Source organism: Oncorhynchus masou, chromosome 24, assembly GCF_036934945.1.
Source record: "Oncorhynchus masou masou isolate Uvic2021 chromosome 24, UVic_Omas_1.1, whole genome shotgun sequence".
Lineage (NCBI taxonomy): Eukaryota > Metazoa > Chordata > Actinopteri > Salmoniformes > Salmonidae > Oncorhynchus > Oncorhynchus masou.
This window is the reverse complement of record NC_088235.1, coordinates 83,444,921-83,589,099: the sequence shown is the minus strand read 5'-3', so window position 1 is coordinate 83,589,099 and position 144,179 is coordinate 83,444,921. Positions and strand designations below refer to the sequence as shown.

The 144,179-nt window shown below is 42.5% G+C and overlaps 4 protein-coding genes across 14 annotated transcripts in view; all 4 read right to left on the bottom strand.

Moving 5' to 3' along the window:
• The window catches only part of LOC135512859 (nuclear factor 1 C-type-like), a 122,062-nt gene extending 84,138 nt beyond the window's left edge, over window positions 1-37,924 (bottom strand). For 6 of the 7 annotated variants that reach the window (XM_064935313.1, XM_064935315.1, XM_064935317.1 and 3 more), the window contains exons 1-2: window positions 35,601-36,064; window positions 3,882-4,413 (exon numbers count right to left, since the gene is read on the bottom strand). In XM_064935313.1, coding sequence (XP_064791385.1) covers window positions 3,882-4,413; window positions 35,601-35,630 — 562 coding nt within the window. In that variant the 5' untranslated portion in view covers window positions 35,631-36,064. Of the gene's footprint in view, window positions 1-3,881; window positions 4,414-35,600; window positions 36,065-37,837 lie in introns of those variants that run through there. The other variant, XM_064935316.1, reaches the window with a different exon arrangement.
• A 29,621-nt stretch (window positions 37,925-67,545) lies between these two features.
• LOC135512856 (major facilitator superfamily domain-containing protein 12-like) lies at window positions 67,546-74,791 on the bottom strand. Its single transcript, XM_064935308.1, has 10 exons — window positions 74,086-74,791; window positions 72,074-72,284; window positions 71,729-71,861; window positions 70,118-70,321; window positions 69,933-70,025; window positions 69,713-69,805; window positions 69,432-69,602; window positions 69,231-69,325; window positions 68,979-69,109; window positions 67,546-68,279 (listed from the first exon to the last, which is right to left on the bottom strand). Exons 1-10 carry the CDS (start codon window positions 74,363-74,365, stop codon window positions 68,233-68,235), a joined length of 1,458 nt encoding a protein of 485 aa, XP_064791380.1. The 5' UTR covers window positions 74,366-74,791; the 3' UTR covers window positions 67,546-68,232.
• A 2,061-nt stretch (window positions 74,792-76,852) lies between these two features.
• On the bottom strand, window positions 76,853-119,325 carry LOC135512855 (casein kinase I). Of its 5 annotated transcripts, none has more exons than XM_064935301.1 (12): window positions 119,204-119,325; window positions 115,871-116,648; window positions 88,805-88,874; window positions 83,290-83,438; window positions 82,866-83,100; window positions 82,507-82,592; window positions 80,582-80,666; window positions 80,323-80,471; window positions 79,981-80,061; window positions 78,890-78,989; window positions 78,090-78,204; window positions 76,853-77,844 (listed from the first exon to the last, which is right to left on the bottom strand). In XM_064935301.1, the coding sequence occupies exons 2-12, from the start codon at window positions 116,096-116,098 to the stop codon at window positions 77,790-77,792; spliced, it is 1,353 nt and encodes a 450-aa protein (XP_064791373.1). In that variant the 5' UTR covers window positions 116,099-116,648; window positions 119,204-119,325; the 3' UTR covers window positions 76,853-77,789. The 5 variants fall into 5 exon arrangements, with proteins under 5 accessions (XP_064791373.1, XP_064791375.1, XP_064791374.1 ...); XM_064935303.1 differs by having other exon boundaries at window positions 80,323-80,468; XM_064935302.1 differs by lacking the exon at window positions 119,204-119,325 and adding an exon at window positions 119,015-119,187.
• Window positions 119,326-120,091: 766 nt separating this feature from the next.
• Window positions 120,092-123,824, bottom strand: LOC135511730 (diencephalon/mesencephalon homeobox protein 1-like). The gene is made up of 4 exons (XM_064933204.1): window positions 123,661-123,824; window positions 123,104-123,276; window positions 122,699-122,874; window positions 120,092-121,161 (listed from the first exon to the last, which is right to left on the bottom strand). Exons 2-4 carry the CDS (start codon window positions 123,267-123,269, stop codon window positions 120,703-120,705), a joined length of 801 nt encoding a protein of 266 aa, XP_064789276.1. The 5' UTR covers window positions 123,270-123,276; window positions 123,661-123,824; the 3' UTR covers window positions 120,092-120,702.
• Window positions 123,825-144,179: the final 20,355 nt, after the last annotated feature.

The window sequence follows — 144,179 nt, the reverse complement described above, 5'->3', positions numbered from 1 at the left end:
GTGAAAGCCATGATCCCTTATTGATGCCACTTGTTAAATCCACTTTAATCTGTGTAGATGAAGCGGAGGAGACAGGTTCAAGAAAGATTTTTAAACATTGAGACATGTATTGTGTGCTCTGGTCAGAGAGTGAATGGGCAAGATTGAAGTGCCTTTGAACGGGGTATGGTAGTAGGTGCCAGGTGCATTGATTTGTGTTAAGAACTGCAACGCTGCCAGGTTTTTCACGCTCAACAGTTTCCCGTGTCTATCAATAATGGTTCACCACCCAAAGGACATCTAGCCAACTTGACACAACTGTGGGAAGCATTGGTGTCAACATGGGCCAGTATCCCTGAGGAATGCTTTCGACATCTTGTAGAGTCCATGCACCGATGAATTGAGGCTGTTCTAAGGGCAAGGGGGGGGGGGGGTGCAACTCGATATTATATGCTGACTAGATGGGGGGCACACTCATCTCTCACATGTTGATTTTGTCCATCCACACCAGACAAGATCAGGACACGCAGGTGGAAATATCAAGGCGAACTCTGAACCAACTATATTCATTTGGGGACAGTTTGAAACACATGAAACATTCATGAACATTTAGCTAGCTAGTTGCTGCTAGCTAATTTGTCCTGGGATATAAACATTGAATTGTTATTTTACCTGAAATGCACAAGGACCTTTTTTTCTGGATCTTTGTAGAATTTTTACCCATTTTGACTCTACTCCAACAATTCATCCACAGAAAAAAAGGGGAAACCTCATTAGTTTTTAGTAATCTCTCCTCCTTCAGTCTTCTTCTTCTGTGGACTTTATATAGCGGTTGGCAACCAACTTTGACTGGAGTGTGGACCTCAGTTCATCTTTCAATCACCCATGTGGGTATATGCTCCTAAAAACCAATGAGGAGATGGGACTTGCAGCGCATCAAGAGTCAAAAATAGAACCTGGTTCTATTTTAGTGCCTGGCTACACAGACACTCGTTGACGCGCAGAAGCAGCTTAGATAAATTATTGAATAACAAGAATGTGTACATTTATTTTGCAATGCTCACGCACACAACGCAGGCGGTGTGGTCAGCGTTTTAGGAAGGTGTTCTTGATGTTTTAGTGTATGGTCATGACTAGAGGTCGACCGATTATGATTTTTCAACGCTGATACCATTTATTGGAGGACCGAAAAAGGCGATACCGATTAATCGGCCGATTTAAAAAAATAAAAATATTTGTAATAATGACAATTACAATACTGAATGAACACTTATTTTAACTTAATATAATACATCAATAAAATCAATTTAGCCTCAAGTAAATAATGAAACATGTTCAATTTGGTTTAAAAAATGCAAAAACAAAGTGTTGGAGAAGAAAGTGAAAGTGCAATATGTGCTTTTTAAGAAAGCTAACGTTTCAGTTCCTTGCTCAGAACATGAGAACATATGAAAGCTGGTAGTTCCTTTTAACATGAGTCTTCAATATTCCCAGGTAAGAAGTTTTAGTTTGTAGTTATTATAGGAATTATTGGACTATTTCCTTCTATACCATTTGTATTTCATTAACCTTTGACTATTGGATGTTCTTATAGGCACTTTAGTATTGCCAGTGTAACAGTATAGCTTCCGTCCCTCTCCTCGCTCCTCCCTGGGCTCGAACCAGCAACACAACGACAACAGCCACCATCGAAGCAGCGTTACCCATGCAGAGCAAGGGGAACAACTACTAGAAGGCTCAGAGCGAGTGACGTTTGAAACGCTATTAGCGCGCGTTAAATAGCTAGCGTTAAATAGCTATTGAAAATAAGAATGTGTTCTTAACTGTCTTGCCTAGTTAAATAAAGGTATAAATATAAAAATAAAATAAAAATCGGCGCCCAAAAATACCGATTTCCAATTGTTATGAAAACTTGAAATCGGCCCTAATTAATCGGCCATTCCGATTAATCGGTCGACCTCTAGTCATGACCATCGGGCCGCGGCTGAATCTAGTTGATGATCCCTGCTGTAGAAATAAGTAAGAAATGGGACTTCTATAGCCAAATATCTTATTCATCAATTTTTATTTATTTTAATGACCTGGTATGATGGTACAGTACATTGATCAGTCAACCTTTAAAGTAACTGTCCAGTGTTTCCAGATTTATATGAAATATATTACAATATGAGTGAAATAGATTTCCTTCCAAATTTCTTTTATTATGTATGTTAAAAATAAGCTGTGTTGGAATGGTGTAGCCGTACGGCAACAACAGAATGGTGTGGGTGTATACTGGTCATTAAACATATTCATGTGAGTAGACTGCATGGCCAGCTCATTCTCCTCAGGAAGGTGACATCATCCTCTATGAGGAAATAGCAAGCATTTGTTAAACGGTCTGTTTGAGATACAAGTGGGGGGTTTTTCTTCAATTTATGCTTTGGCCACAAATATGAGTATAGGATGAGTCAACAACATTATTTAGGTATGAGTTAACAGAATATTATCTGGACAGTTACTTTAAAACTGCAACATTTTCTCTCAGCCTCATGGCAAAATGTGTAGAATAGCATTATAAAACTGGAAATTGTTCTCTGTGCCCCATGGCAAAATGTGTTGAAATGCAGGAAGTTAGCGGTTTTCACATAATTTTTCAAGAAAAGTATTAAAAGTAGTGTCAAACTGTGCAGAATTGCAGGAAATGCATTTGAAATATATACACCACAATTTTGGCCATGCCACATACACACATATATACGCACACATCACCCCCTCACACACGCTCTCCATCATCCTGACACACACACACACACACACACACACACACACACACACACAAGACCCTGTCTGTCTGGTAGGGTCAACTCACACACAGAGGGGTTGAGGACGTCATCTGCAGTGCTGATTCCCAGCGTTCAGTATTTAAAACAGCAAAACCATTATTTTAACTGCATACGGACGCCAAATTGTTCCCATAATATTTTAAAGCTGTTTTCATTGTAACAGAGGCTTATAGTCGCAGATTATTCCGTTTTTATGATCATTTTATTTGATGACAGGCTGTGCTCCTCCCTGCCACTAAAGACGCCTAATAGAACAGCCTATTCGCACACAGGCCCATTGTGTGTGTATCCTAATGGTTGTGGGTTATGTGTGGTGGCCTGGCAGGCTGATCGGGACCCACAGCAGGGACCAGGGAAGAGCTGCCCCATCAGAGGATGAGCCAAGTAGCAGTGGCTATGCAGAGTGGTCCTGGCTGATGTCTGCTGGCACCAGCCCTGAGAGACAGCCCGCCTGCCTGTGCATCAGCTGGCGCCCAGCTTTCCCTGCTAACTACCAGGCTACACCCTTTTTTATTCAACACTGTAAATTTTAACACTTCTCTGAGGCTGGTGTTCGAAACCCATGCTCATTTAAAATTATTTACACTGTCAGGACTTTTTCTCTCTCTCTCTCTCTCTCTCTCTCTCTCTCTCTCTCTCTCTCTCGGTAATGGTCAGTCTCTCTCCTTCAAAATAAACCAACTTCTACAGCACAGAGCTGTGACAGAGTAGAACAGATGTTTAAAAGGTCCCAGAGCACGGTGCTAGGTGTGCTGCTGCAGGATGTGTGCGTTTACAACACCACCCCTGGACATGGCTGAACATCCACTAAGTCTTCACTATGACACAGTATCTACGTAGACTTCCTCCTACAGCACTGACATGTCACTGAGGCTTAAGGATACTTCCTACCTATAGTCTGTTCCTAGTAAAACACATAGGCGTCATAATTCGAATCATTATTTGCCGTGACTGTACGGGGAGGAAATATATATTCTAAATGGTCAACAGTTGACTGACTTCTGATAAAGACTATAAAGAGGGAGAATGCGTGTGTGTGTGTGTGTGTGTGTGTGTTTGTGAGTGCAGTGCACGTACCTCTCTCCTGTACGAAATAGGCCAGGTAGAGGTCCAGCTCCTTGACCGAGACGCTGATGTGGTGTGGCTGGACACAGAGGATGGGGTTGTTGCATGGCCCAGCCTTGACCAGGCGCTCTCCGTCCGTGCTCTCCAGCGGGATGCCCTTGAACAGGATGACCATGACCAGGTCCAGCCTCCACACCTTGTCGGCCTGACGCAGGCAGTCGATCCTCCTCATCTTGCCCTTCTGGTCAGGGTTAGAGAGGACGCAGCAGGGGGTCTTCTTCCCTGTGATAGACAGAACAAAGTCCTCGCGGCACTCGGGCCGGATGTCCTTGCGGAGTTTGGCCAGCAGCCGCGACGCCCACTTCTGCTTGACCTCGGGCTTCTCTCCCAACAGCTCGTCCTTCACTGCACGCTCTTCCTCCTTGGTCATCCTCTTCTCGTGCTTCTTGAAGTACTTGCGTTTGCGCGCCTGCAGGTTGAACCAGGTGTAGGCAAAGGCACGCACATGAGGCAGTAGGGCCTCGATGAACGGATGAAACTCATCCTGGAGAAAGAGACAAGGGAAGAAGGGGTCAGTACTACAGTACCAGAAAAGACCATGCTGTATGAACCCTAACCGTTAACAGCATCTATAGTATGGGTGTATGGAACAAATGATGTAAATAAAATAACAAGTTTAACCATAGTTGTTCTTTGTCTCCATGTTCAGTAAAACACCACCAGCAACAGTAATCATTTATTCAATTACGCTTGTTTATTGTTTTCCTTCTTTGTGGTCCGATTTTCAACATCCAAAATATACATCTGCGTGCCTTTGGGGCACATCACAAGCCAGTTGCTTTGCTGTTTAGAACACAACCGTTCAGCAAGGTCCTCTTGGTATCTCTAATTACTTCCATATTTCCACAGAGCAAAAAGCCCATATACACCAGCCTGCCCACACCTAGTAATTCCAGGGTTTTTCTTTATTTTGACTATTCTACATTGTAGAATAATAGTGAAGACATCAAAACTATTAACTAACACATATGGAATCATGAATTAACCAAAAAAAAAGTTTTAAACAAATCAAAATCTCTTTAAGATTTTAGATTCTTCAAAGTAGATCAGTCAATCCGGGAAAATTTCAAGAACTTTGAACGTTTCTTCAAGTGCAGTCGCATAAACCATCAAGCGCAATGATGAAGCTGGCTCTTATGAGGACCACCACAGGAAAGGAAGACCCAGAGTTACCTCTGCTGCAGAGGATAAGTTCATTAGAGTTACCAGCCTCAAAAATTGCAGCCCAAATAAACGCTTCACAGAGTTCAAGTAACAGACACATCTCAACATCAACTGTACAGAGTTGAAATTATAAATATATTTTTATTTGTTTAACACTTTTTTGGTTACTACATGATTCCATGTTATAGCATAGTTGTGACGTCTTCACTACTATTCTACAATGTAGGAAATAGTCAAAATAAAGAAAAAACCTGGAATGAGTAAGTGTGTAAACTTTTGACTGGTACTGTTTAATATGCATATATGTAGTAAATATAGGCACGGTGCCTGCGTGTATGTGTTTGTACTTATGCAGGTTGAGCCAAACAATGTATTTGTTTGTGAGCACATAGTTGTTTGTGAGCACATAATAGGCTATAAATGCATGCATATGTATGTGTTTGTACCCGCACATGGAGGCCAATGACTTTTGAGTGACTGCGTGCAAAGAGACCATCCATCCAAATATAATCAAATGAAACTTGCACATATAAGCAGAGTTAAAGATGTATTGCGAGCATAGTGTTCAAATTGGTACAAGCCATTTGCCCTGCTGCCCTTATGGCTTAGTATGTTTGTCCTTGTGTCTAAGAGATTTAACCCTTTGTGGAATACAAATGTCACAATATCAACTATCCAGTGATCATCATCTCTTTCATAAAACTGTACAATTCAAAATAGAACATTCTAGAATCTCTTTCCTCAAAGGGTTAATATGTTGATTAATGGAGTCTCTACGGGCTGCTTGGAGTCCACACACAGGAGGTTGGAGCAGTGTGTGAAGGTGCTTCAGAGAGCCAATACAGGCCCTAGAAGCCAGCCCAGGGAGTGTAATTGGACATGACTGTGGCACTCTGCAGATCTCATGCAATAAACAGTCTGCAGTACTGCTCTCAGCAGCACAACATTTTAAATGCTTCCAGCTGTCTCAACCATGGCTGCCTGCTCCAAGCAGACGACATCGGGTTCAGATAAATCTTTACAAAACCCATCCCTCCCACACTGATGTTTCATTTCATCTGGGATGGCCAGTGTATTCTTTCCTTTGTTCTTGAAAAGCAACACTGCTGTTTTTATGAAATACAATATGCATCATGTATGATAAGGTTTCTGTATGATAAGGTTTCTGTATGATAAGGTTTCTGTATGATAAGGTTTATGCTTTTTTATTTTTTTATTTATTACTTTAATCGCAATAAAACATCTGTGGTGAAATCCCTTCATTCAAGGTTTATTCAGTCTGGCTTCATTGTATTCCGATTCGGGACAGTTGTAAAAACCAGCAGTGACTCCACCGAGAAGAGGAAGCCAGACTTATACCTTCTATTCTAAACAGTAACAGCAGGGCAAATTGTGTTTTCATGTCCGCTTATGTCAACTTTATATCTGAACAGGGTTCAAAGAAAACAGTCAGCTGTAATTCCGGGGTTCAGAGTCCCTTGTCTTGGCTTGTTGAATGCACAGCACCCATACACACATCTACAATCAGGGGCGGAAGAGGGATCATGGAGAAGTGATAGAGTTATGGTGTAAACGTTCCAAAGCTAACAAAGAGAAACTCTCCTGATAGAAACCAGAGGCCTGGAAACAAGACAGACAATCTGATGAGGGCTTTATGATTTTCCAAAATGAGAAGGCAATTCAACACTGCCACGGGTACAACAATCTCTCAGTACATCTATATAACATCGACATAACGTTTGGGTTTTGAACTGAACATTTAAAGTAGAGCTGCATCTCTCCTGTCAAAATGAAGAGAAGTTAGCTTCCATTTCAGGCATTCAATAAATCATGTGTTTTAGCCAAATGATAACACCACAAAACGGTTACGGGGGTAAGCCTGAAGATATTGTAATAGTTGGAGGCCGAGGCCAAATCCATTTTCAATGTGTGCTATACTTCTCAACTGGGGGGTTATTTAACAGTCTGGCCCAGCCATACAAGACTCGTAACCATGGATGTTCCCCTCCCTGGCCCATGTAGAGTTGCTCTCATTAAACACATTGAGCTGGAATCTCCACCAACCACTCCTGGGGTAAAAGTAAACACTAATTAGGATTTCACGGCGGTTAGTTCATATTTTTGAAATATTTCCATGTTGTTTAGAGTGAACTCCAAACATGTTAACTGGAGTTCAAGGGGTGCATTTCTGATCTTTAGGGTAGCTCGCTCTTTTCCACTTATCCCTGCCTCCAATTTCATGATGTTCTTATGTTTTCTTCGCTCTTTCCATCCACATACCCCCTAGCTAGCCTCCATCTGTGCAAACCAGACTTTTACAGGCCCCTAATGGTAGTCTCTAGCCACACAAACCTGTCCCTCTTTCACCTGTGCTCCAGCGTCTCTTCAGCCCAATCCCACCCCAATACACAGGTGAATAGAGGTCTGAGACCAAACAGACCCCTTCATTTAAATGTACCCATTAACCTAGCTGCAAAACAAGTGCTGCCTTATGGCGTGTTTACTACAGTAACACGGGGATGAAAAAGCTGCGGAGAGGGAAGGAGTTGAGAAGCAGGCCCTCGCTCTCCTCTTGCCTTTCCATATTAGGCCTGGACCTGCTCCAATGGAATGTTCTGCTTTTCCTACAATCAAAATCAAAGGGTTGCCTCGACTTCAGATCTGTTTACACTCTGACGATGAGAATGTTATTGATAAACAGAAGTGATGAATGAGTTCCCTATTGCAAACAGACGGCAGATCTTTGATCAGAGCCTGGGTCTGATGGCAGCTCAGCGCAGAAGCCTGCTGTGAGATCCGCTCTGTGCACCTATAGCTCAGTCCGGCCACTCAATGGTATCCCTTACAAAAATAAACACTTGGTTTTTGGACACGTGTGATCAAATCACTTCCGAAAAATTCCACGTGAATGTCTATTTATTTTATGTCTATTATATTTTTTTTTACAATGTCTATTATATCTTTTTTTGAATGTCTATTATATATATATATTATCCCCCCCAAGAACCAGACATAAGGTTTTCAGACATGTGAAGTTTCACTTTTCACATGGCATTTATTTTTCCCATGTTTATTTTTTACCACTTCCAGCTACATCTGGTCTCCCATCCAGGAACAGACCAGGACCAACCCTGCTTAGTTTCATAGGCAAGCCAGCAGTGGGATGCAGGGTGGTACGTCGCTGGAATGAACCTGACAAAACTTGCAACTGCAAAAAAAGGCATCCAAAACAAAGGCCAGTGTAACATAATATTTATTTCACTGAAAACAATTTTTGGGCATCCATTTACAATTAATTTCTTCTCTCATTTTGAAACGATTTCCCTGTAATATTTAGTTTTTCAATCAATACTTTTGGGTTTATGTTTTGCTTTCAATACCATTATTTTTGTTTGCAATAATGAGAATTTTGTTCTCGACTTCTGAAGTTTGCTTGATATTAATGGCGCAAAAGTAACTCACTCACTAGAGGATCGCACCATATTATAACACTATTACTCTTTTAAAAGGTGTTTAAAGGGGCAATCCTTGATTAAAACATCAACAAAGTGACCTCCCCGCCACAGTTTCAGTAAAAAGCTGAGGGATGGGGCTTGAGAAATGCAACCACAAAAAAACATTAAAATGATGCCAGCACTCAACCACTATCAAATCCATAGACTATGCTAAGGATGCAAGGACTGACTAACCACAATATCAAAATTATAGTTTTAACCATGTTTTTAGGATATACAGTTGTTGTTTACGCTTTGTTTACAAACATTGGAGAAAACAAGCTAATACTTGGAGTTATGATGGGGTACGACAATTCAACCTGGTTTCAGAGAATTTCGTATTATTCTGTATGAATGAATTACACTTTATTTTTGTGTCAAATCGCCAGTTGGCAACCCATCCCTTATGCGATTAATTGACACACCAACAAATATTACAATAATTAACTGTGATAATGAATTGATCATTCTTCTTCCGGTGTTCTTTGCAGTTCGCATTGCATAAAGAGTGAAACATTATTTGATCAAAATAATGTATTCTGAAATTATTCAGACCCTTTGACTTTTTCCACATTTTGTTACGTTACAGCCTTCTTCTAAAATTGATTAAAGCGTTTCATCCCCATCGTCAATCTATACACAATACATTGTAATGACAAAGCAAAAACTGATTTTTTGAAATGTTTGCAAATGTACATAACAAATGAAAATATCACATTCACATAAGTATTCAGACCCTTTACTCAGAACATTGTTGAAATAGCTTTGGCAGTGATTACAGCCTCGAGTCTTCTTGGATATGATGCTACAAGCTTGGCATAACTTTATTTGGGGAGTTTCACCCATTCTTCTCTGCAGATCCTCTCAAGCTCTGTCAGGTTGGATTGGGAGAGTCGCTGCACAGCTATTTTCAGGTCTCTACAGAGATGTTAGATCGGGTTCAAATCCAGACTCTGGTTGTGCCACTCAAGGACATTCAGAGACATGTCCCGAAGCCACTCCTGCATTGTCTTGGCTGTGTGCTTAGGGTCATTGTCCTGTTGGAAGGTGAACCTTCACCCCAGTCTGAGCTCCTGAGTGCTCTGGAGCAGGTTTTCATCAAGGATCTCTCTGTACTTTGCTCTATTTATATTTGCCTCAATCCTGACTAGTCTCCCAGTCCCTGCCGCTGAAAAACATCCCCACAGCATGGTGCTTCCACCACCATGCTTTACCGTAGGGACGCTGCCAGGTTTCCTCAAGACATGACACTTGGCACTCAGGCCAAAGAGTACAATCTTGGTTTCGTCTGACCAGAGAATCTTGTGTCTCATGGTCTACACCCTACACCCAAACAAGGACACTGCGTTCATCCACCTCTGGCCTGCTCGCCTCCCTACCACTGAGGAAGTACAGTTCCCGCTCAGCCCAGTCAAAACTGTTCGCTGCTCTGGCCCCCCAATGGTGGAACAAACTCCCTCACGACGCCAGGACAGCGGAGTCAATCACCACCTTCCGGAGACACCTGAAACCCCACCTCTTTAAGGAATACCTAGGATAGGATAAAGTAATCCTTCTCACCCCCCCCCCTTAAATGATTTAGATGCACTATTGTAAAGTGGCTGTTCCACTGGATGTCATAAGGTGAATTCACCAATTTGTAAGTCGCTCTGGATAAGAGCGTCTGCCAAGTGACTTAAATGTAATGTAAATGTCTGGGAGTTCTTTAGGTGCTTTTTGGCAAACTCCAAGCGGCCTGTCATGTGACTTTTACTGAGGAGTGGCATCTGTCTGGCCACTACCATAAAGGCCTGATTGTTGGAGTGTTGCAGAGATGGCTGTCCTTCTGTAAGGTTCTACCACCTCCATAGAAGAACGCTGGAGCTCTGTCAGAGTGACCATCGGGTCCTTGGTCACCCGATTGCTCAGTTTGGCCAGGCGGCCAGCTCTCCAAACTTCTTCCATTTAAGAATGATGGAGGCCACTGTGTTCTTGGGGACCTTCAATGCTGCAGAAATGTTTTGGTACCCTTCCCTTGATCTGTGTCTCGACACAATCCTGTCTCGGCGCTCTACGGACAATTCGATCAAACTTATGCCTTGGTTCTTGCTCTCACATGCACTGTCAACTGTGGGACCTTATATAGACAGGTGTGTGCCTTTCCAAATCATGTCCAATCAATTGAATTTACAGGTGGACTCCAATCAAGTTGTAGAAACATCTCAAGGATGATCAATGGAAACAGGATGCACCAGAGCTCAATTTCGAGTCTCATGGCAAAGGGTCTGAATACTTACAGTTGAGGTCGGAAGTTTAAATACACCTTAGCCAAATACATTTAAACTCAGTTTTTCACAATTCCTGACATTTAATCCAAGTAAAATTTCACTGGCAGTTAGGAACACCACTTTATTTTAAGAATGTGAAATGTCAGAATAATAGCAGAGAGAATTATTTATTTCAGCTTGTATTTCTTTCATCACATTCCCAGTGGGTCAGAGGTTTACATACACTCAATTAGTATTTGGTAGCATTGCCTTTAAATTGTTTAACTTGGGTCAAATGTTTCGGGTAGCCTTCCACAAGCTTCCCACATTAAGTTGGGTGAATTTCAGCCCATTCCTCCTGACAGACCTGGTGTAACTGAGTCAGGTTTGTAGGTCTTTTCTATAGGATTGAGGTCAGGGCTTTGTGATGGCCACTCCAATACCTTGACTTTGTGGTCCTTAAGCCATTTTGCCACAACTTTGGAAGTATGTTTGGGGTCATTGTCCATTTGGAAGATCCATTTGGGACCAAGCTTTAACTTCCTGACTAATGTCTAGAGATGTTGCTTCAATATATCTACATAATTTTCCTTCCTCATGATGCCATGTATTTTGTGAAGTGCACCAGTCCCTCCTGCAGCAAAGCACCCCCACAACATGATGCTGCCACCCCCGTGCTTCACGGTTGGGATGGTGCAAGGCATATATTCAGCCTAGGTATAATTTACATGACATTATTAGTGAGTCTTATGGTTGTGGAAGGCCTATATTCTGCACAGGTTTAATTACACAAGCTCTGAATTCATTATATTATTGCTGACTGTTTTAAATCTAGTGTATTTGACCTTTAATTGTACAATGTTTATTTAGAGAAAACATTATTTTTTTTAAATCAAGATATACATTGTGAATCGGCCATAAGTTAGAAAAAATTGAGACATGGGTTTTATGTCATATTTTTTTAAAGGGATATACTGGTGGCTACTGGAGTCAGAGTGGCCAGAAATAACTTTAGTCCCTGCACACAGAGAGGAAAGACATGGCCTTAACAGCTGTATTTATGCAGTAATTGAATAATTTTGTTGCAGAGCCCAGGGAGATGTGCTTTTATTCCTGCTCGTTGCTCGGATACCATTCTTTATTTTGTCTTAAACAGAAAATGTTATTTATTTATTTCTTATTTTATTTGCCATTTATCTTTTTTTCAAGGAGAGAGGAATTGGGAGGGGTTTGGGGGTTGGTCTTTCTAGCGGATGAGAGAATGATGGAGTTGTGGTCAGATGCACGTGCCCCGACCCAAGCATACACAGAGAGGAGAAAAAGTGTTCTTACAGTTAATGAAATACATCTAAGCGGTGGAACTTCCAAATGACTTCTACAGAATCTATCAACTTTGCCATCAGGAAGGTTGGTAATAGCCTTATTCTATTTTGCATTGTGAATATTGTAGGTACGGTATTATGACATCAACTTAAACTGAAGAGATTTTTTCTCTTTATCCAGGCAAGTGCGGTGGAGAAGTTATTAAGCTCTGAATTTATGCGTTTCTAAGCTTTCATGACAATAATCCCTCCCTCCCCACACCATCCTGAACTGTATCTGTACCAATCACCAGAGCCTCTGGATTAAAATTGAACAAAATCTCTCTCCTTCCCTCTCTCTGCCCATCCCTCTCCTTCCCTCTCTCTGCCCATCCCTCTCCTTCCCTCTCTCTGCCCATCCCTGCCCTTCCCTCTCTCTGCCCATCCCTCTCCTTCCCTCTCTCTGCCCATCCCTGCCCTTCCCTCTCTCTGCCCATCCCTGCCCTTCCCTCTCTCTGCCCATCCCTGCCCTTCCCTCTCTCTGCCCATCCCTCTCCTTCCCTCTCTCTGCCCATCCCTCTCCTTCCCTCTCTCTGCCCTTCCCTCTCTCTGCCCATCCCTCTCCTTCCCTCTCTCTGCCCATCCCTGCCCTTCCCTCTCTCTGCCCATCCCTCTCCTTCCCTCTCTCTGCCCATCCCTCTCTCTGCCCATCCCTGCCCTTCCCTCTCTCTGCCCATCCCTGCCCTTCCCTCTCTCTGCCCATCCCTCTCCTTCCCTCTCTCTGCCCATCCCTGCCCTTCCCTCTCTCTGCCCATCCCTGCCCTTCCCTCTCTCTGCCCATCCCTCTCCTTCCCTCTCTCTGCCCATCCCTCTCCTTCCCTCTCTCTGCCCATCCCTCCCCTTTTCTCTCTCTCATTTCAATGTGAATGGTAGTAGAATACTAAAACAGCTGATTGCCAACAATCTGAAAAATGCTCTCTGCTAGTACCAAAAAGGCCTTCCAACCACACTTCCGGCCAACTCCACCTACAAAGAGCAAAGAGGCACAATACTGCAGAGAAGGGAACCAGATTTAGAAAGAAAGCGACGAGGGTGTGACTGGCTAGACACTGACCATTCATGAAAGTGTCTGCAATGTCTGTCTCCTCCAGACCATAAATTCAATTTCACTACTTTCAGAGGCATTCCTTATTATGATGTTAAACGATATCGTTCCCCTCAAGAACAAACCAACAATAATAACCCCAAGAGTGCACCACTCTCACACTTCTCTATTACAGGAATGTGCCTGTGTGATTCTGAATGTCAATAACGGTTGGCTCCATTACTGACTAATAACAGAGCTAGTTAGGGAAAGTGTGTTGGCGTGTTTCCAGCAGGGTCTTGGAAGGCAGGGCTGTGCATGTTAAGTGGGTCAAAGGGGATATGTAGTTGACTTCCAGCAGTGAGTCATCCTGCCTCGTCGCTGCACAATTGCTGAGTCAGCCCTCAGCCAAGCACAATGACAATAGTGAGGCGGGGGGACACTCAAACAAAGGCAGCAAGCTACAGAGGGAAGACTCACTGCAATATTTAGGTTAGCTCCTTGTGCCGGCTCTGTCGATCTCCCTCGTGGAGGCTTCAACTTTGTGAGGGTCTGACAACTATGGAGGTGCTACGTCAACTGAAAGGAAACCCCCTGACCTTTGAAATGACGATTTAACAAACTGTGTTTTGTGATGTGTCGGTACGAGTTTCGCCACATTCACATCTTAACACGACACAGTTCAATACTGGGAAAAACCCATCTGCAATTTCCTCTTCAAAGTTGTTTATTAGTGTTGATGAACAGATCACCCAACAGTTAATGTCCATTCTCTCCTACAGGGGATTGATACAAAGGGCCATTGTCCATGGCACTTCGTCTTCTTAGAAAAGACTGAGGTCTGAAGCTGAATGAGAAAACCGGCCTTATGTCACAGATAACGGAGCCACAGGGGGCATCTGTGTGCCTTCAACACATCCCAAGGGAGCCCCTAACGTGGGAAAAGAGACTGCAAGTAATGTCTCTGTGTATATAGGATGGTTGAACATGTGGGAGTCTGGCTCTCTCGGCTTGGCAAAGGACTGTTCAGTAACAGACATCCTGGGAGAGTAACTGATAATGTCGTCTTGCCTCAACATCAAAGAAAGTCCTTTCAATGTTAAAAAAGCATCATTTAGGAGCGTGGGAGTGATGGGGGGTAGGTTTTCTAATTGCAAGAAATAACAAGATTCCTGAACCGTTCAAGAAATCACAGCAACAGGAAAAGGAGGACCGAGCACGCCCCCATTCTCATCGACGGGGCTGTAGTGGTGCAGGTTGAGAGCTTCAAGTTCTTTGGTGTCCACATCACTAACAAACTATCATGGTCCAAATACACCAAGACAGACAGGAAGAGGGCACAACAAAGCCTATTCCCCCTCAGGAGACTGAAAAGATCCTTAAAAAGTTCTACAGCTGCACCGTCGAGAGCATCCTTACTGGTTGCATCACTGCCTGGTACGGCAACCGCTCAACCTCCGACCGCAAGGTGCTACAGAGGTTAGTGCGTACGGCCCAGTACATCACTGGGGCCAAGCTTCCTGCCATCCAGGACCTTTTTACCAGGCAGTGTCAGAGGAAGGCCCTAAAAATGGTCAAAGACTCCAGCCACCCTAGTCACAGACTGTTCTCTTTGCTACCGCACGGTAAGCGGTTCTTGAGCGTCAAGTCTAGGTCCAAAAGACTTCTTAACAGCTTCTACCCCCAAGCCATAATACTCCTGAACAGCTAATCTAAAGGCTACCCAAACTAGAGGTTGACCGATTAATCGGCATGGCCGATTAATTAGGGACGATTTCAAGTTTTCATAACAATCGGTAATCAGCATTTTTGGACGCCGATTACATTGCTCTCCACGAGGAGACTGCGTGGCAGAGTGACCACCTGTTACACGAGTGCATTAATGAGCCAAGGTAAGTTGCTAGCTAGCATTAAACTTATCTTATAAAAAACAATCAATCTTAACATAATCACTAGTTAACTACACATGGTTGATGATATTACTAGTTTAACTAGCTTGTCCTGCATTGCAAATAATCAATGCGGTGCCTGTTAATTTATCATCGAATTACAAACTACTTTGCCAAACGGGTGATGATTTAACAAGCACATTCGTGTAAAAAAGCGCTGTCGTTGCACCAATGTACCTAACCATAAACATCAATGCCTTTCTTAAATTCAATACACAAGTATATTTTTTAAAACCTGCATATTTAGTTAAAATAAATGTATGTTAGCAGGCAATATTAACTAGGGAAATATGTGTCACTTCTCAAGCATTCTGTCAAGTCAAGGTATATGCAGCAGTTTGGGCCGCCTGGCTCATTGCGAACTGTGTGAAGACCATTTCTTCCTAACAAAGACCATAATTAATTTGCCAGAATTTGACATAATTATGACACAACATTGAAGGTTGTACAATGTAACAGCAATATTTAGACTTATGGATGCCACCCGTTCGATAAAATACGGAACGGTTCCGTATTTCACTGAAAGAATAAGCGTTTTGTTTTCGAAATGATAGTTTCCGGATTTAACCATAGATAAGTTTCAGATCCATTGATGACTGGAGCAACCCATGTCATGACGAAAGATTCAAAAAGAACAAATCTAGATTCATAATGACACAGTTTAAAGCGACGATACAGACATATCTCTCCTCCTCCGTCAGTGCCAGAATGATGAACTCAGGCTGCAAATACTCAGCCGATTCAAGGTGAAACCCCTGATAAGCTTACTTTCCTGTAAATGCAATATGACATGTTTTTTCAGTCCGTGTCTCACTTCAAAGAACTTGCTCATACTGAGAAAGAGAGAGAGGTGAGCAGGGTAGGAATTCCCTGGTTTGCACCCATGCTGACAGACTGACTGAAGACGGAAAGTTCTGCGAGCAGGTTGAGGCGCCGACACTGCAGTCTTCAGCTGAGACCACCACCACGGTTAAGTTGTTAGGCCGCCAGCGTGGGAACAAGACAAATGCTTCAGCCTGACATTGAAACTGACAACTCTGCCAGCCCGGTTCTGATCGCAGGTGTGCTAGTGGGGCTCTTTGAAACAAAGACAGGCAGTCATACATTAGCTACATTGATTGGTGCAGCATAACAGAAAATGACACAGGGGAGTCACGTCTCAAAATCAATAGTGTTTCAACACGTTCTGCTTTCCCTCTCCCCAGCTCTCTCTTTCTCCCTCTCACTCTCTCTCTCCCAGCTCCCTCTCTCTCTTTCCCAGCTCCCTCTCTCTCTTTCCTAGCTCCCTCTCTCTCTTTCCCAGCTCCCTCTCTCTCTCTCTCTCCAGTTCTCTCCCTCTCTCCCAGCGATCTCTCTCCCAGCACTCCCTCTCTCTTTCCCAGCTCTCCCTCTCTCTTTCCCAGCTCCCTCTCTCCCTTTCCCAGCTCCCTCTCTCCCTTTCCCAGCTCCCTCTCTCCCTTTCCCAGCTCCCTCTCTCTCTCTTTCCCAGCTCCCTCTCTCTTTCCCAGCTCTCCCTCTCTCTCTTTCCTAGCTCCCTCTCTCCCTTTCCCAGCTCCCCCTCTCTCTTTCCCAGCTCCCTCTCTCTCTTTCCCAGCTCCCTCTCTCCCTTTCCCAGCTCCCTCTCTCTTTCCCAGCTCTCCCTCTCTCTCTTTCCCAGCTCTCCCTCTCTCTCTTTCCCAGCTCTCCCTCTCTCTTTCCCAGCTCTCCCTCTCTCTTTCCCAGCTCTCCCTCTCTCTTTCCCAGCTCTCTCTCTTTCCCAGCTCTCCCTCTCTCTTTCCCAGCTCTCCCTCTCTCTTTCCCAGCTCCCTCTCTCCCTTTCCCAGCTCCCTCTCTCCCTTTCCCAGCTCCCTCTCTCTCTTTCCCAGCTCCCTCTTTCTCTTTCCCAGCTCTCCCTCTCTCTCTTTCCTAGCTCCCTCTCTCCCTTTCCCAGCTCCCCCTCTCTCTTTCCCAGCTCCCTCTCTCTCTTTCCCAGCTCTCCCTCACTCCCTTTCCCAGCTCCCTCTCTCCCTTTCCCAGCTCCCTCTCTCTCTTTCCCAGCTCTCCCTCTCTCTCTTTCCCAGCTCTCCCTCTCTCTTTCCCAGCTCTCCCTCTCTCTTTCCCAGCTCCCTCTCTCTCTTTCCCAGCTCTCCCTCTCTCTCTTTCCCAGCTCTCCCTCTCTCTTTCCCAGCTCCCTCTCTCCCTTTCCCAGCTCCCTCTCTCTCTTTCCCAGCTCCCTCTTTCTCTTTCCCAGCTCCCCCCCTCTCTTTCCCAGCTCCCTCTCTCTCTTTCCCAGCTCTCCCTCTCTCCCTTTCCCAGCTCCCTCTCTCCCTTTCCCAGCTCCCTCTCTCTCTTTCCCAGCTCTCCCTCTCTCTCTATCCCAGCTCTCCCTCTCTCTCTTTCCCAGCTCTCCCTCTCTCTTTCCCAGCTCTCCCTCTCTCTTTCCCAGCTCTCCCTCTCTCTCTTTCCCAGCTCTCCCTCTCTCTCTTTCCCAGCTCCCTCTCTCTTTCCCAGCTCTCCCTCTCTCTTTCCCAGCTCTCCCTCTCTCTCTTTCCCAGCTCTCCCTCTCTCCCTTTCCCAGCTCCCTCTCTCCCTTTCCCAGCTCCCCCCTCTCTTTCCCAGCTCCCTCTCTCTCTTTCCCAGCTCTCCCTCTCTCCCTTTCCCAGCTCCCTCTCTCTCTTTCCCAGCTCCCTCTCTCTCTTTCCCAGCTCTCCCTCTCTCTCTTTCCCAGCTCTCTCTCTCTCTTTCCCAGCTCCCTCTCTCTCTTTCCTAGCTCCCTCTCTCTCTTTCCCAGCTCCCTCTCTCTCTCTCCAGTTCTCTCCCTCTCTCCCAGTGATCTCTCTCCCAGCACTCCCTCTCTCTTTCCCAGCTCTCCCTCTCTCTTTCCCAGCTCCCTCTCTCCCTTTCCCAGCTCCCTCTCTCTCTTTCCCAGCTCTCACTCTCTCTCTTTCCTAGCTCCCTCTCTCCCTTTCCCAGCTCCCCCTCTCTCTTTCCCAGCTCCCTCTCTCTCTTTCCCAGCTCTCTCTCTCTCCCTTTCCCAGCTCCCTCTCTCCCTTTCCCAGCTCCCTCTCTCTCTTTCCCAGCTCTCCCTCTCTCTCTTTCCCAGCTCTCCCTCTCTCTTTCCCAGCTCTCCCTCTCTCTTTCCCAGCTCCCTCTCTCTTTCCCAGCTCTCCCTCTCTCTTTCCCAGCTCTCCCTCTCCCTTTCCCAGCTCTCCCTCTCTCTTTCCCAGCTCTCCCTCTCCCTTTCCCAGCTCTCCCTCTCTCTTTCCCAGCTCCCTCTCTCTTTCCCAGCTCTCCCTCTCTCTTTCCCAGCTCCCTCTCTCTTTCCCAGCTCCCTCTCTCTCTTTCCCAGCTCCTTCTCTCCCTTTCACAGCTCTCCCTCTCCCTCTCCCTCTTTCCCGGCTCCCTCTCAGCTCTCTGTCTCTCTCTCTCAGCTCTCTGTCTCTCTCTCAGCTCTGTCTCTCTTTCAGCTCTCTGTCTCTCTCTCAGCTCTCTCTCAGCTCTCTGTCTCTCTCTCAGCTCTCTGTCTCTCTCTCAGCTCTCTGTCTGTCTATCAGCTCTCTCTCAGCTCTCTCTCTCTCTAGCTGACAGATGGTGTGTTTATCATGGTTCGTTGTCTAGGCTACAGAGTAGACTACATATACTACAAACTATGACTACAAAGACAATATATGATCAATGATCCATTTGTTGTTCATTAAATTGGATCATAGATTAATGATTTTGTGTTGCCACATGGCTCAGAACAGCATGATTGGTCAGGTGTCCTCAGTCATGCATTACTGAATCTCACAGCAGAGCAAAAAAGTTTGAGCTCTGACCTTGTTAAGCACAAAACAATGGGCCTTCGATTTATAGGATCAAAATGCCCAAGCCCCCTTGACCTTGAGAATATGTGCGTTCTCATAGACTCCCATAGCCACCTATTGACTCTACAGTCCCAGGCCTGAGAGACCCTGACCTCCACACTAAGCTCTGCTTCAGCCCCAACTCAATGGCCAGGTCAGACAGGGCATGACCTCAGGACTAAAACGATTTGAGGCCATGCACACTGACATTGAGAGAGCATGAATGTTTGTGTAGTGTGTGTGTGTGTGTGTGTGTGTGTGTGTGTGTGTGTGTGTGTGTGTGTGTGTGTGTGTGTGTGTGTGTGTGTGTGTGCATGTGTGCTAAGGTGTGGAGAATCAGTGCAGGTGGTCAGTCCAGTTCAAGTGTTCAGCAGTCTGGTGGCTTGTAAATAGAAACTGCCTCTGAGCCAGTTGGTATCAGACCTCATCCATGGGTCTTTGATGATGCTGCGGGTCTTCCTCAGGCTGTTTCAAATAGATGCCCCGGATGTGTGGGGACACAGTCCAAGTGATGTATTGGGCCATCTTCACCACCCGCTGGAGGGCCTTGCGGTCGTGGCCCCATTCCCGCACCAGGTCAGGATGCTTTTGATGGTGCAGCAGTAGTATTTGGAGAGGACCGGGATGGCTTTGTTTTGCTGACGTAGAGGATGATGCCACCAAAAGAGTCGCACGACATCCATCGAAACTCGCATCGGACTAACCAACCGGTTACTGGGATCAAATGCACCCTAAAGGACCCATTGAGCGGCTTGAGTCACAGATGCTGTTTTTCACTCAGTAAGCAATGAGTAATAATATAAAACCATATGCATGACATCATGACAGAACTTTCTAGTGTTGCTGTTGGATCATTTCCATTCATAGTTCCAGTTTGTTATAGTTGGACACATATAAAATTGGTTTTATTGGCACTTGATTCAGATGTTATCCTGGTCTTTCCCTTGCAGTGGATATCAGAAACCACATACCCAATGAACCTTACAGACACACAAAAAAGGCCTAGCTAAAAAAAACCATTGTAATCGACTTCGTATAACAGCCGGTGGCAAGACTGAAAATGCCAATGCAACGGCCCATCGATAACTATCAGAGGGGGCCCATGTAGAGCAGACACTGTGACTGCAGGCAAGCGGACACGTCACGCCTCCACACGTGAACATGACAGCAGCAGCCCCATTAGCTCCAGTGACCCAGAGATAGGGTTGATAGGGTTCTTCAACACATACTGTACTCACACAGACACATGTACAGTGTGCTCAGGAAAAACACACCTTTAGATACAATATATACAAAAAAGTATGTGGACACCTCTTCAAATTAATGGATATGTCTATTTCAGACACACCCGTTACTGACAGGTGTATAAAATCGACATGCAATCTCCGTAGACAAACATTGGCAGTAGAATGGCCTTACTGAAGAGCTCAGTGACTTTCAACGTGGCACCGTCATAGGATGCCATCTTTCCAACAAGTCATCTTTGCTCTGCTAGAGCTGCCTCAGTCAAATGTAAGTGCTGTTATTGTGAAATGGAAACCTCTAGGGGCAACAAAGGCTCAGCCGCTGAAGTTGTAGGCCACACAAGCTCACAGAACGGGACCTCCGAGTGCTGAAGTGCGTAGCGTGTAAAAATGGTCTGTCCTCGTTTGCAAAACTCACAGAGTTCCAAACTGACTCTGGAAGCAACGTCAGCACAATAACTGTGTGTTGGGGAGCTTCATGAACTGGGTTTCCATGGCCGAACAGCCACACACAAGCCTAAGATCACCATGCACAATGCCAAGCGTCGGCTGGAGTTGTGTAAAGCTCACCTCCATTGGGCTCTGGAGCAGTAGAAACACGTTTCCTGGAGTGATAATTCACGCTTCACCATCTGGCTGTCCAAAGGACAAATCTGGGTTTGGCGGATACCAGAAGAACGCTACCTGCCCCAATGCATAGTGCCAACTGTATAGTTTGGTGGAGGATGGCTCGGTCTAGGCCCCTTAGTTCCAGTGAAGGGAAATCTTAACCCTACAGCATACAATGAGATTCTAGACAATTCTGTGCTTCCAACTTTGTGGCAACAGTTTGGGGAAGGCCCTTTCCGGTTTCAGCATGACAATACCCCCGTGCACAAAGCGAGGCCCATACAGAAATGGTTTGTCAAGATCGGTGTGGAAGAACTTGACTGTTCTGCACAGAGCCCTGACCTCAATCCTATCAAACAGCTTTGGGATGAATTGGAACACAGACTGCGAGCCAGGCCTAATCGCCCAACATCAGTGCCTGACCTCACTAATGCTCTTGTGGCTGAATGGAAGCAATTCCCCACAGCAATGTTCCAACATCTAGTGGAAAGCCTTCCCAGAAGAGTGGAGGCTTTTATAGCAGCAAAGGGGGGACCAACTCCATATTGATGTCCATGATATTGGAGCGAGATGTTCGACAAGCAGTTGTCCACATTTGGTCATGTAGTGTAGCCTAGTGTAAAAACTGCTTGTTTTACTTCATTTGAAAACTCTATCTCATCTGGTATCTTCAGAATACTATTCTTATTAGCTAGAGTTTTTAGTTAAGCACAGACTACTGGTGTGACCTGTTGTAGTAGCAATATGGCTTATAGTTGTCAATCATGTTGATAGCATGGCTCTGGTAAGCAACAGCGAGATCATTTGACTATCATCTCATTCTAATCTCATCCCAATACAATAATTTATCTGTTATTTTACCAGGTAAATTGACTGAGAACACATTCTCATTTGCAGCAACAACCTGGGGAATAGTTACAGGGGAGAGGAGGGGGATGAATGAGCCAATTTTAAGCTGGGGATTATTAGGTGACCGTGATGGTTTGAGGGTCAGATTGGGAATTTAGCCAGGACACCGGGGTTAACACCACTACTCTTACGATAAGTGCCATGGGATCTTTAATGACCTCAGGGAGTCAGGACACCCGTTTAACGTCCCATCCGAAAGACGGCACCCTACACAGGGCAGTGTCCCCAATCACTGCCCTGGGGCATTGGGATATTATTTTAGACCAGAGGAAAGAATGCCTCCTACTGGCCCTCCAACACCACTTCCAGCAGCATTTGGTCTCCCATCCAGGAACTGACCAGGACCAACCCTGCTTAGCTTCAGAAGCAAGCCAGCAGTGGTATGCAGGGTGGTATGCTGCTGGCATACATAAAAAGGACAGTCTCTGAAACCTATTTCCATTCCAGCTGTTTCTACATTACAATAGTCTTTACTTAAGTGGAGACAGATTACAAAATGTTTTCATGGAATTCTGACGTCCTTTTGAAAACTGCCCCATTTCAAAGCATGTCTGCCTTTGTGAGAGAGAAACAATGCCATTTTGTAAACTAGACAATTCCTTTTTAGGCTACACTCACAGTCTGAGTCATCATGTTAAGGTTTTTACATGTGAAGGTGCACCATGTACACAATCATTAAGTCATTGTACAGTGAAAGTACCGTATGCACTAGACAGAACACAGGCCCCCTTGACTTCATGCAAATACAACGGAACATGACTATACATACTAACATATTGATGTCCCAATTACGGTACACTGTGCATGAAAAGTAGAACATGGAGTCTTGGAGAGGCATCTGCAAAATGGCATAAAGCGCACCACAGGGAACCCTGTGATAAACTACTCATAGCTGGATTAATAATGGATGTTTATAACGCTGCTAAACACAACAAAACTATTTGGGAAAGCAGACAACAGCTATTTAAAACCCGCCTGTGTAATGAGTGTGCCAATGCAGGCTCAGACAACACTAAGTCCAAAACGGTCCTCCTCCCAGCTTGACGGAGAATAACCCACACAAGACAGGGAAATAAACTGACTGTGGTGAAGGGCAGACCACAGACGCACAGGTGACAGGGCTTCCTGTTTCTACAGAACATGTTCATTTATTGTAGTGTCATAACGAAATCATATTTGATACAATGTAAGGTGATTTATGATTAGAATGAAGGGGGGAAAGGGCCCGAGGCTGATTATGCCTGAGGAGCTAGGGGGTTTCAGTAGCCTCCCTGGCCTGCGGTTGACTGGTCCGTGGACAGGGGTCCCCGTCTCCTCTCCACCCCTGTCCTCTCCACTGCTTTAATCACACTAATTGAATTTGGGCTCTACTGTGACAGCACAGTTCTAATCCTGGAGAATCCAGGGAAAAATAACTAGGTCTTCCTTCTCTCTCTATGTCTTTTTCGCCACTCCTCTATGTCAGGGGAACCGCAGATCCGAGAGAGAGCGAGAGACCCGAATCAAATTAAATCTACTTTCAAATGGGATGAATAATTGATCAGTCAAAAAGAGGAGGCTATGGAGCCTTTCAATAATTTAAAAAGTCAGAAGTGAATTTCAAGACTGGCTGACACTTATCCATCCCAGTCTGAAGCGTTCTTCATCAAGATGGGTTAAGTCATATGCTTTTTAAAAGCAACTGGGAGAGTTTTATTGAAGCTTTAACAAAAATGAGTTGCTGTCAAGAGAATGTCGTTCTCTTCCATGTGTGCTTGCAACACTTGCGGCCTCTGCGCTGTCAATCTGGTTGAGGGGCAGGTATAAGGTGTTTAACATTTGCGTCATTTAGCAGACGCTCTTACCCAGAGCAACTTGCAGCAGTGGCTTCATACATGTACATACTTTTTTTCATACTGGTCCCCAATGGGAATCACACCCACAACCATGGCATCGCAAGCGCCATGCTCTACCAACTGAGCCACATGGGACACATACGAACATATTTTACTCTACTAGCATCTCTAATGAGAAAAATGTCATGAACGGATAAGTTGTTTGGTGCCAGAAGCACAACCGTTCACAAAATGTTTAGCCTCTTTAAAAGTATGTCTGTAGTAACTCTGTTAAGGTGCTGTAATATTCAGTAAACATATGAGAACTTGCATACAAAGATTGATGTCTTGAACAACCAGTTAGATTTCCTATGATCATAAATACAGTTGTCCTAAGTTGCCCTGACCTCTTTTACCCTCTTAACAGCCAGGATGTTGTGGCCAAAAGCCTCAAGGCATTACATAAATAGAGGGAAATAGAGAATTACAATAGTATTACTGTGCTTTTCTAGTTGATTAAAGCACATAAAAGCAGTGGTTTAAAGTACTTAAGTAAAAATAGTTTAAGTACTACTTATGTTGTTTTTGGGGTATCTGTACATTACTTTACTATTTTCCCTGACATCCAAAAGTACTCGTTACATTTTGAATGTTTAACAGGACAGGAAAATGATCCAATTCACACACTTATCAAGAGAACACCCCTGGTCATCCCTACTGCCTCTGATCTGGCAGACTCACTAAACACGAATGCCTCTTTTGTAAATTATGTCTGAGTGTTGGATGGTGCCCCTGGCTATTCTTGAAAAACAAATGTAATGGTGCCATCTGGTTTGCTTAATATAAGGAATGTTAAATGATTTATACTTTTACTTTTGATACCTAAGTATATTTTAGCAATTACATTTACTTTTGATACCTAAGTATATTTAAAACCAAATACTTTTAGATTTTTACTCAAGTAGTATTTGACTGGGTGACTTTCACTGAAGTCATTTTCTATTAACGGATCTTTACTTTTACTCAACTATGACAATTGGGTACTTTTTCCACCACTGCATCAAAGTACGTTGTTGTTTTCCATACTGGTCATTGAATGATTCAAATAGAGAAATGCTGGAGGCTTATGTGGCTGATTAAAAGAAACAACAATTTGTGTCTATTCATAGAAATTGATTGAATAGATAAACATGGTTCTATATCTCAGAGGGCACAACAGAAGGATCAGCTTAAAAACAAAATATAATTAGGACCAGCTTGGCAATGGATAAATGTCTGTTGACTTTCCGCAAAATGTTTCCCAGATTAAACTAACTCTGACCCAAATTGGAAGAGCTTTACGTCTGCCGCGCCATTCTAGGTAAAATAACTGAGTGACCTGATCATGACGGGCCAACAGCAATCCCCTATCTCTGTCTCTCCATCTCCATCTCAGTCTATCTCTCTCTGTGTCTCTCCCTCTGTGGCTGGGTGATTTCTCAAGCAGCAGTAAATCCTGACAGTGATGTCCCCAGCGCCTCTCTCCCTAACAGTTACATTCAATTACATAACATACTAGCGGGCTAATCTCCCTAATCCCTGTCGTGCCACAACAGGGCACCGCTCTGAGCCTTGAACAAAGCCTGTTCTTTAAGCTCCCTTCCTCCTCCATAAGTGTTTTGAGGAAGAAAACCCTGCCCTGAGAGTTGTGCTGGAGCCATCAGGCCTTGTGCTGCCACTCAGTGAGATGTGGGCTGACTGCTCTTTGAAGATCAACCCACTGAGCCTCACTGTGGCTGAATCCCACTCTGGTAATGAGGTTTGCTTTTATTGAGTCTTCAATTGACCTGCTTGTTCCCTAGTCTCAAGTATCATTTTGTAACTGGAATCTCCCAGTGATATTGAAGCAGCGTGGTCGGGGGGGTGGGGGGTGGAGCATCCTTTCAGTAACACATGTTCAGAATCACCATTTCATAATATGCTAACTTTAAATATGACTGGAAAAAAATGCACACCATTTCTCTGAGGAAGTGAGGAAGCTAAATGCTTTGTTTCAATATTTTCCCACTGAAATGTTAAATATGTATTCTATTTCCTGTAGACTGAGTGTTCTCAGAACAGCTCAAATGAAACCGTTTACTGTACTTCACCATCGGTTCATTGATGTCATAACATTCAACCTTTACTTAACCAGGTTACAGTATTGAGAACGTATTGTTTTTTCCATACGTGTTCCATTAGACAGCCTCCTCTACAGCTTCCAACAACCTTGACAATGTTTATCAATAAACATCACACCGCCTCAGAGTGCAGTTATGTGGCAACCATCAGGGCTGAAGGAAAAGGAAATTCTCCTGTGCCATATTGCCTGTTGAGATAAGACTGGGTGAGAGCGATATTCCTGTCCTACGTCTGCAGCCGAACGGTGCTGGAGTCATATTAGGTCACAGCAGAATGGCCAAACGTTGACGTGTCCTCATGGTTCCCAGCTCGTTGCCAAGCCTCCTAATTCACAGGGAGCCCTGTCTGGGCTTGTGACACACACACCTCTGAAGGTGGCCTGCAGTCTTTCTGCTTCTCTCTCCCTCTCTCTCCTTCTTTAGGGCTCAATACAATCGGTTTTATTTTTTCCCCAAAAATTTCCCCCCCCCCCCTGTTTTTTGGCGGGGATTCCTCTCTCAAAATCACACGTTTTGAATAAAAAGACAACAACATTGTGTGTTCTAAGTCCACAACAATCCTTAAACCACATCAGGAGACCACTATTGAGGTCTGTGAAAAATCTAAGACATTTGTGTCATTGGATCATACCCTATAATTCAGTGCGTACCAGAAGACAGTTAACATTATTAGCATGATTGCTAACGGCTACACAAAGTGGTAGACAAACATGCACACACAGACAGAAGCATTCCCACACTGCCGCTGTAGAAAGCTGAAGGAAAATAAGAATCACTGATGATTTTTGTTCATCTCTTATGATAATCTGTTGCAAATTACTGAATTAATACAAACCTAATTGGTTCAATACATTTTTTAATATTTTTTGAACTCCGTTTTAAAGTCTGTATTCCCGTGATTCCGTCCACGTTCTCCGCATCGCGGATTTTATCGGGCCCTCTCCCTCGAATGTCATTTCTGACAACTCTTAAGCCCGTCGATATATGTTGCACAGTGTGATAGCGCCGGGAAGACGAGGAATACACTCACAGTGTCATCTAAAGTGAAGAGAAAAGAGAGTGAACAGGATGCTCTTAAACCCTTTCAATAAAGAGACCCAGCATGAATAGATGCACTGTGCTCTGTCCTCAGTTGTTCTACTCTGCTCTGCTTGGTGGGAGAGCGGTTGTAAGTGAAAGGTTCATGCAAAAAAAATGAAGTCCACAATAAAAGAGGGAGAACACAAAACTTGCTGAACATGGTTTATCCCCCAGCAGCTTTGCAATAGAGATCCATTCAGGCACAGGGTAAAGCCCCCAATCATATCCCAACCTCTTGCCAGCCAAGGCCCAAGCACTGTCCTCACAGGTATCCTAGGTCACCGCCCTTGAGAGTACACCCCCCACCCACCCTCCTGTTCCCCCCACTATTAGCATGGCACACCGGATGAAAGGGTGAACTTATTTCCCACACAAAGAAATCCCTCTACAGGGGGACAATGACAAACATGACTGTGTTGTAGATTGCCTCATTAGGTCAACAGTCATGGAAACGTTGACATGCACTTAAAAAATATCCTTTCATCAAAAATTCTGATCATCACCACCATCATCAGATCTTCTGAAACATCAATATCATACAATTCCCTCAAGAATTCACTTTGGTTTGCCCTAATTTTGGAGAGGAGCTTCCTAAATGAATTCAACGCATGTCTGGGACCAGTGCCGTGTGGCGTATGTGAGCCAAGGAGTGTTGAGTTCCAGCAGCCCGGCAGCAGCCAGCTAGCAGGAGTCCCACGGGACTGTCTCTATCTCCGTACTTCCTGCAAATCTCTACACTGAGCAGCCTCTGCTTTGACGGTGATATATGATGTGCCTAAATACTCGCACATTGTCTGCATTCACTGCCACAGTGAAGTTATTGCTGCAGAATAGGTCTTTGTGAGTTATTCTTTTTCTTATGCAATTAAGTCAACCCTGTGTGACTAGGAAACCCTGTTTTGACTGAGTGAAACTAAAACATGGGAGTAAAACCAACCACAGGCACGGAGCAGTTTCTAAGCATTTCAGGTTCCTGCTAAACCAAATAATTTAACAGAAGGGATCTGTCATTGCTTTCTAAATTCCACCGTTATGTCAAAGTAACAATGAACAATGCGTGTGGTTTCGAACCTGCGGAACAGTGTCAGTTTCCTTCACGGTAAATGTTTTATGCTTCTGATTCTGCTAAAGAAACAAGAATTATTTTAGTTCTGGTTATTACAGGCCGCCTATTAAGCAGTGTGAAACTGTACCTCGGTGCACTGGGCTCCAACTCTTCCCCCTACTGTAATGAAAGCACAAATGACCTGCAACGAGGATGGAATATCAGAACTGGGCATCTCAATAGAGGGCAGGATAGTTCCTTGTCACTTGTCCAACAGGAACATAATAGACACAAGAGAGCCTGCTGCAGAGGGCACCACCATACAGTACAACACACATCCCACCAGTACTGTACTGTAGGTCTGCTGGTGGACTGGGAGAAACCCACAGAGCCCACTGGGCTCCTGCTGTGTCCATGACCTGGATGAGATGACATGATGGGCTATGGATCAGGCTTGAAGAGAGGCTGTTCTACTGTCTGCATTAGTCAGTCAGGAATAGAGCTGAACCCAGCTAGGAGAGACAGAGGGACAAAGAACAAGCCTGTTTTCCACTGTGACAAGCATCACTAGTGTTTCAATTGAGTATGTTCTTAGAGACATGCATTTTGAAATATGCCAATAAACTGTGTTGCATTAATTAAAGCTTAATTTGAGGTGGTAATATAGTAGCCGTATGAATATTAAGGATATAAACAAAGAGGTGGACAAGTCACATGCAGCTGTCTCACACTGAGCCAAAATATTTTGAATTTCAGCTCCAGGAGGGAAAAAAACTCAAGCCATACAAAATATGCATGATTGCCCTCCTGAGAGCACCTGCAGCAGAGCAGTGAGCAGTGCGAATGTTTGCTCTCCCTCAGCGGCAGTTGTGCATGAATGGGTCCCAATCACAGAACACAGCATTATCTCCTCGCTTACCGTTCCTCTCTACAGCCTTAAACAACAGAACCATCTCAACACACTGCTACATGTATGCCGTTCTTTTATAGTACAGTACACAGGAGAAGTGGTGTTAAAGTGGTCATGATCGCCCTGCCACCCCGCACCAGTACCTCTGCCATACACACACACACACACACACACACACACACACACACACACACACACACACACACAATTATCAAAGGCAAACAGAGCCAAGATCCTGAATGCCCTTTCTATCCCTATGTGTTGAGCCTTCAAAATAAGAACTTGTAATGTGCCAGAGTATTCCTGAGAAACAATTCATATCACTGTCGGATCAATATACACTATGTGGCATACAGCCTCACACAAAGACAACCTGAAGCTATGATGAGATGAGCAAAATCCTTCAGAAAATATTTCCCATTTTACGAGCTCTATGGTACATTTAAGGATAAAGTTTGGTGGACGTTAGAAAGCGTAATTGAGTGGTTAAAAATCAGGAATTCAGTCAGGTGCATAAAAAGCCTACATAACAAGGCAACATAACAGGGCAACATAACAAGGCTACATTGGCACCAGCAGCGGACCAAGGTTAGATTCACAGATATTTTAAATAAACCCAGTGCTGTGCCACGGCAGCAGTATATTTTTGATATCCCTCCAGTTGGACCATTTCAAAAAGCGTCTCCAGCAGCACTCTGTGTTGCCAAGAACAGAGGTTCATCTCACATCGACCTAATACGGAGCCTCAAACCCCGTAACTCTGAAACAAACTGCCTGCCTTCACAAGCTTTCATCCACTTCCAAAACAAATACACAGACAGTAAACACAGTAAAGACCATGTGCCTCCATTTCCAGAGCTTTGCCCATGTGGGAACACGATAATAGATATTATATATCTTTCAGACAAATACAAACAAATACAAACAACTGAATACGAATAGGGAACACAGAGCTGTGAGCTTAAGTATAGCCTATTTGTTTGTGTTTGTAATTCCTTCTATCTAATAGCACTTCAGAGACTAGATGTAGTTGTTCTAACTGAATCCCGTAGGCCAGGTCTGGGCCAGGGGTTTTGCAGGCCAAGGCATCCACTATAAGCATCATTCCACAAGAGAGACATTGCCAACCTGGCTAAACTGTCACAGAGCGCGAGCAACACCCTGGTCTGGCCAATGTAACAAGTGAAAAGCCCAGAAAGCTTCCTCAGTTTCTAATCTCCCCTGGCTGCCGGTGAGAGGAGGTTGCATATTCAGATGGAATTTAAACAAGGCATCATACTGTAAATATTAAAAGATGTTTCTCACCATGCTCCCTGCCGAGGAACCTGGGTGTGATATGAAATGCAGCCAACCTTCCACAGACATCTGCAGCGACGGACGTATGGAGTCCCAGCCTCTATGCCAAGAGTCCCGAGGTTTTATAACTGCGGGCACTTTTTAGGGTCCCCCCTCCCACTTTCCCTAGTGACAATCAGGCAGTCGCCGGGATCAACACATGAAGGCAGTTGCTCCACTTAAGATCCGTCCCATTTTTCCACTTCTTGACATTAATAAATAAAGACTTTTAAAAAGTAGAAGACCCCCCCCCCCCACCCACCCACCAACACTCCAGAGAAGCCAATAATCAAAATAAACTTAATTAGCATGTTGATTGGCACACGCAGGCAGACAGCGACCATCCTCAGATACAGTGCATCTGATGAGCAGTGCAGAGGAACAGCATGTCAGGGACTGCCCCTCAGGACACAGAGGAAAAGTGGGGCAAGAATTTCTGCTCCAAAAGAACTCTCCCCACCCCCACTCTAGCAATGATTGCTTCAGAGAGGACCAGTCACTACCCAGCAGGGGTTCTGTTGAAAACTGTTGGGTTTGAGAGAGCAGCAAGCGCCACTCAAAACACAATGTGTCCAACCATGGAGAGCATTTCAGCATTAGTTAAAGAAGGGCCTGCTCTGTCTGCTAGGCCCAGAACAACTGTTACACAAAAACAGTAGTTCTTGAGACTGGGCTTAAAAAGTACTGGGGAGGAAACCTAAACTTTTATAACATGCTTATGCAACGCAGGCACTGATTGCACAAAAGCAAAACTATTACGCGGACGGATGAATGGAAACAACTTTGCAAACGACAAATACAGCAGGGACAAAAAGAAAGGCCTGTGTTGAGTAAGAGAACAATCATGAGATTTAGATTTCACATCCATTACAACAAAACACAGGGCAGGTGAGTGAATTCTGGGTGATTTTAACATGGTGAAATGGTTTGAATGTGTAGCGGCCAGCTCAGGCTTGGATTGGCCCGACGCTGGGCTCTCTCGTGGGCACTAATTGCAGCTCTAATGGAATGAATCGATGACAAATGGGGGCCGGAGAGCACACTTACAGCACAGTGGGATTTGAGATCTCCAGCAGACATCAGAGTGTGTTGGCAAACATGCCCCAAACTGTGTCTGCTCAGGCTTACAAAACGGCAGTCTCAGATTGACAGATAATATAAACTGACATGCTTCAAAGTACTCTATCTTGAAAATGTTTGCCTTCACAAATCAAAAGGTGGGTCATAATTTAATGTTATTCATGATCATGTGATTCAGCATAATACATTTAGTAAATATCTACATTTGTCAAAAATAACAGAAAAATTGTCATCCATGAATTCCACATATATTTTACCAAGCATTAAACCCCTGCCTACTCATGTTTTGCTCTACTCCGTCTCAAAATATATATTTGACTCTATATCTGTTTTTGTATGCAGCTGTAGGAATACCCTGGTGTGACTGTCACTTTGTAACTGAGGGCATGCACTTAGTCATGACAAGATTTATTGACCATACTGATGCTAGCTTGGGGTTATGCCCCTTAAAACCCACTGCCACAAGCAGGGAAACCTGCTGAAAATAATTTGCTAAACAGTGGTTTAGGGGTCAGCAAAAACTCAGTCAGGCCATTAAGAATCGCTTATGAATTCAAGGAAATGAAACTGAAGTAAAGAAAAAAATCTTCTTCTTGGAAAAGTTAGCTGAACATTTGAATCTTGCGATCTTCATTTCGCAGCTACAGAGAGGAGAAGAAGCAAAAAAGGAATAATGTGTAATAACTTGTGTTGTGCGTTAGCAGTGCCACAACCCTTCAGGTTGCCAGCAGAGCCAGAGCCCCAGCAGCGTTGTCTGGCTCGCCCTGCCTCCCTCCCTCGCTCTCTCTCTCCCAGCCTTCCCTCTCTCTCCCTGCCTCAGACAGCCAGCAGACCAGAGGCCTCATGCAACCCTGGTCCGGCCCTTCACCTCCTGCCTGCCTGCCTAGCTGGTTGGCCTGCGACAGCTACAGAACAGTGCAGCAGCACACTGTGGAGCGCAGCCTGGCTCACTCCAGCTATCAGACCCTGTCAAAATCAACACCAGGAAAAGGTGCAACTTGAGCTGGGCACAAGAGCAGCTCTCCTCTCCTCAGGTGGAGGCTCACGGCTCAGACATTAGCATGGCAAAGTGCCTCAACTCCAACTTTAGAAAACTATAGTGGAGTGCTTTTTTGTAAACAAACATTTCTTCCCTCAGAATTCAGAAGATTCAGGTGTTTACAAATTAAAATACACAGGAATTTATGAATTACTTGTGCATTCCAACTCAATGAAAGGAGCCGATCGCTGCTGTTTTAAAAGGAACTGTTTCGCTTTATTAACGGGAATCTAAATACTACAAACAGCACTGATATTCTACTACAATAAAACAAGTCTGAATTCACCATTGTTCAAAACTTTTAAAGATGTGCATATGAGCAATTCAACAAACCAGCTGGCTGCATAAACTCGGAGTTAAAACTACTAATCCTACATAATTACTCAACTTTATTACTTTTCATGTCACAATTGGTTTAGAATCGTAATTATTTCATTTGGATAATCTCAATGAATAAACCATAGGTGCATAGGTTCATTTTAACAAATCATAATTATATACTGTATATTTCAGTAAAAATATAATGTCACTATCTGAGACATCAATAAAGTCTTGTAAAAAAATGTAATGGCAAAGGCATTATTTAGTTTGAACTGCTACAATTCATATAAGGCAACTCCAAAAGCACACTAATAATACAACTGTCACCAGTATTATTACAAAGTTCAGTTACAATACTATTGAAATAGACATTCAGTAAAACATATGGAACCTGTTGCATACAGCAACATGAGTAATTGTTTGTAATATTCTTTCTTCTCCTTCAGAAACGCTCCTTCAGAATAACAGTTTAGAACCATGCAACAATGTGTCTGTTTATTTTTGAAGAAAAGTACAATTTCCTCTGTAATTAAAACAAATCTTTGAACAGGGCTATAAAATCAATTGCCGATCCCAAAGCCAAAGTAAATATGGCAGTTGTGTCCATCTGAAATGCCACATCAAGTCTCATATTCAATATACAGTATGCTGCCTTTTACTGAAAATCGACCTTAAAACACCCTTTGTCCTTGCTTGAGTTCTGCCAACTGGCAAGAAAAGCCAAGCTCTTCCCTGGATTCCTCTTGCAGTGCATTTATTAACGGAAACTAAAGCACTATTTATGTCTTCAGCTATAAAAACAAGGTATATAGATTTTTTTATCACGTTCCTTTATGTGAATTAAGTTAAGTGTAATTCCATTTGAAAATTAAAAAAAACATTTGAATTTTACTGGTGAACTACAAAGGTCTCTATGAAGACTTTATGGCTATGACTTATCATGTGTAAATGGATTCTAAAGACTATCAATAAATGGAAGAAAGTTTTTTCATATCTAGATCATTTGAACCAAGTGAAACACATCCACCTACAGACTGAAACAGGTTCCTCAAATCTAACCATGGACTATTATAGGCCTACCTAGCAAGGTCATAGGCTACGTGGTTTCTCTCATGTAGGCCAGGCTGTCCCTTTCTTTAGATATTACTTCTCTCTAAGTTTTACATTCAAAGTGTATGAAATATTATCTCCTCAATTACAACTCAATTAAATGTTAATTACTGGATACTAGATGAAAAATACATTTTCTTCAACTAGATGCCAAAAAATTTTGTGTGTCAACCTGACTCAAAATAGGCCTAATCCTAATGCTAGAAGCAAAAACAAAAGATTCCTCAACATCAGGTAAGAAATGTGCCTTTGACTTGTTCAATCATAATTATTCTAAATAAATATCATGATAGCAGACTGTGATAGCTGTTCTAAATAAATATCCTGATAGCAGACTGTGATAGCTGTTCTAAATAAATATCCTGATAGCAGACTGTGATAGCTGTTCTAAATAAATATCATGATAGCAGACTGTGATAGCTGTTCTAAATAAATATCCCGATAGCAGACTGTGATAGCTGTTCTAAATAAATATCCTGATAGCAGACTGTGATAGCTGTTCTAAATAAATATCCTGATAGCAGACTGTGATAGCTGTTCTAAATAAATATCATGATAGCAGACTGTGATAGCTGTTCTAAATAAATATCCTGACAGCAGACTGTGATAGTTGTTCTAAATAAATATCCTGACAGCAGACTGTGATAGCTGTTCTAAATAAATATCCTGACAGCAGACTGTGATAGTTGTTCTAAATAAATATCCTGACAGCAGACTGTGATAGCTGTTCTAAATAAATATCATGATAGCAGACTGTGATAGCTGTTCTAAATAAATATCCTGATAGCAGACTGTGATAGCTGTTCTAAATAAACATCATGATAGCAGACTGTGATAGCTGTTCTAAATAAATATCCTGATAGCAGACTGTGATAGCTGTTCTAAATAAATATCCTGACAGCAGACTGTGATAGCTGTTCTAAATAAACATCATGATAGCAGACTGTGATAGCTGTTCTAAATAAATATCCTGATAGCAGACTGTGATAGCTGTTCTAAATAAATATCCTGACAGCAGACTGTGATAGCTGTTCTAAATAAACATCATGATAGCAGACTGTGATAGCTGTTCTAAATAAATATCCTGACAGCAGACTGTGATAGCTGTTCTAAATAAATATCCTGATAGCAGACTGTGATAGCTGTTCTAAATAAATATCCTGATAGCAGACTGTGATAGCTGTTCTAAATAAACATCATGATAGCAGACTGTGATAGCTGTTCTAAATAAAGAGATAGATTATTTGGATACACAACTTTCCGCACTCCAAAATGTCCCAAAACGCTTTAAGTGCAAACTACTCCATGACACAGGTAAAGAACACACACACACACACACACACACACACACACACACACACACACACACACACACACACACATTATTTACATTGATTCTAAGTATTTAAATAATTAATCAGGACATCATTACTGAGCCCGAAGTGCTCCAGGCCTGACCACAGTTCTTGGGGTGGTTTGTTGTCCCTCCTTAACTCAAAAGAGAGTGGGATACTTTGTGGAGAACTCTCCATACACAGGGTCGATAGCCTAACTTTTTCTGATACTTTAAGATGAAGAATTCTGATACTTCTGGCATGCACAGCTTGCCACCATGAGTCTTCATCGGTCACAGCTAATTAATTAAATGTTATTTTAGCCATACACTTCTCCAAAGTTAACAAACTTCATGAAAAGCTGGGACAAAAATAAATCTGCTTTAAACATGAGTCAGCATAATGCTATTGAGTAAACTATAGCATTGATAACAAAAAGACTGAAGTTAATATAGGCTGAGAGACTCAGGTTTCCACGTCTCCTTACCGACTGTGCCAACACTCATCCCGCCCTTTTCTAAACTGAAATATCATCTGCATTTCATAGCCACGTTCATTCAGTCAATACAGAGGCTCATGCATAATAACTCCCCAAAAAGTAAGCAAACGGAATAATTTACCTGAGTAAGACAGAGAGGAGAGTACATCATGATGAAAATGAACTTATATCGACTTGTCAGGTAGCAAAAGACAGACAAGTTAGTGAATCATTCTTTTACAGTTCATCATCATCATCATCATCACCATAAACGCCTCCACCATCGCCTCAATTGACTTGCAGTTTACGTCCACTAAGGTGTTAGCCCTCCAAAAATGATGACACAGAAGAAAAGTTCAACTTAATAATCCTGAAAAATAAAAAGAGTAACTTTGAATAAAAATTGGGAAAGCTAGGAAATGAAAAGGCTCGGGCAATCTGTTCCATTTAGGAAATGGGGGGAGAAAAAGAATCAAAGAATGACAAAATGAAAAAGAGGGAGGAATGAAATGACGTTATGAAAATAGCCCATCCCCCCAAGAGAACTTAAAGAAGCAGTAACCCTGATTCCCTGTGTCCAGCAATACCCGTTAAATCCACGAAAAACAAAGTAATGCGTTTAGATCATCAGGAGCAACGCTGGAACGGATGGTCAGAAACAAAAATTGCAGAGGACTTTCTCTCACCCAAGCAAGAGCGTACACTCCCTCCCTCGCGAAGCATATCCCAGCATCGAGGACAGCGATGTTGCATGTGCGCTTGTGCCGTTTATTCAAAACATGTCGTTGGCAAATTGCTGCGTAATATCGTACAAATGAACCATTGGAGTGCGTTGATGACAGTCTTGCATCACAGACACAATAGCCTGCACTCCCAAGTGGCCTCTCACGAATAACGTACGACACGAACTACACTTAATTGAGCTGTTATGACTGTAAATGTAACAGCTTTTCAAAATGTTCAGAATCGATACGCTTCTGATAACGTGGATATTCTAATCATGCAATACCAATTCAGAAAACCAAGCTTCTGAATTCATCATCCGTTATCAACTGTTTTCTATAATCGTGTCACACAGACATCTATACAAACCAATAATAAGCTATAAACGTATGTACGTAAAAGCGCAAAGACGTCAGTGGTGAGCATACAGTTACTTTTCATTGAATTCAGACTTAACCTACTTGTATCCATTTATACAGTATTGTATTTATTGCCAGATGTGACTTGACCACAAAACAAGTGGTAGGTGTAATGACAATAATATTTGGAGAACTATCCATGAAAGATGATCACATTCTCTCTTTCACCTATGTGGACACGTTCTGCTTTTGTAACTATGCACAAAAAAACAGTTGATTGTAAGGGGCCTATATAGTGTAAGTATATCCCCATGTCATTACACACAAGAGTAGGCCTATACATGGACTCTCCATATGGGCAGACCAGAGAAAAAGGACATACAAACTTTCTTCTTGTTTTACTTTGAGTGAGTAGACCAGGTTATCTCCGGTAAAGCTAAGAAAACTATTCTGAGATCAGTCGGAAGGGACAATGTTGTCTGCATCAATATTGTTTTCACCTTGATCTGACAATACCGTGAAGTAATAATTGCATCCAATCCATTAGCACAAGTTTGTCTATAGCAGTTCGGTGGTGTTGGTGGGTAAATCAACCTCCACGAAGTGAACAGCAGTTTAGACAAAATTGGCCATTTTGTTATCTATGACATCCAAAAATATAACGTCCAGAATATATTTATTTGATATTTCCAAAACGGCGGGCCAAATAAATTATATTGTTTTCACAAAAACTCTAAATATGCCAGTTGAGTGCACTTTCAGAACACTCGCGAGTATGTGTGTTATAACCGCACTCGGACTGTATTGCATCCAGGGACGGAGCACTTCTGTCGGTCTACGGTTCAAATTCAAGCCGGCGCGCCTGAGGCTACGGCCATTTTCTGCTGAACAAACTAAACCCCGCACAGAGTCTATTGGCTTTGAACTTCAACTTGGCCTTCGACGTCCGGTACGGAATCTGCGTTGCCCCACTCAAACTGGCAAAAAAACTAATACATTTCACTACGGGAGAAGTGCCAACACGCTTTGCAGACGATCTTAAATCATTATGCGCTGGTGTAACAAATATACAGTATGTCTGCATTTCTAGCCTTTCCAACGAACGTTCCGCTTGGCTAAAAACCAACAAGAAAATGAGTAGCCCAACTGCTGAGAAACAAAGGAGCATAACACCAAAATACAGCTCTACGCTATTATCGTAATTGGATTTTACAAAGTGCACACAACTCGTGATCATTCTCGCCTTGCGTCTGTTGGAACATGGACAAATAATGATTAAATTGATTTGTTAACGTACCATTTCAAAGCGAAACTGCCAACCCCCCAGAAAAGTTCTAGTTTATGCAGCACCACGGTTCAGCGCCTGGTCATCTCGTTGACGGGTTTCTATTATTATTCCATATCCATTTATCCGCGAACAGAGGTCATCCGTGGTCTTCGGAAGGGAGACTACACCGCACAGAGATCAGAAACGTCCCACGCGAAGTCTGCAGCTTCAACCCCAGCAGAATCCTCGCTACAAGGTACAATAGAACAAAATAAAGATTTTAATATAATAATATTACAGCTACGATTTCGGGCAGAAACTGCTTAACTGTAAACTGCTTGATGGTGTCGTAATGTATAGTGCTGTTGTTGGTTGTCTATCTTTAAATTACAGAACTGAGTCTTCGGTTGCATTGCTTTGCAGCATTGTACACATAGATGTCCTTAGTTATGATGGTACGAATGCTTCGTATGATCATAGATGTCCTTAAAGACGGCCCGAACGATGGGCTAATAGGAGATCTTACAGTCGTCTCGGAGAAAGAATATATGAACACGAAGGTGGTGTGTGTGTGTCTGTGTGCACGGATGTGTGTGTGCGAGAGAGGGAGTGTGTGTGGCTTAGGGCATTGTATTAGGGTGGCACTTGATGCCGTAGTTCATAAAAAGCAAAAAGACAACTATTTACCCACTGTGAGCCGCTATTACAAAACATGTCATCTCTGATAGATATACAATGAAATTGTTCTTCCCCTCACTGTTCCAATGGCAAGTTTCAAGTTTGGAACATGGCTATACTTCTCTCTCTGTGTGTGTGTGTGTGTGTGTGTGTGTGTGTGTGTGTGTGTGTGTGTGTGTGTGTGTGTGTGTGTGTGTGTGTGTGTGTGTGTGTGTGTGTGTGTTTTCAGAATTACATCCCCAGCTTTTTATTACACTGGTGTAAACAATTCAATTCAATGTATTTCCTGGGAGGGAACCTCATGGTTTAGAAAGCTGTCAAAGTTTCAGGTGTTGTCAAATCTGCCATTGCCTTTTACCCCACTTTGCTCACACACTTTTCAAGAGAGCAGCAGGGAACTTGACCACAGTCGGTTGTGCGTAAATCCTCAAGGAAAATACATCTCAAGTTTGCTATAGCCTACTATTATACTAACATTCCAAACAGAAAATGATTTGATAATTTATTAATGACTAGCCTATTTATAATTAATTCATAGCCTAGTCGTTTTGCTATTGATATTCACTTTCATAAATGTAGAAGTATTCTTATAAATGTACTTTTTCACGGAATTAACCCCGCGTCTCCAACTGGTTTCTGCAGCTTCATATTGGAAACGTTACAAAAAGTTTACCAATATTCTTCAACGATCACGAAAGTATGTGGCTTATGACATGTTATAACTGAAAACATTTAGGAATGTCATACTTGAGTTTATAAGAGTGACATTCCTAAATAATAACCCAGTGTGTTCACCTGCTTTCTGCGTTTCAATTCATTAGGCCTAAAGCGATTGAAAACTGTAGGCCATGTGCACATTTAAAAACATCATAAAGCAGTATTTATATTACATAATTCTAGAAATTAGTGATAATTGACCTACATTAATATGCATTCTTTAGTTGAAGAATTCGAGTTTTTTTGCAATTATATAACTAGGTTCTAAGAGATGTGTAGCTTGCATGCGAGAGACCATTTTTGTCGCTACCTATCTTAAACTGAACTAATTATTTTTAGTACTAGCAATTACATCCCCTTTGTATAGGCAATTACTGGAATATGTTTCTCTTTCGATTTAACTTCACTGTTCAAATGTCAAATGGCCCTTTCATTAGAATCGTAATATAACAATTTGATGAAGAATATTAAGGTCTTATCTGGGGTAGGAACTTGATTACGTAATGGATAATACACCTGTTTGAATTGAAGTCTCAGGTTTGCATTTTAACAGTCAAACGAATCATGCAAAATCCATACAGGAGTATTTAATATGAGACAAAAATCCATTCAATAGTGAGTGTGAGATTGTGTTTTCTGACTTTGATTGCACCTTTTATTTGCTAATGACGCAATAGCCTAATGTTTGATAGTTAGATCTAAGCCCAAACAAGGCTTTTCATTATGTTCTGCATAATATAATATATCCCATTTAGCAGACGCTTTTGTCCAAAGCGACTTACAAGTCGGCTGGGGCCACTTTTGCATATGGGTGGCCCCAGTGGGAAACGAACCCACGACGCTTGGCGTTGCAAGTGCCATGCTCTACCGACTGAGCCAATTATGACTTATTTTTGAAAATGGAGGTTTATGCAACTGAAAGCATTCATTTTTATAACATCTACTCATGGGAAAAATATTTTTTAACCCTTCAAATGCTAAAACAAATGTTTTACTTGTTGCTCACTTCGTTAATTTTAAAAAATCGATTGGGGTCCATGCCTTGTGTATTTCACCACAGTGTACTGGGTAGGCCTATTTGAATTGAATATGGCTATTTGTTATTGACGGTTCCAACATGCATTGTACAATATATTCATGGATTTGATTTTCAAATAACCATAAATGTATCATTTGAAGACTAAATATAAACCTTTTTTTCCTAAACTGGTGATATGAGAGGTAAAGTAGGCTATTTATATGAACCAAACAATAATATTTCTAAAATGTCAAACTGTTTTGACAATAAACTCAATGTCTTCTAATAACATTTTTGAAGAAGGCTAAATTGTATTTCTCCTGACATGGATTTAAAATACAAAATCACTTCCAGGTTACCAATAATTATGAGGTCTTTTACATTACACTGTGAGATAAATTATACATGTTTTGTTTATTTGTGGTTGGTTGTTGATACGTTTTAGTTCTGAAGTCCAGTAATTGTTCATTCTAAGCCCCTTAGCAGAAGTATTGGAAATGTTATCAAATGTTTATGATAGTTTTGGACAGGACCACAAGAACCTTCATTAAACAGTAAACAAAATTAGAAATACAATTATCTTGTATTGATTAGAAAGCCTCTGGCCAAACAAATGTTCTTGCTTGGAAGAGTTTGTTCAACTCTAGCCTATATGGAATGACATCAGAATAACAAATGCAACAGGTTTTCGCTATAGCTGCATGCGGAAATGTCTAATTAACCATCGGGAAACATTCACTGGTTCATGGATGCATGAATCAGAAGAGGACAAAGAGAAAGTACAATACTGATAACCTCAGCAGAACTACTTGGGATTGGTCACTCTTTTGTTTCTTTTACCTTGGGATTTCTTAAAAAACAGATGTCTGGTAGTTATTTTATGATTTCTAAGCTGTAGCCTAAATTATAATGAAATTATTAGAAAATCAAACTGAAGAAATCTTGCAGACAGGATTTAAACATTGCTTTTGTCATTTAGTTTGAATGAGTTTCCAATATGAAACCACGTGGTGCAAACGTTATACAATCTCCCGCCATTATGCTATTGTGCATCATAAAGTTGTTTTTAAAATGTAAATGATTGATTTCATAAAGTCGGCCTTGTCAGGCTAATTTCTAACTACATCTTCTCATGGTGTAGGCCTAATATAGACTCAATTGTGTGGGTAGTAGGCCTACATAAATATAGCCTAAGGTATCATAAATACTTGATTGGAACATTCCAAAGTATATTTCCTTTATTGATAAAATATGTATGCTACTGAAATCTCAGATTAGGATTTGGCCCATCAGGAGGCATTATACAGATTTTTTTTAATGTTTTAAATTTTTATCATGAAAAGTGAAGAACAAATACATAGTCTTATAAAGCAGAGTGTGGGTCTGTGGGACCACTCACAGTAAAATACTATGGGTTGGACCAAAAATATAAGCGTAACATGTAAAGTGTTGGTCCCATATTTCATGAGCTGATATTAAGAAAGATCCCAGAATTTGTCCATACACACAAAAAGTTTATTTCTCTCAAATTTTGTGCACAGATTTGTTTACATCCCTGTTAGTGAACATTTCTCCTTGCCAAGATAATCCATCCACCTGACAAGTGTGGCATATCAAGAAGATGATGAAACAGCATGATAATTACACAGGTGCACCTTGTACTGGGGACAATAAAAGGCCACTTTAAAATGTGCAGTTGTGTCACACAACACAATGCCACAGATGTCTACAATGTTGAGGGAGCATGCAATTGGCATGCTGACTGCAGGAATGCCCACCAGAGCTGTTACCATAAAGTTTTTTTTGTGTGTTATAAATGGCTGTGCCCCTACCCAGTCATGTGAAATCCATAGATTAAGGCCTAATGAATTTATTTCAATTGAAGGCCCAAAAGATTGTCAAAGACTCCAGTCACCCAAGTCATAGACTGTTCTCTCTGCTACCCGCACGGCAAGCGGTACCGGAACGCTAACGCCAACACTACTCACTGTTTATTATCTATGCATAGTCACTTTACCCTTACCTACCTCAACTAATCTGTATCCCCGCACATTGTCTTGGTACCGGTACCCCCTGTATATAGCCTCGTTATTGTTATTTTATTGTGTTACTTACATTTTTTTTTTACTTTAATTTATTTAGTAAATATTTTCTTAACTCTATTTCTTGAACTGCATTGTTGGTTAAGGGCTTGTAAGTAAGCATTTCATGGTAAGGACTACATCTGTTCTATTTGGTGACAAATACAATTTGATTTGATTTCCTTATATGAACTGTAACTGTATGTTACATTTATATTTATATTTTTGTTCAGTCTACAGTACATGTCATGTTCTGCAACAAATATTGATGTTGGAGAATAGCATCCTCTATCACCTGTAAAAATAGGACATCTCACAATGTCAAGCATACATTTGTTAATAAACTCTATTTACAAGATGCAGAGAGGACATTTTATGAAATCATTAAATGAGAGCAAAACCCCGTCCTGATGAAATACTACATACATTACTCAGTCAAGAACTACTTATGTTACCACTTGCTTACACAATGCAATTCCTAAGATTCATTCACTTATGGTCAAATGAACTTGCAGATTCATGATGTGTCTAACCCACCTTTGGTCATCTGCTCTTCTCATCCATAGGCCACTGAGTTTGGTGGAGTAAGCTGTCTTGGCATGCCATCTGACCTTACCACAGGAAGGCTGTGCTGGAGCGAGCGGGAAAGACATGATCCGACCGTTCAATGTGAATTGAAGGGTCCCTGTAAAAATCTACAGCTAAAAAGGTGTATTTCCTAAAGACAGAGGAGTGAGAGCCAGGACTCGCGCTATGACATCAACTGACAATGAAAGTAGTATTTCAAACCTCAAAACTATGACAAGGGCCTTGCATGTCATCTTAACGTCAGTGAACAGGATGCATGCAAAAGCATACAGATATGCTGAACTCAATTGAAAAGTGAGTGAAGTGTGATGTTTGACATGAATAAAGGCCTCCTGAAGAGGGCAGTACCAGAGTGTGTTTCATGGAGTTGCCTGGTAGTCAGCATTCTGTCTCACTGCTTTATGAACCTTACAGTGATGCTCACTTTGCAATGGTGAAATTCTTAATGCTATACATCAAAATGATAAGAAACTACACTACATGACCAAAGGTATGTGGACACCTGCTCGAACATCTCATTCCAAAATCATCGGCATTAATATGGAGTTGGTCCCCCCTTTGCTTCTATAACAACCAGCCACTCTTCTGGGAAGGTATTCTAGTAGATGTTGGAACATTTCTGCGAGGACTTGCTTCTATTCAGACACAAGGTCATTAGTAAGGTCAGGCACGGATGTTGGGCAATTTGGCTTGGTTTGCAGGCGGTGTTCTAATTCATCCCAAAGGTCTTCGATGGGGTTGATTTCAGGTTTCTTTGCAGGCCTGTCAAGTTCTTCCACACCAGTCTCAACAAACAATTTCTGTATGGACCTTGCTTTCGGCACTGGGGCATTGTCATGCTGAAAGAGAAAAGGGCCTCCCCCAAACTGTTGCCACAAAGTTAGAATCACATAATCATCTAGAATGACATTGTATGCTGTAGTGTTAAGATTTCCCTTCCCTGGTACTAAGGGGCCTAGCCCAAACCATGAAAAACAGCCCCAGACCATTATTCCTCTTCCACCAAACTTGCTACTATGCATTCAGGCAGGTAGTGTTCTCCTGGCATCCGCCAAACCCAGATTCGTCCATTGGACTGCCAGTTGGTGAAGCGTGATTCATCACTCCAGAGAAAGAGTTTCCAATGCTCCAGAGTCCAATGGTGGCAAGCTTTACACCACTCCAGCCAACGCTTGGCATTGAGCATGGTGACCTTAGGTTTGTTTGCGGCTGCTCAACCATGGAAACCCATTTCATGAAGCTGCCGATGAACAGCTCGTGCTGACGTTGCTTCCAGGGGCAGTTTGGAACTCAGTAGTGAGTGTTGCAACTGCAAATTTTACACGCGTGGTCCGTTCTGTGAGCTTGTGTGGCCTACCACTTTGCTGCTGAGCCATTGTTGCTCCTAGATGCTTCCATTTCACAATAACAGCAGAGTTGACCGCAGCTGCTCTAGTAGGGCAGAGACATTTGACAAACTGACTTGTTCGAAAGGTGGAATCTATGACGGTACAACATTGAAAGTCACTGAGCTCTTCAGTAAGGCCATTCTACTGCCAATGTTTGTCTATGGAGATTGCATGGCCGTGTGCTCAATTTTATACACCGGTCAGCAACTTGTGTGGCTGAAAAAGCCAAAATCACTCATTTGTAGGGTTGTCCACATCATTTTGTACAGTATATATATATATATATATATATATATATATATATATAAGTGAGTACACCCCTCACATTTTTGTAAATATTTGAGTATATCTTTTCATGTGACAACACTGAAGAAATTACACTTTGTCAAGTAGTGAGTGTACAGCTTGTATAACAGTGTAAATGTGCTGTCCCCTCAAAATAACTCAACACACAGCCATTAATGTCTAAACCGCTGGCAACAAAAGTGAGTACACCCCTAAGACTCAGACTCAGTAGCCTCGGTTTTTCTGATGACTGCCTTGCCTGGTTCACCAACTACTTTGCAGACAGAGTTCAGTGTGTCAAATCGGAGGGCATGCTGTCCGGTCCTGTGGCAGTCTCTATGGGGGTGCCACAGGGTTCAATTCTCGGGCCGACTCTTTTCTCTGTATATATTAATGATGTTGCTCTTGCTGTGGGCGATTCCCTGATCCACCTCCACCTCTGGATGCAGTTTATCACAGTGCCATCCGTTTTGTTACTAAAGCACCTTAAACCACCCACCACTGCGACCTGTATGCTCTAGTCGGCTGGCCCTCGCTACATATTCGTCGCCAGACCCACTGGCTCTAGGTCATCTACAAGTTCATGCTAGGTAAAGCTCCGCCTTATCTCAGTTCACTGGTCACGATGGCAACACCCACCCGTTGCACGCGCTCCAGCAGGTGTATCTCACTGATCATCCCTAAAGCCAACACCTCATTTGGCCACCTTTCGTTCCAGTTCTCTGCTGTCTGTGACTGGAACGAATTGCAAAAATCGCTGAAGTTGAATACTTTTATCTCCCTCACCAATTTCAAACATCTGCTATCTGAGCAGCTAACCGATCGCTGCAGCTGTACATAGTCTATCGGTAAATAGCCCACCCAATTTTACCTACCTCATCCCCATACTGTTTTTATTTATTTACTTTTCTGCTCTTTTGCACACCAATATCTCTACCTGTACATGACCATCTGATCATTTATCACTCCAGTGTTCATCTGCAAAATTGTAATTATTCGCCTACCTCCTCATGCCTTTTGCACACAATGTATATAGACTCTCTTTTTTTCTACTGTGTTATTGACTTGTTAATTGTTTACTCCATGTGTAACTCTGTGTTGTCTGTTCACACTGCTATGCTTTATCTTGGCCAGGTCGCAGTTGCAAATGAGAACTTGTTCTCAACTAGCCTACCTGGTTAAATAAAGGTGAAATAAAATAAAATTAAAATAAATAAAAGTGAAAATGTCCAAATTGGGCCCAATTAGCCATTTTCCCTCCCCGGTGTCATGTGACTCATTAGTGTTACAAGGTCTCAGGTGTGAATGGGGAGCAGGTGTGTTAAATTTGGTGTTATCGCTCTCACACTCCATCATACTGACTGGTCACTGGAAGTTCAACATGGCACCTCATGGCAAAGAACTCTCTGAGGATCTGAAAAAAAAAACGTTGCTCTACATAAAGATGGCTTGGGCTATAAGAAGATTGCCATGTCCCTGAAACTGAGCTGCAGCACGGTGGCCAAGACCATACAACGGTTTAACTGGACAGGTTCCACTGAGAACAGGCCTCGCCATGGTTGACCAAAGAAGTTGAGTGCACGTGCTCAGCGTCATATCCAGAGGTTGTCTTTGGGAAATAGACGTAGGAGTGATGCCAGCATTGCTGCAGAGGTTGAAGGGGTGGGGGGTCAGCCTGTCAGTGCTCAGACCATACGCCGTACACTGCATCAAATTGGTCTGCATGGCTTCCAGAAGGAAGCCTCTTCTAAAGATGATGCACAAGAAAGCCCACAAACAGTTCGCTGAAGACAAGCAGACTAAGGACATGGATTACTGAAACCATGTCCTGTGGTCTGATGAGACCAAGATAAACTTATTTGGTTCAGATGGTGTCAAGCGTGTGTGGCGGCAACCAGGTGAGTAGTACAAAGACAAGTGAGTCTTGCCTACAGTCAAGCATGGTGGTGGGAGTGTCATGGTCTGGGGCTGCATGAGTGCTGTCGGCACTGGTGAGCTACAGTTCATTGAGGGAACCATGAATGCCAACATGTACTGTGACATACTGAAGCAGAGCATGATCCCCTCCCTTCGGAGACTGGGCCGCAGGGCAGTATTCCAACATGATAACGACCCCAAACACACCTCCAAGACGACCACTGCCTTGCTAAAGAAGCTGAGGGTAAAGGTGATGGACTGGCCAAGCATGTCTCCAGACCTAAACCCTATTGAGCATCTGTGGGGCATCCTCAAACAGAAGGTGGAGGAGTGCAAGGTCTCTAACATCCACCAGCTCCTTGATGTCGTCATGGAGGAGTGGAAGAGGACTCCAGTGGCAACCTGTGAAGCTCTGGTGAACTCCATGCCCACAAGGGTTAAGGCAGTGCTGGAAAATGATGGTGGCCACACAAAATATTGACACTTTGGGCCCAATTTGGACATTTTCACTTTGGGGTGTACTCACTTTTGTTGCCAGCGGTTTAGACATTAATGGCTGTGTGTTGAGTTATTTTGAGGGGGCAGCAAATGTACACTGATATACAAGCTGTACACTCACTGCTTTACATTGTAGCAAAGTGTAATTTCTTCAGTGTTGTCACATGAAAAGATATACTCAAATATTTACAAAAATGTGAGGGGTGTACTCACTTTTGTGATATACTGTATAAATATATATATATATATATATATATATATATATATATATATATATATATATATATATATATACACAGTGCCTTGCGAAAGTATTCGGCCCCCTTGAACTTTGCGACTTTTTGCCACATTTCAGGCTTCAAACATAAAGATATAAAACTGTATTTTTTTGTGAAGAATCAACAACAAATGGGACACAATCATGAAGTGGAACAACATTTTTTGGATATTTCAAACTTTTTTAACAAATCAAAAACTGAAAAATTGGGCGTGCAAAATTATTCAGCCCCCTTAAGTTAATACTTTGTAGCGCCACCTTTTGCTACGATTACAGCTGTAAGTCACTTGGGGTATGTCTCTATCAGTTTTGCACATCGAGAGAGTGAAATTTTTTCCCATTCCTCCTTGCAAAACAGCTCGAGCTCAGTGAGGTTGGATGGAGAGCATTTGTGAACAGCAGTTTTCAGTTCTTTCCACAGATTCTCGATTGGATTCAGGTCTGGACTTTGACTTGGCCATTCTAAAACCTGGATATGTTTATTTTTGAACCATTCCATTGTAGATTTTGCTTTATGTTTTGGATCATTGTCTTGTTGGAAGACAAATCTCCGTCCCAGTCTCAGGTCTTTTGCAGACTCCATCAGGTTTTCTTCCAGAATGGTCCTGTATTTGGCTTCATCCATCTTCCCATCAATTTTAACCATCTTCCCTGTCCCTGCTGAAGAAAAGCAGGCCCAAACCATGATGCTGCCACCACCATGTTTGACAGTGGGTATGGTGTGTTCAGGGTGATGAGCTGTGTTGCTTTTACGCCAAACATAACGTTTTGCATTGCTGCCAAAAAGTTCAATTTTGGCTTAATCTGACCAGAGCACCTTCTTCCACATGTTTGGTGTGTCTCCCAGGTGGCTTGTGGCAAACTTTAAATGACACTTTTTATGGATATCTTTAAGAAATGGCTTTCTTCTTGCCACTCTTCCATAAAGGCCAGATTTGTGCAATATACGATTGATTGTTGTCCTATGGACAGAGTCTCCCACCTCAGCTGTAGATCTCTGCAGTTCATCCAGAATGATCATGGGCCTCTTGGCTGCATCTCTGATCGGTCTTATCCTTGTATGAGCTGAAAGTTTAGAGGGACGGCCAGGTCTTGGTAGATTTGCAGTGGTCTGATACTCCTTCCATTTCAATATTATCGCTTGCACAGTGCTCGTTGGGATGTTTAAAGCTTGGGAAATCTTTTTGTATCCAAATCCGGCTTTAAACTTCTTCACAACAGTATCTCGGACCTGCCTGGTGTGTTCCTTGTTCTTCATGATGCTCTCTGCGCTTTTAACGGACCTCTGAGACTATCACAGTGCAGGTGCATTTATACGGAGACTTGATTACACACAGGTGGATTGTATTCATCATCATTAGTCATTTAGGTCAACGTTGGATCATTCAGAAATCCTCACTGAACTTCTGGAGAGAGTTTGCTGCACTGAAAGTAAAGGGGCTGAATAATTTTGCACGCCCAATTTTTCAGTTTTTGATTTGTTAAAAAAGTTTGAAATATCCAATAAATGGCGTTCCACTTCATGATTGTGTCCCACTTGTTGTTGATTCTTCACAAAAAAATACAGTTTTATATCTTTATGTTTGAAGCCTGAAAAGTGGCAAAAGGTCGCAAAGTTCAAGGGGGCCGAATACTTTCGCAAGGCACTGTATATATATATATATATATATATATATTGTAGTGGCTTCCTTTCATCTTTACCACAGCCACTGCCCAAGCCTGAAGCGGGGTTGTTTGGTACGTATACAGTCCACACTCAAGGTTTCCCAAACGGCCAAACATTCGATGACATCCAGGGATATGGTGCAACAAAAATGTTTATTCTTCTTATATCTAACAAATAAATTATTCTCCAATCAACTTAAAGCAGAGAATACTTGATATGGAAAATACATATTATGACCTGTCTGTATGTCTGTATGTCTGTATGGTCAAAAAACTATACCGCTCCCGCATCTAGCAAGGACTCCCCCTCCCGAAGGCCCAACTTCCTGCCTTTATCCTAACACACTTACCACAATACAATGAATAGGCAAGAGGGGGGGCCAAAAACTGAGTTACACTAACAACAAATGAATATATCTCAAATCAGGTAAATATAAACCATAATGGTACGTACCTAATATTTCATAATTTACATTAATATTTAATATATTTACACAAATATACATGGAGCTCCATATGTTCAGTCTTTTACACAAATATGTCCAAATCGGCTCTAACATATATATAAAATGTGTGTACGTATATGGGTTTAAGTCAACAGTGTTAGATATATACTTTATAGTATTTCTAAGTGGAATCTAAGAGCATTGTTCTTGTATCTGTGAGTGATATATTAAAGTATTTCTGTGCATACATAAAACTAGAACTGTTGTAGAACTTTTGACTGTGCTTCATGGTGAACTACTCCAGATGCTGGCAAGCAGAGGTACTACAACAGCTTTTGTTTAGTTTAGAAAAGCAGATAACCATCAATTGGCAGCAAACAAAGAGAAGGCCTACTTACAGGCTACACAGATTTCTGTGTGGTGTAATTAATGAAGTGGTTTGATATCTGTATAATGTAGCACTTTTTATCCCCTGCACAAACAGCCTGCAGATGTTATAGATAATTAAATAACCAACCTACAATCACATCTACAAGCTGTAAAATAATCAAATAATTCCCCGGGGATGGACAGGAAAAGACATCGGACCGGTCATTGCCTCAGGGAGTCAAACTATAGTACATAGCATTCAGTTTGATGCTGATGCCACTTGACAGGTGGTTTCGTGTAGGGTACTCAGGTAGCTCATGAGTGAGAACACATGTCAGGGGGTCTATGTGTCATACAACTGTAGAACAGCACACACAATAGGAGGCGTTCTGTTACTGACCTGTTACTGTCTCGAATGCAAAACTCTGCAGAATGAGATTCGCCTCGCTTTCCAAAACATAAGCTCGATGAAAGTAGAAAAAGGAGAAAAGTTCTGGAAACTCTCTCCAAATTGGACCAATACTTGCCAAGATGCAGAGTGCCAAGACCTCTCTCCTTTTCAGTGAAAGTAACTGTTTTACTACGTTCAGCCTCTGAATGCTTACTAAGAGAAAATTGTGCATAATTTTCCCAATTTGGACCATTTGTGGCACATTACAGTCATCTTCAGTGAGCCAAACCATTCCATTAAAAACTAAATGGTTCAAGTCAAGCAGCCTTTCTTTTATATATAAATGTTTTTGATTCTGCAACCCCACAGTAACTTTTCTTTTTTAGACAATGTGGGTGCAGAGGGTCAGTAAGGGTCATATGTACTCTCGTTGCACAAAAAAAACATATTCCTTCCTGCTTGGGAACATGACAGACAGTAAGGTGTAGATGCTCTAAGTACTTATATATGCAACTTGAGGAAGGTGGGAGAAGATTTAGTCAGATTTAGAAGGACTAAAGCGACTGACATGGTATTGGAAGTTCCTGGATATACAGTGTCTCGCTGGTGTTGGGCCAGCAAGAAGTACAGTGGACAAGCCTGAAATCCTCCAAACCAGAGAGATGTGGATGAGAGGCCATCAATGGAGGGGAACTTCAGACCTGCTGCTGGCAGGGAGACGCACTACATCGTCCACTGGTGTGGTCCCGGTATTGACAAGAACCAACGTAAACAACCAGAACTTCAAAGAAATGGGAGCTTGTCCAACTAGGAAAAGATGATTAAAAGAAATCTGTCATTAACCAGGTTTCCATCCAACTATTTCATGCAGATTCATTACCTGGCGCATAGACCTAAAAAAAAGACTAGGCTGACGGAAACACAAAATCTCTGTACAATTTCATGGATGTCGATAGACAATTTGTTAGTTCGACATAGCGAGATCTTTTTGTGTCTCTAAAGTTAATTATGTGAGAAATGTCGGTGGAATGGTCTCTATGCGCAAATATTAATATGATAATCATTGAAGTAAACTTGTGTCACGCAATGACATGATACGTTGTAGGCCTACCACCACGATGTAGAAAATCATGAAAAGTTTAAAGGCAGATTAAATAGGTTATGAACTTCACAAGGTAGTTAAGTGCACGGTGATCATGCAAATTTCCAATAGGCTAAATATCGAGGGTAGGCTATTATTTGAAAGCTGGTGACATGATGATCAGTGCTTAGCTGCCAATTATAATGATCATGCTCTTGTCCATATCTCATCATATAACCCATGCCCGTCCACTTTATCAACAAACTCTTGTCTAGAGCTTGCGCCAAAACCAGATTGGGCAAGTTAGCTCTTTATCACAACAGTTTTTGTGACAAAACCATTGGTCAATGGAAACCCATTTATTTAAGTTTTCTGTTCGTTACACAGGAACTTAACTGCAAAAGTGTTTTTTATGTACAATACGTCATCACACACAGCCTTTGATCTAGTTTGCTGGAAACGCACCTCTGGTGGGAAAATGTGCATATTGTTTTTATGCAGATTTTTTATCATATTCGCATGAAAATCTGTCACCAATTGGATGGAAACCTAGCTTTTGTCAGTAGAGTGAAAGTGTTCAGGATTGGACTGGAACACCAGGATAGCTTTTGAGAGGGAGCTATCTACATTGTCTTCTGAAGGAACTGACATAAATCACTTCAAAGAGTGAAAAAGTTACACAACCTACAGTCTTGAAGTGATGATCTGTAAACGGTGGAGGTGGAAAGAGTGGTACAAAAGCTGAGGGGAGAGATCCAAGTAGCTATGCAGGGCATGAGCCGAAAGCAAAAAAGCTTGACAATTTGTAAAAACAATGAATTGTCCCATGAGGTGCTGTAACCCTGACCAAGGAAACTACTCGGCCAGATAAAACTCTATCCTGCAAAAGGGTTGGAAGCAGCTGCAACTGACCTGACAAGGTACAGTAAGTATATGGACAGAACAAGGTTGAGATGGGTATGTATAATAAGCCTGAATCATGTTAAAATACCGAGAGTATAAACACAGATAGTGCTCAAAACGACCCTCTTTAGAGGCTAAAGGCATCTTTAAAACAGTATCAGCAAAAATGTAAATGACAATGAAAAGAGCAGTGTCAACCCTCCTTGTGATAATAATTGAGGGTGCTTGGTACAAAATAAACATCGGAGTGCTTTTAATTTAATAATATATGCTACTTAGCCGATTCTTTCATCCAAAGCAATTTACAGTTATGCAAGCATACATTTTACGTATGTGTGGTCCCGGGGATTGAACCCACGCGCCATGCTCTACCAACTGTGCTACAAAAGGACCACAAAGTAGGCTTATTCAGCTCCCTTTCCCAGAATCACACCACATCAATTTGCATAATGTAGAGGTTTAATTTATCATGATCCAAATCCCCTTGGAGACAAAACTAATGGCTATTAGAAAATGATTACTCTGCAGTAATCTGGCACTGATTATCCTGTAATAAGCTAATGTACGTATTAGGCACAGCCAATCCAAGGATTTTCATTAGGTACTGATGTTAGTTCATGTCAAGGCCTGTTATTACATCATCGTAAATCTACAATTCAAACCTTTGCTTACCGCACAGAAATACAATAAAAGGACAAAATGAGTACGAATTGTACTGTTGACTTGAATAATTAGAAATATGGATGACTTTGGAAAAGTGAGTTGCTAGAATTCTACTTTTAGAGAGAACAATGGGAGATAAAGGTGTGTGTCAAGTCGACTGAGTTATTTCACAAGACAGCTTTTGAAGCTTTATGTCATCATTCTCCTACCAAGGACCTGTAAGGTTATGTGGGGCCATACAGTACATTATAAACTGGGTGGTTTGAGCCATGAATTCTGATTGGATGAAGGCCATGGCATACCATGGGTATGACAAAACATTTAGTTTTACTGCTCTAATTACGTTGGTAACCAGTTTATAATAGCAATAAGGCTCCTCGGGGGTTTGTGGTATATGGCCAATGCATCACTGCGAAGGGCTGTATCCAGGTACTCCGCGTTGCCTCGCCCCTAAGAACAGCCCGTCGCCGTGGTATATTGGCCATATACCACACCTCCTCGGGCCTTATTGCTTAAGTATAAACCAGCACGTCTGGCTCTATGAGTTGGACCCGAAGTGCAAGTGCTGACTAGCCTGGAAGACTCACACAGCAGTCTCACAACACACAAGGTCTTGTTTCTGTACATTTCTTATCATTCCTTTTTCGATTTCACCTGAACTGGGCATTTCTCGCAAATCTGTGAACAAAAGTGATGGTCCCTTAATCAAATAGTTAGATTATCACACAAACTCGTGATAGGTCATAGGACTTTCTGATGTAATTCTATATTCCACATGAACTAATGCTATTTTCTTCTCTCATCTTATGCTTGTATATCAATGTTTAGGTTGTTTAACTTAATCTTTATTGCAGCTCTGTAAAAATAAAAATAAATAAATTCAGTCATGTCACTGTGCCAAGAAACAAAATCAGACAAATGTGCAAATGTTTTTGCTGTAATGTCTTTTATCTAACTAAACTTAAAAATGTATTGTCTGTGGTCCTGTGTGATCTCTGCTCCCTGTTCCTACGTAAAAGGCTGAAAGTTAAAGCGCAGGACGTCCATATGTAAAATCTACAGCGGGACCAACCAGTTACTGCATGAAAAACAACGTCTACAGGTCTGGGACTGAGCAGAACTGAGAGTTCATACCATTCTATCAGTAGATAACAAAAATGTGCACGATAATAAACCAAAAGCAAATTCAGTATTTTGGAAACAAATTGTCATGAAATTAGTCTACCAAGAAATAAACAAACTGCAATTAAAAAATGTCAGGACATTCAGTGGCTATCTAGTGACACCTACTGTTGAGTCTCCACTCTAGACTCAGAAATATGATCTGAAAAAAAAGAAGAGGTTCATTTACCACCCTCTACTGGTGATGAAATATCTTATTACAACGTCCTGGTCCACATATTATTGCAACTAGTGGGATTCAAAAGGTGAGTTTACCTGACCTCAGTAGTCAACAAAAGCAGTGACCTTTCAAAACCGACTGAAGGTATCCTCTCTCTATACACATTCAGATAAACTCAAGCCCTGGTAATGCCCACTTTAAGAGTGATGTTTGTAATTCAAGGTTAATGCCCTAAAGCCAGGTAATATCTAAGCCTCTTCAAATAGATTAACCATGTCCAGGCTCTCACTCATCGAGGATAACTTGCACTCTGTAAACACTTAGACTCCCTTTTTACATGTTCAAACTTTTATAAAGTGCAAAGAAAGTCCCACACAAATCCGGCAAGTAATCCAAAAACTTAATCACGCTAAATGCACAATTTCCAAAAAGGAGAATTACACTAAACCCAATTCAATCTAATGAAAGCTGGGATGGGATAGAAAACTCTGAGGAAGGCCAAAGTTGAACAGGCAAGTGTCCTAAAACTTTAAACCTCCCTTATTCAATCAAGTTGGGATTATCTCAATGTAAAGCAGCAAGTGCCACTCCCCTATTTAATAAATAACTCAGTTCTGAATCGGTACCATACCGCTGCTCACTTCAACACAAAGAGTATCAGTACTGAGTAGGCCTATTATATCCATATGAAATGACTATTTATAAAGCTATATAATGTATTATATGTTTTAAACATCCTTGTTGTCGCAGTTTATTTGTATAGGACGGTGGACATGAAAACATCATCAAAAACAACTGACTGATCATCTGGCTGAACCAGCTGAATACAATACCTTTTCCCATTATACTACTGATAAGCAAATAACCACTAATGTCTTACAGAGCAAAATAATGTCCCTTTCCAATGAATACAGTCTATATAGATGACACAGGATGTTACATATTGTGTGTGTCATGATCAAATTCAATTGAATACAACCAAATAAAGTTTTTAAAAATGTACAGTATGTCCTGAAATAGAGCTGGGACGATAAACCGAACATTTTCGACAACAACGATTTTTTGAGGACATTTAACATATATTGATAATCACCACAAGTAGCCTATACTAGAGAAATGTGACGTTTGAAATTAAATAATTCTGCTAATATGGGCTATCGATAACGTTAGGTATACAATTGATAGTTACAACGTTCAAAGTATTAGTAGTAGTTCTAAGAGTATGGTAATATACAAAAGTAGGTTAACTGGTGCACATTAAAGTTAGAAACGTATCGTTCTCGGGATAATTCAGTCAATTTATCATATTGATTTTTGTCCATATCACCCAGCTTTATCTTGAAAGTATGTACAACTTCTGTCTTGCAGACACCATGATACCACAGTGCTTCTAAACCCAGAGAGACGCAACATCACAAGACTTCCGGGAACACTTTTGAAACAGACCAACCAGGCCAGGGCAGGATTCGAGAAGAAAATGAAAAATGAAAAAGCGAAACATTCTTCCTTAGTTATTAATTTTCTAAAGGTACAACTTTGTATCAAAAAAGTGCGCTGCTCGGGCCAAGACGCCGTTCGACCCAATGACGTGCTACTACGCATGAGCTTAGCTTGCGTCGTCATGGCTTCGCTTACAAGAGTGATCTGGGATTTCTATTGGAAAAGCAGTTTCTGCCTATCGTCATACTGCACTGTCTTTGATGATACTTAGCACAGAGTGATGTAGTTATTAAAGTGGCAATCAGCAGTTGAAACAATACAAAAGCGACATCCCTGTCCCTGTTTCGGTAAAAAGCTGAGAAATTGGGCTGGAGAAACATAACCACTCAAATTCATAGACAGAGCTATGGATGCAAGGACTGACCATCCATGATATCAAAATTATACTTTTAACCATGTTTTGATGCTAAATAGGGTTTGTTTACATGTATTTGTTTACAAGCATTGGAGTAAAACAAACCTACATTTTGGGTTTTGATGGATGTAGCAACTGCAGATTGCCTCTTCAATGAATAGTATCTTGGGCCAAGTGAAGCAAAGACAGACCAGAGGGAAAAGGATAACATGGAATATAGTGTACAGTAACTAGGAAGGATTGCCACAACATTGCGTGCATTCCTTAAGATCTGATAGCACAGATGGTGTGAGGATTATACTGGCCGATTTGCAGAGAAACTGAAAATAAGTTTTGGCCTCTTTAAAGAGGGGGATAATCTGTAGTTTGGAGATTGCCCTTTCTGTGCTTATCCTGAGCTGTTAATTATGAGTTGGTCAAGAAAAGAGTGCATCCTCCTCCAGCATCTTCTCGTCACTCAAAGAGGATGTCAGGAAGGTAATTTTTGTTGTTGAAGTGTCCGAATTAGTTACGTTAAGGTTTAAAAATAGATGAATAGAGAGAGCAAGTAACAATATCTTATTTTGTCATGCCAGCTCCTCCTGTATGTCGGAATCACATGTCAAGGCAGATAAATGACTGTTTACCAGTTTCTCAAATAACCATTATGTTCCCCTAATTTTAGTCTTGTTGAAGTAGCCTATGGTTCTCTGAATAATTCACGTCAGTTTCCAGACATCTGATGTTATGACCTGGAACCACAATCCCAGGGCTGACTCTGTTCCCCCAGAGGATAGGAGAAGGGCTGAGGAAGGAGATCCACCAGCATAAGGATACATTTTACTGCCCTCTGTGGTGAACAGCAGCATCCAGAGGACGCTTTAATGAGGTCAGGCTGTAAGAAACTAGGCACGGATGGTAGCAGAGGCAATACGCACATTGTTCTAAATTCTCATTGCAACGCTGGACAATGATGCAAGCAAAACAACCAGTGTCAGCTGTGTTGTGCTGGGGGGTTGGTTGCAGAGAGACACATTGTGTACAGACACTGCTAAGGCAGTCAACAGTGAAAGGCTCTCTCGCTCTCCAGACTTCCTGATGAAAGCCAGTGAAGATAATGTGGTTTATCTCTTCGGACCTCCTTCCTGATATATCACCCAGCTAGTTGCACTATACATTATTGGGTAATAAATGCAAAATCGGCTCATATAAACATCCAGCATTGGAAAGCACTGACTGGACAATATGCACAAAGACTTCAGAGTACGATCAAAGGCCTCTCATGCACCGTCCAAAATACGATTTAATCAAGCTACACTTAAAGCTGAGTTACAGTACAAGAGCTCTTCCATGTTGCCATTCATTATTCAATCATCACTGAGTAATTCCTCAATACAAACCCTTGTACTAAAAGACATACAGTACATGCCCTGAGAATAAACTGTCATTAACACGTTTTTATGTTAGATGCAAAGAACTTAAAAGAAGTACATGTTTATAAATGTCCTGTCAGAGGGATAAGGAACTTGGAAGGATTCCTCCCGAGTAGCACAGTAGGGGTCTTAAATCCCAGCCCAAATTCTGATTTTCACTGAGCTGCAACTATAGCGTAATGCTGCATGAGCCTGAAGTCCACCAAACTTTTGGTCATGTAAATGTTGGTATTTAATTTCCCAAACCCATTAGACATTACAGCCAACACTAATTCCCTCCCACCATTTGGCCCCTACTTTTGGAAATCCTACATTCTGAAGAAATGTTTCTTTGATGAAGGATTTTTATTTGGTTCCCTTAAGCATGGTGTAGATCAGATTTGACTGAATCATAAATGTAAACATTGGTACTTGGGACATGTCTACATTATAAAATGCAGAGGCAAGAGACTTTAGACTATCAAGCATTGGTCAACTGAAAGTTTCTGAAACTTTGATTATAAAGTAAATCAAGGCCAATTTGGAATATCACTGTAGTTCTCACACTTCATTTTCCATGACAATCTTTGGAATCAGCGCATCAATAATGGTAAACCTCAGGCCTCCAGAGTGGCGCAGTGGTCTAAGGCAGAGCATCACAGTGCTAGCTGTGCCACTAGAGATTCTGGGTTCGCGTCCAAGTTCGGTCGCCAGCCGCCCTTGACCCGGGAGACCAATGGGGCGGCGCACAATTGGCCCAGTGTCGTCCGGGTTAGGGGAGGGTTTGGCTTGCAGGGATGTCCTTGTCCCATCGCACACTAGCAACTCCTGTGGCGGTCCGGGAGCAGTGCACGCTGACACGGTCGTCAGGTGTACGCCGTTATCTCCGACACATTGGTGCGGCTGGCTTCCGGGTTCAGTGCGGTTGGATTGTGTTTTGGAGGACGCACGGCTCTCGACCTTCGCCTCTCCCGAGTCCGTACGGGAGTTGCAGCGAGGAGACAAGACTGTAACTACCAATTGGATACCACGAAATTGGAGAGAAAAAGGGGTCAGTTTTTATTTAAATAAATAAAAAATAAAAATGGTAAACCTCTAAATAAAAATGCATGTGCAGTAAACAGTGACATAATAATAAGGTGAAAATATGAAGGTGAGGATGGAACATCCTCTCACATCCCTTTTCTTTTTTTAAATGTATCCAAATGGATTTGTGTTGTATCTCCCCTTTTGGAAGGTGAACTTCTTTTTCCGGCTTGTACTGCCTTTTACACAAAACCACAACCCAGTCCAACATGTGTCACCCATTCCTAATGATCTTGGCAGAGGTTTGCATGGGGGGGAACAGGAAGCTCCAGTAGTACACAGACATGCATTCGACTGGGCATAATGGCTGTTTTGGCATGAGTTTGTTATTCAGAAGTAAAGAAACAGACCATTAGGGCAGGACAGTGGTTTGTGCTCAGCCTCAGCTGGAGATGGCTGTTGACTGAGACCATTTAACTAACCTAAACCCTTGTCAATCTTTAGCAACAGCAATGTCTGTTTATTGTAACTGTCACTCAGGCATGCAGTGCCTTCAGAAAGTAGTCACACCTCTTGAATGTTCCACATTTTGTTGTTATAGCTTGAGTTTAAAATTGATTAATGAGATTTCGTGTCACTGACCTAAACACACACAATATCCCATATTGTCAAAGTGGAGTTATGTTTTTAGAAATGCCTCGAGTCAATAAGTATTCAACCCCTATGTTACATAATATGTTACATGGACTCACTGTGTGCAATAATAGTGTTTAAAGACCATGGAGGTTTTACAATGTCTCGCAAAGTAGGGCACAAATTGGTAGATGGGTGAAAATAAAACAAAGCAGATATTGAATATCCCTTTGAGCATGGTGAAGTTATTGGAGGGTGTATCAATACAGTCACCCAGTCACTACAAACAAAGCCGTCCTTCCTAACTCAGTTGCCGGAGAGGAAGGAAACCGCTCTAGGATTTAACCATGCGGCCAATTGTGACTTTGAAACAGTTTTTAATTACAGAGTAATGGCTGTGATAGCAGGAAACTGCAGATAGATCAAAAACTGTAGTTACTCCACAATACTAACCTAAATGACAGAGAGAAAAGAAGGAAGCCTGTACAGAATAAAATATTCCAAAACATGCATCCTGTTTTCAATAAGGAAAATATGGCAAAGTAATTAACGTTAAGTCCCGAATACAAAGTGTTATGTTTGAGGAAAATCAAACACAACACATCACTGAGTACCACTCTTCATATTTGTATGCTTGTCATAGGCAAGGACTAAGGAGTTTATTTAGGGTAACAATAAACTTAATGTAGCTAAGTACAGGCAAAATCCTAGAGGAAAACCTGGTTCAGTCTGTTTTCCAACAGACACTGGGAGACACATTTCAACATTGGGAGACAAAGACTACATTGAATGTTCCTGAGTGGCCTAGTTACAATTTTGACTTAAACTGGCATGAAAATCTATAGCAAGACTTGAAAATGTTTGTCTAGCAATGATCAAAAATCAACTTGACAGATCATCTTAGATACTTATCCAGAAAGACTCACAGCTGTAAATCACTGCCAAAGGTGATTCTAACATGTACTGATTTAAGGGTGTGAATACTTATGTTAATAAGATATTTACGTATTTCATTTTCAATATATATGCAAAAAATTCTAAAAACTTGTTTTCCCTTTGTCATTATGGGGTATTGCGTGCAGATGGGTGAGAAAAAATGTATTTAATCGATTTTGAATTCAGGCTGTAACACAAAATAATATGGAATAATCACGGGGTATGAATACTTTCTGAAGGCACTGTAGGCCTTTATGGAATGAAGAGAATGAATCATATAGGCTAGATTCACATTCAGAGAGAAGGACTAAACTACTCATCAGCTCTAAAAGCTTTTCATATGTGCAGTAGAAGAAAAGAAACAAAGCGGCATGCTATTTTGATTTGCTGTTTTCCAAAAGGGTACTTCCAGGGTGACGGCAGCAAAATGGCTCCGCACACATACTGGCAGGATCAAAAGGTAACTGGAGCAGCTAATGTTGACAAAGGAGAACATGTGTGAAACACCAGCTAGTGAGACAGCTCATTTCTCATAGTGGGTCTGACAAACAATCAAAGAGCAGCATTTTGATTAGTTATTAGTTAGGCCTCATAGCAAGTCTTAATTGCCAAGCTGATTTAAACAAAAGTGCGGGTGGCTAATGCAGAAAGAGAGAACGACCGGGAGGATAGCAATCACCTTTGTTATAATATGGGAGAAAAAAACGCAATTTATTACAGATGAATAAATAATCAAAACTGGGAACTTGAACATTAAGCAAATACAGACCATTCTGAAGGAAACTGGCTGAGAGAAGACAGGAGCAGGCCAAACTTTAGTATACAGTGTAGGAACTGATGCCTAGTCACTGTATTCCTAGTTATATGTCCATATCTACATCGATTACCTTGTACCCCTGCACACTGACTCAGTACTGGTACCCTGTGTATATAGCCAACTTATAGTTACTCATTGTGTATTTATTATTACTTTTCTATTATTTCTCTATTTTCTTTCTCTCTGTATTGTTGGGAAGGACCCGTAAGTAAGCATTTCACTCTGTCGACACCTGTTGTTTACGAAGCATGTGACAAATAAAATAAAAATACATTTGATTTACAGTAGAATGTACAAATACTGTGCAGTGCATACCCATAGAACAGTGTATATGCATATCACAGTAGGAATGGTATAGACTCAGCATAATGATAACACCCAAAACATTTGTGAGCTTGATTATTTACATAACTACTGATATTGTATTTGACTGCCAAATGTTGACCAGGTTCACATAACTGCAGTTAGGATGTAGTCCGCTCTTACTGAAACGGAACACGAGACATTAGCTTTCGTGTACAACTTAAAAGTATGTTTATCTTCTTATGTTTTGCTTCTCCAACATTTTGGGGACAGAAAATAGTGTCTGTGTTCAAATGCATTTGACAGTGTAATCCAATATAGACTCACAGATTTGTCGCAATTGAGCTAACACAACAACAAAACATGAGAAAATGTGTGAATGCGTGCATGAGAGTGGTTCTGGGAACATGCGTGACAGTACTTATGATCTACATGATAGTGTAAGCAAACAGATATTTTTTAGCTGATCAGTTGTAAGAGCATACTCTGTCTCAAGTTTCTCACGAAGAGAGAAGTCATGCATTTAGGTCAACAGAAAGACCTTGACCTCATTTATTCTGCATTTGAGTAATGAAACAAACACAATGTCAATTGTTTTCCCCTCAACACATACTGAAATATAGATTTTAGTTCATAGTAATCAATCAATGAACTACAGTGGAACTATTGTCTCTATTAGTTGAATGTATAGTGTATTTTTGTGTGTGGTGATGCATGTAATATCTCTGAAGACACCAGGGGACACCTGCTGCCCACATGGTTTGTGCAGATTCATCAACATATTGACTTTCATACTATTTACCAAGAAATAAAGAAAATAAACTATCATGCAATTTATTCAGTGGGCTATAAATCATGGTGATGGTGGCCCACATATTTTGATCAAAACAAAATATTTGCAAAGCAAAGTTCTGTATATTGGCACAGGACAGACAACACAGTGATGTTCACAAAGTTAGTATAGGCATTCACTGTTGTTTTGACCACTTGTATATTACGTTTAAGTATAAGCAATTAGCCTAGGCCTAACAATCTTTGAAGTCATGCATGTTCAAACTTTGCATTTTGGAATAATATCAACATCAAACAAGGTTATTACGAATGACGGGTATTTCCATGGTAATTTTTGTTTAAACTATAATAAATCTGTAAACTACAAAGCAACTGAAACATCTAGACGCACAACAATATTCAGTGAGATATCAGATAGCATAAAAACCAACTTCAAACCGAAGGTAGTTTTAACAAAAGCGGTGGATAAAGGCAATACAAATTCTGATTTCAGGAATGCTTAAAACACTGACCATACATAAAGACTCAAATGAGTTCTCATGTGAACTCACCATCCACCAGGTTTTGGCCGTCATGTCATAGCACAGCTGCCATTTGATAGCGTTGTCTGCTGCCTTGCCACCCATATGTGTGATGTTGGGGAGCTCCATGGAGAGCCAGATGTAACGATACAGTGAAGCACGGACGCTCAGCACAACTCCAGTCTCACAGTCAGGCAGGAGTCACTGACACACAGCTACCAGCCCTCTCCGGCATCTCCCTCTCTCATCCTTCCTTACCTCCCTGCAAGGCTCTCAGAGAGATTGGGTAGTCTACAGAGTGGGTAAGACCAGGAAGATTAGGACACCAGCAGCCAACTGCAGCCATACACACACACACTCACTCCAGACCATATAGACACCACCACCACAGGCTGCTAGACAGCCTACCAAATTCCAGCTGTACTAACCCCCCACACACACACACAGACACACATATTCACATGTTTGAATAGTATATCAAGCACACGTTTGGAAAAAACATAAGAGTGGGAAGATATTCAAAGAAAAACAACAGTACAGAACATATTAAAATTGAGACTATCCTAAAAAGACATATAGGCTGACCTTTGTTGAACAGAAAGTACAAAATGACCCATGTTCAAACGACCCATTCTTAAAAACAATCACCCCCAAGTTATAAGAAGTGGACCCCACGAGGCAATCCTACTTCAAACAAGCAAGAGGCTGTGCTTTAAACTTTGCAAGCCCCTTTCTATATAGCTTTGAGTGAGCTTATGATACAGGGGCATCCGGTCTGTGGCTTTTCTCTCCCCCCCCAGCCAAGGGAAGCCATCAGAGAGAGCAGCTTCTCACCCATAATAACCACACAGCTGGAGTCAGTTAACAAGGCTGTCTTCCAAGATTTTCATTCTTTTTGGACTTTAAATGGAGAGAAACTCGTGAGATGCTTTCATCGGAGTGTAGTCGGCAGGCATTCTGCAATGGCTTTTTCTTTTAAAGAGTGTAGAAAACAAATGTCTCTTCCACAAATCCTCCCCACTCCCCAGGCTTGAGGTTACCAGCCTTTGATTCATTAACATGTGTTTTGACCACATAAATGCTGAACGTGCATGGAAGAGATGTTGGTTACTCGTTTTGTCTTGTTATTCTTCCTTTGTTTCTCTCATAACTGTTGCTGTGGTCAAAGATATCAATGACCAAATAATATGTTGTTGCATGTTTCATGTTTTTAAAACTGTGCCAAAAAAAAAGAAAAAGAATGAAGACCACCACACAGGTTTAACTATCCATGGGGCAGCAGGGTAGCCTAGTGGTTAGAACATTGGACTAGTAACCGGAAGGTTGCAAGTTCAAATCCCCGAGCTGACAAGGTACAAATCTGTCGTTCTGCCCCTGAACATGCAGCTCCTAGGCTGTCATTGAAAATAAGAATTTGTTCTTAACTGACTTGCTTAGTTAATAAAAATACGTAGATCTTAAAAAGGTCACTGAAATTTACAAAAGACTAACATCCACTTTGCATAGTTATGGTCAATGCAGACTTCTTTCTCATAATCTAAAACTGCATTTTTCAACTATCACTTTGTTTTTGACAACCCTAAGTGTTGTGATGAAAAATATAAGTGAGCATAAACCAGGCAATGGCATCAGTCCAACTACAGTGTCTTCTGAGACACTTCAGTTAGCATCTTCTCAGTTAAAAACAGAAGGTCTGCATGAACCACTGTCTAAACCAACCACATGTTTACTGACTTTATGAGCAAGCATGACCATAGAAAAAGGGCAAACCTCAGACGAGGATGACATTTCACCAACCTTCTTGGGGACAATTGGCTGAGACAGACTCAATGTTTTAAAATTATATTTCAGGCTTGAAAAGTGGAAAAGGCTGGCATTATTCAAACATAAAACCCCAACTAAACTGTAGTGGCGCTCCGCAAATAAAACCAGAGTCATTTGAAATATCCTCGAGGTGATATGCAACTTCTAATGGCTGGTGAAAGCTCTTTCAGGGTATAAAAAAACAGCCCTCCTTTATAGGCTGTTGTTGGATCACACATGCTGTTGTAAGAATGTACGCTGGAGTAATGATATGGTAGTAAATGGGGCTGTTTGAATTCCAGCTCCAGCAGGTCTGATCTGGACTTCTGCTGGCTGAGTTGGCATCAGAACTCATGTACATTCTTTGGACATCCACAATGAATCATGATCTATCCTTACTCTGAAAATAATGACATACACTGCGACAGTAACCTTTTCCCTCCTCTAATTCTCTCTTTTCTCAGAGTTTCATCAGGACAGTGTGGTCATATTGTGGCAACACTCTTTCCATACCATAAAGAGATGTTTCCCCAACTATAAAAATAATAATCGTTTCAAAAGGAAGGCTTAAAGTTGAGATATTGTTGTGCCTACTGTAGGCTAGGTGGCTAATTAGCAGATCAGGTCTGTCAAGAGGTAAAATAGCTATGGTCCCAACACTGGTCCAGGGCGTTCCTGCAATAACAAACATAGCTAAGTAGTCTACTGGCTACATAAGCCCTACTTGAATTTTTTTTTAAATGCATTGACATTCTGCTACGTCGTAATTATGTGTTCTAATGTGTTTTAATGAGACTATCTTTTAGCTTCTTAGCTAAATAAGCAGCGTATAACAGCTAGCTAGCTGGCACTTCTGCAGCCTTCACCTTTTTTGCCTACATTTTGTGGATACGAAGCTAAGTTTAGTTTCAAACAAATACGTTTTCCTGGAAACACAAGATGAAATAGCGTTTCCTCTAAACGTCGAGTGAACATTGATTCATTTATTTGAATGCAAAATGTTAGCAATGTACTTGTCAATGACTGGCAAAAAGTAGGCCCATGCAACGCGTTTGAGCCGTCAATCATCCACATTTTGACTGCAGCACCTGACCCGAGTGGCCTGTTGCACCCATCACACCACTAATGAGTTAACTTCAGCACTGTCTTCCTGTCTCTATGTAAAATATAAAAAGTATATAACTAAAAAAAAATACAATGGAAAGAATTGTGCAAGCTAACAGCCGGGTCACAAACTGTGCAATTCAAGGCCAGTACCACAGTGGTGTGCAGAACGGCATCTCGTAATGCACAACTCGTCAATCCCTGTCATAGATGGGCTATTGCAGCAGATGACCACACCGGATTCACTCCTATCAGCTAAAAACAAGAAGTAGCTCGCGATCACCAACACTGAACAGTTGAAGAGTGGAAAACATTGCCTGGAACATGTTATTACGTTCAGTTTAATTGAGTGGCCTGAGCAGTCCCCAGACCTCAACCCAAAAGAGCATCTTGAGATGAGATGGAACGGGCTGTTCGCAGCATGAACGCACTACCGTCCAATCTGCAGAAACTGCGTGATGCCATGGCGTCAACATGGACCAACATTCCTGTGGAACGTTTCTGACACCTTGTAGAATTACCTGAATAATTCAGGCTGTTCTGGAGGCAAATGGGTGTACCTAATAATACTGACTGTATATGTTTCACCCACAGTAGTCTGTAGTTTAGGCCAGTCATACATCTCCTTAACTGTTTCACCTAATCAAGGACTTGATAATCAGTTGAAAAGTTGAATCAGGTGTGACAGCTTTTGAATAGTTCAAATACATGGAATCACTGGGTGTCCCTGAGGTGAGGTTTGAAAACCCCTGGTTGAGGCTATACTGGCCTACAACAAATGATGTATATTGTTACCACAAATGCAATGAAGCATTTAAATATAGCATAGTCAGAGTAAAAATAAAAAAATAATTTCAGTACATGTCCATTGTCCAATGCTTTGTCTTTTATTGCAAAACAAATTCAACTCAAGATACTCAACTCTAAGCAGCAAGGCAAACACACAGGAATAGGTCAGTGTGTCACAGATCCAAGAGTGCAACTCAAGCAGCTGTCGTGACTTGCCACAGTTATGTTGGGACACAAGAACTAATGTAAATGTCAAGTTGCTGTTTTAAGCCATGAAATATCTTCAGAAACCGAGACGTTGGCTATAATTACATCTGTTTGAGAGAATTCGATAGCTTCAAGGGGCCACAGAGCATAAAAGGGACATAGCATTGACATTGGAACAATGGACACCAGTAGTTTTTTTAAATCAAGAATAGATGGGTTGGCCAAGTTAATTTTCAAACATGCTGTCCTAAAATCAAGCCTCCTTATTCATACAATTGCTCACCAAGCACTTATAGCTTTATCTCTGGCAACACAGTGGGGGAATTTCTGCTGTTTACATTCATCAGTTAACACTGAACAAAATCTGTTTGTTCTCTGACTCCCTCTAACTCTATTGGAGGTATGTATCTGTGTGTTTTAAACACTAATTAGATGGTGTGTAGGAGGTGGTTTATGGTCAATCTGACACATTAATGAGAAAGAGCTCAGATTTAATGGGATTTATCCACTGATTAAATATTCCTCCTGAAGGAAGCATGATAGCTGTAGTTGACAAGTAGGGCTACAGTTGACAAGTAAATGACCATGTGACATGTGCCTTCTTGGTAGGAGGTGGTTCATTTTCCAAGATACAACTGAAAAAAACCAACTGATGAAGCAACTAGTGGTGTAGAATGGCATGTAGACTATCTTGATATACAGTATGATTACATTTAAATGGGGCAAGAAAATGTAATCTAAAACATTTATTTGTCATATGGACTTCTGAATACAAAGGGTGTCAGTCCTGAATAAGCCTCTGATGATGGTGTGCTTTCTGTACAACACTGTTCCAAATCTATAGCCCCTGAGGGGACCACTCACAGTGTACCACCACTCCCACCCCCCACCAATTGCCAGCACAGACTCCAATTAGTGGTTCAACTAACAAGCAGTGATGACGCCCGCCCTCCAAATTACCCAAGACCGCATCTCTAAACAGTGCTTTGGGGAATCAGTTAGATGGCTGTAGGCTGAGCAACAAGCCCATCTCACAGAGAATAATGAAAGGACCTTTTCTCTCTTTGCTTCTCTTGATTATATTTCATAACCTTTGGACTCAACTGACTGTACTCACCAAATGGTTACAATGTGTAACTCACAACATTAAATTCAACCTTAACAACCACATAAATCCAACCTGCAATGTGGTCAATTGCAATTGCTACCCAGGGAGCCCACCTGTGGAAAAATAGTATGAAACTGTACTGATGATGAATTGTCTCATCTCTCTCAGTGAAGATGTGAGTGAGATGTAAATGTTTATTCCTCAGAGACAACTCATCTGCATTTTCATCAAAAACTAGGCATTGTGGTAATTTTGTCCCACCATGCATCAGGCAAGCGTGTCCAAAAGCTCTCGCAGTCTTAAAAGACACAAGACATGAACATTTTAAATCTGAAAAGAATCATCCAAAAACAGTTTACATCTCTGCGTTACTGACAATTTCAAAATCAATACAAAGAAAAGCTGAAGGAAATAATGGAGACAATAGACTATACATAATAACATCTATGGAAGAAAAAAATGATTCCCTTTCAAGTGTAAAACATTGACATGTCTGTAAGTAGGCGTACAGTACGCAGTATTATTAAAGTAGAATATTGTACCCATTTATTGGTACCCATCATTGTAAATAATCATTTGTTCTTCACTGACATTCCTAGTTAAATAAACATTTTAAAAAATTATTTTCTTCCCCCCATAAATGCAGTAAATCTAAATTGTTTAAAAGGTATAGATAGATATGGGGGTGTTAAAGTCTTGCTGTAATGTTCCTGATGTATTTCCAATGGGTATACTGAAAGTCTCCTGGTCTTTGTCCTATGAACAGGCATAATGTTTTCCTCACAGATGAATCAGTGTAAAGAATCTGTTCTTCAGTTGACTCCTGTGTAGTTTCATTCTCTGTCTTCTGCCTCCATCTGGACAGAAGTACTGGGTAAACCTATGAGGAGAGAACAATGATAGGAAATACATAGCTAATGCATTATAGGAGATTTTCAACCAGTGTGCCCATGTTGTGTGCAAGGACAATTTCAATCTGAGGTGTAGTTCAACATTTTTCCACTAGATGGAGGCGTGGCTTTATTTTATGGCAGTAAAAAAAAGTTTGGATTAGACATTATTTGTATGTAATTAGCAAATACAAAATCCAAGTCAAAATATTTCTGTAATTAGTAGCGCAAGCTTGCAAATATAAAAAGCTAAGCATATTATCTAAATACCTTCAAGCTGCATGCGGACTAATTTTAACCCTTCCCCTGTCAAAAATTATTTGATGACCAAAACAAAAAAACACCTCTAAAGAGCAGATCTCCCACCGTTGAACTGATTTTACTGTGAGACTGGAATACAGAGCTGTAAGTTACAACACCACCATACCCTCTGCCAAGATGACACTCTCACAACCCAATAACCATATTTTGCACACACACTCAGAGATAACATCTGCATTCCCCTGCTCAGACGTTGCATGCATCAACCAATGGTTGCGTACCACGTCATCGACTATGCTGCCATCACCAGATTGCTATAAAATATGTGGTTCTTTGATACGTGAAATACCTATCCAGGTGTAAGATCTGGCATGCTTCAGCAATGTCTGAGGAGCGGAACATGACCAACAACTGATTTGAACACTTACGTTGGCAGATCCTAATAGGCCAGATGAGGAGGGTGCATAGGGAAATTGCTGCTGCTAAGGCCACACCCCCAGTCACAATCACCATGACATCACGATAGAACCACACACTTTCTGGACAGCTGTCTTGTGAACTGTATACAACCAAGAGCGACAGTTACTCGTAAAGTTGTACCCTGGTTTCCCTTGGGGTCTGCAAACCGCACTAAAGAAGGGATATTTAGAAGAACAGATCCCAGTCTGGTCCTTACTCACTTGCAGGGATGCAGTCTCTGGATTATGACGACACCAATGCCATTGGCCACCTTATCTGTGAAGCTCATCGCCCCGTACACAAAGGCCCCACTTTGCTGCCGAACAAGGTCACAGTTCATTCCTTTGACATGGTCATGGTGAGAAAGGTCATGACAACAGTGGAGGAAAATCATCTAGCTACAACATACAGGGTGTTCCTACCGTCTGTTCTCCAATCAGTTTGGCCGTCATGGAGAGCGACATGACCAGGATGGTGGCAGAGCCTGCACCCAGCAGTACAGCAGCTCCGTAGATCAGCCTCCCTATGTTCATGCCCACCAACACCCAGGAGGAAAACCCCAGGATCAGCACGAGGCCTAGCAAATAAGTCATCTAAGGAGAGGGGGAATTACAAAATAAAAAAGGGTATACAAGAAACTTAATACGAGGGCTTTTTATATGATTTTTCTGACAGTTTTAAAACATCAGACAGAAAAACTCACACTAATGCCTACAAGCTTGCTGATTGGCTTCATGACCAGAGAACACACAAACCCACTGACATACATCACTAAAGGAATGGTGGCAATGAAGTTCTGGAAAAGGAGAAGGAAATGAGCCCAACATTAATACACAGTCAGCAAGTTTCACAAGCACAAAGGATTCTGAAGAATGGTTATAAATGGCACCATTATATAATGTATTATATGCATGTAGCCTTACCTTTGGTAGTAATAAGGAGTTGATGAGATACATGGAAACGTAGGTCTGGGACAAGTTGACTATCAACCTGGTGCACATGTACAGAAAAGCAACCTGGACCAAAAGAAGCAGGTTTACAGTTTAAAATACACTTCCACAAAACCTAAAGGTCATTTATAATTTATACACTCAGATTAGAGAAAGACCTGGTAAAATGAAGGCTCCTTCAACCAATGATTCCATTGGAGGAGAGATTGGGGTATGGTGTTATGGGAAGTTGGGGAGATCAGGGGTTGACTCTCATCATTCTGCGAGCCTGGCTCTTCCCTGTGAGGAACCCTCTCTCGGGTGCCCAGGTGGAAGACGAAGGAAAACACTGCCCCGATCCCCAGCACAATGAGGGACAGATCCTGATGGCAGGAGACAGGACAGGGGAGGGAGAGAGACAAAGACAGACAAGAGAGAGAGAGAGAGGGAGAGACAGAAAGACAGAGGGAAACAATATACAGAATCGTCACCTTTATTCACCAAGTACATTTACCCATACCCAGAATTTGCCTTAGAGAAGGCGTTGCCAGCAATAGACAATATACAAAAGAGAATATTGACACAGACATCATACAGAATATGCAGAATATCGGAACAGTAAACATAAAACTCTGGAGTATAGGCTGATTACAGAGGGAATATACAACATACAGAGGGGACATAGAGATATATAGCAGAGGGATGCTGCCGTGGCGAATATATACAGTGCATATACAACGTTGTCGACATAGCGCAAATGCAGTACAGTGCAGATTTGCATTAGAGGTCATTGATGACTAGGTGCAGTAATCGGCTCAATGCAAAATCAACTAATCCCTATGAACCTGATGGCAGGTTTATGAGGGGCACAGCATGTTGGATGAAACTGTTCATGTGGCAGGTGGTTTTGGTCATGATTGATAGAAAGTAGATGGGATGGGCGCAGGGTGGTGGGGGTATAGTCCTGATGGCTGAGGGTGTTGTCAACTGAGGGGCAAGATGGTTGGGGAGGCTATTGATGGCTGAGGGCAACTTTGTTTCAAAACGACAGTAGAACTCATTTGTAGTTTGTGATCTGTTGGAGACCCTTTCAGAGAGACGAGCGGTCGTTGGAGGCGCTCCTTGAAACAACATTTGGCCACTTTAATCCCCTTGTTGAGCAGCTGCTTCAAAGTTCAATAATCATCTTTGTTGTTACACCTATGTGCCACCTCTTTAGCTAAGTGCAGCGCTCAGAGTTCAGCATGAATCAGGGCTTGTAGTTGTACTTTTTGACAAAAGTGCTGGTTAGACTGCAGTTTTCCTCACAAACACTGACATAAGATGTGACCCTGTCAGTGTAATCGTGAATGTTGCCGTTTTCATCTTTGAAAATGTCCCAATCGGTAGAGTCCAGGATAAAGTAATATCCAGGATTACAATCCAGATCAGCCTACCCACTGGGTACAGATGTCAATTCAATGTGTATTCCACATTGGTTCAATGTAATTTCATTGAAATGATGTGGAAACAATGTTGATTCAACCAGTGTGTGCCCAGTGGGTAGTCTGGGTACCAGTCTTTTTAACTAACATTATTCTCCTTGCCACTCCTGTCTTTGGCAAATGACAGGAGTGGCAAAGAGTGGAATGTTAGTTAAAAAGACTGCTACCCAGACTACATTCAGCCATCATGACTGTAACAATCTGAACACCCATGTGTGCTTAAGGACTAAGTGATCTTCCCATTTCATCTGTATTGTACCAGAGTACAGTTTGTAAAACTGTGAGGTTAGGAAGGGCAGCTCTTACCCTGAATATGGGGATGTCAACAATGCCCAAACTGTCAGTGACAGAGGGATCTCCAGTCTGCTGGGCCTGGAAGTGAAAGAGTAACAAGGCCACAGCATACACTGTAATATTGGCCATCACCGTGAACGCATACCTACACAGTGAGAGAGACGGTACAAGGTTGTAAAACTACATCAGAAGATATAGATTATTATGAACCATTCTTCTCTCAGCAGGCTCCTGTGGTACAGTACCTTCATTTTTCACTTGCAACTCATTTCCTCATAAATGTTTTTATTTGGGGCGATAAGAATCACCTCACTAGCTTGCTGTTTACCTCCTGCTAAAGTAGTCTATTCGGCTCACCTGTAGGCAGTGAGCTCCACCTTGGCATGCTCACTGGACACCAGCTCTGGGATGAGTGACAGGTGGGAGATCTGGGTGGTGGCCCAGCCAAACTGGAAGATGATGATGAAGGGGGTGAAATAGGTGAGCCACACCCACTGTGGAGTGTTGTCACCACATCCCAGACACGGGTTAAATATGAAGGGAAAGGAGATAAGTACACTGATAGTGCCTGTAAGGGTGGAGGGATACAAGGGATGAGGTCAGGGTAAGCAAACTATCCAGCCTATGACAGTTAGTCATGCATGGAACTAACAATAAAGAGAAATGTGGACAGGACAAAAAAAAACATTTTTCATGAGCCTGTTGTAATGATGTTTAATCAGCTGGTCTAGTTATACGATTATTAGTTAATTGATAGTTTTTATTATACAGTATAATCCTGTACAATATTATGACTATATTTTACATTTTTATCCCGAGTAATTAGGGTTAAGTGCCTTGCTCAAGAGCACATGCAGATTTTATCTAGTCGGCTCAGGGATTCAAACAGCAACCTCTCGGTTACTAGCCCAACGCCCTTAACCACTACCCTACCCGCTGTCCTACATGTACATTTACTGGGATTATTTCATAATTACATTGATAAAGGTCCAGTGTGTGGGACATTTCAAAACCTAAAGCTGGGCACCCTTACGAGGTCCTTGACCCCCCCAGAGGAGCACTCACCCTGTATTCACAGAAAGTTGCTGGTTCGAGTCCTGCCTGTTCCCCCTCAAATACTACATTGTTGGCAGTGGTGAGATGATCCCAACAGTAGCTATATTTTCATTAACTTGCCCAGTGATTTTTTGTCTACAGTTATACAGTTTGTATAGAAAATGATTCCACAATACCCTTCATAATTTCCAATGTAGTCATTTAGCAGACACTCTTATCAAGAGCACATACATTTTCGTAATGGTCCCCCATGGGAATGAAATCCACAACCCTGTCGTTGCAAGCGCCATGCTCTACCAACTGAGTTACATGGGACTCAAGACTGTTGGAAAACATTCCTCATTAAGCTGGTTGAGAGAATGTCAAGAGTGTGCAAAGCTGTCAAAGGCAAATGGTGGCTACTTTGAAGAATCTCAAATACATAATATATTTTGATTTGTTTAACACTTTTGATTACTACATGATTCCATATGTGTTATTTCATAGTTTTGATGTCTTCACTATTATTCTACAATGTAGAAAATAGTCAAAATAAAGAAAAACCCTGGAATGAGTAGGTGTCCAAACATTTGATTGGTACTGTATGTGCCAACATAAAGCCAGGGTCCGCGCCTTGGTGAAACCTGCACTCCTGTAGATCTGAAATAATTGGATAGTGGAACTTGCCAGCAAAACCAGAAAAGCAAGGGCAAGCAATTCAGGCATTCTTGAAATACAGGAAAATCCTTGTCCTGCAAAGAAACATAATTTTGATAGTTGAAAAATATATTTTGCAAGCAGTGGGCATTTAGAATTAAATGTAAATTGGAATTTATAGTTACGTGATTAAATCACGTGCTCCCGTGTACCTTCAAAAGTATTCGGCAATCACCTTTTCGAAAAACATCTGTTTCCGTCATCATTTGTCGCAATAAAGGAAGTTCAGGTTCAATAAAATAAAAATACACCCGTCTAACAGATACAAATATTGTTGATCTTTAGAAAACGTATCCTCTGTAGTTTCCTTTAGGCCTACACATCTCGCAATGATTTTGTTTTGTTATTGCGACATTTCATTAGTCTAATAAACCTGGGACAATTTAAACCGATCAACAGTCTCAAGCTTGTAGGAACTGTTCTCTTATTCTCATGTGTGCAAGAGACTTTCGACAGAAAATCTAGCCTACCTGCAAGTAAATACAGAATTATGTCCTCTGCCAAATGGTCTGGATCTTTACGGTGCACTCACCCAATAGTGTTACTGGGTAACCCAATTGCTACATAACTTTAGTTAAACCAGGCTAATCAATTATCATTATTGAAGTCATACTTACCGACTAAATGCCATGTTTTTCTTTTGCCATATGCTCCACATCCAGCTGTTTGATCCGACTCGATACCGACAAGGGGCGTGGAGACACCATCCGCTATTTGACCTATAAACAGCAATACACCTGCATATGTGCTCTTGAACCCAAGCACGGAATGGTAGTAGACCAATAGGTAGGTAAACCATAACGACGCGCAAAGGTCGTTCAAAAAGTGACCAGCTGCGTAACACAACCGCCTGAAGAGGGGTAAAGACCGCTCATTAGAGAGCAACTGGTCAGACATAACTGTTACCAACAATTTCACTTCAATATCAGTGATAAAAAAGTCCCTTTTATATCCCCAAAAACGAGCTAAGGATACACTTCTTAATTGCGCAAGGCAACTCCAAAAACGCTCGACAATATTGCTAGAAAACTGAAACCAGCCAAATTAGGATTACATCAAACTGTTGCCCTGCTTGATCAGCTGAAACGATTTAACATAGGATTAGGTCAAACTAGGTCCTAAAACAAAAGACATTTTACGCAGGCTGAGTCTCAACCTACACCCACAGGCCAGAGACTCCTATTAACTGGCAAAATTATGTTTAGAGTGAGTGCTCATGTCTTCAATGCCGCCTGTTAAAACGAAACCCATGAATTTGACATGGTTCTCCAATTTGCATTTCCAGTCCTGTAGAAACCAATATCATCCAAGTGCAGACTACTCAATGTAATCTAGCCTTGGAAGACTGAGCCTCCTACATACAGTAAGTTTCACTTCCCTCTCACTTCACTGAAATAGCTCAAATAACATGCCTTCATACAAGTTGATCAACAGCATCATGCGATTACAATCTGTGATATTTTCATATTGCAAAAGTCCTATACATTTGTGGGTTTTGAGTAAAACCCAGTGACAAGTGGTGCACCAGAGCTCAAACCACATAATCCTAATGGAGATTGGCCCGTTAAGAATCAGAATGATCATGACATGAACATAAAGATTCTTGCATTGGTGAAACTCATATTCAATCTGTTGTATTGAATATTGTGTCACTGTTGAATATTGTATAACCAAAGCACTCACAGTATAGCCAGGAGTTAAATTAGGAGGAAATTAAGTGGAAAAGAGTTCTACCACCTCCCTCAATAGCAGACAGCACATAGTGGAAATCAAATAGATTTATGATAAAAATGATCATGGGAAAACAATGTTGGAGACAGTTCTACTACACGAAACATCTCAATTTAACCCAATGAATTAACCACTTAATTTAGCTCCATTCGAGTCTAGTAAAACACATGTTCAATTATATCTATATTGCTCTTTTCAGTTTGAGATGTTTATGAAAATGTTCGCACTTAGCTGCTATTGATATTGCCCGTTTTTTTAGCAACCCTAACCCTGACCTCATGTCGACTTTTCCAGAAAAAGCTAACATCTATGACTGATCTCATTAAAACAATACATTCTGGGTCACATGGCCTTGACTCATATCCACAATGACACCAGCATACAGTATACTACCTAAAAGGGTGAAGTGATAAAGCAGTCTTTTGTAACAGGGAATATACACTAAGTGTACAAAACATTAGGAACTAATATTGAGTGCACCCCCCTCCCCCTCAGAACAGCCTCAATTCATCAGGGTATGGTCTCTACAAGGTGTCGAAAGCGTTCCACAGGGATACTGTCTAATGTTGACTCCAATGCTTCGCACAGTTGTGTCAAGTTGGCTGGATGTTCTTTGGGTGGTGGGACATTCTTGATACACATGGGAAACTGTTGAGGATTAAAAATCTAGCAACGTTGCAGTTCTTGACACATTAAAACTGGTGCGCCTGGCACCTACTACCATACCCCGTTCAAAAGCACGTACATATTTTGTCTTGCCCATTGCCCTCTGAATGGCATACATACACAATCCATGTCTCAAGGCTTAAAAATCCTTCTCTTAATGGTCTCCTCCCCTTCATCTACACTGACTGAAGTGGATTTAACAAGTTACATCAATAAGGGATCATAGCTTTCATCTGGTCAGTCTATGTCATGGACAGAGCAGGTGTTCCTAGTGTTTTGTACACTGTGTAAATCGATACAGTACTAAAAAAAATCAAGGGGGCTTTTCTTGTGAACTAATATATATATATATATATATATATATATATATATATATATATGCGCGACCCCACACTGCAGTCATCTCTGATCAAAACCATTTGGGACAACTGTATATACTGTAGATGACAGAGCATGTTGTTGTGGTAACACATCTCATGTAAGGCCATGACAAACATAGACCATTAAAATGTTCAGGCAAAGATGCATGTAACTAATGCAGCGAGGAACTTCAAAAGAGACACGGTTGTGCATTCAATACGTCTGGTGGAAACTTCAGTCAATGATGGGCTGTCGCTTCATTTGTCTTTAAAAAAACTTGACATGCTTGCTTGCTGCTACTAACTTTGATCTGCCGTCATTAATGACTAGAATTGCTTAGCTCGCAATACACAAGCTTTAAAATCGTATCTTTTTTCCCCAGAAGGTGCACATAGAGAGTTAACCTCCACTGTAAAGATCCCTTGATTGTCATAGCAGAGGAGATAGACTGTAGTTGTGATGGTGGAGACCCATACAGTCATTGCTGAAGACAGTATGACCTCTACATAGGACCACACCCTGGGAATGTCAGACATCGACAATGCTTTCAGAGCGATAAAGCACACACACAGTCAATGAGCAACATTTGGAATAACTTCAGATAACATGTCATTGCAGGACACTTACTTGAGCTTTAAACATTTTACTTGGAAAGGCACAAACTATGATTTCCTGGTTAATTATTCTGATGTAAGAAATAAAACTGAAAGACATCTTGTTTCATGTAGATTGACATTTCGGCCCTTACTCAGATTTAAGCATTGTATAGGACTATTCCTAGATCAGTCTTTATTTTGTTGTTTTCTTGTTTGTTAATTTCAAACCTATAATTCCACTGTACTTTATTTTCTTTCAAAAGTGCAATAATAAGAAAAGAGCTTAATATCTGTTTCTTTCAATCTTCCACAGTACCTGAGGCCAGTGACTGTGCTACAAAGATTTCCAGAAACACTACAACATAAAAGTAAAAGTTTGTTTTCAATCCAGGAAGTCAACTTTGAAAACTACTGAGGATTAAATTACAAAAAAAAGGGGAAAAAAATGCATAAAGATCCTCCAATTCTGGTTTAGATGAAATGCTTCCTGTTGCGTTCAGTGATTCCAGAGTTAGTATTGTTCATTCTTGCTTCTCACCTTGATCCCATAAATAAAGGACTATTTCTATGGAACAGATTTCTTTCACTCGACTCATTGACAGTTCCCTCAGATCAATGGCTGTTGAACAGAAAATGTTCTGTATGGAATCTAAAATACAACAACTGTTTCAAACAGTATCTTTTTTTATATATTCACGTCACTGTATTCACGTTTCATTTATACAGCTTTTAACGTTCTCTCAATCTCCCTTTACTATATGCAGGTACTTTAAAATGTTTCTTTCTTTTCTTTTTTTAAAGGAGCCAGAGTCTGAAAGACAACATTCCTTTACACGTCTGTAGCAGGGGAGTGCTGAGAGAGAGAAGAGAGAAAGAAAGAGAGATTGGGAAAGAGATAAGATGGGTGATCTGTGTAGTTGCTTCCATTTAAAACTTGACAGTGACCAGAATGTTTCAAGTTCTTCTCTTCACTTGTGCCGCTGGAGGGGTTTCCTCTTTCTCCTTTTGAAGAAACAACAGCACCTGCAGGCAAGGGTATACTAGTAAATTAATGTTGCATATCAAAAAATGTCATGTTAAAAATATAAACTCAACATTTAGAGGCCTTAAATGTGTGCAACTTGTTCAATATTTTGTTTGAACAGTATTTTGAATGAATGGGTTCAGAACCCATATTTCTTTTTGACAGTGTGTTTCTTGCAATGACTGCGAGAGGTAGTGAGACCGAGCCACTGCCAGTCAACCCCAGGGAAAGACAGCTGTCTTACTTTGTATCATCAGCCACCTCCACCTCGGTGGGAGCAGTGATGGGAGCGTTGGAGTGTCCTGCCGTCGGGTCGTCAGTGTTCAACTCTCCATTTGTCGAGCTCATCACCTGTACAGGTGAACACAGGGAATTTTAAACGGGATGCCTGTTTTTAGGATATATGAGCAAATCATGACACATTATCTGTACTTAATCCTTCATAGGAAATGAGTTAATTGAAGCATTAGCTTATAACGGTTACCCTTGACCACATTACATTGTAAATGTATCTACTAGTTGGAAAAAAGAGGTAATAATTCCAAAGGGTGCAATTCCCTTCCAGGACACTAGATGGCACATTTGCTTTACTAATTATCCTAAAAGTTTCTAATCTGAGACTGGAGACTGTACATCACTTACCATTTAAAGCAAGTCATAATTGCACCATGAAGGACTATAGATATGAAATATCCAGTCAGATATTCAAATGTTTTTAAACAGAGGTATCTTCTGAGCTGCTGTTGCCCCTTCATCCCTTCAAAAGTGGAGTCAGCGCTGAGACTGTTCATATTCAATGAGATCCCTTTTCTAGGGAGAGGGGAGGGGGGTTCCTGTCCTGATAAAAGGTTTCAATGACAGTGACCGCATGGTTCTCCTGACAGCTTCCCTCCCCTGTTATCAGCCTGGAGCAGATGAGTGAAGCAGAGCAGACAGAGCGAGCAGACATACAGAGACAGACAGACAGACAGAGAGAGAGGCAGAGAAAGCTGGGGTGGACAGACCGTCATGCAGCACCATGCGCAGCAAGCAGTACCTGTACAGAGCCCCCCAGCCTTTCGGCCGTGACATACGACCCCAGTGTCTCCTTATTGGTCATTGGAGAGGGCTGACGCTGAGACTCATCTCCTTTGGGCTCAGGAGACTGATGCAAAGAGCACAGGGGGAGGGGAGGCAGGTTATGGGGGCAGGAGTGAAGAGGTGGAAGGTAGTGTGGTAGTGAATGGGGAAAGAAAATCAACAAAAAACAAACAAAAATAAATACAGAAGACATCTCACAAGAAGAAGCAGGCTTGTTAAAACAGACTATGTTAACAGAAGGAAAATAGAGCAAAACAAAGCAGAGCCCACTGCCTCATGCAGGAGTGAAAACAGCCTTGATCGGAAACACTAAGGGTCTAGTCTTTTATTCCAAAATCTATATTTTCTTCCAGCCCGCAGCGATCTCCTGTTTATTGTCCTTACTAAATGAGCTAATCATTGTTGTGACTATTCCTAGTTTCTGTAATAAACTCTGTGATTGTTTGTACTATGCAACGTGTTGCCTGTTTATGTTCATAAATGATGATACTCATTACATTGTACTGGAGAGTCATGAGTACACCGCAAAGGACAATTATAAAACCTTATGTGGTTTTTTAGAGAAAAAGATTGAAAAAGACTAAAGGTCTAAAAAACATGATGTGTCATGTTGATGACAGTGTAGTAGGATCAAGGCTCAAATAGCATGCTGATAGAACCAGGAAGGGAAAGCATGCAATTTTGCCACACGAAGCAAACTGCTTTGTCATTGCTGATGTGAACAACGCACTGCATTTTGCAAAGCAATGACTCGTTTTTAAGGAGAAAAGGTTGAAGACAAAACCCTCCAATGCTAAAACAGTTGAACTTTCAAAGATGATGCTACAACATTTAACCACAGTTATAATAGGGTCATCAGTTCCCAATCATTCTTGCTCAATCGCAAAAACAGAGTAGAGTTGATTAAAGAGGATGGAGTGAATAAAGGTAACACTGTAAGAGACCATATTCTTGAGGAAGCTGAGAGTAGGACAGGAGGGTTAGCAGTTGCCTCTGAGACAAGGGGGAACTCGACTGATGAGGTGGGTGGGTGTGGCGGGCGGCGGTGAGGTCACCTGGTTTTTGGTCTGCTGTTGTGCTTTGTCTCTGCTGGGCTGAGCGGGTGTGTCACTGGGGATGGGGCCTATCGGTGTAGGCTATGGTGGGGGACAAAATGACACAGCATTTTATCTAGGACATAAAATACTTTACTCCGATCACGACATGAAGATATGAATATGTAAAAAAATAAAAAAATAATAGGCCCTCAAACCACTAAGACATCACAGGAAATCTCCATTTACATCCCGTCTGATTATTTACAGAAAAAGACAAATGAAAATCTGCAGATAGAGGGGTCAAGCGGTCCCCTCAAAACTTTGAATAGGGAGAAGAAACAAGTGATGAAGGAGACTCACAAGTGGTTTGCCGACCCAGTCGTATTCATAATCAAAGACATAGCCGTTCCTATCGAAGAGGTCAGTGAAGAGTTTCCGTAAGTAGTCGTAATCAGGTTTCTCAAAGAAGTCCAGCCTCCTCACGTAACGCAGATAGGTGGCCATCTCTTCTGCAGGACGAAGGCACACAATTTACTACATTTGCATAAACTGATCTAGAACTAGACCTAAACAAAAAGGAAGGCGTAACACATTCCAAATGAAACCAATCAAATCTGACCGGGGAAGCTTTCACAAAGCACTTCAATTGGAGTAGCTCGCTTGGTATCTCCAATCTTCTGATACCTCTCCTTCAAAGTGTCTGCCTGGAATCAACAAAGTACAACAATTATTCTCCCACGCATTTAGCTTTAATTCCCACACAGCACAGTAGAGTGGAAAAACTACAGCTTTGCAGAAAGCAAAATATAATACCAAATTCAGGGCAATACATAGCTGGAGGCAGTGTAATTGAATAGGAATAACGGTCACACGTAGAAAATTAACGCGTCTTAGTTCACATCCACATGCAGATCCTCTCGTAAGCCATTTTATGTCCTGAGTTGACATGAGGCTGTTATACAGGGGGCTTCTTATTCTTTTTAATTGAACCTTTATTTAACTAGGCAGTTAACCTCTATGGGATCGGTGTCTGATATCTGATATAGGCAGAAAGCTTAAAGTCTTGTTAACGGCACTGTCTAATTTACAGTAGCTATTAGAGAGAAAGAATACCATGCTATTGTTTGAAGAGAGTGCACAGTTATGAACTTGAAAATGTATTAATAAACCTATTAGGAACATTTGGGCAGTATTGATACAACATTTTGGCAGTCTTGATACAACATTTGGAACAGAAATGCAATGGTTCATTGAATCAGTCTAAAACTTTGCACATGCACTTTTGCCATCTAGTGGCCAAAATACAAATTGCACCTAACCTGGAATAGTACATTGTCACCTTTCTCTTGCATTTCAAAGATGATAAAAAATAAAATAATAATGCATCTTTGTATTATCTTTTACCAGATCTAATGTGTTATAGTCTTCTACATTCATTTCACATTTCCACCAACTTCAAAGTGTTTCCTTTCAAATGGTATCAAGAATAAGCATATCTTTGCTTCAGGCCCTGAGCTACAGGCTACATTTGGGTATGTCATTTTAGGCAATAAAAAATAAATACAAATAAATGTAGGGTCCGATCCTTAACAAATTCGTATTTACAATGACGGCCTACCCCGGCCTACCCCAGCCAACCCCTAACCCGGATGATGCTGGGCCAATTGTGCCACACACTATGGGACTCCCAATCAAGGCCGATTGTGATACAACCTGGAATCAAACCAAGGTCTGTAGTGACGCCTCTAGCACTGAGATGCAGTGCCTTAGTTCGCTGCGCCACTCAGGAGCCCCCAAAAAATATTTATATGAGTTCTACCATGATATTCTACAGTTAGATAGCTATATGCTTGAAAATAAATGGAGAGCCGCACACTCTAGGAGCTCAGATGCAAAAATTGAATACCCTGATGAAGACAGCTTGGCTGTCGAAACGTTGGCTATTACATTTTTGTATCTGAGCTCCTAGAGTGTGCGGCTCTCCATTATTTTCAAGTTTCCTACTCCGCTAGCCTGCACCTCGCCTAAATAGGTGTGCGTTTCTTTTTCTTCTAGATAGCTATACACTGCCACACAGGTCCTCTTCTTGACACTAGCCTGGGTGGAGAGGACCTCAAAGGGAAAAGTGTGGGAGTGACTTATGTTGGTAAAATAAGATGACATTTACATCTATTAAACACTGCAGAGACCAAAAGGTGTGAGCTAAACGGTGGTATCCGGTATAAACTACACAATGATAGAAATAAAACAATTTAAAAAATGTAGAAACTGCATTATATGAATATGTTTTTCCATTGTTAATTCATTTACACAGAGACGATTCAAATCTCAGGAGGTGAAAATCCATCCTGTGTTTGGTTACAGCACTATTTTCATTGTATTTTCCCCTAACATGTCTTCCTCTTCCCTAAATACGGTAAACACTTTCTAGAGTCTGAGGCCTTGAAATGTCACTTGGGCCTTGAATGAGAGAAGTTATTTTGCGTTGGGGGGCTAAGTGACAGGGTGTGTCTGAGATCATGTAGATATCATGAAACTGTATACCTTCAGGCCTTGCCAGGGAAGGCTGCCTCGCAGGAAGTACATAAACATGTGACCCAGAGCCTCCAGATCATCCCGTCTGCTTTGCTCTGGAGGAGAAGAGTTTGTTACTCACACAATTATCCACCACTTCATCTATATATGACACCATAAGGCTTAGGTCATAATGTGAACATCTAAAATGCATCAATCAATGCATGATCCATCTACATGATGAAGTTATGTGTACAGATCTCAAGTTGGGATTCAGCTCTTACTGAACATAATGGAAAAGTGGATAATTAACATCAGAACAGGTTCACAGGATTAGGAAAGAAAATGTCCATCTTTCAGCTTCGTGTGTCTTCATGATCATTTCTCACCTTTCCCCAGGTGTGTGTTGATGCTCATGTAGCGCGCCGTGCCTGTCAGGCTCTTGTGCTCCCGGTACGGGATGTGTTTTTTGGTCTCGGGGTCGATGTATTCTTTGGCCAGCCCAAAGTCGATGATGTGGATTGTGTGCTGCCTCTTGCTGCCCGGCCGCCCCACCAAAAAGTTCTCTGGCTTCACGTCTCTGTATATCAAGCTCTTTGTGTGGACAAACTCCATCCGCGTTATCTGGGAGATAGAGCATTGAGCATGTAGACAAGCTAAGATCTCAAACTCTCTCAGTGCACTTTACAAATGCAAACACTGTAAATGAGCCATATCTATAGACTATAGAGATAACACCATAGTCTTATAAAATATAGGTTGGGCACCTGTGTGTAAGACACTTATTTACGTAAACAACAATTCAATTCTTACCAGCTGTATGGCTATCATAAGGACGGTCTTGAGGGAGAAGGTGCGGTCACAGAGATCAAACAGGTCTTCCAGGCTGGGCCCCAGCAGCTCCAGCACCATGGCATTGTACTTCCCACATGGCCCAAAGTAGTACACCTGAGGAATACCCTCTGCAACACAGAGACAGGCAGAGACACATGATATGAGTGGGACCACACAACTTACAGGGAGTGTACCAGAATCCTAAAGGTTTAAAAAAGGCTTAACTACTAACCATCTGTTTTAGCATCATAAGAGCCACAGATATTCTAAAAGCATTAAAAGCATTCGGCCCTTCTAAAAAAGATTAGAGGCGGAGGGACTATGGCTGCATGAAAGGTGGTAGTTAAAGAAGGATAGTAGGGCTTTGACTTGCTGACATGAAATCAGGCTAGAGAGCCATGTTGATATTGAGCAGACTACGTGTATGGGAAGGCGGTTTCGATTAGAACAACATGGATGGTAAACAAAAACGTGTGAACGTTGATGCCGTGTGATGGAAAAAAACTGTTTGCCAACACGCCCTGTCATGTGGTCATACACTATATGTACAAAAGTATGTGGACATGGATTCAGCAATTTCAGCCACACCCGTTGCTGACTGATGTATGCAATCGAGCACACAACCATGCAATCTCCATAGACAAACATTGGCAGTAGAATGGCCTTAATGAAGAGCTCAGTGACTTTCAATGTGGCACCGTCATAAGATGCCACCTTTCCAACAAGTCAGTTTGTCAAATTTCTGCCCAGCTAGAGCTGACCCACTCAACTGTAAGTACTGTTATTGGGAAGTGGAAACATCTAGGAGCAACAATAGCTCAGCCGCGAAGTGGTAGGCCACACAAGATCACAGACACGTCCTGTGATCTTGTGACCGCAGAGTGCTGAAGAACATAAAAATTGTCTGTCCTTGGTTACAACACTCACTACCGAGTTCCGAACTGCCTCTGGAAGCAACGCCAGAAGAAGAGCTGTTCGTTCGAGAGCTCCATGAAATGGGTTTCCATTGCTGAGCAGCAGCACACAAGCCTATGACCACCATGCGCAATGCCAAGCGTTGGCTGGAGTGGTGTAAAGCTCGCCGCCATCGGACTCTGGAGCAGTGGAAACATGTTCTCTGGAGTGATGAATCATGCTTCAACATCTAGGAGTCCAATGGACAAATCTGGGTTTGGCGGAAGCCAGGAGAACGCTACATACTTGAATGCATAGTGTGAACTGTAAAGTTTGGTGGAGAAGGAATAATGGTCTGGGGCTGTTTTTCATGGTTCAGACTAGGCCCCTTAGTCCCAGTGAAGGGAAATGTTGACGCAATAGCATACAATGTAATTCTAGACAATTCTGTGCTTCCAACTTTGTGGGAATAGTTTGGGGAAGGCCCTTTCCTGTTTCAGCATGACAATGCCCCCGTGTGCACAAAGCAAGGTCCATACAGAAATGGTTTGTAGAGATCGGTGTGGAAGAACTTGACTGGCCTGCACAGAGCCCTGACCTCAACCCCATTGAACACCTTTGGGATGAATTAGAACGCCAACTGAGTCAGGCCTAATCACCAAACATCATTGCCAGACCTCACTAATGCTCTTGTGGCTGAACGGAAGCAAGTCCCCGCAGCAATGTTCCAACATCTAGTGGAAAGCCTTCCCAGAAAAGTGGAGGCTGTTAAAGCAGCAAAGGAGGGACCGACTCCATGTTAATGCCCATGATTTTTATTCAACGAGCAGATGGCCACATACTTTTGGTCATGTTGTATGTGTGACCTGGGAGGAATTTAGGAGTTTATCATCACAGTAAAAATTCTCTGAAGAGGAGACTTCCAGTTTAACAGTAACTCTATTCCCTATGTGGAACAGAACAAAGTGCAATGGCCATTTGTGACCCCATGGCCACCATGACCTTATGGTTCAGCCTCCAAGGACACATACAGCTCCAGGTTATGCCTCACCAGTTCAGACCAGTATCTGATACCAGTGGCCTTCATTCCATTCCTTGGCTGGCAGTTGTGCCAAAGTGACTGCATGCTCCCCTCCCAGCAGGCGGCTGTCGCCCCGAGGGCACCCCGACCCCGTCAGAGAGAGGAGAGGATCAGCAGCTTTAGTAGTATGGCAGGCTGGCCCGGGAGGCTGTGTGAGTGTGGGGAGGAGGGGAGGGATTAGAGCAGGATTTACCTGATCACCCCTCAAGTCACTCCCACAGCGAAGCAGTGCAGATCTCACACATCCACACAGCTGTCCCAGGGCACTTTAGGCAGTAGGACTTGCCTGGTAATGATGGCGATGGCGGGCGAGGTCGGCAGCGACAAAAGATCAACAAGTAAGCTGACTCATCAAAGCCCGCCCAAATCTTGGGAGGGCATTCAGCAGCACTGCCAATGCACTGATCAATTGGAAAGTGAACAACTGTCCCTGACTACACCTACAATACTCCCTACTGGGGAACTCTAGAGCTGTAAACACAACAAAGATAACAGCTGGGGAAAAGCTTCAACTGAAATGGAAAAGGCCTAGAATAAATCTAAATTTCAGGGAAACCATTCAAACAAGAATGATTTTATCTTTGATAAAAGCTACACCTAATCATATTTGCTAAGTACTATGTGGATGTTATTCCAGTGTAAAAATAACCCTAGCCAATCACGCCTGTAATAAAAGCACTTATGCAAGGAGTGAGTGGTTTCCTAGAAACTATTCTTTATCGTGATTTATGACAACAGATATAATTGGCTGCTGTCCGCAGCACCACTAGCTTCAAAGTCTATTCTGCTGCCTTCCAGTGCCATTCTGTGCACTGCTCACAACCCACTCTCTCCAAACACAAGTGAAACGTGTCTGGAACAATCCAGAGTATTGTCTCAGACAGGGGCCCCTCTAAGTCTGGCCACTGTGGCAGACAATGTTGCCCTACAATGAAATGTCAAAGTTTAGACTGAGCCCAAGAGGGAGGCGGTCTCAATTAAACATTTAGAATGCCGAGTGCACCGGGGAGAAAAAAGGCGGCGCTGATTTCATTAAGCCGGGCAGGCAGCGCTGTTGCGATGTAGCCGGGATGAAACGTGATCGTCCAGCCGGCCTGCCCTGCATAGAGCCTGTGTGACTCAGTGGTAGGTTATGTTATCTATCCCAGGAAGGCAGCGCATAAAATATCCAGACTGCTCTGGACTGGATGGACCACAGAAGATCACTGCAAACTCATACTCAAAATGGCACTGATTGATTTATCACTCACAAGATACCAGGGCAGTGGGCACTGTAGAAGGACACACATACGACTTGTGTAAGAGCAGGCAATGCTTTGAGGCAAAGCTTTGATGATGGGTTACTAAATATTCACATGCACTGATATTATCAGTGAAATCTTAAATCATCTCATAAGGAGACTGGTCACATGCAGTGCTTTCACAAGCGAAGAACATGCTATCAGGACTGTGTGAGCTCAGTCAACCAGTCGTCCAGTTAAATTATTAATAGTGACGTAAAAAGTGTATGATGTCTCAGACACCCCATGCTCATTGGTTAATGTTGGGGTTGGGGCGTGGCCAGACCAGGCCAGCTAGTGTGTGTAACTGAATGTGTTGTTCTAGTGATTGGGTGATTTCCAGGGCAGGCGAGAATTAACACTCTTAAGATAAGCTCCTCTTAAGCACCATGTACAGCTGACACAGCTCCAGTATTTGTGGCAGTTGGGTCCAGGTTCAGACCAGGGCTTGACCTTGGCTTAAATTATGTCACATTCACATTGTAAAAGGACTACACACCTATATCCATCTGTACCACACATAGTCATTTTTACAGAAGAATCATAAGCAGAAGAAGACATGATAATTCCTCACTATTCCACACAATTTTTTAATAGATGTAGCAACCAGTAAGAGTAACACTTTTCCCCCTCCATTCTATAATGGGAGGAAAGCTGGGCCAACATTGTCACTGGCTCCATCTTTAGCTCAGCCTATGAGATTGTAGCAGGCCTCTCTCTGGTGGTCCCTCTGCCACAGTGGCCGGAGGAGGAGAGGGAAGTCAGGATGTGTATAACGCATCAGTGGAAACACTACAGAGGACATGGACTCCTTCAATGGGCTGGCCCAAGGGGTGGGGATAAAGACTCACTATCCAATGAATGAATGAGGATCCACATGCAACTTCGATTGACTCTGTTCTCAAATAGGTGTAAGGAAGATAAATAGCACAATGTACTATGCTGTGCTGCCTGGGATTGGGTATACAACTACTGGCCCAGTCAGACTTGACTCTGTTCTCAAATAGGTGTAAGGAAGATAAATAGCACAATGTACTATGCTGTGCTGCCTGGGATTGGGTATACAACTACTGGCCCAGTCAGACTTGACTCTGTTCTCAAATAGGTGTAAGGAAGATAAATAGCACAATGTACTATGCTGTGCTGCCTGGGATTGGGAATACAACTACTGGCCCAGTCAGACAGACCACAACAAATGATAGCTGACAGAGAGATAGGCAAGCCCTTTTCCCTGTACATCACAGGAGAGTTTCCCTGGCCTTTCTTCTTCAGGCCGGCCAGAGGCATTGCTGAGACGAGCGATGGAAGTAGATATATACGATAATGGCCCTACATTGAAGGCCATCTATAAATAGACTAGCCTAGGACACCTCTAATGCCCTGCACTCCAACTCCCTATTAACACTGTGGAGCTGCTGCTCTGGCACAGGGACAGAGAGTAAGCTGGCAGGTGATCAGCTCTCTATGAGAGAGAAAGAGACACACACTTGTCTTATGAAAGAGAACATCCCTGGCGCAGTGACACACACTCGTCTTAGAGTGCGTGCGTGTGTGTGTGTGGCCTTCCACTCCAGTGATCAAATGAATGCACAGGCTTTGCCCAAGCTGTTTATCTCTTTCTTTAAAAGCCAAAAGGATCAAAGACCAGTGTCCTCAGTCACATTTAGTGGAATTAGAATACAAGTGGTCAGCTTGTCCCTACCTACCCTCAAATACAATACAATCTATTTACGGACCGTAAATACAATATATTCACCAGTTGTTTTCATAACAGATCAAACACTCATAGAAAGTGACTTGAACTAACTAATGATGAAAAGTATAGTACTAATCATTTTGGTTAAAAAAAAAAGTTTTTTTTTTTAAAGTGGCCCAATGTCAGAGAGATTTTTCAATGATAGAATTAAGCAGTGAGAGGATCAAACACTAAGCATTCCAGGCTGGCCAAGCTTTGCCGTGGGCTGTTCCAGGTCCCTGTCCCTCCCCACCACCTGATCCTACTGCCCCACCTCTCCCCTCTGGAGGTAGAGCACAGCCCCACGGATCACAGCACAGAGAGAGCACATAGACATGGCAAGAAGGTCCTGGGCCATCTAGGGAACAACCATCTGTAGGAGGGAGACAGGGCTTTCATATCTCCCAGATACGTGTGCAGATAAGATGGCCATCCATCCAGCTGAGCCTACTAGGAAACACTGTGTTATTAAACAGTTATAACACTGTAGCTGTATGTGCTTACCTGAACTTCCCAACTGTTTATAAAATCTATATTCCAAGTGAAGCTGTGGAGCCCGTGACTTTATCGGTTCCTGAAAAAGAAAAGAAAGAGAACCCCATTAGTAATGGAAAACACCTAGTGGTTATTAACATATTCAATAGGTGGATCAATGTCAAGATTATGGTGATAAATGGTTGAAAAATAATATGTTGTATGTGAAACAGTATAGGCCTTTTCATAGATTCCATGAGACAACTAAGGATGCATCCATGCTTACTATAACATTCCTAAGATCCCTCAGGCTTAGACACCAAAAACGTAAATCATCATCATCATCTACTTAACACAACATCCTTCCTCCATGAAGATGATGCAAGGGCATTATGTATTTATGAACCAATGTAGCTTGCAAGAGGAGAAACAAACCTGTAAAAACAAAAATGGAGAAAACGGAACCAGGCAAAAAAAAATGTTGGATTTTATTGGGCCCGAGACACATCAGCCACCCAGGGCAGCGTAAGCCTCCTCCACACAGCTCATCCAACCAGCACCAGCCTCCCCCGTTTCACAAAATTGGGATCCTTGACGTTAAGAAAAATGTATTTTATTTTCCGTGTTATAGCCTAACTAGACAGTAGGCTATATAGGCCTGGGGAACTTTGTGTCATTTAAATAAAACCGGAGAGGAAGAGGCAAACTTTTGGCTACTTTGGTGAATGTGAGGCATGCAAGACAAGACATGAAGAGATACAGATTACCAAGACGTATACAGACGGTTCATTCTGCCTGCCCCCTCCTCGCTCTCCCTCATGCTGGCTCGCCTGCTCTTTCTCTTTACAAATGATGCGAGTGTGTGTTCAGTCTTCGGTCTGTTGCATCTAGAATATCCTAGCCTATTCATTGATGATAGACCCTGCTTTACTGAAGTTGTGAGACATTGCAAGCCAAGAAATTGTGAGATGCAATGGAATGCTGTGAGATACAACTTTTGATTGCCACAAGGCCTAGCGCATGGTTCTGACTGTGTGCCTGGTGGCCGATCTGCCTATACTGTGCCCTTCCCCTCGCTAGTTCGCTATAAAAGATGCAAGTGTTCATGTTACCGGAAGTACTGTTCCAATAATATTGAATCATAAGAGTTGATTCATAGCGGAATCGAATCTTGACACTCAGAAATACGATTCGACCTGCAAGGAATCGTGGAAACAATTATTTTGGAGTCGACTCTCCACCATGACGTCATTATCGTTACAGTTGAAAAATTTGCAAGAAAGACCGAAACCGTTTCTGGCAGCATTGCAGCTGAATTGTGAATTCACATGTAATTTTATGATAACGGAAAACCAATTAAAACAAATTGCAGTTTAAACACAAAGAAAAGTTTTTATTTGTCACATCACTACTTCACCAGTATACTAAACAGCTCTCCTCCACCCAGCACCAGTCTACTAAACAGCTCTCCTCCACCCAGCACCAGTCTACTAAACAGCTCTCCTCCAACCAGCGCCAGTCTACTAAACACCTCTCCTCCACCTAGCGCCAGTCTATGAAACAGCTCTACTCCACCCAGCGCCAGTCTACGAAACAGCTCTCCACCCAGCGACCGTCTACTAAACAACTCTCCACCCAGCGCCAGTCTACTCAACAGCTCTCCTCCCCCTGCACCAGTCTACTAAACAGCCCTCCTCCTACCAGCACCAGTCTACTAAACAGCTCTCCTCCACCCAGCACCAGTCTACTCAACAGCTCTCCTCCCCCCAGCACCAGTCTACTCAACAGCTCTCCTCACCCTGCACCAGTCTACTAAACAGCACTGCTCCACCCAGCACCAGTCTACTAAACAGCTCTCCTCCACACAGCACCAGTCTACTCAACAGCCCTCCTCCACCCAGCACCACTCTACTCAACAGCTCTCCTCCACCCAGGACCAGTCTACTCAACAGCTCTCCTCCACCCAGTACCAGTCTACTCAACAGCTCTCCTCCACCTAGCACCAGTCTACTCAAGAGCTCTCCTCCACCCAGCACCAGTCTACTAAACAGCTCTCCTCTCCTCAGCACCAGTCTACTAAACAGCTCTCCTCCCCCCAGCACCAGTCTACTAAACAGCTCTCCTCCACCCAGCACCAGTCTACTCAACAGCTCTCCTCAACCCAGCACCAGTCTACTAAACAGCTCCCCTCCACCCAGCACCAGTCTACTCAACAGCTCTCCTCTCAACAGCTCTCCTCCACCCGGCACCAGTCTACTCAACAGCTCTCCCCCCTCCCAGCACCAGTCTACTAAACAGCTCTCCTCCCTCCAGCACCAGTCTACTAAACAGCTCTCCTCCACCCAGCGCCAGTCTACTAAACAGCTCCCCTCCACCCAGCACCAGTCTACTCAACAGCTCTCCTCCACCCAGCACCAGTCTACTCAACAGCTCTCCTCCCAAAGCACCAGTCTACTAAAAAGCTCTCCTCCACCCAGCACCAGTCTACTCAACAGCTCTCCTCCACCCAGCACCAGTCTACTCAACAGCTCCCCCACAGCTCGTCTATTTAACAGCTCTCCTCCACCCAGCACCAGTCTACTAAACAGCTCTCCTCTCAACAGCTCTCCTCCACCCAGCACCAGTCTACTCAACAGCTCCCCCCAGCTCGACTATTTAACGGCTCTCCTCCACCCAGCACCAGTCTACTCAACAGCTCTCCTCAACCCAGCACCAGTCTACTCAACAGCTCTCCTCAACCCAGCACCAGTCTACTCAACAGCTCTCCTCCACCCAGCACCAGTCTACTCAACAGCTCTCCTCCACCCAGCACCAGTCTACTAAGCAGCTCTCCTCCACCCAACACCAGTCTACTCAACAGCTCTCCTCAACCCAGCACCAGTCTACTAAACAGCTCTCCTCCACCCAACACCAGTCTACTAAACAGCTCTCCTCCACACAGCACCAGTCTACTCAACAGCTCTCCTCAACTCAGCACCAGTCTACCCAACAGCTCTCCTCAACCCAGCACCAGTCTACTCAACAGCTCTCCTCCACCCAGGACCAGTCTACTCAACAGCTCTCCTCCACCCAGTACCAGTCTACTCAACAGCTCTCCTCCACCCAGCACCAGTCTACTCAACAGCTCTCCTCTAAACAGCTCTCCTCCACCCAGCACCAGTCTACTAAACAGCTCTCCTCCACCCAGCACCAGTCTACTAAACAGCTCTCCTCTCCTTAGCACCAGTCTACTAAACAGCTCTCCTCCCCCCAGCACCAGTCTACTAAACAGCTCTCCTCCACCCAGCGCCAGTCTACTCAACAGCTCTCCTCCACCCAGCACCAGTCTACTAAACAGCTCTCCTCCACCCAGCACCAGTCTACTAAACAGCTCTCCTCCACCCAGCACCAGTCTACTCAACAGCTCTCCTCCACCCAGCACCAGTCTACTAAATAGCTCTCCTCCACCCAGCACCAGTCTACTAAACAGCTCTCCTCCACCCAGCACCAGTCTACTAAACAGCTCTCCTCCACCCAGCACCAGTCTACTCAACAGCTCTCCTCAACCCAGCACCAGTCTACTCAACAGCTCTCCTCCAGCCAGCACCAGTCTACTAAACAGCTCTCCTTCCCCCAGCACCAGTCTACTCAACAGCTCTCCTCCACCCAGCACCAGTCTACTAAACAGCTCTCCTCCCCCCAGCACCAGTCTACTCAACAGCTCTCCTCCACCCAGCACCAGTTTACTAAACAGCTCTCCTCCACCCAGCACCAGTCTACTCAACAGCTCTCCTCCACCCAGCACCAGTCTACTCAACAGCTCTCCCCACTCCCAGCACCATTCTACTAAACAGCTCTCCTCCCCCAAGCACCAGTCTACTATACAGCTCTCCTCCACCCAGCGCCAGTCTACTCAACAGCTCTCCTCCACCCAGCACCAGTCTACTCAACAGCTCTCCTCCACCCAGCACCAGTCTACTCAACAGCTCTCCTCCACCCAGCACCAGTCTACTCAACAGCTCTCCCCCCTCCCAGCACCAGTCTACTAAACAGCTCTCCTCCCTCCAGCACCAGTCTACTAAACAGCTCTCCTCCACCCAGCGCCAGTCTACTAAACAGCTCTCCTCCACCCAGCGCCAGTCTACTAAACAGCTCTCCTCCACACAGCACCAGTCTACTAAACAGCTCTCCTCTCAACAGCTCTTCTCAACCCAGCACCAGTCTACTCAACAGCTCTCCTCCACCCAGCGCCAGTCTACTCAACAGCTCTCCTCCACCCAACGCCAGTCTACGAAACTAAACCCTCTCCACCCAGCGCCAGTCTACTAAACAGCTCTCCTCCACCCAGCGCCAGTCTACTCAACAGCTCTCCTCCACCCAGCACCAGTCTACTAAACAGCTCTCCTCCACCCAGCACCAGTCTACTCAACAGCTCTCCCCCTCCCAGCACCAGTCTACTAAACAGCTCTCCTCCCTCCAGCACCAGTCTACTAAACAGCTCTCCTCCACCCAGCGCCAGTCTACTAAACAGCTCTCCTCCACCCAGCGCCAGTCTACTAAACAGCTCTCCTCCACACAGCACCAGTCTACTAAACAGCTCTCCTCTCAACAGCTCTCCTCAACCCAGCACCAGTCTACTCAACAGCTCTCCTCCACCCAACAGCCAGTCTCCACCCCTCCACAGAAACTAAACCCTCTCCACCCAGCGCCAGTCTACTCAACAGCTCTCCTCCACCCAGCGCCAGTCTACTCAACAGCTCTCCTCCACCCAGCGCCAGTCTACTCAACAGCTCTCCTCCACCCAACGCCAGTCTACAAAACCGCTCTCCACCCAGCGCCAGTCTACTAAACAGCTCTCCTCCCCCCAGCACCAGTCTACTCAACAGCTCTCCTCCACCCAGCACCAGTCTACTCAACAGCTCTCCTCCACCCAGCACCAGTCTACTAAACAGCTCTCCTCCCCCCAGCACCAGTCTACTAAACAGCTCTCCTCCACCCAGCGCCAGTCTACTAAACAGCTCTCCTCCACCCAGCGCCAGTCTACTAAACAGCTCTCCTCCACACAGCACCAGTCTACTAAACAGCTCTCCTCTCAACAGCTCTTCTCAACCCAGCACCAGTCTACTCAACAGCTCTCCTCCACCCAGCGCCAGTCTACTCAACAGCTCTCCTCCACCCAACGCCAGTCTACGAAACCCCTCTCCACCCAGCGCCAGTCTACTAAACAGCTCTCCTCCACCCAGCGCCAGTCTACTCAACAGCTCTCCTCCACCCAGCACCAGTCTACTAAACAGCTCTCCTCCACCCAGCACCAGTCTACTCAACAGCTCTCCCCCTCCCAGCACCAGTCTACTAAACAGCTCTCCTCCCTCCAGCACCAGTCTACTAAACAGCTCTCCTCCACCCAGCGCCAGTCTACTAAACAGCTCTCCTCCACCCAGCGCCAGTCTACTAAACAGCTCTCCTCCACACAGCACCAGTCTACTAAACAGCTCTCCTCTCAACAGCTCTTCTCAACCCAGCACCAGTCTACTCAACAGCTCTCCTCCACCCAGCGCCAGTCTACTCAACAGCTCTCCTCCACCCAACGCCAGTCTACGAAACCCCTCTCCACCCAACACCAGTCTACTCAACAGCTCTCCTCCCCCAGCACCAGTCTACTTAACAGCTCTCCTCTCCTCAGCACCAGTCTACTGAACAGCTCTCCTCCACCCAGCACCAGTCTACTCAACAGTGTTTTCATATTCGTGCAGGTGAAGGAAAGGAGATGAAAATAAGATTAAGACACAGCCCCATCCTGCTCCCAGTCTGAACATTAGGCACATCTCGTCCATCTTAAGTGGATATCTGAGGAGAGAGAGACTGGTTAAGTGGAACTGAACTGGACACATGACTAGGCACTGGGCATTGAGGGAGGTCAGGGCGGGGCGAGGCACTGACATCATCAGTGGAGGGAGGCTTAGCCTCTCCACTTGGGAGGACGTGGGAAAAATATATAAATAAAAACAGATGGCTGAAAACCACAGGACCCTAAAACAGAGGCTTATGGGGCTTTACATGCTTAGACTCATCCCAGCAGATAACTATGCAAATGACCAAACCAACCCAGGAAATAATATCTACAATCATGGTAGGTAGCCTACCTTTCCATGTTAAATGGGTCATAAAATTCCTTATCATTCCCTCTCAAAAATGATAGCAGACCCTCTCGATGCCCAATCTCCACACCCAACCTTTTAAAAGAAGATACTCACAGAGCTCGCACTAGAAGCACAACCTTTTCACATTGATGGAATAAAGTGCTTCGGCGCAAACAATAAAATGTTATTAGCCACATGCTTTGTAAAACACAGTGTATTACTTAACAATGAAATGCTTATTTACAGGTCCCTTTTCAAACAATGCAGAGTTAAAGAAAAAAACATTGAAATAAAAATGTAGAAATAGTGACGAGGAATAAATACACAGTGATTAACAAATAATAAATAGTAAAAAATGACATGGCTATATACAGGAAGTAGAAAATAACATGGCTCCATAGAGGAAGTAGAATAACAAGGCTATATACAGTAAGGGGAGTAATCAGTACCAAGTTGATGTGCAGGGGTACAAGGTAATTGAGGTAGCTATGTACAAATAAACTCACCTGACAGTTTATTAGGTACACCACCCTGTACACAAAAACGGATTGCTACTACAGACAGTGAGGCACATGGCCGTGTCTTGTTATATAAAGCATACAGACGGGCATCGAGGCATTCAATTACTGTTCGATTGAACGTTAGAATGGGCAAAACGACTGAGCGTGGTTGGGCAAATAATGGAGTAGTATAACAGTGGTGTGCAGAACGGCATCTTGGAATGCACAACTAGTTGGTCCTTGTCACCGATGGGCTGGAGTGGACAGTTGAGAAGTGGAAAACATTGCCTGGAACATGACAGTGCGTTCAGTTTACTTGAGGGGCCTGCACACTCCCCAGACCTCAACTACATAGAGCATCTTTGAGATGAGATGGAACGGGCTGTTTGCAGTACCAATATACCGCTATCTGCAGAAACTGCATGATGCTGTCGCGTCAGCATGGACCAACATCCCTGTAGAATGTTTGCGACACCTAGTAGAATTCAGGCTGTTCTGGAGGCAAAGGGGGATCCGACCCGGTACTAGATGGGTGTACAGTGCCTCCCTTGACCTTTTCCACATTTTGTTGTGTTTAAAATGGATGAAATTGAGACATGTCACTACAGTACACACAATACCCCATAAATGTCAAAGTGGAATTATGTTTTTAGAAATGCTTACAAACTAATTAAAAATGAAAATCTGAAATGTCTTGAGTCAGTAAGTATTCAACCCTTTAGTTATGGCAAGCCTAAAGTTCAGGAGTAAAAATGTGCTTAACAAGTCACATAAGTTGCATGGACTCACTGTGTGCAATAATAGTGTTTAACATTGTTTTTGAATGACTACCCCATCTCTATACCCCACACATACAGATATGTAAGGTCCCTCAGTCGAGCAGTGAATTTCAAGCAACGGAGTTAACAACAAAGACCAGGGAGGTTTTCCAATGGTTCGCAAAGAAGGGCATCTATTGGTAGATGGGTAAAAAAAAATGAAAGCATTGAATGTCCCTTTGAGCATGGTGAAGTTATTATACTTTGGATGGTGTATCAATACACCCAGTCCCTACAAAGATACAGGTGTCCTTCCTAACTCAGTTGCCAGAGAGGAAGGAAACCCTTCAGGGATTTCACCATGAGGCCAACGGTGATTTAAAAAAGTTCCAGAGTTTAATTGCTGTGATAGGAGAAAACGGTGAATGGATCAAAAACGGTATTTACTCCACAATACTAACCTAAATGAGAGTGAAAAGAAGGAAGCATGTACAGAATAAAATATATTCTAAAACATGCATCCTGTTTTCAATAAAGCACTACAGTAATATCTCAAACAAAGTGGCAACGAAATTAACTTTTTGTCCTGAATACAAAGCGTTATATTTGGAGCAAATCCAACAACACATCACTGAGCACCACACCATATTTTCAAGTATGGTGGTGGCTGCATCATGTTATGGGTATGCTTGAGTAACCGGTGTAAAAATGGCTATCTGGTTAGCGGTGCACGCTAGTAGAGTTTCAAATCGGTGACGTCACTCGCTCTGAGACATTGAAGTAGTTGTTTCCCTAGCTCTGCAAGGGCTGTGGATTTGTGAAGCGATAGGTATTGAGGCTTCGAGGGTGACTGTTGTCGCTGTGTGCAGAGGGTCCCAGGTTCATGCCCAGGTGGGGGTGAGGAGAGGGACGAAAGCAATACTGTTCCACTCTTAGGATAAAAAATACGGAATAGAGCTAGAGGAAAACCTGGTTCAGTCTACTTTTCAACAGACACTGGGAGACAAATGTACCTTTCAGCAGGACAATAAGCTGAAACACAAAGCCAAATATACACTGGAGTTGCTTACCAAAATGACATTGAATGTTCCTGAGTGGCCTCGTTACAGTTTTGACTTAAACTGGCAGGGAAATCTATGGCAAGACTTGAAAAAGGCTGTCTAGCAATGATCACCAACCAACTTGACAGCACTTGAAGAACATTTTAAATAATAATGGACAAATATTGTACATTCAAGGTGTGCTAAGCTCTTAGAGAGACTTGCCCAAAAAGACTCACAGCTGTAATCTATGCAAAAGGTGATTCTAACATGTATTGACTCAGGGGGTTGAATACTTACCTAATCAAGATGGTGTGTATATATATATATATATATATATATACACACACACCATATATATATACACCATATATATATATATATATATATATTTAAGTTAATAATGTTCTTCCACTTTGAGTAGTTTGTGTAGTCCGTTGGCGAACAATTACACTTATCAATTTTAATCTCAACACTGTGGTTTTCATGCTCAAATGCCCATGTGGGCTTGTTTACATTGGTCAGATGAAACACGCACTCAAAGTAAAAATAGCTGAACACAAAACAGCTATCCGCACCAAAAATATGGACTATGCGATTGTGCGGCATTACATAAATGCCAGGTATGGCTCAGCCTCTACCTTGAAATTGTGGGGAATTTAGAAAGTTTCTCTTTCCTCAATATAGTGAGAATATTGTTACAGAGAGAGGCACTTTGAATCGACTGCTTAGATTGTGTCAAGCCGAAGGGTCTGAATGAACAGCTCGCTCTCATCTTTTTGTAAATATTTTGTTATTCAAGAGGAATGTATGTGTAGGAATCTTGAATGATGATCATACTCTTATTTGAATAACCTACAGTGGGGCAAAAAAGTATTTAGTCAGCCACCAATTGTGAAAGTTCTCTCACTTAAAAAGATGAGAGGCCTGTAATTTTCATCATAGGTACACTTCAACTATGACAGACAAAATGAGAGAAAAATCCAGAGAATCACACTGTAGAATTTTTTATGAATTTATTTGCAAATTATGGTGGAAAATAAGTATTTGGTCAATAACAAAAGTTTATTTCAATACTTTGTTATATACCCTTTGTTGGCAATGACAGAGGTCAAACGTTTTCTGTAAGTCTTTACAAGGTTTTCACACACTGTTGCTGGTATTTTGGCCCATTCCTCCATGCAGATCTCCTCTAGAGCAGTGATGTTTTGGGGCTGTTGCTGGGCAACACGGACTTTCAACTCCCTCCAAAGATTTTCTATGGGGTTGAGATCTGGAGATTGGCTAGGCCACTCCAGGACCTTGAAATTCTTCTTACGAAGCCACTCCTTCGCTGCCCGGGCGGTGTGTTTGGGATCATTGTCATGCTGAAAGACCCAGCCACGTTTCATCTTCAATGCCCTTGCTGATGGAAGGAGGTTTTCACTCAAAATCTCACGATACTTGGTCCCCCGGTGTGGTTCTGGGATTTTTGCTCACCGTTCTTGTGATCATTTTGACCCCACGGGGTGAGATCTTGCGTGGAGCCCAAGATCGAGGGAGTTTATCAGTGGTCTTGTATGTCTTCCATTTCCTAATGATTGCTCCCACAGTTGATTTCTTCAAACCAAGCTGCTTCCCAGCCTGGTGTAGGTCTACAATTTTGTTTCTGGTGTCCTTTGACAGCTCTTTGGTCTTGGCCATAGTGGAGTTTGGAGTGTGACTGTTTGAGGTTGTGGACAGGTGTCTTTTATAATGATAACAAGTTCAAACAGGTGCCATTAATACAGGTAACGAGTGGAGGACAGAAGGTGGTACAGGTCTGTGAGAGCCAGAAATCTTGTTTGTTTGTAGGTGACCAAATAAATTCATAAAGAAATCCTACAATGTGATTGAAGTGTACCTATGAGTTGAAGTGTACCTATGATGAAAATTACAGGCCTCTCATATTTTTAAGTGGGAGAACTTGCACAATTGGTGGCTGACTAAATACTTTTTCACCCCCACTGTATGTAGTTGCTACTACTACTACTACTGACAGTATAGATATTATTGACATGTTTAGTTGACTAAAATATTGACTAAATAAACTAATGTAAATAAAAAGTAACACAATAAAAGAACAACGAGGCTATATACAGGGGGTACTCGTATCAAATCAATGTGCGGTGTTACAGGTTAGTCGAGGTAGTTTGTTCTCTCTGCTACCGCATGTACAGTCTATGGCTTGAATGACTGGAGTCTTTGACAATTTTTTGGGCCTTCCTCTGACACTACCTAGTATATAGGTCCTGGATGGCAGGATGCTTAGCCCCAGTGATGTATTGCGCTGTACGCACTACCCTCTGTAGCGCCTTACGGTCAGATGCTGAGCAGTTGCCATACTAGGTGGTGATGCAACTGATCAGGATGTTCTTGATGGTGCAGCTGTAGAACTTTTTGAGGATCTGGAGACCCATGTCAAATCTTTTCCGTCTCCTAAGGGGGAAAAGGTGTTGTCGTGCCCTTTTCATAACCGTCTTGGTGTGTTTAGACCATGTTGTTGGTGATGTGGACAGCAAGGAACTTGAAACTCTCGACCCGCTCCACTAAAGCCCTGTCGATGTTAATGGGGGCCTGTTCGGCCCTCATTTTCCTTTGTCTGGCTCACATTGAGGGAGAGGTTGTTGTCCTGGCACCACACTGCCAGGTCTCTGAAGACCTCCCTATAGGCTGTCACATTGTTGTCAGTGATCAGGCCTACCACTGTTGTGTCGTCAGCAAACTTAATGATGGTGTTAGAGTCGTGGGTGAACAGGGAGTACAGGTGGGGACTAAGCACGCACCTGAGGGGCCCCGGTGTTGAGGATCAGCGTGGCAGATGTGTTGTTGCCTACCTTTACCACCTGGGGGCGGCCCGTTAGAAAGTCTAGGATCCTGGTGGGAAAAGGCAGTGTGGAGTGCGATTACGTCATCTGTGGATCTGTTGGGGCGGTATGCACATTTTGTGAGTCTAGGATTTCCAGGATGATGGTGTTGATGTGAGCCATGACCAGTTTTTCAAAGCACTTCATGGCTACCGACGGCTCTGATGAAGGTGATTCATGCCAAAACGTAAGCCTATCGTTGGCTTCTCCCATCAATAAATCTATAACATTTACATAGCCACAAAGTCCTCCATTATCTTTATTCTCCCAGATAGTCAGTTGAAGTATCCTGGGGTAAGGAATGTTTGGGGGGGGGGGGGGGGGTTCTTTTTTAATGACACACAACAAAATGTGGAAAAAGTCAAGGGTTGTGAATACTTTGAGAGTCCTTGTAGTTAGGGGTAAAGTGACTAGGCAACAGGATAGATAGCACAGTAGCAGCACTGGTACCGCTTGTCTCGTGGTAGCAGAGAGAACAGTCTATGGCTTGGGTGGCTGGAGTCTTTCACCATTATTTTGGGCCTTCCTCTGACACCGCCTGGTATAGAGGTTCTTAAGCGTTTAAGGATGTCCCCACAGCTGCTCTTTTCAGGAAATGAGCAGTCCAAAAGCAGATTATCTGTAACGTAAGGTTACAGCTTATTCTCCCTAAATCTAATATTCAAATGAAATCACGCATTTGGGCTTGTAAAGATTTTAACGTATAGGCTGAATAATGGCTTGTGTACTTCAATGAAGCAAATGTATTCTTCCCAGAAACTCGTCAGCTGGACTGGACACAGGTGTCTGTCAAACCCAAAATGTGTTGGATGTATGTATGGAAAGCCCATTATGTGTGGAAAATCCAATTTTTTGTGTGTGTCATATCCTTTTCATGAATTGTGATTTTTGTTAGACTCTTTTAGCATATTATTTAGCTGAGCATGTACAACAGACATGGAGTGTGACCCGGCAAGGCTGGGGACTGGGGCAGCTGACCTACAGCCAGGGCTGAAAGGAACTTCAGTGTTGGACCTCATGCTGCAGCCCCTCTCCTGCTCAGCTGCCCCCACCACACCGCTCACAGACCGCTCTCCAACTAAGGACTAACTAAAAAGGATCAGCCAGCCTGTTTCACAGCCAAGCCTGTAGTAGCATAGTAGTTGTTGTAAGGGAGATATCATTTTCCTATCAAGTTTGCCTTGACCTATTAGCATTTCATTCCAAGAAACACGCTTTAGGCTCATCAACATCTCATTATGTCATAGATCTCATGATCATGGCAGGTTTTAACTTGAACTCATTAATGCGTTCCTGAGCTGGTCTGAAAACTGTGCTACGGATCTCTGGGTGGATTACGGATGCAGCTGATCATCTAAATCTGATCATGGTAGCTACATCGCAGCTGACAGAGAGAGAGAGAGATCCTGTTGACACGGATCCCGGGAGATTGCCTTTTGACCCGTCTCCGGAAGATCCTCACTGTAATACAGCATATTACTGAAACTGCCATTACGTAAGACGTGGGAAATAAATACACCACTGTGTATCCTCATCTTGACCATCAATCAGGCACTATACGTGGTGCAGAGTTCAGAGAAATGGGCATCCCTGATTATATCCTCACTGCTATACTCAAATACTAAACCATAAAAATGGAAATTAGATTTAATCATTTTAGAGAGCAGAGTGAACATTCAAACAGAGCATAAGCCCAGGTACCGCCACAGTGCCCAGACCTGCATAAGGAAATGAGTGATGCTATAATACTAGTAAACAGGGTGCAAGGGGTCGTCTCTTCAGCTTTAATTGCCAGAGGTGTGGAAGAGGCAATGTGAGAGAGCAACAGCTGGCCTGTGTCCAGCCCTTCTCCTGTTTCAGATCATGTTTCAGATGGAGCTGGCAGCTGCCACCACGTGATAAGCAGCGCTTCAAACATGTCTGCCTCAGCTGCCCCCCAGCCACTGAAAGAACACTAGCACCAGTGACACAGGCGGCTCCGCTCTGACACGAGATGGAGTGGACCTCAATAGCTAATGGAACGACTACTACACCCAGTGTCCCCCTGCTACTACACAGCTCTCTCTCCCCACAAACACAGCCCTGGGTTTTATAGGTCATAATTAACCATTTCAGAGAAACAGCTTGATGTAATTGTTGGGCATTGATTACGTGAATAGCCTGTTCACTAAAAGCAGCCTTTTTACATCACAGGGTTAAAATCGGTTGGCTTGTGAAAAATAGGCAGTTCAATCATCAACATGTCAGTTTCGCTCATGCACAACATGCTGATGGAGTGTTTGTACTTTAACACAAGCTGCAATAGGTGTGTGATACAGTAAAAGGAGGAAGAGGATACAGCAACTCTGATTTCCATGTTATGGTTGACCACAATTCACCTTTTCGCCAGCCACAGCAAGTCCTTAGTATCTTATACATATTGGTCTCCACATACATATCCACTAAGTAGTAATGAGCACTATGAGGTCATTCAAATATCAGTCCTTCAGCAGCGGGGAAATATCTTACAGGGAGTCTCCATGGAAGTGTAATTCACTTATCACTCTCCTTCAAAGCCGTGAGCTATTGCCAGTCAAAGCAGAAGCTGTCCATCACGGTCACCAGCAGATTCAGCCCACAAGCCTTCCCGGGGTTTATTGGAAATAACATGGGCCTCATAGGTGGCAGGTTTAACAACTCCCATCCTCTCTATCTCCAGCTGTCAATAAATGACTGTACAGGAGGGGCAGAAATGAAAGACAAGACTGATTTCCCCCACACCTCTTCCTTATAGAGGGATGGAGGCTGACTTCTATTTACGGTCTTCACCCTAAGTGAGTGAGTGAGTGAGTGAGTGAGTGAGTGAGTGAGTGAGTGAGTGAGTGAGTGAGTGCGCGTGACAGGGACAAGAGGTCACTTATGTCTAAATCCATGGCAGATTTATTGAGGGGCACCAGGGCATCATGACCTTGATCGCCAGATCCCTAGTCCACTCAAAACGGCAAAAAGGGTGCCAACCAGGAAAGCGGGACACATTAACTGAGGGTAGATTGTAGCACGTGGAGACATTTCAGTAGAAAAAGAGAACCTCCCCGGGGCAGTAAAAGAGAATGAGTAGTAGCCTAATAAAAATGTGATAGGAAAAAGGCTAATGGATATCAAACAACATAATATATCATCTTTATGTACAGAAACGGTATCCGTAAATCACAAGTCACCATAGGACAGCAGAAGAAAAATGGCTGTTTTTCAAGTAAATGGCTGAAATGAATTATGAGCTGCAATTCCTGTAAAGTTGTTAGGATGTGTTTCTTTAAGGCTTGGATTCCCCCCCAGATTGTAAGCCTGCAGTGTACTTACAGGAGTGGGCTCCTGCTTCCATCACTGAAGGATTCGTCAGTGTGAGAAAGTGCACAGCTGAACCACAGACTAGACCACTGTGTGTGGAAATGGCTGGCCAACAAAGACGACCTTTCAGCGCTCAGCAGTTTCTCACTCTGCAGTGCAGTTCCAGATAGTCAGACTGAGGGCTGCAACTAGCACGTCCCTCTCTCTCACTGGCAAGGGTGACACTGGCATTCACCTTTGTCCCAGGTGCAGCCACCACCCAATCGCTTGCTGCTCATGCAACTTCGTATGAGGCAGAAAATAATATACAAGACACTTGCCAGTCCATAATAAACAGAGGCTAATACTGACAAGTAAAACAGAAGCCATATTACAAAGGCCTGCAACATTAACTGGGTTATTCAGGGCCTGCATGAGAGTCGTTCCATATCCTTCCATCAAGACATGACACCCACCATGTCAGACTGTTCTGAAAACGTTTTTGTAGTTAGAAATAGATAAGATTAGGCCTACAGACCAGCGCAGCAGTCTAAGGCACTGCATCACAGTGCTAGAGACGTCACTACGGACACGTGTTTCGGGGGGACGCATTGCTCTCACCTTGGCCTCTCCCAAGTCCATACGGGAGTTGCAGCAAATGGGACAAGACTGTAACTACCAAATGGATATCACAAAAAAGGGGTAAAAAAAATACTAAAAATAAATCAATAAATATTTAAGATTAGCATTCCGCAACTTTATTTTGTTGAGATTGTATTTGATCTCTGGGAAATTAAGCTCATTGATTGCACCCAAATTGGCCATTCTAATTTATAGGATTCACATAATATTCAATAAATATAGTAACCAAACATCCAATTTTGGACCAAACAATTGAGTAATCCAATGAAATGGTCAAAAGCCACCTCCCCAATCACCGGTATATAGTATCACTTCTCCATGTCTGATAAGTAGTATGGAGCTTCTTTAGTATATTTTACATTTTTAGTGAATTTTAAAAACATACAATCCACCTGCAGTGAAGCCATACAACATTTACATTACAGGCATCTAGCAGAGGCTCCCATCCAGAGCAACCGACAAGAGCCCCGCTCAAGGGCACATCAATGGATCCCCCAGCCAGACGACTCGGGGGCCCGAGGCAGTGGCCTCTTGGTCAACGGTCCAGTGCTCCCAACCACCAGGCCACCCTTAAAAACAGGCATTGGCTGTAACAACCTTTTTTAGTGTCATTAAAAAAAATGTTTATTTTTTTACTGCCATTTTACCCCTCAAATCAGCAATTTCACTCACACTCATCTCCAGTTCTGCTGGCTACTCCATCTGGATTTCTACACACCATATACAGTATATTTCAACTATGCTGTGATGTTGAACATACAAGTTTAATGTAAATCGAATAGAATCTGATTGAGAGTTAAATAAAAATTAAGATAAATCATTTTGCAAAGAGCAGTGTTTCCGCTGCATATATGGCGCTGCATCACAGCCAAATGATTGCTGCCGGCCCCAAAGAAATATGGAACATGAAAATATATTTCTACCGAGGCACAGCTAGAACCGCTAGAACAGTCCACATGAACTTTTCCTCTGCAAACAAAAAGAGTAATGAACAGAAACAGACAACCCCATAGTAGAATAGTTTATCTATTTACCTAGTCAGCTTGTAGTGTGTGTTCTATGAGAGAGAAAATATTTGAGGCGCATTGAAGTTACAGTGCATACGGAAAGTATTCAGACCCCTGGACTAATTCCACATGTTGTTACATTACAGCCTCATTCTAAAATGGATCAAATTAAATGTTCTACTCATCAATCTACACACAATACCCTATAATGACAAAGTGAAACAGTATGACATTTTTTGCAAATGTATTAAAAAGAAACAGAAATACCTTATTTACATAAGTATTCAGACCCTTTGCTATGAGACTCAAAATTGAGCTCAAGTGCATCCTGTTTCCATTGATCATCCTTGAGATGTTTCTACAACTTGGAGTCCACCTGTGGTAAATTCAATTAATTGGACAGGTACACACACACCTGTCTATATAAAAGGTCCCACAGATGACAGTGCATGTCAGAGCAAAGACCAAGCCATGAGGTTGAAGGAATTCTCCGTAGAGCTCCGAGACAGGATTGTGTCGAGGCACAAATCTGGAGAAGGGTACCAAAACATTTCTGCAACATTTATTGGGGACCTTCGGAGTGGCCTACGTCATTATAAAATGGAAGAAGTTTGGAACCACCAAGACTCGTCCGGGTTCTTGTTCAGGGAGGTGACCAAGATAACTCTGACAGAGCTCTAGAGTTCCTCTGTGGAGATAGGAGAACCTTTCAGAAGGACAACCATCTCTGCAGCACTCCACCAAATCAGGCCTTTATGGTAGAGACCAGACGGAAGCCACTCCTCAGTAAAAAGGTACATACATGACAGCCCGCTTGGAGTTTGCCAAAAAGCACCTAAAGGACTCTCAAACCATGAAAAACAAGATTCTCTGGTCTGATGAAACCAAGATTGAACTCTTTGGCCTGAATGCCAAGTGTCACGGAGGAAACCAGGCACCATCCTACGGTGAAGCATGGTGGTGGCAGCCCCGGCCAAAGCCCGGACTTGAACATGATGAAACATCTCTGGAGACCTGAAAATAGCTGTGCAGCGACGCTCCCCATCCAACCTGACAGAACTTGAGAGGATCTGCAGAGAAGAAATGGGAGAAACTTCCCAAATACAGGTGTGCCAAGCTTGTAGCGTCATACCCAAGAAGATTTGAGGCTGTAATATCTGCCCGAGGTGCTTCAAAATTACTTGAGTCTGAATACTTTTGTAAATATGATTTTCAAAAAATTATAGGTTATTCTGTGTAGATGAATGAGGGAAAATGTCATCAATTTTAGAATAAGGCTGTAACGTAACAAAATGTGGAAAAAGTCAAGGGGTCAGAATACTTTCTGAATGTACTAATTTTTTGGGCGACCCAACAAAATTCACATAGAAATGTGAGTTATTGATCTGTCACTCATTGAAAACAAGTCTAAGAAGCGGTAGATATTTTCTATGTGCAATATTTCTATGCTTCCCATTTGTAAGTTTAGTTTTTGCATTTTTTATTTCATCACAAACTGAAATTAGGTGACCTATTCAAATTTCTGAAACCAGAAAATGGCGGAGCGATTTCTGCATAGTGCATCTTCGAGAACAAATTGTCCTCCAGTTGACGGATTACATTTCCAATATCCCCATCCAAGTGATAATTCTGTAAGAGTTATGTGAAGGCCAAGTAGTATGAAGCTGTGGCCCAGAGTATTGCTTCGTCATCCTTTGTAAAGCATTCCCAGTGAAACTGGTGATGTTTTTTTCCCCTGTTCAGAGAAATTAGCCACTGAAGTCACCTGCATTATTTAGCATAATTTAGTGTTAAAGTAACAACCACTAAATGCTGTTGTTCTTGCTACTGCAGGGCTACACATTGCACCCATTTTAAATCGCATATGCTCCTAAATATTTTGCTGTGCGACATGGACATTTTATTTAGGAGCACCAGTGTGCTTTGGAATTATATATTGTTTTAAATCACCCAGATTATTTTTGTTGTAATGATCACTTCACTGTAGTGCAGCCAGAGTGCCATGGTGCATACACTGAACTCAGATTCCTGACCCTCATGCTTGTGCTCCTAAATGTCCGTGTGTACTCCTACATGTTTTACTTAGGCACACATGCTCCTAAAAAAAAGGTCAGCATAGAGCCCTGTACTGCCACTCTTATCCACTTTGCTGGTCACTTGTTTTTATTAAATGGATCACAACATTTTTATTTGCAACTTTGGGTAGAAAACCAATAGCTTTTGCTCATTAGACCCATTTGTATCCTGATGTAATTTTGATCCTTTTAAAAATGGTTTTGAGTGCAATATTTGTATTCACTCTCAGCAGGTGAACACTGCTCCGGCAACCTCTGGGTCTGTCTCTGCCCTCTGGGCAGGGTCTCGTTCTCTTACTTCACACAGTAATGGTGCAGGCAGATATTGGAGGCTGACTGTGGGGCTCCCATTCCTGGTTCTCACTCCCCGCATTAGACCATCCATCCCCTTGGTCCCTCTGTGTCCTACCAGTTTCACTCCTCACCGATAAACATGATCCACTCTGTGAGGGCCCCATCAGCTGTGCCTCTTTTGGAGACCGCACCCCCCTGCTCTACTTGTTGATCCTGCCATATTCTTGTCCCAAAGATTAAGCCATGCTAGTCTTAGTACACATGGTCGATACAGTAAAATCAGTAATGGTTCCATTGATCGCTCCTATGTTCCTTGGATAACTGTGGCTGAACGCCAAGAAATGGCACTGACCTTCGGGCACACATGCATTTATTAGATGAAACCTATACAGGGTGCTCTCTGGTTCCCCGGCCACTTTTGGTGACCCTTCATGGCACTCATTCGAATGTCTGCCCCTATCAACTTTCAATGGTAGTTTCTGTGCCTACCATGATGACGACGGGTAATGGGGAAATCAGGGTTCGAGTCCAGAGAGGGAGCCTTGAGAAACAGCTACTGCTGCCAAGAAAGGCAACAGGCACACAAATGATCCAGTCCCGATTCAGGGAGGTGGTGATAAAAAAAAATACAATACAGGACTCTTTCGGGTCCCTGGAATTGGAATGAGTACACTTAAAATCCTTTAATGAGGATTGATTACCGATGTTTAGGAGTGATGTTTAGAAGCGTATTTACAGTGGTCAAAAACTTCTGAAAGTATCATTGTTTTAAAAGTAAAAAATAAAATAAATTATAATTTTGGGAATTTTACCCCGTTTTCACTACAACTCCCGTATGGGCTCGGGAGAGACGAAGGTTGAAAGTCATGCGTCCTCCGATACACACCCCAACCAAGCCGCACTGCTTCTTAACACAGCGCGCATCCAACCCAGAAGCCAGCCGCACCAATGTGGTCGGAGGAAACACCGTGCACCTGGCAACCTTGGTTAGAGCGCACTGCGCCCGGCCCGCCACAGGAGTCGCTGGTGCGCGATGAGACAAGGACATCCCTACCGGCCAAGCCCTACCGGCCAACCCCTCCCTAACCCGGACGACGCTAGGGCAATTGTGCGTCGCCCCACGGACCTCCCGGTCCCGGCCGGTTACGACAGAGCCTGGGCATGAACCCAGAGTCTCTGGTGGCACAGCTGGTGCTGAAGTACAGCGCCCTTAATCACTGCACCACCCGGGAGGCTTTAACAGTCAAATTTGACTGCATGTTGTACATTGTCCATCGGTGTGACTATGTACTATTGGGTGACGCCAATAAATAAAAGGTGCCGTCTTGGACAAGAATTATAAAAAAATAATAGTTAGACATGGAGGCAGGTAACATAATACAATAGTTTTGTCTAGGTTTAGAGAAAATACAGTGAATCTTACCCAAAATGTAATAGCGAGACACTTGGTTATGATCATTATACAGGGAAATTGTGTTGTTCATTTCAAATGTCAGAATATGATTGACAAAGACAAATAAATAACAAATAAAAAGCATTTTGTCTATTTGGGAATCGTTAAATGCCCTGTTGAAAACTGTTACCGGAATAAAGTAACCTAAGCTACTGCCGGAGACACGACTCCTCTCGCCATAGCCTACCAGCTGATCAGGGCCTGGGTTACTACAGATTTGATTTCAAATGTTTCAATTTCAGATTCACCATCAGCAATAGTCCTGATAGTTTTGCTTTAAACAATCAGTGTATAGTCATTTTTAGATGTAAAATGATCAACTTTATCCTATATAAAATGAGGACAGCTACCCTCACTGCATGGTCGAAGCAGGAGAAGAAAAGTTCACTCCGTAAAAACGTTGTGCTCACACATTGGATATGTAATAGCACATTTTAAGATAAATATTGACACATTACTAGATCAAACACTTTGAATCTGTAAAAAGTACAAATTAATTAGTGGGTGATGGCATTTTCAGATGAAAAGTTGGGGGGGACAAAAAGCAATCATCAAATCAAATTGTATTTTGTCACATGGTGTAGACTAACAGTGAAATGCTTACTTATGGGACCTTTTCCAACAATGCAGAGTAAAAACACATTTTAAAAACAATGACAAATACACAGTGAATAACGAATAATGAGTTGAAATAACATGGCTATATACAGGGTGTACCAGTACCGAGTCGATTTTCAAAAAACAGTACTGCCTGTATGGGTAGAGTTCAGTGTGTGTGCATAAGAGTCAGTGCAAAAGAGTTGGTGGAAAAAAAGAAAATAGATCAATACAGGTTGTCCGGGTAGCCATTTGATTAGATATTTAGCAGTCTTGTTTAGCAGCTTTATCCCTAGGGAGTAGAAGCTGTTCAAGGTCCTGTTGGTTCTAGACTAGGTGCAATGATACCGTTTGCCGTGTGGTAGCAGAGAAAACAGTCTATGACTTGGGTGGCTGGAGTCTGACAATTGTTTTGGGCCTTCCTCTGACACTGCCTGGTAGAGATCCTGGATGGCAGGGAGCTCGGGCCCAGTGATGTCCTCACCAACCTCTGTAGCACCACGCGGTCGGGTCCCTTGCAGTTGCCGTACCAAGCCGTGATGCAGCCAGTCAAGGCACTCAATGGTGGAGCGGTATAACTGAGAATCTGAGGGCCCATGCTAAATCTTTTCAGCCTCCTGTGGAGGAAGAGGCGCTGTCGTGCCTTCTTCAGAACTGTGTGGGTGTGTGTGTGGACCATGTTAATTCTATTATTGATGTGGACGCAGAAGGAACTTGAAGCTCTTGACCCGCTCTACTACAACCCCATCGATGTGGATAGGGGTGTGCTCGCCTATCCAGTTCCTGTAGTCCACAATCAGCTCCTTTGTCTTGCTGATGTTGAGGGGAAGAGGTCGTTGTCCTGGCACCACACTGCCAGGTCTCGGACCCCTCCTCGCTATAGGCTGCCTCATCGTCGGTGATCAGTCCTATCACAGTCGTGTCGTCAGCAAACTTGATGATGGTGTTGGAGTCTTACGCAGCCACGCAGTTGTGGGTGAACAGGGAGTACAGGAGGAGACTAAGCACACACCCCCGAGGGGCTCCCATGTTGAAGATCAGCGTGGTGGATGTCTTGCCTACCCTCACCACCTGGGGGCGGCACATCAGGAATTACAGCATCCAGTTGCAGAGGGTTCGGTCCCAGGGTCCTGAGCTTGGAGGGGACAGTGGTGTAGAATGCTGAGCTGTGGTCAATGAACAGCATTCTTACATACTGTAGGAATTCCTTTTGTCCAGGTGGGTAAGGGCAGTGTGGAGTGCAATAGATATTGCGTCGTCTGTGGATCTGTTGTGGCGAAATGGGAATTGTAGTGGGTCCAGGGGTGATGGTGTTGATGTTGATGTGAGCCATGACCAGCCTTTCAAATTATTTCATGGCTATAGCATTTCTTGGCGTTCTTGGGCATGGGGACTATAGTGGTCTCCTTGAAACAAGTTGGTATTACAGACCGGTTTTATTGTTACAAAGTGGGATTAAAATGGATTTAATTGTCAACAATCTACTGCAAAATGGATTTAATTGTCAACAATCTACTGAAAATACTATAATGTCAAGGAGGAAGATTAGATAGGTTGTATAAGTATTCCACCCTTAAATTAGTTAAGGAGTAACATTTGTCTTAACAAATCAAATAATAAGTTACATGGACTGACTGTGTGAAATATGGGTTGACATGAGTTGATTGACTAATACTTCCACTGTCCTCCATACATCCATCTGTAAGGTGCCTCAGTCAAGTATTGCATTTCAAGCACAAATTCAACTACCAAGACAGGGGAGCTTTTCAAAAGCCTCAAAGAAGGGTAGTGATTGGTAGATGGGTATTAATAACAAATCAGATATTGAATATTTATTTAAGCAAGATATTTACTTAAGCATAGTATTTATTTGGGACGACAAATAGCCTAGTGGTTAGAGAGTTGGGCCAGTAACCAAAAGGTTGCTAGATCGAATCCCCGAGCTGACAAGGTACAAATCTGTCATTCTGCCCCTGAACAAGGCAGTTAACCCACTGTTCCTAGGCAGTCATTGTAAATAAGAATTTGTTCTTAACAGACTTACCTAGTTAACTAAAAGGTTTTTTAAAAAATGATTTATTAAAAGTCTAGTTAATTATGCTGTGGATTATACCGTCTAAAAAACATTAAGGACACCTTCTCTTTCCATGACAGACTGACCAGGTAAAAACTTTGATCCCTTATTGATGTCACCTGTTAAATCCACTTCAATCAGTGTAGATCAAGGGGGAGACAGGTTCAAGAAGGATTTTTAAACCTTGAGACAATTGAGACATGGAATGTGTGTGTGCCAGTCAGAGGGTGAATGGCCAAGACACTGCTGGGTTTTTCCCACCCCGCAGTTTCCCATATATCTCAAGAATGATTCACCACCCAAAGGACATAAGGACATTCAGATAACTTGACACAACTGGGGGAAGCATTGGAATCAACATGGGCCAGCATCCCTTTGGAACGCTTGACACATTGTAGAGTCTTTGCCCCAACGAACTGAGGCTGTTCTGAGGGCAAAAGGGGGGGGGCTGCATCTTAATTAGGAACGCGGTCCTAATGTTTGGTATACTCAATGGATATAAGGGCAGTTTGTGGGACTGGTAACAGATAAAGACTGACTGATGCTGTTGAAAAGCAGTTCTTGAGGAGAAAACGACCACATCAGATGTCCAAGGAAAACAAGGCTTGGACGGCTGCAGGTCAAGTTGTCTAGTCCCTGTGTCCTATTGTGGACAACAATGATCTAGAAAGAAATGACTAAAACATACATTTGAAATGGAGTGCAGTGTCATTTGTCTGGTCTCTTTTGGGACCCTGTCACATCCATTACAACATTTTCCTTTATCCTTATTATGAAAGCGGAAATACTTCTATAAATTGATGAGGTCTGCCAATGAAAATACATTTTCAAAAAAATAAATCTAAATTATAACTATTCAAGATACTGGCAATTTCTTGTTTGAGGTACACTGCATTTTCAGATGACAAAAGTTTGGTGAAGAAATGTTTAATATATAAACACTTATTTTGCAAACTTCACATCCATAACGGTCAACTTCGTTAAAGTATATGACCATTTTTATATTGTTGTTCATGTGTGAATCAAAGCCTTACTTTCAAAGTGGCTATTAACATTTTAACCTAAGACTTAACAATTCAGACATTTGCTGATGTGTCCATTCTCCCAAAAATACCTGTCCATTTCCGTCACATCCATAACGCAAGTTGTTGTTGTGTTACTTCAAAGTGGTATAAGTTAGAATTGTCTACACTTCCCCTATAGGGTTCTACAAATATACAGTGCATTCAGAAAGTATTCAGACCCCTTCTATATCTCACATTTTGTTAAGTGACAACCTTATTCTCAAATTGATTAAATAAAAACATTTCCTCAAATCTACACACAATACCCCATAATGACAAAGCAAAAACAGGTTTAGACATCTTTGCAAATAAAACAGAAATAGCTTATTTACACAAGTATTCAGACCCTCTGCTATGAGACTCGTGTGCATCCTGTGTCTATTGATCATCCTTGAGATGTTTCCACAATTCGATTGGACTCCACCTGTGGTAAATTCAATTAATTGGACATGCTTTGGAAAGGCACACACCTGTCTACATAAAGGTCCCTCAGTTGACAGTGCATGTCAGAGCAAAAACCAAGCCATGATGTCGAAGGAATTGTCAGCAGTGCGCCGAGGCTGTAGTTGTAGCATCATGCTGTGGGGATGTTTTTCAGCAGCAGAGACTGGGAGACTAGTCAGGATTGAGGGAAAGATAAACGGAGCAAAGTACAAAGAGATCCTTGATGAAAACCTGCTCCAGAGCACTCAGGACCTCATACTGGAGCAAAGATTCACCTTCCAACAGGACAACAAGCCTAAGCACACAGGCAACGCAGGAGTGGTTTCGGGACAAGTCTCTGAATGTCCTTGTGTGGCCCAGCAAGAGCACGGACTTGAACCCGATCGAACATCTCTGGAAACCTGAAAATAACTGTGCACTCCCCATCCAACCAGCCATCTTTCTAGATCTGCAGAGATAGGGAGAAACTCCCCGAATACAGGGTTGCCAAGCTTATAGAGCCATACTCAAGGCTGTAATCGCTGCCAAAGGTGCTTCAACAAAGTACTGAGTAAAGGGTCTGAATACTTATGTAAATGTTATAGTTATTTTTAATACATTTGCTAAAAATTCTAAACCCATTTTTGCTTTGTCATTATGGGGTGGTGTGTGTAGATTGGGGGGGGGAACAATTTAATACATTTTAGAATAAGCTGTAACATGTAATACTTTCCGAATGCACTGTACACATTAACATTTATGCCTTATAAGTCACTTTTGTGAGACATTGTGTGTGCAGATGTCATATCCGTAATGCTGAAATTGCCCTTACTCATTGTTAGGAAGAATGATGGTTTAAAAACCAGATGATTTTATGAATCCCATAAATTAAAATTTAGGTACAATCAACTAGCTTAATTTCTCATATCAAATTATATATCAAAATGTTTCAGGAATGATAATCTTATTGTATTCTAACTACAGAAATGATTTTAGCACAATCTGAGATGGTGGGTGTCAAAATCCTATTTCCTTGTGCATGAGGGGGAAGAAACCATGTTTGAGTGACCAGGGAGGGGAACGCACAAACATGTGGACAGCTGCACTAGACTGGAAGTCAGCCAGGGGAGCTAAAGCAAAACACGCCACTCATGCCCAAACTTAGGTCAGAGGAGTTCACATGTGTCCTCTCCTCTGAGGCTTTGACCCAAGTCAAACCAGCAGCACATAAAAGCCTAAAGTTCCCTGGAGAAAAACAATCTTGCGGGCAGCAATGCCCAGTAACAGTTCAGTAATGCCATTATCTGTTGCCTGGCTGAACAGGTCCATGTTGCTTGCTAGCTGGTGAGATCAATCAACAGGGCACACTACCATTGCCCTAATTAGGAAAGGTGAGAGTAGCTAGCTAGTAACTACCACCATTGAAACAAATTATTTGGTTCACTTCAAATGTACTCATGGAGCAACAGTGGCACAATATCCAGCGATGTTACGGAAATAATGCCAGAGCCGGATATAAAATGGACATGATGAGGATAAAAATACCCAAAACAGATGGAACGTTTCAGACAGAGAGGAGAAGCAGCGCAGCGGAGGATTTCAGTAAAAGCGATTAAATTACAGAGCTAACCTCGGCTTTCATTGCGGTTAGCAAAGCCTTCAATATGTGTCTTGTCAGCGATAATGACCTCCCTGGGAGATACAAATGTAAAGATAATCATACACGGTCCAGTGTGGCTGTGTAGGTGTTGACGCCAAGCCCACACTGGAGTGCAGCGTTCAGACGCCATTTATGACAAACAACCTCTCTCGTAGGGTGCAGAGTTACACCAAGGCCTTTCTCCAAGAGACTTCTAATTGGCAACTTTAAATGACCCCATTAAAACATATGGATATACCAGCGTTTACGGTGACATTCAGGCTTCTACATGACTGGAGGAAAACAGAAACTTAAAATTTTGCAGAGGAAGCTGAATTTCTGGCTGGCTTCCCTTCACCAATCAGAAAATAAATGGGTCTTGCCTTTTCATGTGGTTTCCCAGACCCACGCTCTGTATATTGCAGAGGAAGCTCAATTTCTGGCCTGGACTCCCTTCACCAATCAGAAAATAAATGGGTCTTGCCTTTTCATGTGGTTTCCCAGACCCAATCTCTGCAGGCTGCAGAATTAAAATCTTGACTTGCAACATCTGAGCCCCCTACGCAGGTTTACTCAGATTCCATTTCACCTTTGAGCTAAAAGGTAAGAACCCTACTGTGTGTGTGTACATGCATGCACACATCACCATGAGACAGTACTGTCGTTAACTTGTTCTCATAGTGATATTGTGCAACAATTCCCTTACCTCCCTCAAGGAGTTCTAGTGGGCGTTTCTCTGGCGTGTATATCATGACCTGGGAAGTTAATTATTCTTCCGTCTCTTTAATATAATACAAATTAAGCATGGTTGACTCATTAACAGTGAATGGGACCAAGCTACAGATAAGTAAATATTTGCCTGTGGGGGAAAGAGACATAGTCAGCACTAAAATGTTTCCTGTCTCTTAAAGGTCAACAAGTCATCAGGGGTGGGGTGTTCTGCTGCTGTAAGGAAACTGGATTCAATTACCTTGGCCAAACTACAGTAACACAAATCTAATAACAAAAAAAAAATGAATGTCACAATGCAGCAAACCAATGGCAAGCTGCACTAGTTGTAGTGAAGTAGTGTAGAGGAATGTTAGATTGGAGGGGATGGCAAAATATAGACCTACAGGATGTAATTTGAAAAAGACAGTGGTGAGGATGATTAATGTAGGAGGTCATCCAAACAGAAACACACCACAGCAATGCCGTTTAGTCAAACATGTTGGCCTTACCAATTTGATGGCCACATATTCGTTGGTGTAGAGGTTCTTCCCCAGCCGCAGCTCTCCAAAATTGCCACAGCCAATCTTTTTTCCGACACGGAAGTTTGGCCCAACCATAAGAACCCCAGAGTTGGTCCCTGTACCCCGGCCCCCATGTCCAGTCCTGCTGCCGGCTGCCTTAGACATCTTTTTCCCTTCCTCTGTCTCTCCTTTACTCCCTTTCTTGTCAAAATCCATAAGCTTGTGATACCCTGGCCTCTCCACGATTACTCTCCGGCCATGCAAATCACAGAGGGGCCAAAACAACCAGGACTCTTAAGGGAGGGGGAAGGTGATACAAAGACAGAGGAAAGGTGTTGTATAGAAATATGCAGTGTATTAAAAGCCACTTCCACAGGGGTAAAACTGCAACCAAAACACACAGTATGTCTATCTGCCAATGTTGTACCGCGTGCTGTCCCCTTCTTGTTTATGGTAGTCGACTCCTTTCTTTTCTGTTTGTCCAACTCCTGTCTCAGAGTAGCATGTCCCAGCCTGAAGTGGGCAGGTTGTGCTAGCATGCACCCACGCACACACAAACACAACAAGCACTTGGAATCCCAGCTACTGGATCCACAACGCAGCTTGGCAACTTTCCCCGGAGCCCCTCATTGCGTCCTTCTGGTCAGTCTTTGGTAATACAGCAGACATTCTTCATGTTCCAGTGCCACGGCGGAAGGGGCAATGGTGGAGGCAGAGTCAACAATAATGATGAGATACTGCAGTAGAGTTTTGTTATGTTGGATATCTGAAAAACACAAACAAACTGAATTAGCCCTTAGGTGTAACAATCCATTACAGAACATCTGGCCAAATACACATTTGCAGTGGTCAGATATCAATGACATGTCTTTTCTAATTGCAAGCCTTAAAATGCAGCAATCTGCATGCAACAATAGTCAGAGATAGAATTTTATAAAGCCTAGTATGTTACTGGTAATTCATACATTTCTAGCCTGAAGTAGAAATGGGATCCATTTTCTGAGTGGTACATGCAGTAAATTCAATAAAGCAATCAATACGGGTGGAAACATCACATACTAGACTGAGTGTTGTGATGAGAACAATGCACCCCTTTCCAGGACGTATCATTTTGAATGTCCAAAAACCAACACTATAGGGCTATGGCTTTGGACAAATGGTGTTCCTTGACTATTAGCTGTAAAGACTATCAAACATGACTGAGTCACAGGATGGTAAAATTTAACATATTCAACTTGAGTGTGCTACATAGCCTATGCCTTGGCACACTCATCCACAACCTCATCAATATATCAGTTTTCACTGGTAGTGTGATTTGACAGCCTTTGAATAGTTAATAGCATACAATGGAGGTTTCTGTATAACCCTGAGGCCCAGCTTTCCTCCCTCTCCTTCCCTTGGGAACTGTGATGTTGCTGATACTCATGGAGAGCAGGTAATGCCAGCAATATCAGCAGGCAGCTATGCTTTCCTCAGGAAATGCACTTAAACTGATCAATGACTGCCAAAATGCCTCTCCATCCTGATAGCCTGGAAAACTGATTCACATCAGAGTTAAGGGGATACATTGAAATGGAGAGGGCAAGCCAACGGGCTTACCTATATATATAATATGTGTGTTCATCATTGAAATAGCATGTAAAGAAAGCAGTAAAACACAGCATTAACTAATTTAACTTGGCCAATACCCAGTGCAAGCTTTATGCAGTAGTAGAATAAACTAATTTGCATGAGTAGAATAGGCTAAATGTAGGAATGTGTGTGTGTGCCTTCACCTGTGCAAAGACAAACAGAAGCATGTGTTCAGAGTAGATAAGGTCAATTATTAAAAATAACTATATCCTCTGTAGTTGGACAAGTCTTGGTCATTAAAAAGGTCAATCAATTAAATGGAAACCCCATTACTTGCTAAATGTATCCCCCACCACAAATTGTGAAATTGTGAGAGCACTGAATACATGCTACTTCCATCTCAGTAATGTAAACAAAGTGGGGTAGCAAGTGCGGCTGGTTTTAATAGGAAAAACACTTTTTTTTAAGTGGCATAAATTGCCAACGTGGTTATGAGTGTAACCACCGCCTTTCATACATAAATTAGCCAGCATGTGTTTACAATACAGTTATCATTCAAGCAATATAAAGATACAAACTAGCTATGAATAATATAGCCTATATGAACCATTGGATTTAATCCTATTTGGTAGCCAATTTGACACTGAAGAAACAATAAATGACTGGTCAAATGTTTTGCGCGACTAATTTTCACGAGATGTGTTAGCTAGCTAGCTATTTGCCTTAGTAACCTGCTATATTCTCTTTCCAAATAGTTGAGTCCTAACAGTAACAGACAAGCGAAACAATAACGTCTACAGTAAATTAGCTAACAAGCAAGATTAGTGACAAAATATAAAGCTAGTTTATGTGATGAGGCAAACTCCACTGGTTAATGAAGGCCTCACATCGAGCTAGCTCGCTAATTTAGCTAGCTCATTCTCTTCCTCTCGCAGTCGCTAGCTACCGAGTTATCTAGTCTGATTCTATGGCAGTTGCTGTCAGTTTTGTGGCCCATTTTGGAAAGGTAGCTTAACCTGGTACCTGTACGAAGAGGACAATGCTTGTGATCTGTCTGTAGTTTCCATATTTTCTACTTGTCAACTCCGTAAATACTCCGCAGAAGTTAAAGAAACGGGAGTCTTAAGATGTTTTTAATCAAATCGTTACAGACTTGCAAGCTAGATAACTAACGTTAGCTACCGTACCGTCCGTAGTGCTACCTAGCTAACGTTAGCGAACTAGCGTGCTGAGGTGAGGTAGCTGACATGTAATTGGAAGTGGCCAATACTGATACATTATCACCAACTTGTTTTCTTGTCAAACTATTCAAATTGATGATTAGTTAGCTACTCATCGAACATATCATGGCCTACTAGCTACTTGTTCCCAAAACACACTGATCAGTCACGAACTAGCTAACGTTAGCAAGCTAATGCCGAGTAGAACAAGCTAAAACTGCATAGAACATCAAATATTCATTGCCATAACCTTAATTACACATTAATCAAGACAAACCCTTTAATATTGCAAACACATTATATGAAGTACTTAAAAGCGAATTAACCAAGTGCATTTCACCTCAATTAGCTGCGTTTGTTTTCAGTTCCCAAACATAACATCAGTGGGCAACTCCTTAATCCCCACAACATAAATCCAGTTTGTAGCTAGCTCTTTCCTTAGCTAGGTCGTTAATTTACGGCTAAATGCGATTGCCTTCGGAAAAAGCTCCCCCACTTAACCATGTATCATCGAAGAAACGTATTTTACCTGTCAACGTGTATTTTCAAAGTGGACGTATCAACATGGTCATGTATTTACGATATTTTATCTCTTCTCCCTCGCTAGGTCTTGCTGTCTCTTTAAGTCTCCCAGCCGATAAGCAAGCATTCAGCGTCATCTTTACTCCTACTGTTATCCTTGCGCTGGTAAACCAGCGCACCTAGCTTGAAGAATAGGACCAAAATCCATACAGCTCAATAACCCATGAAAATAGTCGAGTGTGGATGCTGTGGCTCAGTTTCCAGCTATACAATTTATGAAACACAAATTCTGAGCTTTTGTGAACTACTGGACTGTCATCTGGTAAAGCATAGCAAAATCATGAAACATCAAGAGCATTTGTTTGTCTTAACTTTGGTGTCTTGAGGGGGCTATATAACCTACTAGACACAAGTAAGTGGCATGTCCTACTGATTTACACAGCATGAGAATTTGGTCAAATCTATCCTCCTCTGCCATGACCCTTATTTCAATATTTTATTGTGCTTTTGACTAGTATATTAGGTAAATCTAACCATCTTCAATTTGAAGCTCTATAGTTGATGTGTGCTGTAGGCCTAAAACCACCATCTGCTGCCTCTGGTCACCTGGCTAGTAGCCTCCCTTGCCAGGCTTATTGGCTGTCCTGACACAGGGGTATCTGGTTGGCTTTCCCTCCCTGCAAAGAATCTGTTGGGCACATACCAGTCATTTACCCTCTGTTCTAAGACCTTGACCTCCCATTGCTTGAGTTGTTGCCTTCTTCTGCCCTAAACCTGAGACCCAAACTCATCTGGGTTATTATTTTTCTATTTGCAAACTGTTACAAATGGAAACTAAAAAGACATTCAAAATAATTGTATTCACACAGAGTTGAATTATGATTTTATTGTGTATTACCATGAAATTAATGTAGGATATGCCTAAAGTTTCACTGGGGTGGCAGGTAGCCTAGTGGTTAGAGCATTGAGCCAGTAACTGAAAAGTTGCTGGATCAAATCCCAGAGCTGACCAGGTAAAAATCTGTTGTTCTGCCCCTGAACAAGGCAGTTAACAAACTGTTCCCCAGTAGGCTGTCATTGTAAATAAGACTTTGTTCTTAACTGACATGCCTAGTTAAATATATATTTTAAAACATACCTTGAGACATTACAGAAAATTGTCTTGAACACATGTATATATGATGTGAAAAAAGTGCCCAAAATCACATCTAATTCTTTATTCTCCTAAGTGCTTGTCATAAGTGAGTAAAAACTGACTGTAACATCTCTATGCAAATGAAGTATGTACCAATCCACTCCTGATTGCGATCCTGAATGCTCACAACATACCTTGAGTGTTTCTTAATCAATCTAATCATCTACGGACATAATCACTTGTCAGAGGTCCTTCACAAATACATACAGTATGTACAGTGTCAAAGTATACAATCAGTAGTTTATGTGTCCGTATTGATACTAGTGCACCAGTGTACCAGTCCCTTTTTGCCATTACACACTGCAGAGAAGTTATAGACCCAAATTGGGGTGGGGTACAGCTTTACTGGGAAAGAAAGTCTGAAGGGAAAGGCTGCAGTTTTTACCAACCGGTGGGGCAACTCCTAAGGCTGGGCTGTGTTGCTGGAGAATGGGCCAGAATTTGGGGGTGAAATGTAGGCCAGCTGACAACATCCCTAAAGCATGATGATGTGGAAGGTGGTTCTGCTCTCCATACACAAAGGGAAAAACGGGAGGATAATGTAATCTTGTGTGGACCTGAGTTGCAATGACGTCTCCAGGACAAGAAATGGTAGGAGCATCACTGACTTCCCAGAGAGGAGCGAATTTGCTTTGTGTTTTGGAGTCCTTAGTAGTGCTCTCTTCCCCTCCTGCCTTGGTCTGATGTGGTTCCTCCAGGCTTTGCGCTCTGCGAAGAGGGGGGCATCGCTGTCCCTTACGAAGCTTTGCTCTTCTGTTCTTGAACCACACCTGCAGGAGCATATTATTTAGTTATTGGTGAAGGGTTGAAGTGTTTATGAAGCTTTTAAAAAGTAACATCTAAAAGCGCTACAGCTTTTATATACACTTCCTTTCAGGAAAGTATTCAGACGCCTTGACTTTTTCCACATTTTGTTACATTACAGCCTTATTCTAAAATCTATTCAATTGTTTACCCCCTCCTAACACAATTCCCCATAATGACTAAGCACATTTTTGCTAATTTATAACAAAAAAATAACAACAATATCACATTTACATAAGTATTCAGACTCTTTACTCTGTACTTTGTTGAAGCACCTTTGACAGCAATGAAAGCATCTTGGGTGTGACGCTACAAGCTTGGCACACCTGTATTTGGGGAGTTTCTCCCATTCCTCTCTGCAGATCCTCTCAAGCTCTGTCATGTTGGATGGGGAGAGTTGTGCACAGCTATTTTCAGTTCTCGCCATCCCCACAGCATAATGCTGCCACCACTATACTTCATCGTAGGGATGGTGCCAGGTTTCCTCCAGACGTGACACTTGGCATTCAGGCCAAAGAGTTCAATCATGGTTTCATCAGACCAGAGAATCTTGTTTCTCATGGTCTGAGAGTCTTTACGTGCCTTTTGGCCAACTCCAACCGGGTTGTCATGTGCCTTTTACTGAGGAGTGGCTTCCGTCTGTCCACTCTACCATAAAGGCCTGATTGGTGGCGTATTGCAGGGACAATTGTCCTTCTGGAAGGTTCTCTCATCAACACAGAGGAGCTCTGGAGCGGGTCCTTGGTCACCTCCCTGACCAAGGCCCTTCTCCTCCGATTGCTCAGGCTGGCCGGGTGGCCAGCTCTAGGAAGAGTCTTGGTGGTTCCAAACTGTTTCCATTTAAGAACGATGGAGGCCACTGTGTTCTTGGGGACTTTCAATACTACAGAAATGTTTTGGTACCATTCCCCAGATCTGTGCCTCGACACAATCCTGTCTCGGAGCTCTACGGACAATTCTTTCAACCTCATGGCTTGGTGTTTGCTCTGTCATGCACTGTCAACTGCGAGACCTTATATAGACAGGTGTGTGCCTTTTCAAATCATGTCCAATCAATTGAATTTACCAGAGGTGGACTCGAATCAAGTTGATGAAACATCTCAAGGATGATCAATGGAAACAGGATGCACCCGAGGTCAATTTCAAGTCTCATAGCAAAGGGTGTGAAGAGTTATGTAAATAAGGTATTTCTGTGTTTTATTTTCAATACATTTTCAAAAATTTCAAAACACCTGTTTTTGCTTTGTCATTATGGGGTATTGTGTGTAGATTGCTGAGAAATATTAATAAATAATAATAATAATAATAATACAAATATTGAATCAATTTTCGAATAAGGCTGTAACATAACAAAATGTGGAAAAAGTCAAGGGGTCTGAATACTTTTCCCGAAGGCACTGTATATTACAAGAATAACGTTAGTAAAAGCAGCAGTTCAAATAAATATTATTAATGAATGAATGCACACAGGCTGGTCCTTTTTGAAGAGCGACCTTTACTGACCTGAATGCGAGCTTCAGGCAAGTTGATGCAGACAGCCAGTCTTTCTCTCATGCTTACATCAGGGTACTGGGTCTGTTGGAAGGCTTTCTCTAGAGCCTGTAGCTGGGACACAGTGAAGGCTGTGCGGCTCCGACGTTGCTTTTGCTGGTTCCCATAACGGGCCTCCAGGATCAACTCTGTGGGGACGGAGGAAAAGCCACAACAAGATTAGTGGTGAAACAGCCAACCAGTTGGCATTTCAGATGTCGGGCTAAACGTGAAAATACCAGCATTTTGGCAGCCTACAAATGTTTTTTAATGGGTTTTTTTGTGTGTGTGTGTGAAAAATGTTGCCATCTGCATTTGTTTGATTGCATGCATCGATTGCAGACACTGTCATAAATTAAAGTAGTCTAGTCTAAATACCGGCAAGTCTTTCAGCAACAGAGAACGTGTTAACCGAGGAGGGATTGGCCAATGAATAAACCTGGTACTGATCTGCCATCTGGTGGTGGTCGAAACAGACGGAGTTGAAGCTGTGTAGAGGATAGACTCCACTGTTGGATCCCCCGCAGAAATTCAAAGCATTCATAGCGCCCCTAAATTAATATAGACAAAATAACCGTTTTTATTTGATTGGCCTTACACCATAATAACTAAGCATACAATGTCGCCTATATAGTTTGTAAATGAAGGACGCTTGCACTGTGCAAAATTGCACGGTGCAATTTTGATTTGCAGTCTAAACTCACTTCAAAAATAAAAAAATACAGGACAAACGGTAAATATACATTTTCAACTTTCTTGATAATTCAAGGTAATTGAAAGTTATTCTTCTCTAAGCATAAACCATTGCCACTTGATTTAGTGGCAATCTGCTGCAGTAGACTACCAACATACAACTATCTTCAAAATACAGATCAGACAAAATAATATATTCCAGTGATGAAGTGTGTAAAAGTCCAGCATTTTTTTTATTTTACCTGAAAAGCTCACAAAACAGCAGAAATATATTCGATTCTCGTGCGCTTTAGAGGCTAAGAAGTCCACCTAAACAGTCCAATACTTTCGAAATGCAGGCCTTATCCTCGTACTCCACGGCATGGATCTAATTCTCCGAAAACCATTCTCACCCACCGACCCACGACTATTTAAGAAGCATTTACTCCAGCTCCCCTCAACCATTAGCCAATAGAAAGAAAGGTATTAGCCTGGATTAGGTGGGATGAGGGGAAAGAGGGGGGTCCAAGGGCTCAAGTTTTTGAAACTATTGAACTTGGGGAGATTTACGCAAAGGATCCCCCCACAATAAACGAGCGCTTCACTCCCTCCCGTTAAAACAATTAAAACAATGTGGTCTGCTAATCTCTGAGGCAGCCCAGATTAAAATAACAGCCTTTGATTGTCCCCTGTTCTCATTCTCCTTTCTCCTAAACTCCCTGCTTTGTCAATCTCTACTTGGAGGGGGTTTGCTTTGCGGTTTGTTTTACTAACAGACTCAATATTTTGCCCATAAACTGTCAGCCTGTGAAACAAAATCTAGACATTGGCCATTAAAACCAATTTCCTAAGGTTCAACTAAACCAGATTCAAGATCTCTTCAAAGAGAACTATTATCCCACCACAACAAGGAAAATAATTAAACAATTAAGTTTTCCATATTATTGTGCTTTGCCACATTGTTACACTCACATAATTAAAAACAACATGCAAATGTTTTATTCATAATTTGCATGTAGGTTAGATGGAGTGTTTTTTCAGTAGCACTTGCATAGAACTCGCAGCATTTATATTTTTTTCACAAATGCAGTATTGTGAAAGTAGGCTGTTGAATGCCACACCCTGAAAATCTTTCCAGCCTGCTCTCATAGACTAGACGTAACATAGTAAATGTAAATTTGGAACACTCAAATTGGTATGATATGGTTACGTTTGGTATGGTTAGATAACACAGAATCTTACTTAAGGCAAAAACAAAGGTAAGCTTGTTTGTCGAAGTCAATGGGTGAATCTCATCAGGGGCAACTTTAGCATTTTAGTTAATTAGCAACTTTGCAACTACTTACTACTTTTTAGCTACTTCAAATAAATAATAATAAGTACACTTCTAACCCTTATCCCAGTGCTTAATTTGAGCTGGATCCTGCCAGAACAGCATCCGGCATCTCTCAGATTTGACTTGGTTCGTTCCGGCACCTATTTGCCTGGATCCGGTTCCTCTCGCTGCATGATTTATTAATTGAAAACATTCTTTTAAAAGCAACCAGAGTTAAATCAAGTTGCCTCCTCGTTATTTCTCCCGCCCCCTAGAAAAACTATCTCGTAAAAGTGCGGGGATCCTTATGTGTAATCACCCTATCCTGACATCAATCCCTATACCAGTCTGCTGTTCCCACATGCTTCAAGAGGGCCACCATTGTTCCTGTTCCCAAGAAAGCTAAGGTAACTGAGCTAAACGACTACCGCCCCGTAGCACTCACTTCCGTCATCATGAAGTGCTTTGAGAGACTAGTCAAGGACCATATCACCTCCACCCTACCTGACACCCTAGACCCACTCCAATTTGCTTACCGCCCAAATAGGTCCACAGACGATGCAATCTCAACCACACTGCACACTTCCCTAACCCATCTGGACAAGAGGAATACCTATGTGAGAATGCTGTTCATCGACTACAGCTCGGCATTCAACACCATAGTACCCTCCAAGCTCGTCATCAAGCTCGAGACCCTGGGTCTCGACCCCGCCCCGTGCAACTGGGTACTGGACTTCCTGACGGGCCGCCCCCAGGTGGTGAGGGTAGGTAACAACATCTCCTCCCCGCTGATCCTCAACACTGGGGCCCCACAAGGGTGTGTTCTGAGCCCTCTCCTGTACTCCCTGTTCACCCACGACTGTGTGGCCACGCACACCTCCAACTCAATCATCAAGTTTGCGGACGACACAACAGTGGTAGGCTTGATTACCAACAATGACGAGACGGCCTACAGGGAGGAGGTGAGGGCCCTCGGAGTGTGGTGTCAGGAAAATAACCTCACACTCAACGTCAACAAAACTAAGGAGATGATTGTGGACTTCAGGAAACAGCAGAGGGAACACCCCCCCATCCACATCGATGGAACAGTAGTGGAGAGAGTAGCAAGTTTTAAGTTCCTCGGCATACACATCACAAACAAACTGAATTGGTCCACTCACACAGACAGCATCGTGAAGAAGGCGCAGCAGCGCCTCTACAACCTCAGGAGGCTGAAGAAATTCGGCTTGTCACCAAAAGCACTCACAAACTTCTACAGATGCACAATCGAGAGCATCCTGGCGGGCTGTATCACCGCCTGGTACGGCAACTGCTCCGCCCTCAACCGCAAGGCTCCCCAGAGGGTAGTGAGGTCTGCACAACGCATCACCGGGGGCAAACTACCTGCCCTCCAGGACACCTACACCACCCGATGTTACAGGAAGGCCATAAAGATCATCAAGGACATCAACCACCCGAGCCACTGCCTGTTCACCCCGCTATCATCCAGAAGGCAAGGTCAGTACAGGTGCATCAAAGCTGGGACCGAGAGACTGAAAAACAGCTTCTATCTCAAGGCCATCAGACTGTTAAACAGCCACCACTAACATTGAGTGGCTGCTGCCAACACACTGACACTGACTCAACTCCAGCCACTTTAATAATGGGAATTGATGGGAAATGATGTAATATATCACTAGCCACTTTAAACAATGCTACCTTATATAATGTTACTTACCCTACATTATTCATCTCATATGCATACGTATATACTGTACTCTATATCATCGACTGCATCCTTATGTAATACATGTATCACTAGCCACTTTAACTATGCCACTTTGTTTACATACTCATCTCATATGTATATACTGTACTCGATACCATCTACTGTATCTTGCCTATGCTGCTCTGTACCATCACTCATTCATATATCCTTATGTACATATTCTTTATCCCCTTACACTGTGTATAAGACAGTAGTTTAGGAATTGTTAGTTAGATTACTTGTTGGTTATTACTGCATTGTCGGAACCAGAAGCACAAGCATTTCGCTACACTCGCATTAACATCTGCTAACCATGTGTATGTGACAAATAAAATTTGATTTGATTTGATTTGGCACACTATTCCAGACCTGCTCTTCACTGTGTATCCACCGACATAGTGCTAGAAGCAGGTCCAATTTGGACGAAGGCTCAGTTCAAGAACAAGCAAACTTATAACCCCTGGCTTGTCATGCCAATTTCAATGCTGGGCTGTACAACATGCAAAAGGCAGGGAGTTTGGGTCTAGAAAAGACTGGTAGACAAGGCTCAAGAGGACACCCAGGTTATAGTTAACACTCAAAATGAAAAAATAGACACTACAGCCAGTGTTCCAAACAGCCTTACAAGGAGGCTAATCATCCCAGCCACATTTCTTGCTTTGAGCAAGAAATTGACTGTCAGGATTTAAATGGACTTGACATGAGGAAAGGCATTGGGGAAGATTTTGTACTGTGAAGTTAATCTGAATATGTGCTTCATATTATCACATAGGCAGGAGGTCTATATATTCTCATATGAGTGTTCTGCTAAAAAACAGCTAATTTTCCTCTCTGCCCCATGGCAAAATGAGTAGAATTGCATAAAATTAGGGTACGCACATATGGGTAAGCAGATCATCCCTGCTATAGACTATATGTATGGCGGGTGTTCTGCAGTGATGTTTAAAATGCTGCAAATTAATCAGCACCTTGGAGAGCGCTGTCCGTTTCATCAACATAGATAGTAGGATACTTGGGTGTTCACTCTGTCCTCTGTGCTGCTGCATTGTGTTTGTCACTTTCTCATGCATTCCGGTATCACAGAGCCGCCTCGATAACCCCCTCTCGCTCTCGCTATGTGTTCAAATTAAGCACCGCCTTACCCTAACCTTAACCCTTTAACCTAACACCTAACCCTAACTTTAACCCTAATCCCTAGCCTACCTAACATTAGCCACCTAGCCACCTAGCTAACTACTGTTAACTCCAACAAATTGGAATTCGTAACATATCATACGTGTACAAATTTCAATCCGTAACATATCCTACAAATTGTAAATCGTAACATATTATACGAAATGGCGGACATCCACAAATGAATACATACAGTGCATTAGGAAAGTATAGAGACCCCTTCACTTTTTCCGCATTTTGTTACATTAAAGTCTATTTCGAAAATTGATAAAATAAAACATTTTCCTCATCAATCTACACACATTACCCCATAATGACAAAGCGAAAACAGGTTTTTAGGCATTTTTGCAAATGTATTACAAATAAAAAACATAAATACCTACATAAGTATTCAGACCCTTTGCTATGAGACTTGAAATTGAGCTCAGGTGCCTCCTGTTTCCGTTGATTATCCTTGAGATGTTTCTACAACTTGATTTGAGTCCACCTGTGGTAAATTCAATTGACTGGACATGATTTGGAAAGGCACACACCTGTTGTCACGCCCTGACCTTAGAGAGCCTTTTTATGTCTCTATTTGGTTTGGTCAGGGTGTGATTTGGGTGGGCATTCTATGTTCTGTTTTCTATGTTTTTGTATTTCTATGTTTTGGCTGGGTATGGTTCTCAATCAGGGACAGCTGTCTATCGTTGTCTCTGATTGGGAATCATACTTAAGCAGCCTTTTTCCCTTTTGTAATTGTGGGAAGTTGTCTTTGTTAGGGGCCCTTGTAAGCTTCACGGTCATTTTTGTTATTTGTTATTGTTGTTTTTGTTATAGCTTGTTTGTTGGCGCCATTTTAACAAATAAAAGAAAATAGGGTTCTGCACCTTGGTCTCATTCCAACAACGACCAAAACATTTCTGCAACATTGAAGTTCCCCAAGAACACAGTGGCCTCCATCATTCTTAGATGGACAAATTTTGGAACCACCAAGACTCTTCCTAGAGCTGGTAGCCCTGCCAAACTGAGCAATCAGGAAGAAGGGCCTTGGTCAGGTAGGTGACCAAGAACCCGATGGCCACTCTGACAGAGCTCCAGAGTTCCTCTGTGGAGATAGGAGAACCTTCCAGAAGGACAACCATCTCTGCAGCACTCCACCAATCAGGCCTTTATGGGAGAGTGGCCAGACGGAAGCCACTCCTCAGTAAAAGGCACATGATAAGACAATTACTAATATGGAAATCACAGTACACCTAACAAAGTTTATTTATTCTCTCACCAAAGTCCTGGCATACAGTACCAGTGCATTGTGACCCATTCCAAATTATAATCCAGTGGTTCAAACCCTGAATGCTGATTGGCTGAAAGCCGTGGTATATCAGACCCTATACAGTGCCTTGCGAAAGTATTCGGCCCCCTTGAACTTTGCAACCTTTTGCCACATTTCAGGCTTCAAACATAAAGATATAAAACTGTATTTTTTTGTGAAGAATCAACAACAAGTGGGACACAATCATGAAGTGGAACGACATTTATTGGATATTTCAAACTTTTTTAACAAATCAAAAACTGAAAAATTGGGCGTGCAAAATTATTCAGCCCCTTTACTTTCAGTGCAGCAAACTCTCTCCAGAAGTTCAGTGAGGATCTCTGAATGATCCAATGTTGACCTAAATGACTAATGATGATAAATACAATCCACCTGTGTGTAATCAAGTCTCCGTATAAATGCACCTGCACTGTGATAGTCTCAGAGGTCCGTTAAAAGCGCAGAGAGCATCATGAAGAACAAGGAACACACCAGGCAGGTCCGAGATACTGTTGTGAAAAGTTTAAAGCTGGATTTGGATACAAAAAGATTTCCCAAGCTTTAAAAATAAAGCCGGATTTGGATACAAAAAGATTTCCCAAGCTTCCACTGCTGTGTCTGCCTCCCAAGGAGCACTGTGCAAGCGATAATATTGAAATGGAAGGAGTATCAGACCACTGCAAATCTACCAAGACCTGGCCGTCCCTCTAAACTTTCAGCTCATACAAGGAGAAGACTGATCAGAGATGCAGCCAAGAGGCCCATGATCACTCTGGATGAACTGCAGAGATCTACAGCTGAGGTGGGAGACTCTGTCCATAGGACAACAATCAGTCGTATATTGCACAAATCTGGCCTTTATGGAAGAGTGGCAAGAAGAAAGCCATTTCTTAAAGATATCCATAAAAAGTGTCATTTAAAGTTTGCCACAAGCCACCTGGGAGACACACCAAACATGTGGAAGAAGGTGCTCTGGTCAGATGAAACCAAAATTGAACTTTTTGGCAACAATGCAAAACGTTATGTTTGGCGTAGGACAAAAAGCAACACAGCTTATCACCCTGAACACACCATCCCCACTGTCAAACATGGTGGTGGCAGCATCATGGTTTGGGCCTGCTTTTCTTCAGCAGGGACAGGGAAGATGGTTATAATTGATGGGAAGATGGATGGAGCCAAATACAGGACCATTCTGGAAGAAAACCTGATGGAGTCTGCAAAAGACCTGAGACTGGGACGGAGATTTGTCTTCCAACAAGACAATGATCCAAAACATTAAGCAAAATCTACAATGGAATGGTTCAAAAATAAACATATCCAGGTGTTAGAATGGCAAAGTCAAAGTCCAGACCTGAATCCAATTGAGAATCTGTGGAAAGAACTGAAAACTGCTGTTCACAAATGCTCTCCATCCAACCTCACTGAGCTCGAGCTGTTTTGCAAGGAGGAATGGGAAAAAATTTCAGTCTCTCGATGTGCAAAACTGATAGAAACATACCCCAAGCGACTTACAGCTGTAATCGCAGCAAAAGGTGGCGCTACAAAGTATTAACTTAAGGGGGCTGAATAATTTTGCACGCCCAATTTTTCAGTTTTTGATTTGTTAAAAAAGTTTGAAATATCCAATAAATGTCGTTCTACCTCATCATTGTGTCCCACTTGTTGTTGATTCTTCACAAAAAAATACAGTTTTATATCTTTATGTTTGAAGCCTGAAATGTGGCAAAAGGTCGCAAAGTTCAAGGGGGCCGAATACTTTCGCAAGGCACTGTACCACAGGTATGACAAAACATTTCCTTATATTGTTTTAATTACACGGGTAACCAGTTTTATAGCAGTAAGGCACCTCTGGGGTTTGTGGTATATGGCCAATATACCACGGCTAACGGCTGTGTCCAGGCACCCTGTGTTGCTTAGTGCATAAGAACAGCCATTAGCCGTGGTATACTGGCCATATACTGCACCCCCTCATGCCTTATTGCTTAATTATAACATTCTCCAATAAGATAATCTCAAATAAATTCCACTAAGGCCTTGGCAGAGGGTGGAAAGGCAAAGCAATCAGAGTGATATTATGCCACAGATATCAGTTGTGTCCCAGAGTCTGAGGGTGTTTTACCTTAACACAGGGTTTCACAAACTCAGTCCTGGGGCCCCATCCCTGAGTGCACGTTTTGGTTTTTGATGAAGAGTTGGTTATTTGAATCAGCTGTGTAGTGCTTGAGCAACATCCACCTGGGGAAAGAGGGATGGGGGAGGGGGGGCAGGACCAAGTTTGGGAAACCCTAGGCTAACACCAAATACATCAGCCAAATACAGTCAGGAGAGGAGAACCCATTACCACAGAAAAAGAACACAGCATATTTGCAGTTGTTAAAATCTCGGTGTTGAGGTATAAAGTGTGTGAGTGTTATATCTGAGTGCTGATTTCAGTGGGGCTAACACCAGTGAGACTGAAATTGACGACACTTGCAGAGAATAAATTACGTATTATTTGAATTCACATTCTCAGCAACAACCTGGGAAACAGTCACAGAGGAGATGAATGAGCTAATTGTAAACTGGGGATGATCAGGTAACTATGATGGTATGAGGGCCAGATTGGGAATTTAGCCAGGACACCAGGGTTAACACCACTACTCTTACAATAAGTGCCATGGGATCTTTTGTGACCACAGAGAGTCAGGACACCTGTTTAACATCCCATCTGAAAGACAGAACCCTATACAGGGCCCTGGGGAATTTGGATATATTTATTAGGCCAGAGGAAAGGGTGCTTCCTACTCAAATAACTTTTTATTGGTGCTCCAAAATCACTTCCAACAGCAACTGATCTCCCATCCAGGGCCTGACCAGGACCAACCCTGCTTAGCTTCAGAGGCATGCTGGGTGGTATGCAGGGTGGTATGCTGGGTGGGATGCAGGGTGGTATGCTGGGTGGTATGCTGGGTGGTATGCAGGGTGGTATGTAGGGTGGTATGCAGGTTGGTAGGCTGGGTGGTATGCAGGGTGGTATGCAGGGTGTTATGCTGGGTGGTATGCTGGGTGGGAGGCTGGGTGGTATGCAGGGTGGTATGCTGGGTGATATGCAGGGTGGTATGCTGGGTGATATGCAGGGTGGTATGCTGGGTGGGATGCAGGGTGGTATGCTGGGTGGTATGCATGGTGGTATGTAGGGTGGTATGCAGGTTGGTATGCTGGGTGGTATGCAGGGTGGTATGCTGGGTGGTATGCTGGGTGGGAGGCTGGGTGGTATGCAGGGTGGTATGCTGGGTGGGGTGCTGGGTGGTATGCTGGGTGGGAGGCTGGGTGGGATGCAGGGTGGTATGCTGGGTGGGATGTGGGATGCAGGGTGGTATGCAGGGTGGATGCAGGGTGGTATGCTGGGTGGGATGCTGGGTGGTATGCAGGGTGGTATGCAGGGTGGTATGCAGGGTGGGATGCAGGGTGGTATGCAGGGTGGAATGCAGGGTGGTATGCAGGGTATTATGCTGGGTGGGATGCAGGGTGGTATGCTGCTGGTAAATATCAACACTTTGTTAATTTCCATGAACTCTTTCAGAGTGAAAAATTAATGGGAGGGGCCTCAAAAATCTAAAATCCCAGCATGAAACTAAGAATATGACTTCCAAGGAGTGGCTGGGGAACCAATAGATGCATCAACTTCGGGACACATTCGTGACTTGAATGATGCAATTCAGTTTCCACATTTAAATACTAAAACAAATGTGAAATTCGTATAATTAATCGTATAATTAATTATAATAAATGCATATAATTAATCACACCTAATCACACCTCTCCATTCTTTTGTATTACCATGCACAAACTCCAAACATATTATGGTGCATGTGAGGCGTGCATGAACATGCAAATAATGGGAAAGGGACTGATTTTGGCGATAACTAACACAGTCATGGGTGGGTAACTCTAACATTCACTCGAAAAGTACCCTGGGAAATATGCTGGGCCATTCAAGGACATTGAGACACTTGCTCCGAAGCCACTTTTGCATTGTCTTGGCTGTGTGCTTATGGTCATTGTCCTATTGGAGGTTGAACGTTCACCCCATTCTGCGGTCCTGAGTGCTCTGGAGCAGGTTTTCTTGAAGGATATTTCTGTACATTGCTCTGTTAATCTTTGCTTCGACCCTGACTAGTCTCCCAATCCCTGCCGCTGAAAAACATCCCCATAGCATGATGCTGCCAACACCAAGTTTCACTGTAGGGATGGCGCCAGGTTTTCTCCAGACATGACATTCAGGCCAAAGACTTTTTAACTTCCTGACTGATGTCTTGAGATGTTGCTTGAATATATCCACATAATTGTCCTCCCTCATGATGCCATCTATTTTGTGACGTGCACCAGTCCCTCCTGCAGCAAGGCACCCCCACAACATAATCCTGCCACCCCTGTGCTTCATGGTTGGGATGGTGTTCTTCGGCTTGCAAGCCTCACCCTTTTTCCTCCAAACATAACAATGGTCATTATGGCCAAACAGTTCTATTTTTTGTTTCATCAGACCAGAGGAGATTTCTCCAAAAGTATGATCTTTGTCCCCATGTGCAGTTGCAAACCGTAGTTTGGCTTTTTTATGGTGGTTTTGGAGCAGTGACTTCTTCTTTGCTGAGTGGCCTTTCAGGTTATGTCGATATAGGACTCATTTTACTGTGGATATAGATACTTTTGTACCTGTTTCCTCCAGCATCTTCACAAGGTCCTTTGCTGTTGTTCTGGAATTGATTTGTACTTTTCGCACCAAAGTACGTTCATCTCAAGGAGACTGAATGCATCTCTAGGAGACAGAACGCGTCTCCTTCCTGAGAGATACGACGGCTGCGTGGTCCCATTGTTTTTATATTTGCATACTATTTTTTGTACAGATGAACGTGGTACCTTCAGGCATTTGGAAATTGCTCCCAAGGATGAACTAGACTTGTGGAGATCTACAATTCTTTTTCTGAGGTCTTGGTTGATTTATTGTTATTTTCCCATGATGTCAAGCAAAGAGGCACTGAGTTTGAAGGTAGGCCTTGTAATACACCCACAGGTACACCTCCAATTGACTGAAATTATGTCAATTAGCCTATCAGAAGCTTCTAAAGCCATAACATCATTTTCTGGAATTTTCCAAGCTGTATAAAGGCACAGTTAACTTAGTGTATGTTAACTTCTGACCCACTGGGATTGTGATACAGTGAATTATAAGTGAAATAATCTGTCTGTAAACAATTGTTGGAAAAATGATTTTACCTGAATAGATTTCTCAGATCTCTTGGCTGGTTCCCTCACTATCAATCACATTTCTGTTCTAATTTCTGCTGAATATTTTCAGTGACCCACATAGTCAGTCTCAGAGGTCACATAATCCCTTTTTTATGAGCTGCACTACCCTATCTTGCTTATAGCCTATCATGCACTACACAAAATATTTCATCCTTATCTGCCTAAAAAGGAACAAATGCACATATTCTGTGTAGATAAGCATTTCAATTTGACTGAAAATGTAAATGTTTTGTTCATACTTGTACACCATCCAGATTCCTAAAATATGTGAAATCTTTTCTATTTTCTTACCCTTTGCTTTTCTCTGTTCTTGGCTGTCAAGCTATATTAGTGTCTGATAAAAAATAAGTCATTTAGAACAGGCTCTGTAGGCCAGCCCCTGAACCCCACTAAAAGCTCCAGGATTAGGTCCCAGAGGCCTTTGTCTCCTCAGCCCGCAGGATTAGGGGAGATTTACTCCTAAGAAAAAAAGTAGTTATTTCATGGCACTTTCATGATGAAACCTGGCCAAAGCCGTGTTGGCTGGGGGGATTAAAGGCACACAAAGACTCTGGTTGTGTGCCACCCCCTCCCCATAGCCACCACCCTAACTCACTGTCCCCCTGGAAACCTTCCCCTCCACAGGCACACCTCCTCCCCTTGTCACCACCACCACTTCCCAGGCACCACCACAGCACTGTGGTTCCACTCTAGATTAGTGATGCCCTTACTGATTCCTCCCACTGTTCCAAGTCATTAAAAGTGCTCCTCACTGATTGCTTTGTTTGTCTTAAACCCACACACCACCCACTAAGTAGTAGGACGATAGAACTTGAAGAATACACAGTACTGATGTCCAATGACATTTGCGTCTCTTAGCAATGACTCAAAATTCATAACTTGAGACTGGATTTATCATGATTCATTATGATACACATGCTTACTTATTTTCAACACAGTTGAGATTATATTATTTCAGCAAATAACCTGGATTACTGCAAATAAATTACTGACTTGCAGTCCCTTGTTTAAAAGGGCTTAGGGGAGTTATACTCTTCCTGGTGGATCCACTTACACATGCACAGATTACTAGCACTAAAAGACAAAGGTTATCTTTAGTAAGTCACATCACAATGGTCTCACCATCAAGCAGGTAAGTCTTGGCAGCTGAAATTAGGGTTAATAACTGTAGTGGATAGACATGGTATTACTGGGAATTTGGAAGACTGATTGGGTCGGAAAATAGTTGGAAGGGTGAAAAATGTAATCACTGACAAAACATTAAACCGTTTTCCTGTTGCATGGAATGTTGCATGCAATGAAAGTATTTGTTATTTATTTTTAAGTAAAATTGTGTGGAAAAGGTCATAAGAAATGATTGTGTTGTAAAAGCAAAATGTTTACTTTAATATGTTCATGGTAATCTTATCAAAAGAAGACAGAGCAAGTTCATACTCCTGATATCAGACACATTGGAGCAGAAACAGTTTAAAGAACAAACAACTATCCGTTTATACAATGTTTCTTTTATCTTGCCCATTCACTGAATTGTGTTTTAATATTCCTCAGATTGGTAAAAACTACAGGGGAGCCAGAGAGGGTGGAGGGGGCAGGTTTTGTCTTCTAAAAGTGTTTTTGTTCATGTCTCCTGTTTAACAGATGTTTCAGAAGGAGAGCAGCAGTCAGAGAACCCCCTAAAGCACCGCTTTCTCCTTTTCACTGTCTTTAATTACTTATCAATAGTGGACATTTGTATTGACAAGCACCTGTCAAGAGGCAAGCTTTGTAGTTGTCAGTTATCTGTGGGAGAGCTGCTCAAAGAAGAGGCCCCTTGGACACCAACTGGATCGATCGGCACGCAAACACAATACAGAGGCTTTCAGGCCTGCCTTGTCAGGGCTGTGGCATGAGGACCAGAGGAGAGCGGGGAAGGGGCTAAAGACTTCTTCATTGGAGGAAATCGATGGGGCCGGCTGCCCTTTGACCCATAGGGGACAGGAATAGCGAGCGGCGGGTCAGTAGCCCTTCTTAAGCCCCAGTGAGTGTTAGGATCACGCTGTGAGCCCTGACACTAGCTATGACACACACACACAGCTTAGACTGACAATGACCTCACGTACACACCTAATAATGGAGCTATAGTAGCATCTGTGTTGTCCCTGTAACATAGGATTACTGCTTTAGAATAGAACTTGACTAAAACTTATGTGGAGTAATACTGAATGCTCAGGACATAGAACCAGAACAGCATATCTTGATGCCAATGCAAAGTTTTCCAAACCTCTGCGGACTGATTCCTACCAGTTGCTCTCAAATTGTTCAACCAGCTTCTAACCAATCTATCATTCTCATCTAATAGATCTAGAGTTGCGCATTGAGATCTCTGAAACTCATTGATTTTGGTAAACTGGGCACTAGTAATTCCATTCTTATGAAGCCTAGAGACATTAACTTCATATGATCTCCACCCAAACCCTAGAGAGCTTTGCCAGAGGCAGCTCATCTGGCAGATCAATATGAGAGACTGAATAAAGAACAGTCACTTAGTGGGGCAGCATGAGTCTGAGTTAATGACCGAGAGCAGGACAAGCGACTGCTAGGCCGTCTGGGGGGTCAAGGGCAGCAACAGAGGGCCGGCTAGAGGCTGGCTTGGACCAAAGAGAGCACACAAGTGACCTTTTAAATGGACTCGCCTATTATGGGCCATAATCCAAACTCTCAACAAAGGCTTCAGTCAACTTGCAAGCAGCCGCTATGATTCATACAGATTTGTAAAGAGAATTTAAATTATATTTTTCAGTTTCTGTGCATAAGTCATTTCACTGTATGGGACAATTCAAATTGCTATCTTTTTGTTCAATATGAAATTCTAATTCACAAAAGCTTGACCCCTTTTCAGTCTTCAGCACCAACACAAATATGCTGCCATCACGATATGGGCAATTCCACAGTAACTGATGCTGAGACTCAGATTTTTCACTTGTATGCCAAACAAACATTTGTTTTGCAAAGTTAAACAAACCATACAACTCTATGCACAAGGACTAGTAATGACAGTACAAACAGTACAAACCGTCATTTTGTTACCAAATTTTGCATCTGCACTGTTCTTGAAGTGAACGTGTTTTTGTAAAATCTTATGGAAATCGTTAAAAGTAGTTCTTGTGCATAGAGTTGTATGGTTTGTTAAACTTTGCAATCACTGTTTTATGTTTGGCATACATTTTAAAGTGAAAGATCCGAGTCTCAGCATCATTCCATTACTGTGGAATTGCCCATTGTGTTCTTGATGCACAGTACAACTGGCATAATACAGGAATATGTTATACGAAGTAATATTTTTTATAGATAAATGGAAACCTAACCAAAGTTGATGAAATGTTTAAAACCAATAAGAGTGAGAGGGATGTGGCCAGTGTTTTACCTTGAGGGCAAACCCAGCTTTATCCCTGCATGGGGTTATGTGTGTGCTCCGTTAAGCAGTCGCCACCAAGCGACCCCCAGCAGTCAAAGGTGATCAGAGAGCACGCACTGATCGATTTTGGTAATGAAGAAGACCTCTAAGCTGCTTCGCCCCACATGCTCAAATCGCTGCCACACTCAAACACTAGGAATCTCCTCCCTGTCACTAGAACATTGTGTGGTTATTGATCTGTGCTAACTGGGTCTTTAATACCTGGGGTCTAGAAGATCTCTGGCCTGAGTTGGGGAAATGCATGCTGACACGTGACGGGAGAAGCTCAATAGGCAAACATGCAGAGCCTGGTGAAAAAGAAAGGATGGGCCTCTCCATTTAGCATTTCTGTCCCGTTTTGTATCCCACACAATCATCTGCTAAGAAAAGGAGACTTAATACCAGCGCACCTGCCGTAAGGGTATACACAAAAGGAAGAGACTTTTACTGTACAGTGCCTTCAGAAAGTATTCACACCCTGTGACCTTTTCCACATTTTGTTGTGTTACAGCCCAAATGTTTTATTAACTGAATTAAGAGATTGTGTCACTGGCCTACACACAACAACCCCATCACGTCAAACGTTTTATTTTTGTATTAATTAAATATTAAACGCTGAAATGTCTCAACTCAATAAGTTCTCAAGACCTTTATTATGGCAAGCCTAAATATGTTAAAGTCATATACAGTTGAAGTTGGAAGTTTACATACACTTAGGTTGGAGTCATTAAAACTCGTTTTTCAACCACTCCACAAATGTTTTGTTAACAAACTATAGTTTTAGCAAGTCGGTTAGGACATCTACTTTGTGCATAACACAAGTCATTTTTCCAACGATTGTTTACAGACAGATTATTTCACTTATAATTCACTGTATCACAATTCCAGTGGGGCAGAAGTTTAAATACACCAAGTTGTCTGTGCCTGTAAACAGCTTAGAAAATTCCAGAAAATGATGTCATGGCTTTAGAAGCTTCTGATAGGCTAATTGACATCATTTGAGTCATTTGGAGGTGTACCTGTGGATGTATTGTAAGACCTACCTTCAAACTCAGTGCCTATTTACTTGACATAATGGGAAAATCTAAAGATATCAGCCAAGACCTCAGAAACAAATTGTCGACCTCAACAAGTCTGGTTCATCATTGGGAGCAATTTCCAAACGCCTGAAGGTACAAAAAGTGCAAATCAATCCCAGAACAACAGCAAAGAATCTTGTGAAGATGCTGGAGGAAGCCGGTACAAAAGTATCAATATCAAAGTAAAACGAGTCCTATATTGTCATAACCTGAAAGGCCGCTCAGCAAGGAAGAAACCACTGCTCCAAAACCACCATAAAGAAAGTCAGACTACGGTTTGCAACTGCACATGGGAACAAAGATGGTACTTTTTGGAGAAATGTCCTCTGGTCTGATGAAGCAAAAATAGAACTATTTGGCCATAATGACCATCGTTATGTTTGGAGGAAAAAGGGTGAGGCTTGCAAGCCAAAGAACACCATCCCAACCGGGATGAGAGTCCTCCGAGAGAGAGAAAGAAAGAGAGAATTAGAGAGAGCATACTTAAATTCACACAGGACTTCGGATAGGACAGAAGAGGTACTCCAGATATAACAAACTGACCCTAGCCCCCGACACATAAACTACTGCAGCATAAATACAGGAGGCTGAGACAGGAGGGGTCAGGAGACACTGTGGCCCCATACAAGACAAGGCCAAACAGGAAGGATATAACCCCACCCACTTTACCAAAGCACAGCCCCCACACCACTAGAGGGATATCTTCAACCACCAACTTACCATCCTGAGACAAGGCCGGGTATAGCCCACAAAGATCTTCGCCATGGCACAACCCAAGGGGGAGCGCCAACCCAGACAGGAAGATCACATCAGTGACTCAACCCACTCAAGTGACGGTATGAAAGAGCCCTAGTAAGCCAGTGACTCAGCCCCTGTAATAGGGTTAGAGGCAGAGAATCCCAGTGGAAAGAGGGGAACCGGCCAGGCAGAGACAGCAAGGGCGGTTCGTTGCTCCAGAGCCTTTCCGTTCACCTTCACACTCCTGGGCCAGACTACACTCAATCATATGACCCACTGAAGAGATGAGTCTTCAGTAAAGACTTAAAGGTTGAGACCGAGTTTGAGTCTCTCACAAGGGTAGGCAGACCATTCCATAAAAATGGAGCTCTATAGGAGAAAGCCCTGCCTCCAGCTGTTTGCTTAGAAATTCTAGGGACAATTAGGAGACCTGCGTCGTGACCGTAGCGTACGTGTAGGTATGTACGACAGGACCATTTCAGAGAGCCCATGTAATGCTTTGTAGGTTAGCAGTAAAACCTTGAAATCAGCCCTTGCCTTGACAGGAAGCCAGTGTAGGGAGGCTAGCAACTGGAGTAATATGATTTTTTTTTTGTTCTAGTCAGGATTCTAGCAGCCGTATTTAGCACTAACTGAAGTTTATTTAGTGCTTTATCCGGGTAGCTGAAAAGTAGAGCATTGCAGTAGTCTAACCTAGAAGTGACAAAAGCATGGATTAATTTTTTTGCATCATTTTTGGACAGAAAGTTTCTGATTTTTGCAATGTTACATAGATGGAAAAAAGCTGTCCTTGAAACAGTCTTGATATGTTCTTCAAAAAAGAGATCAGGGTTCAGAGTAACGGCGAGGTCCTTCACAGTTTTATTTGAGACGACTGTACAACCATTAATATTAATTGTCAGATTCAACAGAAGCTCTCTTTGTTTCTTGGGACCTAGAACAAGCATCTCTGTTTTGTCCGAGTTTAAAAGTAGAACGTTTGCAGCCATCCACTTCCTTATGTCTGAAACACATGCTTCTAGCGAGGGCAATGTGGGGGCTTCACCATGTTTCATTGAAATGTACAGCTGTGTGTCATCCACATAGCAGTGAAAGTTAACATTATGTTTTCGAATGACATCCCCAAGAGGTAAAATATATAGTGAAAACAATAGTGGTCCTAAAACAGAACCTTGAAGAACACCGAAATTTACAGTTGATTTGTCAGAGGACAAACCATTCACAGAGACAAACTGATATCTTTCCGACAGATAAGATCTAAACCAGGCCAGAACTTGTCCGTGTAGACCAATTTGGGTTTCCAGTCTCTCCAAAGGAATGTGGTGATCGATGGTATCAAAAGCAGCACTAAGGTCTCGGAGCACAAGGACAGATGCAGAGCCTCGGTCTGATGCCATTAAAAGGTCATTTACCACCTTCACAAGTGCAGTCTCAGTGCTATGATGGGGTCTAAAACCAGACTGAAGCATTTCATATACATTGTTTGTCTTCAGGAAGGCAGTGAGTTGCTGTGCAACAGCCTTTTCTAAAAATTTCTGAGAGGAATGGAAGATTTGATAATGGCCGATAGTTTTTTTATATTTTCTGGGTCAAGGTTTGGCTTTTTCAAGAGAGGCTTTATTACTGCCACTTTTAGTGAGTTTGGTACACATCCGGTGGATAGGGTGCCGTTTATTATGTTCAACATAGGAGGGCCAAGCACAGGAAGCAGCTCTTTCAGTAGTTTAGTTGGAATAGGGTCCAGTATGCAGCTTGAAGGTTTAGAGGCCATGATTATTTTCAGCATTGTGTCAAGAGATATAGTACTAAAACACTTGAGTGTCTCTCTTGATCCTAGGTCCTGGCAGAGTTGTGCAGACTCAGGACAACTAAGCTTTGAATGAATACTGAGCTTTGAATGAATAGCTTTGCGACAGTATCAAAAAGGAATTTCGGATTGTTCTTATTTTCCTCAATTAAGTTGGAAAAATAGGATGATCGAGCAGCAGTAAGGACTCTTCGATACTGCACGGTACTGTCTTTCCAAGCTAGTCGGAAGACTTCCAGTTTGGTGTGGCGCCATTTCCGTTCCGATTTTCTGGAAGCTTGCTTCAGAGCTCGGTTATTTTCTGTATACCAGGGAGCTAGTTTCTTATGAGAAATGTTTTTAGTTTTTAGGGGTGCAACTGCATCTACAGTATTGCACAAGGTTAAATTGAGTTCCTCAGTTAGGTGGTTAATTGATTTTTGTCCTCTGGCATCCTTGGGTAGACAGAGGGTGTCTGGAAGGACATCAAGGAATCTTTGTGTTGTCTGTGAATTTATAGCACGACTTTTGATGTTCCTTGGTTGGGGTCTGAGCAGATTATTTGTTGCAATTGCAAACGTAATAAAATGGTGGTCCGATAGTCCAGGATTATGAGGAAAAACATTAAGATCCACAACATTTATTCCATGGGACAAAACTAGGTCCAGAGTATGACTGTGACAGTGAGTAGGTCCAGAGACATGTTGGACAAAACCCACTAAGTCAATGATGGCTCCGAAAGCCCTTTGGAGTGGGTCTGTGGACTTTTCCATGTGAATATTAAAGTCACCAAAGATTAGAATATTATCTGCTATGACTACAAGGTCCGATAGGAATTCAGGGAACTCAATGAGGAACGCTGTATATGGCCCAGGAGGCCTGTAAACAGTAGCTATAAAAAGTGATTGAGTAGGCTGCATAGATTTCATGACTAGAAGCTCAAAAGACAAAAACACACAAAAAAAATTGTAAATTGAAATTTGCTATTGTAAATGTTAGCAACACCTCTGCCTTTGCGGGATGCACGGGGTATATGGTCACTAGTGTAGCCAGGAGGTGAGGCCTCATTTAACACAGTAAATTCATCAGGCTTAAGCCATGTTTCAGTCAGGCCAATCACATCAAGATTATGATCAGTGATTAGTTAATTGACTATAATTGCCTTTGAAGTAAGGGATTTAACACTCAGTTTTTCACAATTCCTGACATTTAATCACAGTACAAATTCCCTGTTTTAGGTCAGTTAGGATCACCACTATATTTTAAGAATGTGAAATGTCAGGATAATAGTAGAGAGAATGACTTAATTCAGCTTTTATGTCTTTCATCACATTCCCAGTGGGTCAGAAGTTTACATACACTCACTTAGTATTTGGTAGCATTGCCTTTAAATTGTTTACTTGGGTCAAATGTTTTAGGTAGCCTTCCACAAGCATCCCACAATAAGTTGGGTGAATGTTGGCCCACTCCTCCTGAAACAATTTATTAGTTCTGCCCACACATTTTCTATAGGGTTGAAGTGGTCATTATGGTCAAGCAGTTTTATTTTTGTTTCATCAGACCAGAGGACATTTCTCCAAAAAGTACCATCTTTGTTCCCATGTGCAGTTGCAAACCGTAGTCTGGCTTTTTTATAGCGGTTTTGAAACAGTGGCTTCTTCCTTGCTGAGTGGCCTTTCAGGTTATGTCGAAATAGGACTCGTGTTACTGTGGATATAGATACTTTTGTACCTGTTTCCTCCAGCATCTTCACAAGGTCCTTTGCTGTTATTCTGGGATTGATTTGCACTTCTCGCACCAAAGTCTGTTCATCTCGAGGAGACTGAACACGTCTCTTTCCTGAGCGGTATGACAGCTGTGTGGTCCCATGGTATTTATACTTGCATAATATTGTTTGTACAGATGGATGTGGTACCTTCAGGCGTTTGGAAATTGCTCCCAAGGATGAACCAGACTTGTGGAGATCTACAAAAAAAAATATGTGGTCTTGGCTGATTCATTTGGATTTTTCCATGATGTCAAGAAAAGAGGGACTGAGTTTGAAGGTAGGCCTTGAAATACATCTACATGTACACCTCCAATTGACTCAAATTATGTCAATTAGCCTATCAGAAGCTTCTAAAGCCATAACATCATTTTCTGGAATATTCCAAGCTGTTTAAAGGCACAGTCAATTTAGTGTATGCAAACTTCTGACTGACTCTTCTGTGATACAGTGAAATAAGTTCAATTTGTCTGTAAACAATTGTTGGAAAAATGACTTGTGTCATGCACAAAGTAGATGTCTTAACCGACTTGCCAAAACTATAGTTCGTTGACAAAAAAAATTGTGGAGTGGTTGAAAAACGAGTTTTAATGACTCCAACCTAAGTGTCTGTAAACTTCCAACTTCACACAGGGTCCTGTGTGGCTCAGTCGGTAGAGCATGGTGCTTGCAACGCCAAGCGTCGTGGGTTCGATTCCCGCTGGGGCCACCCATATGTAAAAAAAAAAAAAAAAAAAGTAGTGGCCCCAGCCGACTTGTAAGTTGCTTTGGACAAAAGCGTCTGCTAAATGGGATATTTAACTGTACACTGGAGTTGCTTACCAAGAGGACATTGAATGCTCCTGGGTGGCCTAGTTACAGTTTTGACTTAACTCTGCTTTAAAATCTATGACAAGACTTGAAAATTGCTGTCTAGCAATGATCAACAACCTTGAGCTTGAATAATATAAAAAATAATTTGCAAATATTGTACAATCCAGGTGTGCAAAGCTCTTAGAAACTTACCCAGAAAGACTCACACTGCTGCCAAAGGTGATTCTAAACTCAGGAGGTTGAATACTTATCTAATCAAGATATAGAGTTCAATTGTTTTTTTAGTGTTTTTTTTTTACAAATGGTTAGAATTTTTCTTCCACTTTGACAAGATTATTTTGTGTAGATTGTTGACA

Excerpts from the sequence above, each read along its gene's own strand:
- LOC135512855 (XM_064935301.1), bottom strand. The coding sequence starts at position 116,098 with ATGGATTTTGACAAGAAAGGGAGTAAAGGAGAGACAGAGGAAGGGAAA. Across the intron at positions 83,101-83,289 it reads TTATGATAGCCATACAGCTG|ATAACGCGGATGGAGTTTGT; the intron begins GTAAGAATTGAA and ends TCTATCTCCCAG. Across the intron at positions 80,472-80,581 it reads GCTTTGTGAAAGCTTCCCCG|AAGAGATGGCCACCTATCTG; the intron begins GTCAGATTTGAT and ends TTCGTCCTGCAG.
- LOC135511730 (XM_064933204.1), bottom strand. The coding sequence starts at position 123,269 with ATGAATGCTTTGAATTTCTGCGGGGGATCCAACAGTGGAGTCTATCCT. Across the intron at positions 122,875-123,103 it reads TGTTGCTGAAAGACTTGCCG|AGTTGATCCTGGAGGCCCGT; the intron begins GTATTTAGACTA and ends CCGTCCCCACAG. Across the intron at positions 121,162-122,698 it reads TGCCTGAAGCTCGCATTCAG|GTGTGGTTCAAGAACAGAAG; the intron begins GTCAGTAAAGGT and ends ATGCTCCTGCAG.
- LOC135512856 (XM_064935308.1), bottom strand. The coding sequence starts at position 74,365 with ATGTCTGACCAGTTGCTCTCTAATGAGCGGTCTTTACCCCTCTTCAGG. Across the intron at positions 71,862-72,073 it reads GTGGAGCTCACTGCCTACAG|GTATGCGTTCACGGTGATGG; the intron begins GTGAGCCGAATA and ends CTCACTGTGTAG. Across the intron at positions 69,110-69,230 it reads CAGAGACTGCATCCCTGCAA|TTCACAAGACAGCTGTCCAG; the intron begins GTGAGTAAGGAC and ends GGTTGTATACAG.